The sequence below is a fragment of the Mytilus galloprovincialis genome, chromosome 3, assembly GCF_965363235.1.
Source record: "Mytilus galloprovincialis chromosome 3, xbMytGall1.hap1.1, whole genome shotgun sequence".
Lineage (NCBI taxonomy): Eukaryota > Metazoa > Mollusca > Bivalvia > Mytilida > Mytilidae > Mytilus > Mytilus galloprovincialis.
Genome location: NC_134840.1, coordinates 20,405,951 through 20,534,648, shown reverse-complemented (window position 1 = coordinate 20,534,648; position 128,698 = coordinate 20,405,951). Strand labels below are relative to the sequence as shown.

General features: G+C 32.4%; 1 protein-coding gene and 2 long non-coding RNA genes across 6 annotated transcripts; 2 read left to right on the top strand and 1 right to left on the bottom strand.

The window, feature by feature from the left end:
• Positions 1–20,866: 20,866 nt before the first annotated feature.
• LOC143067382 (uncharacterized) lies at positions 20,867–26,248 on the top strand. Its single transcript, XR_012975937.1, has 4 exons — positions 20,867–21,007; positions 24,033–24,133; positions 24,491–24,550; positions 26,058–26,248. It is a non-coding gene; the product is annotated as an uncharacterized LOC143067382 (long non-coding RNA).
• A 2,807-nt stretch (positions 26,249–29,055) lies between these two features.
• Positions 29,056–128,443, bottom strand: LOC143067381 (FERM, ARHGEF and pleckstrin domain-containing protein 2-like). Of its 4 annotated transcripts, none has more exons than XM_076240605.1 (29): positions 128,362–128,443; positions 115,236–115,387; positions 106,074–106,178; positions 102,682–102,797; positions 98,793–98,890; positions 95,012–95,138; positions 93,792–93,879; positions 93,168–93,323; positions 91,890–91,904; positions 88,805–88,965; positions 87,879–87,953; positions 80,696–81,000; positions 53,953–54,175; positions 52,757–52,997; positions 50,497–50,586; positions 47,176–47,306; positions 45,632–45,719; positions 44,607–44,793; positions 43,774–43,824; positions 42,930–42,988; positions 42,163–42,234; positions 41,112–41,180; positions 40,702–40,791; positions 40,279–40,364; positions 39,445–39,554; positions 38,676–38,824; positions 36,569–36,676; positions 35,855–36,006; positions 29,056–35,043 (listed from the first exon to the last, which is right to left on the bottom strand). In XM_076240605.1, the coding sequence occupies exons 2-29, from the start codon at positions 115,332–115,334 to the stop codon at positions 34,959–34,961; spliced, it is 3,336 nt and encodes a 1,111-aa protein (XP_076096720.1). In that variant the 5' UTR covers positions 115,335–115,387; positions 128,362–128,443; the 3' UTR covers positions 29,056–34,958. The 4 variants fall into 4 exon arrangements, with proteins under 4 accessions (XP_076096720.1, XP_076096723.1, XP_076096721.1 ...); XM_076240608.1 differs by having other exon boundaries at positions 80,711–81,000; XM_076240606.1 differs by lacking the exon at positions 128,362–128,443 and adding an exon at positions 117,288–117,403.
• On the top strand, positions 101,675–109,443 carry LOC143067383 (uncharacterized). Its single transcript, XR_012975938.1, has 3 exons — positions 101,675–101,830; positions 106,490–106,581; positions 107,783–109,443. It is a non-coding gene; the product is annotated as an uncharacterized LOC143067383 (long non-coding RNA).
• Positions 128,444–128,698: the final 255 nt, after the last annotated feature.

Here is a 128,698-nt window from a genome sequence, read left to right as displayed (position 1 = left end):
ATAATGGTCGAGGAAGTTTGTAATGGCCCGAGGCAACGCCGAGGGCTATTAAAGACATCCGAGGCCATTATTACTGACCGAGGACATATAACAGGGCCATTATAAAAACACCCATTTCTTAATACATTTTTTAACCAACTGAAAAGTTTATGACGTGTTGCTGCTGACTTGATGTACTGTCTTACTCTTTTAATGACAGTTTAGTTTGAACAAAATCATTTGTACTTCACCATTATAAAGCTTTAAATATACCAAATATCCAAGATATTAAGTTGAAAGAGATATGTGTTAAAAAAACAGGATGAACAGTGATCCCTTTATATGGTTCTTTAATGTTGGTTGCTAGTTACTAAATTAAATAAAATACAAAAAGGTATTATACTCTTTACAACTTAGTTTTATTAACTTTATTAAAAACCCTAACAGGGCTTAATACAGACAAACTGGGCATTAATACAGGGCCATTACAGAAAAAACAGGACCATTACAGAAAAACAGGGCCATTACAGAAAAAAAACAGGGCCATTACAGAAAAAAACAGGGCCATTACAGAAAAAAAAACAGGGCCATTACAGAAAAACAGGGCCATTACAGAAAATATGTAATTTTTAATACAACAGTCACTTTTGGCGATAATGCACTTAGTTGGTTAATAAAATACAATACAGTACAATACAATACAATACAATACAATAAAATATAATACAATACAATACAATACAATACAATACAACACAACACAACACAAAATACAATGCAATACAAAATACAATACAATACTATAGTATTAATGAATGGGTGTTTTTATAATGGCCCTGTTATATGTCCAAGGTCTGTTATAATGGTCGAGGAAGTCTGTAATGGCCCGAGGCAACGCCGAGGGCCATTACAGACATCCGAGGCCATTATTACTGACCGAGGACATATAACAGAGCCATTATAAAAACACCCATTTCTTAATACATTTATTAACCAACTGAATAAAAGTGTATGTGTTAATATACCAAATATCCAAGATATTAAAGTTGACAGAAGTTATGTGCTGAAAAACAGGAGGAACAGTGATCCCTATATATGGTTCTTTAATGTTGGTTGCTGGTTACTAAATAAAATAAAATACAAAAAAGTATTATACTCTTTACAACTTAATTTTATTAACTTTATTAAAAACCCTAACTGTGCTTTATACAGACAAACCGGGCATTAATACAGGGCCATTACAGAAAAACAGGGCCATTACAGAAAAAAAACAGGGCCATTACAGAAAAACAGGGCCATTACAGAAAAACAGGGCCATTACAGAAAAAAACAGGGCCATTACAGAAAAACAAGGCTCATTACAGAAAATATGTTATTTTTAATAACCAGTCATTTTTGGCAATAATGTACTTAGTTGGTTAATAAAATACAATACAAAATACATTACAATACAAAATACAAGACAAGACAAAACAATACAAAATACAATACAATACAATACAATACTATAGTATTATCAACTGGCTGTTTCTGTATTGGTACTGGTATAGATTCAAGGTTTGCTGTATTTGCTTAGGGGCCCATAGAGTGGAGGGCCAATACAGTTGACCGAGAATCTTTACCAGTGCCAATACAGAAACAGCTAATTCATAACACTTTTATTAAATAATGTAACTTTTTCAATACAGACTTGCTCTGAATGCTGTTTTACATACATCAAATGTGAATATAGGGCCACTATTTCCAATACTGACTGGCAATGATGTGAATATAGGGCCAATATTTCCAATACGGACTGGCAATGAATCCTGAATTACATGTAAACATATATGCACGATATATGTTTACATGTAATTCAGGATTCATTGCTAGTCCGTATTGGAAATATTGGCCCTTTTTTCCCATCATTGCCAGTCAGTAATGGAAATATTTGACCATTCTATGATTCATATGACCAGGACGATGTCACCAGTATGACACATGCCGTTTTGGTAGTATAAGGACTGTTTACACTACACTACACTACACTACACTACACTACACTACACTACAAAGTACAATACAATACTATACAATACAATACAAAATACAAAATACAAAATACAATACAATACAATACAAAATACAATACAATTACAAAAAAAATACAATACAATAAAATACGATACAATACTATAGTCCATTGGCGTGTGGGACAGCAACGAAGTTTCTCCACATCTGTCTGTTTTGTGTCATCTTCTTCAAGCTCCCCCAAGTATGTTGAAAATTTGCTATCTCCGATTCAACTGTGCGCCGCAATGTTAATTTAGGTCGTCCTCTGCGTCTCTTTCCCTCTGGGGTTCAGAACTCTGCTGATTTTGTAAGTTCTTCGGCCAGGGCTCTTACGTAGAACATGACCAAACCATCTTCATCTTCTCCTGCTAATGATTATGCTGATCTCTTCCTGTTTGCATTTATTGAGGAGGTCGGATCCTGGTTGGTGATTTTTTTGTGGCCAAAACATCCTCAGGATTCTCCTCAGACTCTTGGTATGGAATGTAGAGAGCTTCTATTGGTCTGCCTCTGTCATTTGCCAAAATTTAGAACCATACAACAGGATAGGTAGTATACAACTGTTGTATAGTTTTAGCTTTGTCCGGATGGTGTATTGACCGGATTTCCATACGGGCTGCAGGTTATTAAAAGCAGCTGTGGCTTTTGACAGTCTTTGTTTGATGTCAGTGTTGGCTTCACCATCTGATCTTACAGTACTTCCTAGGTAAGTGAAGGTATCGGTCTGTGGTAATGGTTTCCCGTATATTATAATTGGTGCTGGTTGATAGTGTTTAAACTCATTACTTCGGTTTTCTTAGTGTTTTAGTGGTGTTACACCATAGGGCAATGAAATGCATCTAATGAGGCGGGTATCGACCATTAGATATACCGCTGCCGCTGGCTAGCCTACTTCTCGTGGCAATACACGGATACTGGGGTCCATTATTCCAGACTAAATTGCAAGGGATCTCGGAGCAGCAATGGCCCTAGAGATGCAGAGTGCAGGCCCACCGGCGAGTGGATACGCCCTGGCTCTCATCAACCTTGCCCCAGCTATGGGATAATAGCCCCACTGCCTTGTGGGTGACTTTGGAAAGTCAAAGGCTATGGAAGTAAATACAGAAAGAAAATCCAGGTAGATGGAACTCGTAAGCTCATGCAGTCGTCTAAGGCATGGAAAATCCCTACAGAATAACCCGACCCTTCAGGTAGAAGGTTTTGCTTAGAGTTAATGACCCTAACAAGTAAAAGAACTCATGTTACAGAAACAGCAACAAAGAATATAACTACAGCTGTGGAAGAGAGTCTCCAACGCACCAATAGTGGAGCAAGGATGAATGTAGGTAGTGAAAGCCGAAAGGAAACTACAAACAGGAGAACGGAGACCCTTAACATGGCAAAAACTAAAACCAGAATTGGTTTTTGGAACGTCATAACAGTGTATGTAGCAGGAAAATTGGCTCAAATAACCTCAGAAATGCAGCGGTACAAATTAAATAGCTTAGGCGTTAGTGAAAGTAGATGTACAGGATCTGGCAGGTGACAGCTACTTCAGGAGCTACTGAAGTATACTCTGGGCGAGATGATAACCAACATCATGAAGGAGTGGCAATAGTTATCTAAAAGGGTATAGAAAGAACACTGTTAGAATGGAAACCTATAAGCAATCGAATTATTATGGCAAGATTCAAAGGAAAACAGATAAACATCACTTTATTTCAATGTTATGCTCCTACGAATGAAGCTGTCGAAGAGAACAAATATGCATTTTACGAACAATAACAGCATGAAATTGATAAAACACCAAACCATGACATGAAGATCATAATGGGAGACATGAATGCAAAAGTGGGGTTGGACAACATTGGCTACAAAAGAGTTATGGGAACGCATGGTTGTGGTAAGATAAATGAGAATGGGGAACGACTTGTCGATTTCTGCTCAACAAACAATTTAGTAGCAGGAGGTTCCATTTTTCCACACAAAGACATCCACAAACTGACATGGTATTCCACAAACCTCAGGGATAAAAACCAGATTGATCATCTAATGTTAAACAGCACATGGAGAAGATCAGATGTGAAAGTTAAGAGAGGGGCCGATGTAGGATCTGACCACCAACTGATAACAGCTCTTATCCAACTGAAGCTCAGGGCAACTGGAAAGAAAGTTTCATCAAGGAAGCGTTTTGATATTGATAAACTGAAGGATATCAAGGTTAAAAGAGAATTTGCTTTAAAGTTACAGAACAGATACCAGGTATTGGAAAACTCAGTAAGAGATGAAAATGAAACATTAGAAACATTAGATGAGAAGTGGAATGAGATATATACACTAAATGTAGCGGAGAAAAAAGATTGGATCACACCGGAAATATGGAACCAGATTAACATCAAAAGGCAGGCAAAAAAGAAGGTCATTAATACCAAATCACCAAGATTAAAGAACAAATACCAACAAGATTATAGTGGCATACATCGCAATGTCAAAACCCTTGTTAGAGCTGATAAGAGAAGATATAAGGATAATTACGCAAATCAAGCAGAAGAAGCGGCTAATAAAAGAGAGCATGGCAACCTCTACAAAATTACCATAATTATCTGTCGAAAAGGCAAGTCATCACCTAACATCCAAGTGAAAGACAAGCAGAGAAATTTACTAACATCAGACATTGAACAAGAAAAAAGATGGACAGAACACTTCGGTGAAATTTTGAACAGATCATCTCCAAAAGAACTTCCTACTATTCCAGAGCCTAGCATTGAACTGGAAATAAGTATTGAACCACCAACGATATCTGAAATTGTAGCAGCAATCTAGACTCTAAAGAACGGAAAAGCTCCTGGTTCAGATAATCTGAATGCAGAACTGTTCAAAACTGATCCCATCTTAGCGGCCAATACCCTCCAACCAATTTTCCATAAGATCTGGAAAGAAGTTAAAGTACCAACAGAATGGGATAAAGGTATTATCATCCGAATACCTAAAAAGGGATGCATTAAATGACTGCAATAACTGGTGCGGAATCACTGAGAACTATCATTGAACAGTGCACAGAATGGCAGCGGCAACTCTACATCAATTTCATCGACTTTGAAAAAGCATTTGATAGCATTCCTAGGGAAACCCTTTGGAAAATCATACAATTTTATGGCATCCCACAACACCTGATCCATTTAATCAAGGCTTTTTATGAAAATTTCAAATGTACAGTCGGAAGTGAACAACTTTATTTCCCAATTAAACTGGAGTAAGACAAGGATGTTTTATGTCATCTACACTATTTGTAATAGCCATTAACTGGGTGATGCGAAAAACAACTGCAGACATCCCAAGACTTAGAGGTATAAGATGGGGAACTTTGCTGACGATATTGCCATGCTGTCGCACACTCATCAACATATCCAGAAAAAGTCCAGTCGAATAGAAAAGTATGCAGGACAGATATGTCTCAAAATAAACACTAAGATAAGGTTCATCATAACAAACGGACAAATATGGCTGTATTTACATGCCAAAAATTACTCTGAGTACAGACTTACCTGTGAAGTTGGAAAAGTTTTAATGCCTGGCATCCACTAGATATAATACAGTTACATGCATTTTGTGTTTCAGAAAGATAAAATCTCTTTTGGATTTTGATGGGCATTTTTTTTCCTTCATGCAAAAGGTGTGAAAATTAACTAAGTTGTGGTACAACTATGAGATTCTCCCTCAGGTAAAAAACCGGTTTGTATTGTTTTGATTGTCCTTAATTGACATGGCCAAGAGTTATCTTCACAACTATAGGTGAGTTAAAGAGTTTATCTGAGTCAGTGAGTGGACAGTATCAAAGTAATTCAGGTGTTTGTTTATTTTTACACCTTCTGCAGAAAGGGAAAAAAATGCCCATCAAAAACTAAGAAAGATTTTATCTTTTCTAAACACAAAATGCATTTAACTTTTATATATCTAGTGGATGCTAGGCATTAAAACTTTCCAAACAGCACAGGTAAGTCTGTACACAGAGTAGTTTTTGGGGTGAAAATACGGCCGTATTTGTCCATTTGTTATGATGAACCTTAACATAGGTTGAAGAGGGTTAGTAATTTTGGCAAAAGTAAGTGAAAAATTCAAAAGATCAGGAATATATGAATAAAAGGTGCATATACCAGAGAAAGCCTTAAAAGAGTTCGTTTACCACCTAGAAAATAACACCAGCTGCTGAAATGAATGATCAGAACTTTCTTGAGATTTTGCGAGTGGCAAGAAAGGAGACAATAAAAAAATGGGGATCTAAAAGGGCTAACATTAAGTTGATATTACACTGTATTTTTGTAAAAATTAACCCTACGGGTAAAGATAGCGTGGAAAATAAGGGGCACTCAGGATCACTCACTACTTAGTTTATAGGCCTGGGACAGAAGACGTATGCCTTTACATTAGGTAGGTGTGAGACGAAGAAAGGTAACGGTATGAAAGAGTGCACTTTTAAATCCGGACTTACATTCACAGACTGTTAAAACATCATACCACATCTTCTTTTATTATACGGGTCATTATCAAAAAAACATGCAAAACTATGTTATTGGGTCTTTTTAAGTCACAGACATGAAAATATATTAAAATAACACTTGCATATGTTAGATATGAATGTTTTGTGATACACAATATACAGTTTACAGTATGAAATGTTATAAAAACATCCTTAATTTTTCTTAAACCCTTGGAGATTTTTTACTATAAATTAGGGACGTCAAAAGATCTAAAATGTAATACTCGGATACTCGGTCATGATACTCGAGTACTCGCGAGTATTCGGATGAATCTTAAACGTCTATTGAAAAGTTGAGATTTTAGGTGGAATGCAGTGTTTTTGTTATTAACTTTCATAAACATAAGATAAATTTATAACAAACATAGCTTGCTCTTATGTTTTTTTGTGTCAATTAAACAATGAATTACCGACCGCCGTTTCTACAAATAACCTATCATAATAGCAATTATTGTTTGTTTACGTGTTCATGAACCCAGGGATATATAATACAATATTATGAATTAACACAATTCCATTAAGATTTAAAATATTTGCATACAAAGAAGACTACATTTTTATCATCTGTTCCTGAGGAGTCGGTATTTTTTTATATTACGACTTGTCCATTAATTTGTCAACAACAGTATTGGACTTCAAATTATTTGTGCTTTTTCTTGTCGCTCAGTCTTACTTTTTCTGTGTTGTTTTTTTTTTTGGCACTATCGTTTGTCTTATTTTCCTTTTTTTAGCCATGACATTTTATTTTTCGAAGAGGTGAGGTTTTGGAATAAGTGTCAAATGTTCGGACTCCTCGGTGTTTTTCATACGATACAATGTAAAATATTTTGCCCCATAACACCTATTGATCTTTTAACAGAAGACTTTATAATTCATAAAAGGTCATTTAACAAAATTTAAGCAGATTCTTGATTTTCTTTCTTTTGATTTGAAACCCAAATAATACCAATGCTAAAGTCCGAGTCAGCCTTTTCCCGCCATATTTTATAAATCAAATATCTCGAAAAGGAGCTCCATGACCTATCAATATTGTTAGCTTATTTTGATCCTTTTCCAATACTCTTCCAGCTTAAAGTATCAGTTTTGAATTCTTGATTTTTGAAATTTTACCCTAGATCCTTAATTGTTTTTTTTTTAGTATAACGAAGGGGATATTTCATCTGAACTAAAGTGAGTGGAAATGTGAAGAGAAATATCTGAAGGTGTATAACAGCAAACGAGTATCCGAGTACTAAAACAGTACTAGAGTACTCGGCCTTTCGAGCGAGTACCCGAGTACTCAAGTACTCGTTGCCATCCCTACTATAAATCCTTTCAGACTTGAAATAGGACTATTATTCATATGATTTGTTTTTTGATTTATCACTTTTTATTGCATTTTGATACATACAAACATTTTTTTTAATGATACCGTTTTCTGTCATTGGAGTTACTGAAGGGTCAGTGGTGTTACTATATAAAAATACGACATTTTTTAAAATTTTCATTCATAAATATAAGTGTTTTAGGTCGTGTACGAAGGATTAGGTATATTATTATCATTTAATCTTATACATTTTACATATATTCAGTTTAAGTGTATTTTTTAGTATTTACAACGGCCATAATTAGGACAGCCAACTTTTTTACGACAATGTATTCTGAAATTATTTTTGAATAGAATGCACAGCTATATGAATAATGTCAATAAGTCGTAATTTTAACCTAAACAACAAATCGGAACAGTTGTTTGATGTTAAACAATAATATTTAGTAGCTAAATGTATGCTTAAAATTGGTAACACCATTGACACGATTCTATCAAAGCATGACCTAGAATTGTTAAAATTGAAGGAAGTCTTCATTTTTCCCATTGCATATTTCTGAATATCGTTGCTACCATACTATAGAATAGCTAACACATTTAAATGTGACAATGACATCATTTTTTAAAATGTTACCTCGTCGAAATTTGCACGTTTTTTTATAATGACCCATACATGAACAGAATAAGCTACCGAACCATGCATATGATCAGAGGTCGAGGTCACAATATTTACACACTTGAGTGTCGAAAGAAAGCTCTTTCAGCTGATGATGACAAACGGAATATTTCACCTAATGGGATCAACACTGACCTTATAGAGATATAACTTATAAATTATAATTATGACTATGAACTTACAACAGTTGTGTATAAGAAAGATTCTCGAGGCTGCGATTTTAAGTAACTATAATAAAGGGATACTAACCACTATCAACAGCATTCAATATTTAATCACTTCGGTACTGGCATGAACATACGGATTTTGTGTTATTAAATTTGCTGTTATCAAATTTTGGATTTTTTTTAAATAAGGAATACTTCTCCATCATACAAAGGTCTGATTCCTTGCACGGCTTTGATTATACGTTTTGTCCCTTTTGATTTATAGCTCTTCATCTTTTTAATAAGGTTTGAATTTTCAAATACTTGTAACCTCGAGCATCATTGAAGAGACATTGATTGTCGAAATGCGCATCTGATTCTAAAAAAATACTGTTTATGACAAAAATTATATAGATATAGACCACATAAAGGTGCGACAATTTTACAAACACCCGAATATGTTTTGAGTGACACCAGAAGAAGCTAGCGTATGGACCCATGATTTAATGGCGGTATATTGACATAACTATCCATACTACGAGACACACCACGGCCAAAACTTTTGCTCATGTACTCCAGTCTATAGCTAGACTTGAATACGCCGACGATTAGTTTCTAGAGTAAAAGTATATCCTGAAAAAAAACTTTACACGAGATCCCTTTCTACACTACTTCAGGATGAGAGTAATCAAGAGTTAATAACTACAATAATTGTTTTATTATAACCAGAAGATATATGTTCTCATAAGATGATAGCAACTCCGCAGTCGTTTTGTGAGAACATTAATTATTCAACTACATAAGATTAATCTTCCCGACACACCCTTATACAACAGAGAGCTAGATGGAGCTGGTGCCGCTCTTGAGATATCCAATTTCAGACGAGTATTTATACGAGACGAATAACTTTCTAAACCATATAGTGAGAAGTATGGTATTTTAACTTTTAAACCACGACACCTCAATTGGTCCAGGTACACATTGGACGTGTTGGTTTCAGAATACCTTCACAAAGATTTACTATGATGGACTCCCACCCTCAAAGAGAGATAGCTGACTAATTATAAAAGGCCTGAGATCTACTGCAACACCGATGGACTATATACTGCAGCGAGGAACAGTGGTATGCAGACACGTTTGTTTATATGTGTTGAAATTGTTGTCGGAAGGTCAACCTTTTGATGAAGTGGTATCTATAAATAAAGAATGACAGATTGATTTGGATTTTATAGAAAGAGAGAAATAAAAATGAGTAGTTTTCTTGAAGTCTGGACATGCATGATGGCTTTGCCTTATCAATCTGAAACCTCTCAGCCGCAGTATAAATGTTAACGCTGCAACAAAACGAAGGGTTATCAAACAATTGAAAGTCAGTACGAGTGAAAGAGAATTATTACAATCCACGAGTGTGACCAGATTCAGATGGATATAATACAGAAGGATAAAGATATGATTCAGCAATTAAAGAACTTGATAATCAATTGATAGATACAGTGGGAAAGTCTGAATGCGTCTCAACGAACGATGGAAAAATGAAGAAAGGGCATATCAATATGCAGAACCATTCCGTTTGACAATTCCCAGAAGGTAAGACGGTAGATGAACTGGTGACACAAGTTTGGTGTGCAAAGAATTATCAAGAACTGATTGTGAACATACAAGGGAAAATTAATACTCTGACTAAAAAAATTGGCAAACATGGAACAAAGCCAAAACAATCTAAGAATGTTTCTTTAATTGTACCATACTACTGAGAGATCAACACGTAAAACCGTTAGTGATTCAGTATCCGAGAATGGTCAAAGAATTTATCTAATTAAGTCATCTTTATATTCTCCTATTCTTAACAGTCTTGAGAAATCATCAAGACAACACTTCTTGATAATTAATCTTTTGGAGTTCGGACTCATAGAAGGAACCTTTTATTTTTGCGTCATCGAAATCATTGAGACGGTAGATTCGGGTTGAGTGTTAAACTTAGGAAACAGTAAACACTTCTTCGGTTCACATAGGACTGAATTCCTTTACAAATGTACTTTTCTTTCTAGCGATTCGAACCATATCATCTACTTTAAACCTAGCATGTTGCTTGGGAGGAATGCCATCATACAAGTTCCAGTACACTTTGTTTTCATCTTCCTTCTGACCTGCGACCACGATGATAAATCTGTGTTTGGAAGTGTTGCACTGGTAAACAAGATCATCTATCACACTAATGTACGTGTGTGGGTGGAGTTGGCTAAAAAGTATTTGAACATTTTCACCTTTATGGTGCTGTTCCACTGTTCCACCACACTCGACTTTTCTTCATTGTCAGTACAGTTCAATACCATACTTCAGAAGTAACTCATTCATAACCTTTTGGTGAAATTCAATTCCTTTGTCTGTCCATAGCTTTTTCTGGAGTGCATGATTATTTGAATTCTGCCTGGTGAGCATCTCTATAACCGTGATACTTCTTCTGTTTTGACCGGTACTTACCAGAGTATTTGGAGAACGCATCGATGATAATAAAAAAGCAGTCCTTTGTAATCGCGTAAAATGATCTCATATCCACTAAATCCGCAGTCCAAATGTCATCCACACCTCCAGCGATCACACGTCTTTTGTTGAATAATTTTTTGAATAGTTTGCATGATCAACTCTAAGGGTGCCATATGTGGATCAGAATCTGCTTACCCTTCCGGAGCACCTGAGATCACCCCAGTTTTTTGGTTGGGTTCGTGTTGCTTAGTCTTTAGTTTTCTATGTTGTGTCTTGTGTACTTTTTTATTGTTGTTTGTCTTTTCCTTTTTAACCATGAAGATGTCAGTTTATTTTCGATCAATGAGTTTGAGTGTTTCTCTGGTATCTTTCGTCCTTCTTTTTGAATTTACGTCAAACTGGATTATGTTATTCTTCTGCTAATTCATTTGTAACAAGAACATTTTTTAATCTCAAATCAAATTGCACTTTGGTGCCGATGATAGATCTTACAATATCGCGGTCTATCTTCAGTATTATGGTTGGATTAGTCATGAAGTCTAATTGAATTAACATGTTTTCATCACACACAGATATGCGAGTATTTGTAGCTTTGTGTTGATCATAACAGAGATCATTGTAACACGAAGGTTTATCCACTTTAACAATAGTAGGATTATGGGAATTCATGCTCGACCAGGCCCTGAAACATTCGAACCGGAATATTGAATGGCATGTGAAGCTATTTTGCACAAATCATCATGCAGCACCTGGACCTAAATGAAACAGGTCTCAAATGGAAAACCATCGTGTTAGTACAAAACTGATAAGTTTGGTAATGGAATTGCAAACGGTATTTCTATCATCAGACATTGATCAGTTCCTTGATCAATCGGATCTGTGTACCGCCTCTATTTGAGCTGGTAAAAAATGGTGTACGCATTAAATCGTAGCCATTCACGACGCAATGAAAAAAGTGAGGAGTACAAGCAGTTTCATCGTCGATTCCTATAAATGAATGGTGCAAATTAATAAATGATGTGTATGGTGGTAGAGGTTTCTTTGACACTATTGCAAATTACTGCCTCTTGCAAGTAAGGAATATGACAGTTGTTATTCATTCGGGTGATGTGATTGAGCTTTTGATTTTGTCATTTGATTAGGAACTTTCCTTTTTGAATTTTCATCGGAGTTCAATATTTTTATGATTTTGCTTTTAGCTGGGAGTCAGGAGCATGTTTACCTCCACTACCGAAAAGATTAGGGAGCAAACCCATGACCGCTGCCCCCAAAACGGGTCTTACAGGTGTCACCAAAGCTTTTAATCATGTTGTTGTAAAGTAAGATACAAACCAAACACCAAGACCGCTCAGCAGCAAGCCGGATTGAACAACATTATCTCACTCACTTAAAAGCAAAAAGGCAAAACCGTTCAAATAACAACATCAGCAATGGTATGCAACCTTTCAAAAGAGGGACGAAAGATACCAAAGGGACAGTCAAAATCATAAATCTAAAACAAACTGACAACGCCATGGCTAAAAATGAAAAAGACAAACAAACAACAGCACACATGACACAACATAGAAAACTAAAGAATAAACAACACGAACCCCACCAAAAAACTAGGGGTGATCTCAGGTGCTCCGGAAGGGTAAGCAGATCCTGCTCCACATGTGGCACCCGTCGTGTTGCTTATGTGATAACAAATCCGGTAAATAGTCTAATTCGGAAGGTCACATTCGTGAAAGGGAAACTTTAGTCCTGGTATCTATGATACGTTTTTTTCGTCAATCGCTATAAAGAACCAATTTCTTATATACTTCAAATCGTAGAAAGTTTATCTTCCGATAAAAATATTCAGGATTACCAAGTACATTTATATGAGCCCCAAACTGGAGCATCCTTGGTGAGTTCCGGTCCTGAAATACGAATCAACATCGAATCCCAGGATATATTCGTCCATCCGACTCAGAATAATCTTTTGGTTGAAGGGCGATTTGTGAAAAACTACAACACAGCCTATACAAATGCAGATCTGGTCAACTATGGTTTCATGTATCTCTTCAAAAGCATCTGTTATGAAATGTTCGGTGAACAGATTGAATACATGAAAGATCCAGCTATAGAGACTACTACGGTATGGCGAGATGTTGACTACACCCGACGAAGCGCGTCTTCGATTTCGAAGAGGATTATGTATGGATCGTAAATGGATTTATAAACGATAAAAAAAAACTAACACACGTGCGAGACTCTCATGCAAACCCATTGTTAAGAGAAGCGATAGCCAACGATCCATCAACAATTGTATTAAGTAAACAATTCTGCGTGTTCCTCATGATGTTCCCTCTGATGAAAACAAAATGTCTCTGATAAAATAATACAAAGTAAAAGCAAAATTAATTGTGGTTTCCGCATGAGACAGCGCGATCCTTATCGGTTACAAAAAGTGGAAGGGGAATCCTAGATGCATCTTGGTTGCCTTCCAAAAATAGAAAGTAACAGTCATTAATGTCACCCTGAATGCATGTTGACAACGTTATTCAGACGTAAACTTCAACTCCACCTTCATCCAGTGCAAGATATCTAGAATATACAAGGAAGCCGCCGACTTTCGTCAGAGGTTCTTCACACATGGATCATCTCATTGGCAACTGTAACATCCGACTTTTCAGACCCAAAGCCTTGACACTGCTGGTTATCTCAGATAGAGTTATGCTGTTAGAGTCTGGTAGAACCAAAATGAACACTTGTGTTCTTTTAAGTACTAGCATTAATAACATGTTTATACGCATGATGGACATAACAGCACCTAAGCATGTGTTCTCTTTCAATTTGTCTGCCAATAACAGCAAGATCAATACCTGGCTTACTACTTTTTCCCAAATATTTATACAGGAATCAACACAATTCGTTATTCTAATAATAATCAATAAGGTGGCACACATGGTCGGCTTAGTAATGCACCGAACTCTGGCTCTTATACCACTTGAAACATCACCGATGTGTTACAAAGACATCTGCAACTCAACAAATATCTAAACAAAATCCACATCGGTGCCAAACACAATACACTGATGGCAACAATCAATTCAGCAAAAAACTATGAAGTGGATTTAAATGTTGACAATAACAACCATACAATGTTGGGCTTTAATTAAGGAATCTACATGCACGACTGATCTTTAAACGGTTAGACCAGTATCATTAGTATCAACAGCATTATAAGCAATAGTGATATCATCAGTGTTAGCTATGTCAATGGATCACAACAACCCACCATTTACAGTTTCTACCGTTTCTTCCCAAATGTTTTCTGGTATGAAAATCATTGCAAACTCCAAAAACGTAGTCTATTTACATCTATTTATTTAGCAGGTTGAACAATGGATGTATTTAAACACTGCTGACTGCCATGGTGATTGCCAAATAAACGAATCACCAGATGCAACAAAATGGATTTAATACCAAACAGAGAACAATTAACTTGAGGAAAAGATGGTATACGGCAACCTTTACGTGCAAAATTTGGTCCACCATATCCAGTTTTAATCTTATCTTATCTTATCTTATCTTATTAATCTCATAAAAGCATCCTACAAGAGATTTCGGTGCAGGGTTGGATACAGTGATATATACTTCCAAGTAAAATCAGGAGTAAGACAAGGGTGTATCATGTCATCGACACTCTTCATTATAGTCATTGACTGGATAATGAGACAAACACCAGCTAATACACCAAGAGGCATAAGATGGGGCACTTTCACCACTTTGGAAGACCTAGAAGTCATGACACTTAATGTAAACAACTCAGGGTCAGTATTGCTGGATGGAAAAACATTACCACATGTTGATACCTTCACATACCTCTGCAGCACTGTCACTACCAATGGCGGCGCAGAATGTGACATCAAAAGAAGACTATCAAAGGCAAGGTCAGCTCTTTACAACATGCAGGCTGTATGGAGATCTGGTCAATATACCATCCGGACCAAACTCAAACTTTACAGCAGCTGTGTCTTGTCTGTACTTTTGTATGGTTCAGAATGTTGGAGGATGACAGAACAAGACCAAACCAAGCTGTCTGGTATTCCATACTAAAAGTCTGAGAAAGATTCTGCGAATCTGTTGGCCACATAAAATTTCAAATGAGGACCTTTTCATCAGATGCCAACAACAAGATATAGCCACAACAATAATGAGAAGACGCTGGAGGTGGATTCGGCATGTCCTACGGAAAGACCAGGAGGATATCACAAAGACAGCACTCCACTGGACCCCAGAAGGTAAAAGAAAGAGAGGAAGACCCAAAATGACATGGAGAAGAACTATAGAGGCAGAGGCTAATAAATACCAACAGACATGGGGCACACTACAGAAAACCGCCAACGACCGACAAAAGTGGAAATTCTTCGTTACTGCCCTACACGCCAATGACGTACAAGAGCAGTAAGTAAGTAAGTAATCCAGTTTGGTCTTTGAAATTATTTACTGCGTCCTCTAGAGGATAAAAGAATCTGGATTTCAAAACTGAGAACATGTAATCTTAAAATGCATATGGAAATTGGCAGGTGGTACAACATTGCTCGAATCGATCGTATATGTACCATATGCAATGAATGTGTTGGTGATGAATATCATCATTTATAGGTTTGTTATACTACTGCTATCACAGGCTGAACTTCCGGGAAGAAATAGATACCGAAATATTATACAATCTACTCATCTATCACTGAAAATGTAAAGAATGCTGTCATTATGTCATTATAAGCTATTGTATAAGTTAGCTATATTTATCAAGAAACTACCTACTCTCATTAAGTAAGATGCACGAATGATCATGTATCCTGTAAATGGTAGGTTTTATTATCTTTAGGAAGTACACTTCTGTATCTTTATCTGTATGGGTACGTCGTAGCTACCAATTCTGGCTTTTATACAATCGGGTGAAGGCGCCGTCGATTTACTGACGTTTCGTGAGATCAGATTTAAAGCTCTATAAGCTAGTTGCGTACATAATGGTGTCCTCAAGAGGGTTTCAGTTACTAGTAATTATAGTGGACACATAGAATGAGTTTGAGTGTTGCTGAGTTTTACTGGTGGGAATGCCAAAGCACCTAGTATTGTTCCTCACATGTTTTTCGATTATGTTTGTTGCCTGGTATTTGTCAAACTTTTTAGCTGTTATAGTTCGTCTTGGTCTGGCTGATTTTAAAAAAAGTCGTCTGGATTAATAGCCGGTACCAGCCCCTCAACAACCTTGGTCACAAATATAAGTTTTTGGCTTGTTCGTCTGAGTTTTAGTTTTTGAAGTTCTAGTTTGGCGAGCATGTCTGTTACACAGCCATCTTCTCTTGTTTTGAAGTCGCCTGTTATAAAGCGTGCTGCTTGTCGTTGTATTCGCTCTAGCTTGTTTTAATCTGCTATACTGTAGGGGTCCCATACTGTTGATGCATATTCCATTGTTGATCTCACTAAGAAAATGTAAGCGGTTTTCTTACATTCCTGCGGTCAGTATCTTAAATTCCTTCTGTGGAAGCCTATGGTTGAATTTGCCTTTTTTGCGACGTTTGTTATGTGCGTTATCCACTTCAGGTCTTTTGATATCTGCACTCCTAGGTATGGGTTGTTCTGAACTTGCTTGAGTATCTGGCCGTTGAGTGTGTAGAATCTCTGGCTTTTGTTTTTTATGCTTAGGATGTAGCATTTTTTTTAGTGTAAAATCGCATATCCCATTCATCTGCACAATATTCTAGGTTTGTTAGGTATTCTTGCAGCAGTTTGTGGTCTTTTTCTGTTTTGATGGTTCTATACAGTAGGCAGTCATCGGCGAACTGCCGTACTGATGATTTGATAGTGTCCGGGAGTCATTTATGTGACTGACATAAGTAGAGTAATGGTCCAAGTACAGTTCCCTTCGGGACTCCAGAGTCCACTTTTACTTCTTCTGACTGTTCTCCCCAGGGGCGTAGCTGCCGTTAGGCACTTTAGGCACGTGCCTACACAATTTTTTTTTCACAAATATTCTTTTTTTATTAAAAAAAATAATAAACAACGTTATATGTAGATGAACTCCAGTGAAGTTGTCACAACTCTAATTATCGAATATCATGTGTACACTAGTCTCTCGTCCTTAGTGAATGAAATATTGGATAGAATTGAATGTTTTTTATGTGTGTACCTTATATATCTTTTATATAAGCTTTGGATTTCAAATATTGTGGCCACGAGCATCACTGAGGAGACATGTATTGTCGAAATGCGCATCTGGTGCAAGAAAATTGGTACCGTTAATTTTATTACTACCACTGGGTCGATGCCTCTGCTGGTGGACTATTAGTCCCCGAGGGTATAACCAGCCCAGTAGCCAGTACTTCGGTACTGGCATGAAAATACAGATTTTTTGTGTTATTAAAATTGGCTGTTACAAAATATTAGAAATTATTATAAATTAAGGAATGTATCTCCCTCGTGCAAAGCTCTGATTCCCTTCACGGATTTGGCTATACTTGTTGGACCTTTTGGATTATAGCTCTTCATCTTTTATATAAGCTTTGGATTTCAAATATTTTGGCCACGAGCATCACTGAAGAGACATGTATTGTCGAAATGCGCATCTGGTGCAAGACAATTGGTACCGTTTATTTCATTATATAGAAACTATAAACTAGAACTTTGGTTCAGATCATTTCAATTCTATCAACAAAAACTTGAATGAACCTCAACTTAGACACATGAATTTTTAATTAGTTGTTGTTAGTTTTCAACTAGCTTTCCACTTTGTCTTCGCCTAACTTGCCGATGTTGGTCGTCCGTTTGGCTGTGCAGGATGTATAAATACGTAGTCACGTCTGGTCAGAATGGGGACATTTGATTTTATGCCTAGTTGTAGAGAGAATGCCACTCTTTGAGGAGTTCGTAGTTGGTCTACTGAAATGCAAAGTTTCTGCTCCTATCCAATAATCCCTCATTTTCCAATGCATTGCATTTTCAAATCTCCAGACCTTCGTCCTGTACAACACCTATTACAGGACTAAGCTCCCTGTTGTGTTTATTGTAAATAATCAATTTTTTGTTTGTTCTAAACTTGCATAAATATTTTACACTCAAAATCAATCTATCAACTAGCTTCCAGTATTTTTGAGTACTCTCAGATCTACGTGTAATGACCACAATTATTCAAATTCCTAAGCAGGTAGGGATTTTACAGAAATGCGGGATATAAAAAAATACGGATTTCTTGAATTTTGTTACGTTAGTATGAACAGAACAGAACTTTTGCATTAGGCATCGACTATGTGTGTTTGTGTTTATGTGGCTAGGGTGAAGGTTTAAGAATCAAAAGATTGATGGTTGATGTCTTTCTAGCCGAAAGGATAGTGTTATTATATAGTAATATTAGTGTTTACGTGCCTACTTTTTAGCTCACCTGGCCCGAAGGGCCAAGTGAGCTTTTCTCACCACTTGGCGTCCGTCGTCCGTCGTCGTCGTCCGTCGTCGTCGTCGTTAACAATTTACATTTTGAACTTCTTCTAGAGAACCACTGAATGGAATGGAACCAAACATGGCATGAATGTTCCTTATGAGGTGCTGACCAAGTGTTGTTACTTTGTAGCCGATCCATCATCCAAGATGGCCGCCAGCAGGGGACTTAGTTTAACATAGGACCCTATGGGAAATGCATACAAATGACTTCTTTTAGAGAACCACTGAATGGAATGAAATCAAACATGGCATGAATGTTCCTAATGTGGTGCTGACCAAGTGTTGTTACTTTGTAGCCAATCCATTATCCAAGATGGCCGCCAGCAGGGGACTTAGTTTAACATAGGACCCTATGGGAAATGCATACAAATGACTTCTTTTAGAGAACCACTGAATGGAATGAAACCAAACATAGCATGAATGTTCCTTATGGGGTGCTGACCAAGTGTTGTTACTTTGTATCCATCATCCAAGATGGCCGCCAGCGGGGGACTTAGTTTAACATAAGACCCTATGGGAAATGCATACAAATGACTTCTTTTAGAGAACCACTGAATGGAATGAAATCAAACATGGCATGAATGTTCCTAATGTGGTGCTGACCAAGTGTTGTTACTTTGTAGCCAATCCATCATCCAAGATGGCCGCCAGCGGGGGACTTAGTTTAACATAGGACCCTGTGGGAAATGCATACAAATGACTTCTTTTAGAGAACCACTGAATGGAATGAAATCAAACATGGCATGAATGTTCCTAATGTGGTGCTGACCATTTGTTGTTACTTTGTAGCCGATCCATTATCCAAGATGGCCGCCAGCAGGGACTTAGTTTAACATAGGACCCTATTGGAAATGCATACAAATGACTTCTTTTAGAGAACCACTGAATGGAATAAAACTAAACATTGCATGAATGTTCCTTATGAGGTGCTGACCAAGTGTTGTTACTTTGTAGCAGATCCATCATCCAAGATGGCCGCCAGCAGGGGACTTAGTTTAACATAGGACCCTATGGGAAATGCATACAAATGACTTCTTTTAGAGAACCACTGAATGTAATAAAACCAAACATGGCATGAATGTTCCTTATGAGGTGCTGACCAAGTGTTGTTACTTTGTAGCCGATCCGCCATCCAAGATGGCCGCCAGTGGGGGACTTTTGAATGAAATTAAACATGTTCCTTTCCTTATCAATGAGGTTGTGTTGTCACTTTTAGCCAAATTTTATATTTTTTCATATGATTTCAAAAACCCAAGTAGAATCAGGTGAGCGATACAGGCTCTTGAGAGCCTCTAGTTTTTTAAATGAATGATCGTCAATATGTACTAGCAATTAAGTTAAACGTATATATCGATCATAACGGAATAGATTTGAAAATACCAAACAGGGTGTACTGCTTAATTAAAGGGATACGCAGATCTATGCTGGGCAGTACATATTGTAAATAATTTTTTTTTAATATTTGATTTTCCAATTGTACTGCGTTATTTAATTCACCATTCAGATGTAATGGTAAATTATTCATAATTCTTCGAACTTTTCATCATGTATATTATAATTATCATGATTAAATAACCAGAAAATTTAATATTTTTGTGCATAAAATTTTGCAGCCAAAACACTGAAATCCGATTTCCGTCGGGGGGCTTCGACCCCCCCCCCCCTGAACCCCCTACCAGGGCTCTGCCCTGGACCTGCTGGGGGCCTTAGACCCCCTGCCGATTTGTGCCTACAGTTGAATGAATACCTAGCTACGCCCCTGCTCCCTCTACTACTACTTTCATCTTCCTCTGTGTAAGAAACATATTTAGCCAGTTGTTAAGTGGTCCTCGAATTCCATATTCTATAGCTTGTTATGCGTCACAGTCTCAAAAGCTTTGGAAAAATCCAGGATTTGCAGTATCAGTTTGTAGCCCGGCGTCAAATGCTTTCATGATTGAAGTCGTGTTAGGTGACTAGCAGTTGTGTTTCGCATGAATAGCCAGATCTAAATCCATAGTTTAGTGATGTTAAGACTGTGTTTATCAAGGTATTTAAAAATGTTTGCATATGATTTGATCTAGCACTTTTTCTGTTAGTTGTAGAATCTGTCATTTATTGTAATTGATTTGTAAATTGTAAATGACACATACTCAATATATAAATTTTATACTATTATTTTTGGATTTATGCGTTTATCTGTAATTTATATGTACATTGTTGTACGTAGCTGTGTATTATTTTTCGATCTTTGTAGTTATTAGTGAATAACTGATTGCAATGGTCACGTGATAATAAAATGTCAGACAATCCAAAAACAGAAAATGAGTGACAACAACTACTTCAGATTCCCAAAGCCTGTTTGGGTTTGCACGATTGGATTTGGCCTATACCTTTTATCGGTAATTAAATATTGAAATATTTACATATACTTTAGGGAACAACCATTATGCATTTTCAAAGGTGAAAAAATAAAAATGTGCACACCCATGGCCATGCACTGACTAAAAATCCTGATCCTGGAGTACAAAAAATATTCTAATTTTAAAGGTGAAAAAAATAAAAATCATATGTGTCACTACATATCACACCCCTCAAAAAAGTTGTGCATGAACCTGTCTAAGACTTGCTTTGCTTTCATTTAATTTTTTGTCTGCCATTTAAAAACCACAGATGTTCTTTATTAATCTTGTAAAATGTTGACACTACCAGAGAAAATGTCTGACACAGCAAAAAGAAAAGTAAGAAGGTTATTGTATGATATCAATAGTTTAGGTGTAACAAATCAGTGAAGTCCAGTGGCGGATCCGGAAATTTTCATAAGTGGGGGCCCTCTGACTGCCTAAGAGGGGGCCTACTCTGGTCTTGCTTCAGTGATTCCCTATATAATCAACCTAATTTTCCCCAGAAAAGAGGGGGCCCGGCCCCTGGGTTTCCCCCCTAAATCCGTCTCTGAAGTCCAAGATTACTCTGACGTGCAACAGCTGTTTTCACAGCCCAAGCTTGTAATATCAGACTAAAATCTGTGATCATTAATTTCCAATGGCAATGATGTATAAAATTCCACAAGTTGAAAATTTTCCTATTCTTCAGGTATAGCAAATAATGTTCTTGCAAAGCAATTTAATTTTTTCTTCAATGACTTCATTCAATAAGAGATCTTAAGGGCATACAATACAGTTTTGATTGCATGATGAAATTTGGATGAAAATTTTGATATAGGCTATTTTTTACCTGATAAAATCAAATATGAAAAAAAAAAATATACCTTCATGTGCAATTTTCTAGTAAAATGATGTTAAAATTTCAGATATTTGCTCCAAATTTGGATTTGTGGACATAATTTTTCTTTCAACAGAAATACATGACTTTTTTGTTAGATGAATTTTATTTTCTGTTCTATATAAGTATCCTATAAATTTTTGCATTTTTTCTTAAAAATAATTCATATTTATCAAATTATCATGAATTTAGAAAAAACATGCCTTTTTTTGCTGTATATTTATCAAATTAAAAAAAATTGAATTGTTAACTTTTTCATGAAAATTGGTACATTGTACAAATAATCTTCATAGGTGTCATTTTGAAAAAGAGGGGTCCATGGACTTGTTTTCAAGTTAAATCAATTTGAATGATAAAAATCAGTCGAAAAATTTATCTTTTCTGTTGCAAAAAGAACATTTTACATTATCATAGTCATTACCTACCCTGTAACTGTATCTTATACCCTTTAACATGTTTAACATTCAAGATAGAAAATAACCCACAAAAGCATCATGATAATTTGGATTAATAATTAGTTGATGTAATTACTAAGGAAGTTGTAACCTCAATAAAGCCCTAACAAATTATCTCCCTTTACAATTTCTTTAACAAAAATTTTAATTTTTTACATTACTGTTTGGAAGTGTAATCTAAATCTATAAAGAGGTTCACCTTAATATAGTTATTATGTGATATTTTCTCACTCTTATTGTCAATAAATAGATAACCTCCAACTCTGTTTCTTGATTATGAATTATCAGAATATATTTTTTAGACTGCACTTCCAAGAATTAACTCAGAAATAATAAGTTCAATTGAAATATAGACCCATCAATGTTTTGTTTTCAATTTCAAAATACTTGTGCATGTTTTTCAGATATTTTACCTCCCCCTTTTTTCAGACATTCTTTGAGTATTTCAGCAACTTCTTTTTTGATGAATGTTTCCTCCTATAAGTTGCATTTTCATTTTGCTACAGCCAAGCTGGATCCCTGAACATGTCCTACAATGACTGAATCAGAATCTAAATCTGTTGCTAAACACCTCAAAGTTCCCACTATGTATTGGCACTAAGTTAGAAAAGAAACCTTGCTAATCTAGTTTTATTTCTGCATCCAGTAAATTTTTTAACTATACATGTTATGGTTATTTTGAATGTTAATGATTTTACAACTTGTAAGGAACTCTTTGGAAAATAATTTGTTAAAGGTAATATAAAAATAAGCAGATGCGGTATGATTGCCAATGCATCAACTATCCACCAATTTGAAAGTTCAAATAAAGAGGATGTAAGCAATTATAGGCAACTGTACGGCCTTCAACAATAAGAAAAACTCATACCGTATAGTCAGCTATAAAAGGCCCTGAAATGAAAAATATAAAACAATTCAATTGAAAAAACTAACAGCCTGATTTATATCAAAACAACACAATCTAAGAACAAACTATAACATGTATAAAAATCCATTGAAAAAGCTTAACTCATCAATATAAAAAGAAGATGTGGTATGATTGCCAAAGAGACAACTCTTCACAAGAGACCAAAAGACACAAAACTTAACAACTATAGGTCACCGTACAGCCATCAACAATGAGCAAAGCCCATACTGCATAGTCAGCTTTAAAAAGCCCCAAATGAGAAATGTAAAACAATTTAAACGAGAAAACTAACAGCCTGATTTATGTACAAGTCCATAAAAAGCAGAAAATAATCTAACAAAAACAAAGACCTGAAGTGACAGAGTATTTATAAACCCTGAACAACAAAATGACACAAAGTTAAGCTTGTTTCAAATAATTTTTATAGTTTGATCTTATGTTGTATTGTTACACTATCATGACTATTGCCCCAGGTTAGATGGAGAGTTAGCCACTTCAAACATGTTTAACACTGCTGCATTCTGTATGTACCTGTCCTAAGTCAGGATCCTGTAATTGAGTGGTTGTCTTTTATTTGTGTATTCATATTTGTTTTTTTGTATTTTAGTTTATTGTTTTGTATAGTTCTTTATTTGTTTGAAATTTAACATGTCTGGACATTTTATATCTTATTTGCGTACTGTAGTTTTCTGCATTAATATTATAACAAAATGCTTTCTACCAGACTTTATTTTTACACTATTGGGGATATTGGCTGACAAAATATTTAACTTTTCATTTTAGGCATCTACATTCAGCCCAAAATCAATTCCAAGTTTCTTAGGGCCTGTTGGAAGATTTGGAGTATACCTTGGAGAAACATATCCAAATGGAATTTTTGGATTGTAAGTCACCTTCTTTGTAAATCATTTCACTATATTTTTTTTTTATCTGTAAGATGTTTTTTTTATCTAATAAACCATATATTAGATTTAAATGTTCCACTGTATTCAATGCAAAATAAAAATTCCATATACATTGCACCAAGAATTTTATTTTTTCAATACATTTTTCAGTTGAAAGAAACATAAAATGTAGTATCTTGAATATTATTTAGTTGAATTTAAAGAGTAGCAAGTTATTAGACCCACACATAAAAAGCACATACATTTCATCTTGAAATTAATATAATATAATGTTGTTGACTACATTCATATACTGATGATTTTCCCTAATAGTATGCAAACAATTGTTCTTCACAGATTTGTTGCAACAGTGTTGATACATGCAGCTGAATCAGTATATACTGTACATCTAGCAAGGTAATAATTGTTCTTGTCACTTGTTCTCAAGAAATCTGTTCAGAGTGTAAAAACTGTACATTCATGGAAATTTTGGAAAAAAACCCTTACAAGTCCTTTAACTGAAAGGAAAATATATATTACATGTATCAATCTGTTCATTCGGCTTATAAATTGAAGAGTATTTAAAACATTTGAATGTATGATCGCATAATTAAATATAAAGTGGGATAGAGAAATCACTTCTTTTTTATCTTTGGTTTCATCTATTTTAATTGCTGAATGTAACTTTGCTCCAAAATAAGATTTTTTTCCAAGGTTTAAATTGTCTTAGATGTTGTTCATTCAATATTGAATGAGTATATGGTCATGGTATTTTCAAATAAGATTACAATATTAAACAAGATAATTTAGTTCCCATATAAAAATTGCTTACCTTATTTACAATGTATAACATTGTACCCAGAGAGCATGAATTTCATTACAAAATTGTTTGTCTCCACCGGGACTCGAACCTGGGACCTCTGTGGTACAATGCAGCTTGTTCACTGACTGAGCTAAAGAAGTACTACCTTAGCTCAACTGCTTAAGGCTGTCTAAAGTATCTACCACATGTTCTAAGGGAACAAATCCTGTCACATTTCCTCCACATCAAGAGGATTACTGAAGACATGTGGAATCATTAAATCCTACTGACGACCCAATATATGCAAAAGAATAGACTGTTAATTACTAATTTGAACATTCAACAAATGCATTCTAAATCAGATACTGTCAAGGAAGATAACCTTGAAAAGTGTATTAAATAAATGTCTTCAACATGTGACACCTTTGATGAGTATGTATCTAAAATATGATATCATTTGTTTTAGTGCTATGTCTGCAAAAGTTTCTCAACAAAATTGAAACCTGAACTTAATTTGTAACTTCTTATGATATAACAAAATATCTAATCCATTGATACAGGTATTACAGAAAAAGATTGAAAAACTCATATTTACTAACAATTTTCAATGTTGAAGAGCAACTTTTGCAAAAAATCTCAGCCTGAAGAAACTCAAACTCAATCTGTCACTTCATATAAAAAGAAAAACATGACAGCAACTTACAATCAAAACTGTTGTGTAACCAAAAGGTGCTGAAACCTTATATTGAAGACTTAAGCAAAATAACTTTATGAATCAGGGTTTGCATTCTTGCCCTATATGAAATATACTGATCGTTTATATACATATTGGTTAATTTATGGCCTACTGTATGTGATTCCTCTGAACAGCTTTATAATGAAGCTGGATTACATTTTTTTAAATTATTAAATTCCTCAATTTTGCCTAATTTTTTTATAAAAAACTGGCACTGTAAAAAAGCTCTCTTTATTTTGTTCTTTTATACATTTTTAAAATCTTCATTAATTGAAAATATAATGAAAACTTCTTTCAACTTCTCTTTCTTATTACATCATTTTGTACATAGTCATAGAAGGGTTTTAAATGCAGTTTGTGATGATAATCATATTAATTTTTTTTAGGGAAAGAAAACTAAGTACAAGTGCAACTATAAAGTGGACCATACAGACTTTTATATTTGGCTTCTCATCATTCTTGAAACTGAAGGCATACAGACCAAAGACTCGTTAATATACACTTATAATGACACTCAGGGTCAGATTTTATAAATACAATGTGATAGAATTTATATATTAAAATTATTTTTTTATCATTTTTTGCTATTTTTAATTTGTTTCAAAACTGATTCCTGAAAGTTATTTGTGAAGCCTGAATTAGTCTCAGGATTATTATTTCATAGAAATCATTTTCATTCCTGAAAAGAAGCATGGCTTTGCTTGAGTTAACTGTATAAAAGGTTTTATTTGTATATCATCATGTTTCAAAATGACTCACAGCTCACTCTCTGTTACTGCAGAATGAACTGAAAGAGATGTGGGGTATAATTAAATGAGACAAAAAAAACAATAACACAAGAAAAAACAACACATAAAGAAATCAGTACAGAGACTACAACAATGGACAATATGTCAAGTGTTGAATTACTTCTTTATCTACATGAATTTAATAATACATTATTTCAAAATACAGATATTTTTTTTTAGGTTGAGTGTTTCAAGTTTCAAGTATAGAAACCAATAGTTTTTTGTAAGCCAAAAATGACATGACAGTAAAATAAATTGGCCTACCCTCACAATTTCAATTTTTTTGCATCAAACTATGAATTACAACGTCAATATCAATTGAATTATTGTGATACAATTTACACATTAAGAAATGAATTTTTGGAAGGATGTGTTTTTTAAGAAATACCAGTGAATGCATGTTAAGTGGTAGCTATATAGGTCATTCATATTTAGTATGCAGTTGTATAAGCATTGGTACATCTCATTTCCATGCAGATTATTTGGCCATGCCTCCTCAGTCATTGTCAATTAAATTTGAAACATACGCTTGTTTTACATGTATCAGTTTGTGATTAGGTCAGTTTATGGAGAACCACTAGTGGTAGGTCAATCATATTTGATATGCAGTTGTATACACATTGGCACATCTCACTTCCATGGAGATAATTTGGCCCTACTGGCTGCCCCTCAATCATTGTCAATTGACTTTGAAACATTTGCTTGTTTTACATGTATCAGTTTGTGATTAGGTCAGTTTATGGAGAACCACTAGTGATAGGTCAATCGTATTTGATATGCAGTTGTATACACATTGGCACATCTCATTTCCATGGATAATTTGGCCCTTCCAGCTGCCCTTCAATCATTGTCAATTGACTTTGAAACATTTGCTTGTTTTACATGTATCAGTTTGTGATTAGGTCAGTTTATGGAGAACCACTAGTGATAGGTCAATCATATTTGATATGCAGTTGTATACACATTGGCACATCTCACTTCCATGGAGACCCTGCCCCTCAGTCATTGTCTGTTGACTTGTAAACTTTGCTTAGTTTACATGTATTTGTTTGTAATTAGATCAGTTTAAGATAAATTGCTAATGTTAAGTCAATGATGTGTGGTATGCAAATTTATTGGCATTTGCAAGCATTGTTTCCATGGAGATTATATAGCCCTCCCATGTTCATTGCTCATTGACTGAAACTTTTACATAGTTTACCAGTTAATGTTAATGTTTGTGTTTATGTTTGTTTAAAGGGAACAACTTATAATAAGCCAATGGTATGCAGTATGCACTTGTATTAACATTGGCACATCTCATTTACATGAATATTGTTTAGCCATGTTCCTCAGTCATGGTTCATTGACTTTGAATATTTGCATAACTTATGTAAGATGTTAAAATATTACTATTTTAATTTCAACATGTACATTATTAAAATTACAAAAAGGCAAGACATATCTCTGTGGTAACAGTTTATATTTCAAAAGGTAGAAGACCTGGATGCTTCATACTTTGTATACAGATACTTGTACCTTATATTACAAAGTTTCTGTCCGTCACATGTCCTTGACCTCATTATCATGGTTCAGTGGCTGCTTGATTACATTTTTTTTTGTAATGTAAAATACCTGCTAATTATGTAATCAGATAACTGTATTCGGTATATAGGTTCCTTGCAAAGTGTACCTGTCTGGCAGGTAGGGTTCACCTGACCTCATCCTTATTTCATGGATCTGTATTCAAAGGTTAAAGTTATGTGGTCCAGTATGTATCTCAGATGTTATAAGCAATAAGTCAACTATATTTGGTGTATAGAATGATTGTAAGATGTATATGACTGTCTTGCAGAGTTCATATGACCTTGAAATCATTTTCATGGTTCATTTGTCAAATGTTATTAAAGTTTATGTGATACTTCTAAAACCTTTATGTTACAGATTTTCAGCATGAGTTCAATGATAAGTAAAAGAGGCAAGACATTTCAGTATGTGCACTCTTGTTACAGTGTGTTCTTATGTTGTGGTGTAATATTACTGTCCAAGGCTAGGGGAGGGTTGAGCAGTCAAAATATGTTTAACCCCACCATTCTTCATGAGAATGTCCAAAGTCTGGAACCTGTAGGTCAGTGGCTGTCATATTTTTTTTTTTTTTCATAAATTACTTTGTTTAAATTAAGTCGTTAGCTTTAATAACCGACAATACGGTGTGTGTTTTTCTCATTGTACCGTAGAAGGCTGTACAGATGCCTATAATGGCTGACATCCACTTCATGGCAATTATACCACATCTCCTTATTTTTATATTTATCTAGATATCAAATCCATTATGTGTTATTATTTATGTAAAAAAATACTAATCCAAGAGTTTAACTATTGTTCAATATTCAAATCCAAAGAAAGATATAAAGTTGAAGTTGAATTGATCAAAGCATTCCCCATTTTACACTTGGCTGCTCATGCTGATGAAGGATATTCTAATTTCATATTGGTTTATATCATTGTTAATGTGTTGCATATATTTTTTTAATTTATATTCTATTGATCTACAGTGTACAGTATTGTTCTCCTGAACAATCCAACACCTTCTTTTATCATACACGAAACACTTACACAGATCTGATGATGTTTTATTCTCATGATAAATGTACAATGTAATGACTCCTATATACATTAGTAAGCACCAAATCAAAATAAATCTCCTATTATAGATACAGACATATAATTTTTATATTTATAAGAGATTTTAGTGACAGTGAACAAATTGGGAGTTACTACAGATAAAAGTTACTTTACATACAACCAGAAGATATCCTAACAAATTTCTTATGAATGCTTTACATACAACCAAAACATATCCATGTAAACGTTTATGTCTAAATGAGTTGACAAAATATATTCAAGCATTTATTGCAATCTTGAAACTACTTAGTACAAAATCGATTCATATAATAATGTTTATCCAACCAATGAATTCTAACTCAGCTAAGAAACAGATCTGATGAAAGCTAAATGCCACAATTTTTTTGTTTAAACAAATTTTTGCACAAATCTTTGTTTTCTACAAAATATTTTACAGATTTAAAAAATCCTACCTGATGAAAATTTCAGTCATTGTCAAAAAAAAAAAATACTGTTAAGTATTACTCCTTCAAATAAAACATCTTGATACTTGGTACAAAAGAGCATAAACTGAACAAAAGTCATATAAAAAGTGCCCTTAATGTATACCGTATATATACACTGAGGTAATACAAATTTCCTTGTTATTAATCTGCCGACTTGAATAATATTGATATGTTAAATTCTATTCTAGAAGTACAAAATTCAGGAATAGCATAAGAAATCATGTATTATTTTAAAAACTTTCACAATAATTAAAAAAACCAACAACATTGTGGTACAAAAAAGACTGATATTTTAATGTTTAAATGCAGAGCATTACTTATTTATATGAATACATCATTTAATATAGGTAAATTAGTCATTGACGTCTTTCTTAACCAGCAAAAACACATTGCATCAATTGTAATACATCTTGTAAAGATTGATGACTTCTCTGTGAAATTAATCACTAAATAAAAATGACCCTTCACCAGGGGCAATAACTCCTGTCAGTGATGTAGTATTTTTACAATGTTTATTATAATCATCTCTTTTTTTAGTGTTGGTATGAAAGCAATGAAAACTTCAATCACTAAACAACATGCAATTCTTCATAGATCCAACAAACTTACACTTATTTCTTGTATTAAACTACAGAATCCTTTTGACGAAACATTTCAGAATGATGTTTAATATTTAAAAGACATGTTTTTTTTAAATAAATATGAATGCCCTAAAACTATAAAACAAGCCTTAATTGTTTATTAACAAAAATGCTTTAAATCCCTAAAACATAAGAGAGAAAAAAAGACAAATAAATATGATGTTGCCATGCAACCATATTTCTAATATACAATTTCTAAATAAAAAATAAAAAATTCTCCAATAGGATAAAGCTGTGTTTTACATTATTTCCTTAATAAATATTATACTTGTGTAAATTATAACAATATAAAATCTATGTCTGTATATGAAGATATATTCTTTACACTGTACATAAAATGAATGGAATAAAACATGGTGTGCTACACAAGCTGTGTATTAATTGTATATTTTGGGAAAATTATTGTCTTTTACAGCAGTACTGTACTAGGAAGGTAATAATTCTAAAAATATTTTAGAAATTCTTGAAGTTTTTGTTATAAATGTAAGAAGAAAATATTCATAATGAAACAAAATATTTAAAGAAACTCAGCACATATAATTAAGTCTTCAAAAAAGAAAGTAACAGATGAATTTGTATGTTAAATAGAACAAGTCTTGCCAGTACACAGATAAGCATTCCCACTACACACAAAAATTGGTTTAAGAATTGGAAATTGAATAGAAAATCATACATACAATCACAACAAGGATTTTTGAACTTTAATAATAAATGATTCAGTGTCATCTCATATTTTTGTATGAAACCAATATTGCATTTCATGGATTTATGTTATTTGTATTTAATATGTGTATGTCTCAAAAATGAACACAAGATACATTGACAAAATACCAAAAAACTAAAAAACCCACATACATCAATTATATTATAATAAGGCAAGTTTATCTGTAACTTTTCATAACATTTTTAAATGAGGTTTTTCCTTTACAACTATCAAAATTTGCTGAAGTTGAACCATATTTAAATTGAATAAATAACATCTTAGTCTACCAGTATAATATTGTGTTTGTAAAATTCAATTTCAGTAGCACATCAAACAAAACTGAAATAAAGGTGTATCTGAAGAACAATGTTCATTAACCAATCAAAACAAATGTTATCAACCATAAACTGTTAAATCTGTCAAATTTTATATTTTTCAAAAAGATAAACTGAATTTTTAATTTGATGTTTTGAAATCTATTAAAATATCTCTTTTGCCATGTCTCGTTGGATTACTACTCATAAAAGAATGAAATAAACTTATACATATATCTTGCCTTCTATTCCCCATGTAAAATGAGACATAATCAGTGACATGTATAACTACAGAAAAGACGACAAGGAGGATAAATTTGTACAGAAAAGAAATGAAGATTGCTTTTTAAACATTTAAATGTACTGTTTTGTTTAAGATATATTCTTTCTATGCTAAATGATGTACAGTTATGCAAAGACATATATAGATATAATAAAAAAAACATCATAATTTAAAAGCCAAATAGATGGCATAAAGCAATGTTCCATTTTAGTGAACAGTTTGTTTTCTATGCTAGTAGTAAAGAATGAGTGAAATTTCAATTATCAAAAGTTCAGGAATATTGTATGAAGAACTATGATTATATTCATATTCGTATATAACAATAAATGCATCTCATTGACATATTTTTTTCAAGTACATTTAATGACCTTGAAGTTGTTATCTTCCTTTTACAACCTACAGTCAAGTTTGGATAAAATTCTGGGAGAATGTAGTGAACAATATTCTAGAGGTTCAGTATTCATTAAAGCAAATTGTGTTCTTTGCATTTTAAAATATTAAATGATTTAACACAACCACAACACTAAAACAATCTCAAACTTCTTTATAACAGTAAACAGTGCTCCATAAGTTTTTGAGTTTACAATATTATGCATGAAAGCAAAATTTCAGCAAAACTTTCTTACTGATGACTAGGAACTTCAATATTTCCTCCCTGAAAAACACTGAGTTTCGATGAACGAAATAATTTTCATAGCAGCAGCTGTCAAATGATCTTCACGAAAAATATAAAAATTCGAAAAATGAAGATAGCAAAAAAAACAAAGCTGCAAAAACTGCAATAGCTATAAATGCTTGATGAATAAAATTTTCAAAAATCAATTAAAAATGGATTCATAATACTAGTCAATCTAAGGCACTTCTATGTGAATTACTGGCTTATGTGTTAATGACTATCTCATACTGTGGTCAGGCCTAAATAAAAGGTACTACTTGTAAATGTAAAACTCAAGTTACATACTGTATAAGGTTTAGCAATTTCCAGTGCTTCCAACAGTTTCTATTCTGACAATGTAAGGAGAGTTATTTCTGAACAAATTACTTGTAAAACAGATATTTTTTACTTTGCCATCCAAAATAAGTTTTAAGTCATGTTATAATGCAAGCATATGAAGATTAAAAATATGCTTTATTCACATTTTAAAAGTTGGGAATAGAAAGGCAGTTTATAAATGACTATAAATTATTTTAAAAGAATGGTTTGTTAGAATTTGTGATAGTTCAATTTCTTATTTCAATAATAGGAATTAAACAAATAACAGAGTTGCTTTTAAACTAGAGGCTCTAAAGAGCCTGTGTCGCTCACCTTGGTCTATGTGCATATTAAGCAAAGGACACAAATGGATTCATGACAAAATTGTATTTTGGTGATGGTGATGTGTTTGAAGTTCTTACTTTACTGAACGTTCTTGCTTCTTACAATTATATCTATAATGAACTTTGCCCATTAGTAACAGAGAAAAATATTTGGTAAAAATTTACATAAATTTACCAAATTAATGAAAATTGTTAAAAATTGACTATAAAGGGCAATAACTCCTTAAGGGGTCAATTGACCATTTAGGTCATGTTGACTTATTTGTAGATCTTACTTTGATGAACATTATCGCTGTTAACAGTTTATCGCTATCTATAATAGTAGTCAAGATGATAACCAAAAACAGCAAAATTTCTTTAAAAATTACCAATTGGAGGGCAGCAACCCAACAACTGGTTGTCCAATTCATTTGAATATTTCAGGGCAGATATATATTGACTTGATAAACAATTTAACTCCTTGTCAGATTTCCTCTAAATGATTTGGTTTCAGAGTTATAAGCAAAAAACTACATTTTACCCCTGTTCTATTTTTAGCCGTGGTGGCCATCTTGGTTGGATGGCCAGGTCATCGGACACATTTTTCAAACAAAGTACATCAAAGATGATTGTGGCCAAGTTTGAATTAATTTGGCCCAGTAATTTCGGAGGAGAAGATTTTTGTAAACGATAACTAAGATTTACGAAAAATGGTTAAAAATTGACTATAAAGGGCAATAACTCCTAAAGGGGTCAACTGACCATTTCGGTCATGTTGACTTATTTGTAAATCTTACTTTGATGAACATTATTGCTGTTTACAGTTTATCTCTATCTATAATAATATTCAAGATAATAACCAAAAACAGCAAAATTTCCTCAAAATTACCAATTCAGGGGCAGCAACCCAACAACAGGTTGACCGGTTCATCTGAAAATTTCAGGGCAGATAGATCTTGACCTGATGAACATTTTTACACCACGTCAGATTTCCTCTAAATGCTTTGGTTTTTGATTTATAAGCCAAAAACTGCATTTTACCCCTATGTTCTATTTTTAGCCGTGGCGGCCATCTTGGTTGGTTGACTGGGTCACGCCACACATTTTTTAAACTAGATACCCCAAAGATGATTGTGGCCAAGTTTGGATTAATTTGGCCCTGTAGTTTCAGAGGAGAAGATTTTTGTAAAAGATTACTTAGATTTATGAAAAATGGTTAAAAATTGACTATAAAGGGCAATAACTCCTAAAGGGGTCAATTGACCATTTCAATCATGTTGACTTATTTGTAAATCTAACTTTGCCGAACATTATTGCTGTTTACAGTTTATCTCTATCTATAATAATATTCAAGATAACCAAAAACAGCAAAATTTCCTCAAAATTACCAATTCAGGGGCAGCAACCCAACAACGGGTTGACCGATTCATCTGAAAATTTCAGGGCAGATAGATCTTGACCTGATAAACATTTTTACCCCAGTCAGATTTCCTCTAAATGCTTTGGTTTTTGAGTTATAAGCCAAAAACTGCATTTTACCCCTATGTTCTATGTTTAGCCGTGGCGGCCATCTTGGTTGGTTGACCGGGTCACGCCACACATTTTTTAAACTAGATACCCCAATGATGATTGTGGCCAAGTTTGGTTCAATTTGGATTAGTAGTTTCAGAGGAGAAGATTTTTGTAAAAGTTAACGACGACGGACGACAGACGACGGACGACGACGACGACGACGGACGCCGGACGCAAAGTGATGGGAAAAGCTCACTTGGCCCTTGGGGCCAGGTGAGCTAAAAAAGGAGGTTTCACTACATAATTTTCAGCTGAAACAACATAAGCCTTATCTTAAAAGAGTATTTGATGTTTTAGACATCATTATCATCCAACTCTCACTTATACAGAGTGCTGAAAAGGTTGACAGTAGTAAAACAAATGTTACTATTTAAAACGCTTAAGTACCACACTTGATATCAATATTTCCAAATGTCTTCAAATAAAAAAATACTAAAAGTTGTTAAACTATCCCAAATACATCACATCTGCCATCAATATAAGTCTTAAGATCACTAACTGTAGCCTGGTTGTCCATTATGTAAATTTGACCAGTTCTTCAACAACATAATACAACCTTGTCCTACATATTGAGCAATCCCTATGAAGCATGCTGACTGTCAAGTCTACTAAATAGTCTTATTCTTCTAGCACTGTTAGTGGCACTATTGATCACTTCCATCCATCTAAAAAAGAAAATAATTGTTTCATGACAGCTTACAAATGCATGAAGGTTATTGTAATTCTAGACAAAGCACAGAGTATCAGGTTCTTTTTGGGGTGCGTTTCGGCATTAGACAACGAGGTTAAATCTTTGCTGTTTTCAATATCTTAATTTTAGTGATTTTTACAGCTCATTTAGACAAAATAGCTCATTCAGATAAAAAGTTGAGGCATGTAAGACCAACTTGAAGGTAAATTCCAAAAAATATGAAAACAACTGCACATAAAAATTTCCACCAAAACATAACTTTAGTTTAACATCCTGTAAATATAAAACTTCATGAAAATACTATTAACCCTGTAATTAAAGTGTCTTTTGTCTTTATTTTGTGTATTTCGATTCAAATATCTGTCAAACTTTGAAGCGTTCAAATATAAACTAATGTTTATAATTATGGTTACCAAACTTCTCTTGTTTGGCAGTAGGATTCATGCTAAAGTGGAATCCATACAGAATGAATAATACATGCTGCAATGATGTTAAATCTGATGCCCCATGAAAGAACCATGCTCTCAATTACTAAAGGTTCCAGTGTAACAAGGCAAAATTTTAGCCCCTAATCAACAAACTAAATATTCTTTTTTCAGCAGCAGTTTAAATTTCTGCCTTTCATATTTAGTTGACCTACTTTCAAGAAACAATTTATCAGATTTGATTTCATTATTGATGTATTTCCTACTGGACAATCATTCAATCAACCAGTCAAACCATTCATTGGATTATCTAATGCTATATAGCCTTACTCTTCTTAACATTTCTACAAATGTTCTTACCTTTCAAATGTGTATTCACTCTCTGCCCTGAAGAAATAGACATGATTCTTGAATTGTAATTTGAATACATGATCTTTATGAATCCCATCTTCATCATCAGGTGTATTAACTGCATAACCTAGTAATGGCAGGCTTGCCAATGGGAAATCATCCTGTAAAAGGTTTAATATGTTAATATGATCTACATATCATTTAAATTACTATAATACACCAATCTATAGATCTTTTTTATAAATGAGTACAAAGGTTTACAATCCATATTTACTGTGGTGTTCTGACATGAGCATAGTGACATAGGAAATTTACAGGATTTTACATGCATTCCAAAACTGATCTATCCATTAGTTTATTCAAATGCTTGTCTGCATTATTATTTGCATCGTTTCCATATCTATAATTAAAGGAGGAAATTTTATGACATTCAATTAACATTTTCACAATAAAACAGGAAATATCACATCCATGTTTTATTCATGTTCCCAAGGCCAGAAAAACTCTTAAAATGTCTTTTTCATTGATTTTGTTTTTGGATAAGATGCTTTTAAAATTGCCTTTATTCTTTTATTAGCAAATTTTTCATAATCCTCTTTCTTTTGCTATTTTTTCAAGCTATCTGTCAAGTCATTTGAAAATTTAATTTTTGTGAAAGAAACTGTACCATTTAAAGGATTTTTGCATCTTAAATTGTTGTGACATGCATCCTTCTACACCTACCTGATATGTTTTGTAGAAAAATAAACAGAAATTAGTGAAGACAACCCACAGTTTCTGCCATCCATTACTGTTCTTAAATTTTCTTAATAAGTAACCACTCATTTGGTTCTACAAAATAAAACAGTACAATTATGTAGTAATTTATACACATACATGATTAAACTATCTGGGGGAAGTAAAAGTATTTTGTAAAACTATTGTAGGGTAATAGTAGTAAAGTATCATTGATATGTCATCAAAACATTTCTTAAAAAGTATACATTCTACAACTGCATCCAGTGTCATATTTCTCCACATCAGGCAGATAAATTTTAAGTGCAATGCTTGCCAAGGTTTTTAAATATTGAAATTTGTCTCGCCATATTGTATTCTAATCCATGTACATGAGGTTAAGGTCAAACAGACATGTATGCCTGAATTAAAATTACCAAATATAGCTAACCTGTTGATAAAATCGGAGAAAAAGACCTAAACAAGACAAGAGTGCACACACTGAAATGTCTCACGTTCTTTACTAATCATTGATTTTATGTTGATAGTCCTAAATGTAAAGCTTTATTACAACTGTCACATAAGCTTAACATTAACCAAGAAAACCAAGCATTGATCAATGAACCATGAAAATGATGTCAAGGTCAGATAAACATGATAAACCATGCCAGGCAGACATGTACAGCTAACAATTCTTCCATACAACAAATATAGTTGACCTATATAGCTTATAGTTTAAGAAAAACAGACCAAAACACAAAAACTTTACACTGAGCAATGAACTGTGAAAATGAGGTCAAGGTCAAATAAAATCTGCGTGACTGACATATGATCATAGTATATTTACATACACCAAATATAGTTGGCCTATTGCTTATTGTATTAGAAAAATAGACCAAAACTCAAAAACTTAACTTTGACCACTGAACCATGAAAATGAGGTCAAGGTCAGATGACACCTACCAGCTAGACATGTACACTTTACAATCATTCCATACACCAAATATAGTAGACTAATTGCATACAGTATAAGCAAAACAGACCAAAACACAAACATTTAACTATAACCACTGTACCATGTAAATGAGGTCAAGGTCAGATGACACCTGCCAGTTGGAAATGTACACCTTACAGTCCTTCCATACACCGAATATACTAGACCTATTGCTTATAGTATCTGAGATATGGACTTGACCACCAAAACTTAACCTTGTTCACTGATCCATAAAATGAGGTCGAGGTCAAGTGAAAACTGTCTGACGGGCATGAGGACCTTGCAAGGTATGCACATACCAAATATAGTTATCCTACTACTTAAAATAAGAGAGAACTTAACATTACAAAAAATTTTTAATTTTTTTTCAAGAAGTCACTGAACCATGAAAATGAGGTCAAGGACATTGAACATGTGACTGATGGAAACTTCGTATCATGAAGCCTCCATATACAAAGTATGAAGCATCCAGGTCTTCTACCTTCTAAAATATAAAGCTTTTAAGAAGTTAGATAACACCGCCGTCGCTGCCGCCGGATCACTATCCCTATGTCGAGCTTTCTGCAACTAAAGTCGCAGGCTCGACAAAAACTATAGTATCTACAGACATAACATTGACCCATGAACTACACCTTTGAGTTCATGGTCAGATGAACTCTGCCAGACAGACATGTACATCTTACAACATTTTCTTACATCAAACAGAGCATGCCCACGAAAACGTTACCTTGTTTTCCGATCCACAAAATGAGCCTTGTCTAATGGACGTGTTGAGTTTTGTTCATCTATATCAGATTTTAATTATTTATTTGAATAAGAGGAATACATTTTAATGCTTATTTTAATTGTTTTTTGTCAAGTTCACCAAAATAAAACTATTGGTGTCAGCTTTCTAAAATTACTTTGAACTCATCATTTGAATTCAATAAGGTTCGCTGTTGTTACAAATCTCTGACGGAACTTACATTTAACATAGAACCCAAACCAAACACAATACTCTTTCTGCTGATAAATATAATTATTGTATTTAGTTTTGTTATTGGTTTCGGGGTACATGCTAAAAGGAAGAAAAATATGAAAAGATTTCAAGCTGCAACTTTTAAATTACCAAAAAAACCTTACCCTGACCGATTTTTCATGGTCTCTGAGACTAACACTGGTATTTCTGTGCCAACATACATGCATAGTAGTATTAGATCTATGATGTATTTGTTTCTCTGGTACATGACCATTAATTTCTGGAGTTTCACCATCAACATTTTCTGAGGAACCTTTAAAAAAAACATTAGAAACTTTTGGTTATGCTGAACTAGACACAAAGTTGATTTACTCAAATTCAAGTGCATGAAAATATAATATGTTCATAAGTACCATTAAAGATTTCAAAAACATTTAGAACTTCATAGCTTTAAAAGAGTGGACATGTAGAAATATCTGACAAACATGATTAAGTATGATTAAATATGTTGAAAATCTATTATTCTGACAGCAAAATGCAAATCTCTAGGAATAGGAATCTTACAACAACCTATAGGAACATATATCATAGCATTGTTTACAACAGAGTTTACAGAGAAGCAAATGTATGTTGACATTAATAGTACATGATTAATGTTTAATGTCTTACTTGTAGATGATTTAAGACTAGCATATCTAAGTTTACTTTCTTACTTGTAGATGATTTAAGACTAGCATATTTAAGTTTACTTTCTTACTTGTAGATAATTTAAGACTAGCATATTTAAGTTTACTTTCTTACTTGTAGATGATTTAAGACTAGCATATTTAAGTTTACTTTCTTACTTGTAGATGATTTAAGACTAGCATATCTAAGTTTACTTTCTTACTTGTAGATGATTTAAGACTAGCATATCTAAGTTTACTTTCTTACTTGTAGATGATTTAAGACTAGCATATTTAAGTTTACTATCGTTTCTATTTCCAGAAGATATTATGGCTTCATTCAAGTCCTCTATCCATTTATCTTTCTCCTCTTGTGAACTGAAAACAGAAAAGGAAATATTAAGTATGACTCTTTCCTACATATAAGATGCATCAAATAGGTTTTTAAGCAGACTCTAAGAAAAAAACATAATCAAATATTCACAAAAATATAAGGTTTCTTCAACCTGCTTAAGTTGATACCTGCTAATTTAGTGTGATAAAAAGAAATCTACACCATAGAATTTCAAGATAAATTATGAGAAGACAGCTGTGGTGTAGTGGTTAGTGCATCGGACTACTAACACAAAGGTTCCTGGTTCGATTCCTGTTTGGGATGAAAATTTCAGAAACTCAATTTTCGGCTCTCCCTTGACACCATCTGCGAGTATGGTCTTGAGGAAACGATGATAGTCTGTCAGAAGGGGATGATAAATGGCTGACCCATATTAAGAGAGAGCCATATCTCTTGCACGTTAAAGATACCCTTGTAGATTTCGAAAAAGAGTAGGCTAATGCCGCAACAAGGCAGCAGTCGCATCCGCAAAGTGGAAAGGGATTAATATAAGTTGCAAAACTCGTTTCCCAATCCACTATAAATAAATATGTTTAAACTAAAATAATATTCTTACAGGTAAAACAAATGAGCTCACTTGACCATTGTTTTTGCTAAATGATAAAAAAAGGTTAATTCACAACAGATTGGATCATAAAAGTTACTTTATCTTCCATAACATCTAAGTTATCTCACCTTATGTGGAAAGTTGAAAAAAAATCCACTTACCTGGCAGCTACAAGTATACATTTATTTCCACCATAAATGGCAAAACTATTTGCTACAGCCATTTTGGCATGGTCAGATTCTTCAACCTGGAAAATAAATTAAAACTTTACTCATCTATCCTTTAACTGTTCAACTTAAAAACATATATATCTTGTTTGATTTTAATCTTAAATGTATGCTGTCATTATCTTATGAAATGTAATAAAAATTCTTTATTTCACGTTTATGACAAAGTCCTCCGACATTTTTCAAAAAAGAAAAGATTTTTTTTTCTTTCTTCAAATTGTTTAAAATAGTCTTTTCGTCAATAAGGGATATTTCTTGCTTTCTAAAAGAAGTCATTAAATGTTTTACTGATTCTGTGAACAATGATGGCCCTTCGATTATGTTTTTTAACATTTTTTTTATGTAAGATATACTTACAATCATTCCTCTAAGCGGAAGTTGTCCATGAACTTTGAACTGTAGTAAGGATGATGCTGTACGACTAGAATATAACAATATATCTGAAAACTGAAAAGAAAAGATGGATAATTACAAAGTTGACATAAACATACATTCTGTTAACTCAAATTCCTTTAATGGTAATGTATTTGTTTCCCATTTTACATAAATTTGGAAGAAAGCTAGAAGTCACAAAGCCTAAACAAAGTTATTTATTTTATTTTTTTTAGGAAAGTTCTGTCTAACATTAACTGAAAGTACTTATTTACACACTTGTGATATGTTCTAAAAACAATTTACAAGCATTTTCAACTTCTACTTATGATAAAAAAACAGGCTTTTTAATGAAAATACTGCAAACAATCACACATCATTTAAAAATTTCTTACCAAGAAAAACATTCTTTGTTGATATCCCTTCCTTGAAAATTTCTGTAAACATCCTTCTCTAATAAAATTCTGTAAAGACAAATAAAGAAATATGACTAAGGAAAAGACATTGTACATGCTTGTCTGTCTATTTATGTTCATATCTATTATATGACTAAGGAAAAGACATTGTACATGTTTGTCTGTCTATTTATGTTCATATCTATTATATGACTAAGGAAAAGACATTGTACATGTTTGTCTGTCTATTTATGTTCATATCTATTATATGACTAAGGAAAAGACATTGTACATGCTTGTCTGTCTATTTATGTTCATATCTATTATATGACTAAGGAAAAGACATTGTACATGCTTGTTGGTCTATTTATGTTCATATCTATTATATGACTAAGGAAAAGACATTGTACATGCTTGTTGGTCTATTTATGTTCATATCTATTATATGACTAAGGAAAAGACATTGTACATGCTTGTTGGTCTATTTATGTTCATATCTATTATATGACTAAGGAAAAGACATTGTATATGCTTGTTGGTCTATTTATGTTCATATCTATTATATGACTAAGGAAAAGACATTGTACATGCTTGTTGGTCTATTTATGTTCATATCTATTATATGACTAAGGAAAAGACATTGTATATGCTTGTCTGTCTATTTATGTTCATATCTATTTTCATATTAGGTCATATGACAACAATCATTCTTCAGTGGTCATCTGTATGGTTAACTTGATGACCTCCAGATATACAAACAAAATGCTGACGAATTAGGATGATTCCATGCCTTTTTATTGTTTCATTAAAATATGTAATTCAGATACAAGATTTAGAGTTAATTTGGTGAGGATGAATTTGACAGCTAATACCCCTATAAAGTATGTGGCTAAAAAATGTGAAGAACAAGCAATAGGATCAAACAGAAACCTCCTGAAAAGCTTAGATGTAACAGTTACCTTATAATTAACACTAACATTATCTGCAGCTATATTATAACTATATGGTCCAACACAGAGTTATCATTACAAAGTTTGACTGTAAAACTTACTCTATCAGGATCAACCAAGGTGTCTATTCCTATCATATCTCTCTGCAGCTCTATTAATTTCTGAAGATTCTCCTAAAATGAAGAATTTCACAAATATTAACTTTTCACAAAAACTGCTATTTGGTACTTCTTTTACATTGCTTATTAAATAGTTCATTATTTTAAACATAAGAATATCATGCTTAACCTGGAACTTGTGGTGATTTTGCCTGCAATTTCAATTTTGGATATGATCCATAAAACTGAAATATTTCCAACTCGGGACCATCGCATTATTTGATTGTTTTTATGCTCCTTTTTTTTGCCCCATTTATGGGCATTATGTTTTGTGGTCTGTGCGTCCGTTCGTTCGTCCATTCGTCTGTCCCGCTTCAGATTAAAGTTTTTGGTGGAGGTAGTTTTTGATGAAGTTGAACTTGAAACTTGGAAACTTTGATCAACTTGAAACTTGGTAAACATGTTTTGTATGATATGATCTCTCTAATTTAATGCCAAATTAGAGATTTTATCCCATTTTTACAGTCCACTGAACATAGAAAATGATAGTGTTGATGGGGCATCCATGTACTTGGGACACATTCTTGCTTTCAATATTATTATATCTTTTTTTTTCAATTCTGGACTTTGTAAACATTCCTTTAATTTATCAAATTAAGAAGATGTGGTATAATTGCCAATAAAACATCTATCCTGCGGACACCAAATAACAATGGCTACAGACTGATTCATTTAAATACATTAACATTTAATTCCAATTAAAATCTTACTTCCAGTTTCATTCTGTCTTTACATTCAGAAACTGCATCAGTGAAATTCTTCAGACAAGCTGTAAATGAAAAACATATATTTGTCAATATGCATTTATCATTTATATTGAACATTCATTCAAAACTACCATGGCTTTCTCTCTATATTTCCATTGCAAGCAGGTAAAATATTTACTTGTCCATGCTTGTCAAAAATTTCTATCCTGATCTTATGGTGAATATAAGCAGTGTATTTTAAGGTTACATTTCTACAAATTCAAAAGTTTTTGCAATGTATTTTAGTATTACAAAAAATTACAAAGATTATGGTTTTGCAAAAATAAAAACTTGCATTCTAAATTTTAATCACAATAATTTCTCACTTTTTAGCTGATAGTTCAACAGCAAAATTTTTTCTGATTACACTAATTAAATCTTTTCAAGGAATACAAGTCTTCAAAACTAAAAACTTGCAACCTATCAAAGATTATTTTTATCTGTGCAATATAATTTCAGCATTTAATTTGCATTATCCAGTAATTCTTCTGAACAAATATCAGGAAAAATTTACTTTAGAAATCATTTAAATTTTTGTGTCATTCAATTGGTTACTATCTCAGTGACATTCATCCAACAAATGTTTTTTTCTTAGAAGAGCATTTTTTATGTTACTTTATAGTTCCAGTATTCATTCATCATGTCAAACATGTAATACATCTATAATGGTAACACATATGATTTTTGTTTCATCTATTTTCCTTATTTTTCTACATTGGACCATCTTCATCTTTAATAAAATCCTACAAAAATGTTTGTGTGGTCATTGACAACAAGCCCTGTAAATATATATGTTCTGATCACTTACCATCACAGTCAGCATAATCCTGATGATCCATAGAATAGTGCTTTGTTATTCCTAAAACAAAATTGAACAAATTAAACGAAAAATTCATACATACTTAGTACAAGAAAATTTCACAGGAGTCAAGAAGTTAAAGTTTTTTTCATTTATAACATAATTTTAAGTGTTGTTACTCGCCAGGCATAAATAGTGAGCCTTCACATCTTATTTGTTTGACTAAGTCTTTTAACGTACTTTGTCAGTGGTCTACACTAAGACTGATTACAATAGATTACTCTTCAAGGAAGACAATGTGATAACTTTTTGTGGGATTTAAAAAAATTCTTCATAAATTGATTTATACTACTGTAGTTTCAGCAATTATTGAGAAAAATGTGACAGGGTTATACAATGTATTCGCAATAATTCAAACTCGCATTTTGAATTCCTTTTTTATGAATTAAATCTCAATGTCGCAAAAATTAGATTGCATTTTAGTCTAAAATGACAAAATCGCAATAATAAATGCATGCAATAATTTGTGAATTTAGAGAATATAGATGTCAAATAGGTACGATTCTTCTATTGAGGATGTATATTTACACTTAGCTGTAACTGGGTTTTGAAATGGTGTTGAAGATAGATTGATTGGCGGTCAGTTGTTATTGGTGGAGGATGTATGAGAGCCTGGAATAACTGACAGTTCTAGTTAATTAAGATTTGAGTTGAAAGAACTTTGTTCTTACAGCCTCAATGTTGACAGGCTAGTGGTACAGTAGTTGGACTACTTAGGCCACTTGACCACAGAGGTCCCTTAATTCCACAGTTTATTTTATCAGCCTGAATCTGTTACTTACTTTCTAAAATAAGTCTGTAGTGCAATAATCTTTGGCCTGGTTTTAAAAAGAATGTATTCAGGGGCAGATAACACACTTTTTGAGATTCAAATTCTTTGTACATTTGATCAAACTTTTTGTTTCTCTTCATATTTTCCTGAACTTGTGTAAGTAAATCTTCTACATGATCAATGTAATGTTTATACATCTACAAGGAAAAGAAGATAGCCGTCATTATTATTCTATTAGTTCTAATACATTTTATTCTGCACACACAGAGGTATAATTCAATGGTGGTGAACAATCCATTAACAAATCCATATACATAGATAACATAACAATTCTTTTAAATGTGTACCAAAATACTGTTAATCAACTGTATAAGTACAAGAATAGTTCTATTTAGTCATACTGTTTATCAACTGTATAAGTACAAGAATAGTTCTATTTAGTCATACTGTTAATCAACTGTATAAGTACAAGAATAGTTCTATTTAATAGTCATTCTGTGGATTCCTTTATTTTCTTTGGAGGTAATTTACACGGATTGAAGAAAACAGGCGTTTTTGTTGATTTTTGATTTAATGGTTTTGGAAAGTCTGTCTACATACAACACTATAGAAGATTTGCAGTTTATTAAACATTTTTAAAATTCTTGATTCACCTCCACTCATGAAATCCAAAAAATTTATATTCAACAAATAATAACGAAATTTTGCATACAAAAAATGCTGTCATCGTCTACAATACAAGTTTTCATTTTTGAGAATCGGAACTCCTTGCAATTATCTGCATATTAAAAACCTAAAAAAATTCTCATCTCAGTTGTTCAGATTTTTTAATAAAAGTGTAGTGCTGAATTTGCAGAAATCATATATAAACAGCATGCAAAGAAATATGTAAGATGTGCAAGTTCTCTAAAAAAGAGACGTTAGAATTAGAAATTGGATAGTTAATAGAAGTTGTGAACTGAGGTTCAAAGTTATATGTCTCAATATAATACCTTGACTGTAAAATGTTTTATTCAATATTGTCTATATACTTACATTTAGTACATTAGTATTAAAGCTGTCACTCATTATGTCTCCTATTCTTTGATAGTCACCATTCATATGAGCATTTGTCTTTCCTTCCCTATAAAATAACATCATTTTAAAGATTCATTCCTTGTTATTATATTTTATTCAAAATTAATTGAACAGGTTAATCTCTCCTAATGCACTAATTTTTATACAATGTGTCATCAGTTCTTGGATGATGGAGGGATTTCATGCATGATTAAGATGAAAACTTGTTTATCTATAGAAATACTTTGCATTTTCCTACTGACACAATGAGTGGGACTTTTAACTGCTAGTTCAACCCATCACAGACAGCTGGAAGACATGTAACCTTACCAAGTAAAATTGAGAAAGAAAATGGGGAATGTGTAAAAGCGACAACAACCCGACCATAGAGCAGACAACAGCCGAAGGCCACCATTGGGTCTTCAATGTAGCGAGAAACTCCCGCACCCGTACGAGTCCTTCAGCTGGCCCCTAAAAAAATATGTATACTAGTACAGTGATAATGGACGTCATACTACACTCCGAATTATACACAAGAAACTAAAATTAAAAATAATACAAGACTAACAAAGGCCAGAGGCTCCTGACTAGGGACAGGTGCAAAATTGTGGCAGGTTAAACATGTTTCTGAGATCTCAACCCTCCCCCTATACCTCTAGCCAATGTAGAAAAGTAAACGCATAACAATACGCACATTAAAATTCAGTTCAAGAGAAGTCTGAGTCAGATGTCAGAAGATGTAACAAAAGAAAATGAATAAAATGACAATAATAAATAAATAACAACAGACTACTAGCAGTTAACTAACATGCCAGCTCCAGACCTCAATTGAACTGATTGAAAGATTATAAAATTGAGAAAGGAAATGGAGAATGTGTCAAAGCGACAACAACCCGACCATAGAGCAGACAACAGCCTTCATCATATAAAAATCAGGCACAATCCTCTTGTTAGGGGTTTAGTATCATACTATCATAAAATATATGAGAAGAACATAACCCGTGTCATGCCAACAACTGTTTTTTTTTAAATAAATGTGTTTAGTTCTGATGTTATTATGACACATTATTGTGACCAGTTTTTAATCTTACCCCTAAAAGTGTTTCCTCAGAGAAGAAACAACAAAAAAAGAATTCAAGTTGTGTTTCTTGACCTGACCAGAGCAAGTACACTACCACAAGAATATATAGGCAGTACATGTACTACAATTGTTGGATGAAAAATACTAACTACACACATCAAATAGTATTCAGATTTTGACATCATGTTTATTATATTGTTTTTTGTTTGTTAAAGACAGTATGTTGACCTTATGATGTCTTTGATGTCTATTATTTGGTTGTTGTCTCATTGTTATATTCCAAATATATGTCATACTAGGCCAAGTATTTAGACATGCATTAAAACAATGAAGTTACTTAAAATTTTCTACAAAAATTGCAATAAAACCTCATAACTCTATTTTGTTTTATCTTCCATGACACAAGTTTTGTAATTATTTACTATATAAGAACTATACTGACCACATTGACAATCTCTGGTCTAACTCCTTGAGAAAATCACAATGGAATTCATAGATAGGAACCAGTGATGAAAACAACGTTATTAAACAATCTGGTATCGTCTCTTCATTGGAGACAGCATTCCGGAACCACTGTTGAAATTAAAATTAGGTTTATATACTGTGGATTCAATTATTTTCATGGGTACTAATTTACATTTATTATATACTTAGTAGTAAATACAGATAAATTGTATGTGTATTACAATCAATGGCAAGCGTGCTATATTAGCCACCTGTAATGATATCGATATCAGCAAGGTTGCAAAAGCTTTATCACACCTTTAATCTGTATGACGTCACGTCATCGATTGCAGCCACTGTTGCAAAGGCTTTATCAAAACCCTTATCTGTATGACGTCATGCCAAACCTTCTTATCTGTATGACGTCATGCCAAACCTTCTTATCTGTATGACGTCATGTCACATAAAAAAACATCTACTTGAGGTATATGTATATAATAAAGTGTATATGATATGGCTTTTTCAATATCACACACCGTATCAACCCTCAACCAATATAATCCCTCGAGCAGGGCTCTTGGGATTATATTGGTGTCTCGGGTTGATACGGATGCGATATTGAAAACGCCATATGATATTCTCTATTTATTTTCATGGGTACCAATTTTAGTGAATTAAAATTAATTTCAGTTCATTTATATGTTTTGAAGTTTAGAATGTGGTTCATTTTCACTGAACAAGTACACATTTTTGTTTAGGGGCCAGCTGAAGCATACCACAGGATGAAGGAATTTTTCTCTGTGTTAAATACCTATTGTTGGCTTTCAGCTGTTTTCTGCTCATTGGTTGGGTTGTTGTCTCTTTGACACATTCCTCATTTTCATTCTCAATATGAAGGACAAGAGTGCACACGCTGAAATGTCTCGCCTTCTATACTAATCATTGATATTATGTTGATAGTCCTAAGTATAAAGCTAAGCTTTATTACAACTGTCACATAAACTTAACATTAACCAAGATAACTAAACAAAGACCAATGAACCTTGAAAAAGAGGTCCAGGTCAGATGAACCATGCCAGGCAGACAGGTACAGCTAACAATGCTTCTATACAACATATATAGTTGACACATTACTTAAAGTTTAAGAAAAATAGACCAAAACACAAAAACTTAACACTGTGCAATGAACCGTGAAAATGAGGTCACGGTTAAATAAAACCTGCTCGACTGACATAAAGATCATAAAATATTTCCATACACCAAATATAGTTGACCTATGGCATATAGCATTAGATAAAAAGACCAAAACTCAAAAACTTAACTTTGACCACTGAACCATGAAAATGAGGTCAAGGTCACATGACATCTGCCCGCTAGACATGTACACTTAACAATCATTCCATACAACAAATATAGTAGACCTATTGCATATGGTATGAGAAAAACAGACCAAAACACAAAAATTTAACTATAACCACTGAACCATGAAAATGAGGTCAAGGTCAGATGACACCTGCCAGTTGGACATGTACACCTTACAGTCCATCCATACACCGAATATACTAGCACTATTGCTTATAGTATCTGAGATATGGACTTGACCACCAAAACTTAACCTTGTTCACTGATCCATGAAATGAGGTCGAGGTCAAGTGAAAACTGTCTGACAGACACGAAAATACCCACAAAATCCATGAAAGTTGGTATCCAACAAATGCTAACAATTCCACATTAATCAAATGTAAAGGTATTGAAACCTAGACACTACAGTTCCACCTCTTCGTGTGTGTATGTCTTATATTTGTTTGTTTGTTATTGACCATCTTATCTGATCTAAATTTAAATTTAAAACATATGCTGCTGTGGGAGTCAAAAAAATTTAAAAGTGAATTATAAAAATAACAAGTGAAACTGCGAGCTACTGCTCACTGATGATACCCCCGCCGCAAGTGGATAATATTAATAGTGTAAAAATATGCAAGTGTTCGGTAAACAGGAAGTTGTCGAGTGATGAATCTGAAAATGCATCACACGGTATAGCTGACTTATAAAAATCCTGAAACCAAATTTCAGAAATCCTTGTATTGTAGTTCCTGAGAAAAATGTGACGAAAATTTTTAACTTGGTTATCATGTGTAAAATCATACAAGTGTTCGGTAAACAGGAAGTAGTCGAGTGATGAATCTGAAAACGCATCACACGGTATAGCTGACTTATATAAATCCTGAAACCAAATTTCAGAAATCCTTGTATTGTAGTTCCTGAGAAAAATGTGACGAAAATTTTCAACTTGGCTATCATGTGTAAAATCATACAAGTGTTCGGTAAACAGGAAGTTGTCGAGTGATGAATCTGAAAACGCATCACACGGTATAGCTGACTTATATAAATCCTGAAACCAAATTTCAGAAATCCTTGTATTGTAGTTCCTGAGAAAAATGTGACGAAAATTTTCAACTTGGCTATCATGTGTAAAATCAGACAAGTGTTCGGTAAACAGGAAGTTGTCAAGTGATGAATCTGAAAACGCATCACACGGTATGGCTGACATATATAAATGTTGATACCAAATTACAGAAAGGGTGGATGTGTAGTTCCTGAGAAAAATGTGACGAAAGTTTCATGGGACAGACTGACTGACGGACGGACTGATGGACGGACTGACGGACTGATGGATGGACTGACGGACGGACGGACAGACAGAGGTAAAACAGTATACCCCCTTTTTTAAAGCGGGGGTATAATTAATGTAATTTGTACAGCATTGTTTTTTTTTTTCATTTCTTTACTGTCCATCAGCAAGCATGTTTTAGTATACATTCATAAGTGTACTTTTGTGTAATGATATTCACTTTCTTCTTGTATATCCTTTTACATATAGGAGAACTACACATTGTCTCAAAATATATATTTGATTTGTACAAGGCTTAAACAGTTGGTTTTCTAGAAAGCTTTTGTTTCATAAAATCAATTGGGTTTCCTTTTGAAAGTGTCTTATAGGTCAGCTTTCAAGTACAAAATTTATGAAATTTCCTATTAAAATTAAAAAAATTCTATAATGCTGTGTTGTATACTCAGTTTTAAATAGGGCAGCAATACTATTTGTCAACCTTTAATACCTCATTAGTGCTTGGTATAAAGAAATTGACATATGTATAATGCCCATGTTAATACGAGCATACAGGGCATGGCATAAAAGAATTATGCCTTAAACAAGTTGGGAAAATTTTAGTAAGTTTGTTAGGATTAGACATATTTTAATATAGAATAATGTCTTATTTGAGCTTAATTTGTGTTTAGCAAGGACTTTTATACTTACAACTGTGATAACCTCCAAGTCTTTTTTATATGTTCTTTCTGTCATTAACAGTTCTTTGGCAATATAATAGGCTCTATCTACAAGATGTCTCTGAAATAGAGAATGTATACAAGATTTAATGATATTCAATGACAAGGTTTCTTTAATTTGGACAATACACTAGTGTTTCAGGAACTCAACCCCACCCCTTCTGAACCAGTTTTTACTGGTCCCTAATATTATTTTATAATTTCAAATGATTTGGTTCTGGCGATTCATTACTGAAAAGAAATTTATTTTCTGATAGATGTAAACTTAAAGATATGGACAGACAGGGGTAACATTTAATGCCCCCACTCACTTTCAGCAAGAAAATAAAGGAAAGTTATTACATTTGATATCCATATATGAGCATATATCAAATCCATCATCTTTGATGAAATTGATAATATTCTTGACATTTAAAAAGTATGTGTATATTAACTCTGTATTTACATTGTATCACAGATCAAATGTATTCGTTCTTTGTGTGTTTATTTGTGTCTCTTTTTTTTGTTGATTGAGTTAAGTCATTCCAATTGATATCTTATAGTATGTCTTTTTATGTTGTGATGTTATACTACTGTTTCAGAAAAGGGAGACGGTTTGGTACCATAAAAACTATACATGCCAAGTGACATGATATTCGCGTGTAATACACGCTTTTTCAACGGTTTACACGCGAGGATTTTGTCACATGGCGTGTACACGCTTTTCACCACTTTAAACGCAATTACACGCTTTTTCGTTTGTTTCGTTTTTTGGTCGTTAGTGATATCGCTATTCTCGGGTTTTTTCCTTATTCGCCGATAAATATTGAAAAATTCGAAGTAATTGTTTGACTGCCATATTGTTTATTTTTCTATATGGACAAATAGTAAAAGGTAAGTAGTTTGTTATTAGTTTTAACGATTTGTGGGAGAGCATTTTCAATTATAAAGAAATTGACACTGAATTCTGATCAAAACTTGACAATGTTACATATTGTGTGCTGTTATATGAAATTATCAAATAAATGTAGCTTAACTTGAAACTGGCAGTTGTTTTAAATATGTGCCTAGTGGTGGTGCTTTAAAAGCAACATAACAAACCACTTAATACAATAAAAGTTTACAGTAGAATATATATTGCTTTTTTATATAAACAAATTTATGTTCTTCTCATATATGTTATGATGGTATGATACTAAACCCCTAACGGGAAGGATTATGCCTGATGTTCATATGATGAAATCATAATCTTTCAGTCAGTTTAATTGAAGTCTGGAGCTGGCATGTCTGTTAACTGCTAGTAGTCTGTTGTTATTTATGTATTATTGTCATTTTGTTTATTTTCTTTGGTTACATCTTCTGACATCCGACTCAGACTTCTCTTGGACTGAATTTTAATGTGCGTATTGTTATGCATTTACTTTTCTACATTGGCTAGAGGTATAGGGGGAGGGTTGAGATCTCACAAACATGTTTAACCCCGCCGCATTTTTGCGCCTGTCCCAAGTCAGGAGCCTCTGGCCTTTGTTAGTCTTGTATTATTTTAATTTTAGTTTCTTGTGTACAATTTGGAAATTAGTATGGCGTTCATTATCACTAAACTAGTATATATTTGTTTAGGGGCCAGCTGAAGGACGCCTCTGGGTGCGGGAATTTCTCGCTACATTGAAGACCTGTTGGTGACCTTCTGCTGTTGTTTTTTTCAATGGTCGGGTTGTTGTCTCTTTGGCACATTCCCCATTTCCATTCTCAATTTTATTGTATGTGAAATTATGAACATTACCGCATTCATATTAAAAAGTCCGCATCTACATCACACGTTTTCACACGCTTTTTGACATGTCATGTCATGTCATGACATGATTTTCCATAATCAGAGGTTGGCAAGTATGATAATAACTTTTAATCCCGCTGCAAATGTTTGCACCTGTCTTAAGTCAGGGATCTGATGTACAGTGGTTGTGGTCTGTTTATTTGGTTCATAAGTGTTTCTCGTTTTTTATATAGATTAGAATGTTGGTTTTAACGTTTGAATGATTTACACTAGTAATTTTTGGCACCCTGTATAGCTTGCTGTTTGGTGTGAGCCTAACCTCTGTGTTGAAGGTAGTACCTTGACCTATAATGGTTTACTTAAATAAATTGTGACTTGGATGGAGAGTTGTCTCATTGGCACTCATACCACATCTTCCTATATCTATATAAGATGACAAACAAATTAAAATCAAAATCAATTCCAATCTAAATAATACCTTTGCTTTTTTCCTATGATCATCCTCCGAGTCCTCAGTCCTGGACGAAGATAAGACACTGACATTACTTCTTGGTCCTTCATGCTCTGATAATATTGATGTACCATGATCAATGTCTCGTTGTGGAGTGGATCTGTAGCAGGGTGGAGTAAAGGGAATGTCATCATCCAGTGGGGGTGGTGGGGGAGGGGGCGGGGATTCATCTCTCTCCATCATAGAATTGTCATTTTCACTTACAGTTCTACAACATACAATCACTGATTATTCATAACTGTTGAAAATAAGATATATAAACATAAACTTAATGAGTAACGGAGTACATAAATAACAATTATAAGTATGTATTTCTATTATGTTCAAATCTTGAATTGAGTGACCCCATTAAACTCAGGATATTATATTCATAACATTTGCAGAAAAACATTGTACTTTACAATTCAATATTATAATGAATCAATGGTTCTCAATCTGATTGAATGATGACCAGAGTAAATTCTGAGTTTACCTGTAAGTAAGGGATGTAGACATTGATAATAAAACCATGATAGTAGTTGGTTAACTACAAACATGGACAAAGGAAGATAACTCCATTTTTTAAATATCATTTTTACATCAGCTGAGTAGTCAGTAATTCAGTTCATTGTACCAACATCCATTTATTATAAACTTTTCTAAAATTGTCCTTTTATTAGTTTTGATAAAGAATCTATGATTTCACCCTCCATAGCTATAGGCAAAGAATCTATGATTTCACCCTCCATAGCTATAGGCAAAGCTAGCCTTAGGTGGATTTGGCTGTTTCGTCAGGTACTATTTAGTCATAAAGCCTTTTTCGGTTCTTTCATATTCTTGGTTTCAATTTTTTTGCCTTGACCATTTCGAATGAAGTTAAATCCAGAGAAGAGCATGTAGGAAATTTATGACATGTTGTTGTGATAATTTACAAGGACATTATTGAAGTTTTTAGAACAGATAGATGATGCATGCACCATCCACAATATATATTATTCTATGATTATACATGTTTTAAAAGTGAATATTTGAGTAAATATCATTGGTGAATTTATTATAGCTCACAGATAGGATGTATGAAATAATGTGCTCAAAGCACTATATTTTTTTTTTCATTTTCCAGTTACGACATAAAAGTAACTATCACATAAAGCCTTGTTGTCTGTACACATTACACTACTAACCTATTTACATGGCAATGGAAGTCTTCGTCCATTTCTGGTTCTTCCTGTACAACAGTTGGGATATTTTCTACTTCATCACATCGTGATAGCCTATTTTCATTTTGTCTATCTCTAGCATTCTGATAATCTTTTGTACCAAATACTGGAGCAGACATTTTTCTGTCCTCCTGCCGCAAGCCATGAGGAGGTTTGGATACTACAGATGGGTATGGAGGTGGCAAGTCTGAAACAAAAGCTTCATTTATATTCTCTTATTACCTCTAGTCTGAAATGTCTCCTTATATCAGAAACTGGCATGCATACAAGTAACCTAGAATCTTGATGCATGCAGGTACCTAACAAATTCAGGAACAATAAAAACTACAAGAATAAATTGATTAATGATTCTTGTGTGATTCTACTAAAATTGGTTCTACAATAACATATCAACTATAAATGGCTATAACATAACATAACATACTGTATAACTGTATATTACTTTACCAAACAAGAATGTGTCCACAGTACACGGATGCCCCACTCACACTATCATTTTCTATGTTTAAAGGACTGTGAAATTGGAATAAATTCTCTAATTTGGCATTAAAATTAGAATGATCTTATCAAAGGAAACATGTATACTAAGTTTCAAGTTGATTGGACTTCTACTTTATGAAAAACTACCTTGACCAAAAACTTTAACCTGAAATTTGCACTATCATTTTCTATGTTCAGTGAACCGTAAAATTGGGGTCAAAACTCTAATTTGGCATTTAAATTAGAAAGATCATATCATAGGGCACATGTATACTAAGTTTCAAGTTGATTGGACTTCAACTTCATCAAAAACTACCTTGACCAAAAACTTTAACCTGAAATTTGCACTATCATTTTCTATGTTCAGTGAACCGTAAAATTGGGGGTCAAAACTCTAATTTGGCATTTAAATTAGAAAGATCATATCATAGGGCACATGTATACTAAGTTTCAAGTTGATTGGACTTCAACTTCATCAAAAACTACCTTGACCAAAAACTTTAACCTGAAATTTGCACTATCATTTTCTATGTTCAGTGAACCGTAAAATTGGGGTCAAAACTCTAATTTGGCATTTAAATTAGAAAGATCATATCATAGGGCACATGTATACTAAGTTTCAAGTTGATTGGACTTCAACTTCATCAAAAACTACCTTGACCAAAAACTTTAACCTGAAGCCAAAAACTTTAACCTGAAATTTGCACTATCATTTTCTATGTTCAGTGAACCGTAAAATTGGGGTCAAAACTCTAATTTGGCATTTAAATTAGAAAGATCATATCATAGGGCACATGTATACTAAGTTTCAAGTTGATTGGACTTCAACTTCATCAAAAACTACCTTGACCAAAAACTTTAACCTGAAGCCAAAAACTTTAACCTGAAATTTGCACTATCATTTTCTATCAGTGAACCGTAAAATTGGGGTCAAAACTCTAATTTGGCATTTAAATTAGAAAGATCATATCATAAGGAACATGTGTACTAAGTTTCAAGTTGATTGGACTTCAACTTCATCAAAAACTACCTCGACCAAAAACTTTAACCTGAAGCGGGACAGACGGACGAACGGACGAACGGACGAACGAACAGACGGACGAACGGACGCACAGACCAGAAAACATAATGCCCCTAAATGGGGCATAAAAATACAGTTTAACAATAATGGTTACACCATAACATATAATATAACTATAAGCTATATCATAACATACAGTATAACTATTAGCTATACCATCACATACTATACCATAACATACAGTATAGCTGTTATCTATACCATAACATACAGTATAACTTTTAGCTATACCGTAACATACAGTATAGCTATTAGCTATACCATAACATACAGTATAGCTGTTATCTATACCATAACATACAGTATAACTATTAGCTATACCATAACATACAGTATAGCTATTAGCTATACCATAACATACAGTATAGCTATTAGCTATACCATTGCATACTATACCATAACATACAGTATAGCTGTTATCTATACCATAACATACAGTATAACTATTAGCTATACCATAACATACAGTATAGCTGTTATCTATACCATAACATACAGTATAGCTATTAGCTATACCATATCATACAGTATAACTGATTCTGATTACAACATCATTAGAATGGGAACATTAAATTGAATGCCTCATGCAGAGAGAGTGCTAGGCTCTCTTCACTTATAACTTACAATGAATTCCCATTTGGTATCTATGATACAGATTACATTTAATAACACTAGGTCTTATCTTATATGAAACCATGACAAATCTAAATAATTCAACTGATTCATTTGGGAACATTTATAAATGAACTCTTAATATCATACAATGACAATCGTATCCTAAATAAAAATCGTTTTTAGGTTGTTGTCTAATTGATAAGTACCTCATGCCAACTTCAACTTTATTTTTATTTACTTTTATTCTCCAGATCTTTTTTTTAAGTGCAAAGATACACTGTAAATTTCCATTACATAAATGGAGTCATTATCCTACTGTAGTCTTAGAATTCTCTATTAAGCAACCCTTTCATCTTTTTATAAAATAAAATATGTCATTGATTACAAAGAAACCATGCCTCATATTACAATCAATAGATTAGAAATATAACTAGGTCCTTGTCAACCACGAAACATAGAAAACTTCTGCACTCTAACTAAAGAAAACACCATATGTTTTCCAACACATTGTTTAAACAAACAGCATAGTCATATATCAAAATAAAACATAAGCCAGATTGACTATCAAAGAAAGAGAATAAAACATGTTCATTGCAGAATTCTTTGATAATATCAAAGAATTCTGCTAAATCCTTATTTCATAAAACATTAAAAAAAAAAGTAAAGGCCATTGACAACACAAAGTAAACAAGAATGTGTCCAAAGTACATGGATGCCCCACTTGCACTATCCTTTTTCATGTTCCATGGACCATGAAATTGGGTAAATATCTAATTTGGCATTAAAATAAGAAATATAATACTATAGGGAACATGTGTACTAAGTTTCAAGTTGATTGGACTTCAGCTTCATCAAAAACTACCTTGACCAAAAACTTTAACCTGAAGCGAGACGAACGAACGAACGGACGGACAAACAGAGCCACAGACCAGAAAACATAATGCCCCTCTACTATCGTAAGTGGGGCATAAAAATTCTGAACTAAATTTGAGGAAAATCAGTGCTTCAAATAAAGAGGACTTCATTTTATGTTTTTTATTTGTATTTTGACTATTATACATTTTTATTGGTTTCACTTTAAACATGTATACTATTGGCTTATCAAACATTAATTTCTTATAGGTACTAATAATTTGAATAATTTTCATTGTCATGTGACCTGTTGGAACGAAAGACATGTAATTTGTCAGTAATAACATTCAATTTTTATTACCAGTATAAAAAAGTAAGTGTCACTGCTCATGGGAAATCATGTTTTTTTTTTCATACTAATGAGTCTGCATTTTGTGATGGTGTTATAATACAATGTGCTAGGATGATTATTTAATCAATACAATACTGATGTAATGAAAATTTAAAGAAAATTCATCATAAAAGAAGTATTTATATAACATAAATCATTTAAAAACCTGTGACAACACATTTTAGATTCTCACTTAACAGAATTGAGACATATTCTCTATGAAATTATCTCCCTGAATTATTTCAAAATTAGAGAGGACCGTGCTATTATGATTGTTACATAGCTTAATTTCTCAAAGGTTTTCTTGGAACAAATTTTGTTCAAACAAAAGACAGACCCAGTAGTATGAAATGAAGGTCGCATGGCCTTTTGTGTCAGTACAATTAAGTCTGTTTGATCAAAATGAAAGTCATGGTTATTTATATAAGTTTGTCATGATTGTAGGCAATTATATCCACCTAAAAATGCCTTATATCACAAAGTTTATAATAAATGATAAAATTCTACGTAAGAAAAGCTTCCATGCCAAAAACATTTGAATCCTGTTACCACTTGGTCATTGGTCAATGTCATATGATAGCCATGACAATGTATGTCAAGGTCAACTGATCATAACAGAATTAAGTTTATTTGTTCATCCTCTGTAGTCATTCTATGATAAAAATTTACTTTTGTCCCTACATTGGCTTGATAAACTTACATTAAACTAGTAAATATAGGATAACTAATCAAAGAATTCAAATAGAGAAAAATATTCAATGAGTGACCAAACAACACATTAATTCATGAATGCATGTAGCTCACATGTAGTTAATTATCAGTGTTGTTCAGTCACGAGTTGAATATTTTTCAATATTTGAATTATTTAATTCGTTATTCTTTTTATTACATTGACAAATGGCTTTTTTGAAAGAAATTAATGTTAAACATGTAAGGAACTATATCTTTTTTCTACGCATTAACAATTTGTTTTATCGACGTCTTGACAACGCCTTTTGTTGTATGACGTCAGAGAGTGAAATAATCATGTTTATTTCATATGTGAAATTATCGGTTTTTATTTAACTGGGAAATCAATGTAATTCATTGCAACCAATGTAATAATTAAAAGTCATTGGAGTAAAATTTATCTTCACAAAAAAAAAAAAAAAAAATGTTTTTTTTGTGTAGATTTCCTACACCAAAAAATCATTCAAATGGAATTTAAAATCATTTAATATGCAAATTCTATGCCGTTTCGGTACTTACACATCTTCGGATTTCAAATGTTTGACTTTGAGAAATTATTAAACGTTTTGTTTTCAATTTTTTTCTAATGATATGCCTATTTTTACCATGTATCTATCAATTGATTGAAACAATTACAAGTAAAAATGTAAAACTACTGAAATGGACAAACCTGTGGTCCCCTTGGACCTTAAAGATACAGAACTGATCAGAAGTGAGAGCTCAACATTGAAATTCCCTGCACCCACAAATTTAAGCTTATAATAACAGCAGATGAGCCAATAGAATTTCTTCTTTTTTCTGGATTTTATAGTATATGACAAGTTCTCTAATCCTATAACAAAGTCATTTAGATTTCCCGAAAGATATGTCATTTATAAGGCCTATGTCTAGACTAATATTGGCAATTTATTCATCTTTCATCCTTTTGATGTATCAATCTGAATTGGAATTCATAGGAAGCCTTGGCTCAGAATATTGGACATAGTATATAGAATTCTGCCTATTTGTAATGAAATCTTAATATCATACTATGGATCGACAGAAAATATGTGAAGGTTACACTGATAATCTGTATGCCACCATCAGTAATGGATATTAGGGCTGTAACATTGGCATACTACCATATAAGGTTGCACAAAATGTATGTATAATTCTGCACTAAAAAGACCGTGACATTTGAGATATTCAAACCTTATTAATGGGATGTTACAGTGCTATAAAACTTGCTATGTATGGTTAAATCTCCCATGAATTTGACTTTATTTTAGGATACAATATGAGAAAGCATGTATATCCAATTCATCGATTCATGAACGAAGGTGCAGGGAACCTCCGTGGAAATGAGAAATCCCATTGGTAATACATCTGCAAACCAATATACCATTGACTTTTCATAAGTTGCTCTCTTTAAAATGACATTATCACAACCTTAAACAAGCTAACCATAAGGGATGTGGCCAAAACCATTCAACTCAGAGGTGTCAATGCTAGTACAACTGCATATCAAACATCATTGACTTTCTTTAAACTGACCTACTCAGAAACTAATACATTGATGTAGCCAGTGGAAGCAGCATGCTTAAGTCTTTCTTTTTTGTACTTACTGAAAGCATCACAATAAGGGCTTAAATGGGCACTTGGACATCATGCAGGAAGTATAACAATGCTAAAACTATCACGATTTCCCAAAACAACATACGCTCGTGTGCCTGTATCAAGTCAAGCATGTAGAATTATGTGTTTTTCCTTTGTGCATCTATTTTGATTGAAGGATATTTTTATTACCAAAAAAAAAAAAGATTATTTCATCACTGTCCTTCACCCATGAAATAAAACTATTTTTAGTGACAGCTGTTCCCAACTTTCCAGTGTTAAATGCAATTGCCAACTGCTGTTTTAAAGACAAAAAAAATGACAATTTAACACAAAATGACATAACTTGTCATAGAAAAGAGTTTAATCACTGTGAGTCAATCAATAAATTGATTAATTTTTATTGATGGGTATTTAACACCACAGCACTACTGTATTATTTGGAAAGACATATTTTACTTTGTAATCAATGATAGAAACAGACACACTTAACTGTTGACTTTTTTAGGGTGAATTCAAAATATTTTAAAGCAATATCACCCAAAATCGTGACTTTCCACTGAGTTAAGGGTTAGTTAGTTATGCATACAAAGTGAATATTTCAGCCTGTATACCCTGATCTACAAGTAGATTAATACAAGCCTATCTATCTTGATTACTTCACAAATAAAAAATTCCTTTCCAGAGCTTAGTGTTCTTAATTATACTGAATTAAGCTAATCAGGTTTGATCTTATTACAGTCATGAAATGCAAATTAATTGCACATCAAGACTGGCATGAATCTTAACACTTAGGAGGAAAATCGATGACCACAATAGCTAATTTGACCAATGTCAATAAAACATTTCATTGGTTGTGGACACAAGGGAGACAAATAATAGTGAACTGGTGTGGGTTATATTGGATTTCTATAAATCTTTGTCCAATAACACTATCAATCATTTCTATAGCAAATTTCAAATGTGATTATCTACACAAATTGGTGCAATAATGAAACACAAACACGACCTTAAATCTACAGCTCCAAATAATTAATTTTTAACCTGTATAGAGATAATTCTGCAAAAGACAATTCTTCAACTTTTTTATAAAGGCTACTGGTATTTAGAATTTCCCTCTATTTTGTGTTCATTCAAAGAAGACACTAATCTCATTCAAATTCACTGTATCTTGTTTAAATTACATAGTACATGTACTTATAATACACTGTCGACACAGAAACATGTCTTGCCTTCATGCAATTTTGATAGTACATTTTGTACATGTATAATTCAAATTTTGAAATCATAATTGCAATAGTTTAACATGTAAACTATGTAAAACATTTAATGTCAATAAACCATGACTGAAAGTACAGGGTCAATTTATCTCTATGGATATGAGAAAAGCCATTGTTAATACAACTGCATACCAAATATCATTGACTTATCATAAGTGATACCCTTTCAACTGACTTACACACAATCTTTAACATGTTAACTATGCAAAAGATACTAAGTCAATGAACAATGAATGAGGGACCAGTGCCATATACTCTCCATGGAAATGAGACATGCAAATGGTAATACCATTACATACCAAATATCATTGACCTACCATTAGTGGTCATCTTAAACTGACCTTATTGCAAACTTTTGTACAAAAAAACTAAACAGTTTCTAAGTCAACAAAACATGAATGAAATGGTGGGGTATGAAATGAGCAAATGGTAATACAACTTAATTACACTATCACTAATTTACCACTGTTAATTTCCCCTTAACTGACCTAATCACAAACTTTTACATAAACTAAACTAAAAGTTTCTCAAAGTCAATATTGTTGATAACTTAAATCACTGTATCAAGAAAGATAACTCTTACTCTCTGTAATAAGCTCTTTTGTCTTAAAGATGCTAATTGTCTCTTGGATGAATAAAATGGTGTAACTAACATGTGTTAACAATGATAGCAGAGCGTGCATAAATATTTGAGATAGTGTGTCCAGTGTAATTGTCAAGAGTGTTATAAAAGTTGAAATTAACAATACTGGAAGAGTATCTGACCTCCTGAGAGCTTAATATTTGTATGCATAGAAATTCTAGACAAAAAAGAAAAAAAGGGGGAAAAGTAAAAACAATCATGTCAACCAGAATTAACCTCCCATCATTCAACAAATCTAAATCTTATGAACTATATAAACAAGAACTATTAGCATGGAGTGAAATAACAGACCTAGATAAAAAGAAAAGAGGAATTGCAGTAGCACTCTCCTTACCTGAAGATGATGAAACTAAGATTAGGGAAAAAGTTTTTGACCAAATTGTTCTTGATGATTTGAAGAAAGATACAGGTTTAAATACCTTAGTAGATTTTCTTGACAAGCATCTGGCTAAGGATGACCTTGCAGATAGCTTAGAAAAATTTGAGGATTTCGAAGATTATACAAGGCCAGAAGGTCAATCAATAAATGAATATGTTGCCTATTTTGACAGCAAGTACAGAAAAATTGAAAAGAAAAACATGAAATTGCCCTCGGAAATCTTGGCTTTCAAATTGTTAAGGAAAGCTAACATATCAAAAGAAGAAAAGATGTTAGTATTGACTGGGATGAATTATGAAAATAAAGAACAAGATAACATAGCGTTGAAGAAAAGTGACATTATTATTAGTAATGAAATTAAAGAACAAACTAATGAAGAAAAGAAATCCTTTGACATTATTTCAGAAACTATAACAAGTGCACCTCAAGAAGATCCATCTCATGAAGCAACAGCTGTTAGTCATAATTTACAGCTTATAAAGAAAGATGATAACATTCGATATAAACTACAAGGCTCAGATGAATGGATCAGTGCAACTGTGCTTGGAAGAGCGGGCAAAGCAACAGGAGGGAACAAAAGTTGGTATAATGTGAAAGATCATGTAAGCGATGAACAAAAAAGTGTAGACTTGGGTAATCTAGAATGGAATATTTTAGAAGACCAGACCAATGACATTGAAGTTCAAACAACTGATGAAGTGGATCAAAATGATAGTGACATTGCAAAGCAACTAGAATTACAAAAGCTGAGACAATTTAACACTTATGAGGAAGTTGAAGATGGTGGTCAAAAGACAATTTCTACTAGATGGGTAATAACTAATAAAAATGGAGAAACTAGAGCTAGATTAGTAGCTCGGGGTTTTGAAGAACACTCTTTCATTCCTAAAGATAGTCCTACAATAGGAAAAGGATCTATTAGAATATTCCTTACATTTGCTGCAAGCAAGAAATGGTCAATAAAAACTACCGACATTAAATCAGCATTTCTACAAGGAAAGAAATTAGATCGTGATGTCCATATTAAACCTCCAGTTGAAAGTGATACACCAAAAGGACTCATTTGGAAACTTAAACATGGATTGTATGGACTAAAGGATGGCGCTAGGCAGTTTTATATAAGTGTTAAGGATGAACTCTTAAATTTAGGATGCAGACAATCAAAACTTGACCCTGCTTTGTTTATTCTGACAGTAAAGGGATCTCTTCAAGGTATTTTCTGTTGTCATGTAGATGACTTTCTCCATGCAGGAAATGAAGAATTTGAGAAACTGATGGAAAAATTGAGGAAGAGATTTATAGCAGGAAAAATTGAAGAAGAGAATTTTCGTTATATAGGTTTTATGATAAAGCAAAACAATGAAGGTATACAACTTGATCATTCAATTTACATGGAAAAACTAGATCACCAACATATAGAGCCACAGCGTGCATTTCAGAAATTGAAACAACTTACCCAAGAAGAGCAGAAAAATTATCGCAGAATGGTTGGGCAACTGAACTGGGCAGTGCAAGGATCAAGACCAGATTTGGCTTTTGAACTTGTTGATTTAAGTACTAAATTGAAAAGTGCATTAGTTTGTGATCTTTTACGTGCTATTAAAAACATTGGAAAGTTAAAGGACATAAGGCCTATTCAGCTTTTCCCATCATTAAAAGGAAAGGAAACAGAAGACTGGGAAATTTTTGTATTTAGTGATGCAGCATTAGGAAATATAAATGATGGTAAAGGGAGTACAGGAGCTCACATTGTTTGGATAAAAGATAGAATAGGAAAATGTTGTCCAATTTCATGGCAAGCCAATAAGATCAAAAGGGTTGTTCGTTCTACTATAGCTGCAGAAGCTTTAAGTCTGCAGGATGGATTAGAAACAGCATTATATTTTCGGAGTATTATTGAGGACATTTGTGGAGTTGCACAAAGAACTATACCTATTACAGCTTTTATTGACAACAAAAGTGTTACCGAGGCATTAAAATCAACCAAGTTGGTAGAGGACAAAAGATTAAGAATAGACATTGCATCTATATCTGAAATGATTGAAAACAGCTGTGTTGAAGTAAAATGGTGTCCAGGAAAAGTCCAATTAGCAAATTCTATGACCAAAAGAGGAGCTTCTGGAATTGAACTCTTAAATGTGCTACAGAAAGGACAAATGCCTGAAGAATTTGTGTGAATCAATAGCATTAACATTTACATTTACTTTTACATTTGTTTTTCGGAAAAGGGGCAGAATAATCCCCGTGACCTGAGGATAGTCCAATCCCATGAAGGTTACATCAAAATTAATTTTTTCATTCTTTGTTTTCGGAAAAAGGGGCAGAATAATCCCAGTGACTTGAGGACAGTCTATCCTATGACAGTCACATCAAAAATTAGTTAATCACCATATCTTGTTCATTGAGCTAAAGAATTGTGTTATCTCATAAAGACTTATTAACGTTACAAAAGAAGACATTTTAATTAATGTTGATAACTTAAATCACTGTATCAAGAAAGATAACTCTTACTCTCTGTAATAAGCTCTTTTGTCTTAAAGATGCTAATTGTCTCTTGGATGAATAAAATGGTGTAACTAACATGTGTTAACAAATATAGCATGAACAAGTGATGAAGGCAAAATAATCTACTATTGCTTGTTGCATACCAAATGTCATTGACTTAACATGAGTTCTTTAAACAGGCATATTGAGAAACTACTACATTGTTGTTGCTGCTGAAACATCAATTAAAGCTGCCACTGGAAGCAGTCATCCTACCTAATATATTGTGAATGTGCCGCTGAAGCCGCTGGATATAGCACCTTAAGCCTTTAAAACTTTGTTGAGAGAGATACAAACCTTGTACAATGAATTTAGAGACCATACTTTGTGAATAACATATAAAATATGTATCATATTGTCACAAAGCAAATAGTATCTTGAGGTAATCTAGTTTCTAAAAAATTATCTAACAAATAAGAAAACTGTCGTATTAAGGGCAGTCATTTCAATAACCCCTTTATATACTACACAAAATGGTCCGGGACCACAATTGTCGTCCCTTGATTTTCGTTGTTCACGAATATAGTCCCTAGTGTTGACAGTGGGTTACCTGCCAATATTTTTCATACCCTTTCCAAATATATTTCTCCATGTTTTATGCCTCAAATTGGAAGTAGGAGGGTGAAATTACACTGTAAAACAATTTGGGTCCAGAATTTTAAAGGAAAGTAGTGATTTCGTCCAGCTGGAAAAGGTTAAAAATTAGCACTTCGGAAGCTGTCAAAAGATTTCAAGACGCCCTAAACATAAAATTGTCCATATTTTGAGTTAGAGCCAATGAAGTTTTCTATAATTTTGATATAATTTGTCCCAAAAGTAGTACAACACACTTTAAAAATTTCATTGTGAAAGCGCAGGTGGGATTTTTCAATTTTCATTTATGTTCTAAAAGAAATGCACTACGAATTAATTGTACCTAAGAGGTGAAATCTGTAAATAAAGAATCTGTACTTTGGCAACTTCCCTGAATTATTTGATGGTGATAAGTTGACAAATAGCATGAAACTAAAGGATTGAAACTTTTTTTGGTATTTTATGGTCAAAATAGGCATTTTATAGCTTTTTCAATGTTGATGCATAAATGGCATCCTGACTTTCTATCTGACAGGTTTTTATGTGTCAATATTTGTGTTTCTATGCCTTTATCCAGGTTAATTACTTATTTATGAACTCTCAATCTACACAAAAGGAGGCTATCTCAGACAATACATTGTATGTGCAAAATGTGTTGTATAAATGACCCTTGCCTAACGCCCTGTTTGGAAGAAGTCAAAAGTGGGGAGCTTGGTACATAAAAGTTGAAGTCCATAATATAGACCTCATTAAATTTGTATAAAAAGCACTTAACAATGTCTATTGTATCGGCTTTATTTTACATAATATCTTTATTTTTTCTGTAGAATAGCAAGTGGTTCAAAGATAAGCCTGTTGACACTAAAATTGCATGCAAGTTATTCACTAAGGCAAAAATCTTTGATCAGACCATACTGTCTCAAGAAAAGTTAAATGCAAGAGTATTTTTGTGCTCAGATTTGTTGTATCATGTCACATGAGTATAGAAATGATAAAAAAGACACAATTTTTTATTTCTTATAGCCTCAATATGCATTTTTAATGTAAATATGTGGCACGGCCTAAATTAGCTCTAAATTATGTCCCGTCTTACTTGGCCTAAGACCCTTTTATACTAATATGATATGTTATTTGTAACTTTTCTTTCCATTTAAAGTACATTCAATACATATGTAAGGATTATTTATAACCAAAAAGCTTCACAAATTTAAAATTACTGGAAAAAATTACATCTTTATGTAAGGCCACCCTTCATTAAACAAGAGTGCACACGCTGAAATGTCTCGCCTTCTATACTAATCATTGATATTATGTTGATAGTCCTAAGTATAAAGCTAAGCTTTAAATTTATTACAACTGTCACATAAACTTAACACTAACCAAGATAACTAAACAAAGACCAATGAACCTTGAAAATGAGGTCAAGGTCAGATGAACCATGCCAGGCAGACATGTACAGCTAACAATGCTTCTATACAACATATATAGTTGACCCATTACTTATAGTTTAAGAAAAATAGACCAAACACAAAAACTTAACACTGTGCAATGAACCGTGAAAATGAGGTCACGATCAAATAAAACCTGCGCGACTGACATAAAGATCATAAAATATTTCCATACACCAAATATAGTTGACCTATGGCATATAGTATTAGATAAAAAGACCAAAACTCAAAAACTTAACTTTGACCACTGAACCTAAAAATGAGGTCAAGGTCACAAGACATCTGCCCGCTAGACATGTACACTTTACAATCATTCCATACAACAAATATAGTAGACCTATTGCATATAGTATGAGAAAAACAGACCAAAACACAAAAATTTAACTATAACCACTGATCCATGAAAATGAGGTCAAGGTCAGATAACACCTGCCAGTTGGACATGTACACCTCACAGTCCTTCCATACACCGAATATACTAGCCCTATTGCTTATAGTATCTGAGATATGGACTTGACCACCAAAACTGAACCTTGTTCACTGATCCATGAAATGAGGTCGAGGTCAAGTGAAAACTGTCTGACAGACATGAGGACCTTGCAAGGTACGCACATATCAAATATAGTTATCCTATTACTAATAATAAGAGAGAATTCAACATTATAAAAAATTTGAACTTTTTTTTCAAGTGGTCACTGAACCATGAAAATGAGGTCAAGGACATTGGACATGTGACTGACGGAAACTTCGTAACATGAAACATCTATATACAAAGTATGAAGCATCCAGGTCTTCCACCTTCTAAAATATAAAGCTTTTAAGAAGTGAGCTAACGCCGCCGCCGCCGTAGCCGCCGCCGGAGCACTATCCCTATGTGGAGCTTTCTGCAACAAAAGTTGCAGGCTAGACAAAAACCTTGATTTTTAGGTGCAGGCTCATATAAATTTGACTTTTGAATAATTATGTTGAGTGTGACAAATAAAATGAATACTCTATTGCATTTAGTACATGATAATTGATATATTAAGGCATTTAAAAAGTATTTTTTTGCAATATTTTAATTTCTAAAGGCCCAAATGTTGATAGTTTAAATTTTTCAATTTTAACTTCAAAATTTAACACGCAAAGTTGAGTATAGAATTTAACATACTGTCTATAATATATCTCCTATTGCTATGAAACTTTGTAAGTTATAATTTATTAAGCTTTAGTCTTACCAAGTTTTATCAAGATTGGTCAAGTCTTTCTATCCTATTAGGTCCGGGACCACAATTGTTGCCCTTGATTTTCGTTGTTCACGAATATAGTCCCTAGTGTTGACAGTGGGTTACCTGCCAATATTTTTCATACCCTTTCCAAATTTATTTCTCCATGTTTTATGCCTCAAATTGGAAGTAGGGGGGTGAAACTACACTGTAAAAAAATTTGGGTCCAGAATTTTAAAGGAAAGTAGTGATTTCGTCCAGCTGGAAAAGGTTAAAAGTTAGCACTTCGGAAGCTGTCAAAAGATTTCAAGACACCCTAAACATAAAATTGTCCATATTTTGAGTTAGAGCCGATGAAGTTTTCTATAATTTTGATATAATTTGTCCCAAAAGTAGTAGAACACACTGTAAAAATTTCATTGAGAAAGCGCATTTAAGTTCTAAAAGAAATGCACTACGAATTAATTGTGTTCTCGGACCAAATAAAATGATATATTTATAGATTGTACACTTGTCAATACAATAGCATGATGTTCATAACTCTAACTTAAAACTAATGTTATAAATATGCAAGAAATAATAATCAATATATTGCATGTTAAGATAAGAGTACACTTTGTATAAATATTTAAATGATAATTTTGATATCTTATAACCTTATCTGATACTTTGTATGAACATTTATTTGATAATTTTGATATCTTTTAATATAACCTGATCTGATAGTCCTCATAAGATAACAATAGGGTACCAGAACTATGTGTCTATCAAATTAGATTGCAATCAACATGCTTAATTATCTCTTCATTTTTTCAACCAGTGGGTGGGAAGATCAAATAATTGGTTATATTGATAATATTCATGTGTGAAATAAATGTAATAATTAAAGCCACCTCCCAAATGCTACTTTTAACATTTAAAGTGGGGCTCTTAACTGGTGCAATACTCCAGATGGTATATATATATTTACTTTATCAAAAGATATCAAATAATTCATTTTCAACACTTTTTTAATCTGTACACTGACAAAATTAGGAGTTTTTTTCAAAATTGGCCTAGTTCTAATCTCGTTGTTTTCAATGACTTTTAAAAGGAAGATAACTAGGAAAAACTACATTGGGTGTACAAGGTATCCCAAACTGTGTCTAACCAAAATCATTCGGTTAGACAGTAATTTTCAGTTTTATTAGTTGAAAATATATCAGGTTTTTAAGCAGAAAAGCATGAAATTTATTTCCTTTCAGACAAACCCTAAAACAGTTTAGAACAAACTAGGTACATACACTATTGCTTGGCAACCTAAATATTAATAAAGTTCAGCATCTTTAAAGGTACCCTAGCCTACAATTATACTAACATGGAACAAGTACAAAAAACTTATTAACTCAACAAACAGTTAGGGCTAATAGTAAAGATATTCTGTGCCCTGACATCAACCTTGATAAACTTTAAGTGAAAATCATTAACTTAAAAATCAAGCAATGAAAAACCAGAAATGTCAATTCATATCAAATGTTTGACAATAAATAGTTGTGTCCTTTGGGAAGTTACATTAAAAATGACTGGTTTTATTAGATTAAGTCAGTGAAATAACAATTAAGACCTTTCCTTACTGCATTTGAAATAATCAATGACACAAGAGAATCTGATTGTAGAAGTTTCTAAAACGTCAATTACAAGAGACAACGACCAGCTTTATCTTCGTTTTCTCTATATATGGTTGCAGTCGTTGTCAAAGCACAATTTTTTCTTAAATTAATCAATATACATTAATCAACCTTATGGACCCTCTCAAGAAATTGTAAAACAAGATTTATTGATATTAGCATAGGACATAATCCTTGAGATGTTAAAATCTGTCTTAGCTATTATTGGGCCATGCAAACAAAACACAATAATGAACTTCTATTATTAACAAGTCATCCAATCAAAATCATTTCAGTCAAAAAATATAAAATCCCATGACTTCTTAACCAATCAAATTACTCCTAATGCATTCTGGGAAATCCTAAAAAAATGCTGAAAAATTCATCCCTCCTATTTATAAATTAAAAGTATGTAATATATATTTATTATGTATGTATAGATCTGCGATTGGTTTTTCAGTGTGTCGAACTTGTCTCAGGGAGCCATTTATAAGTTTTTGATTTTGTCTGATTAGTTGTCAATATATTTCAACTAACACATTTTTTCTCTAATGTATGGTATTTATTTTCTTAACTGCTTCTGATTCATAAGAAATCATAAGAAAACAAACTGCAGAGAAAGAGATAAAATTTCGAGGTAAACCTAAATAATCATCAGATTGACTGATAGTTCTTAAATCAGCTAAGACAGAAAAAAAACAAAAACACTATATGATAGGAATGCTTCCAAGAAATTTAACCCACTAAATTAAAGGTATTACTACAAATAAGACACAGAAAATAGAGATTTTCACAATAAAAACCTTCTGTTGAAAGGAGAAAATCAATACTGATGATTCCTGGTTTCCTGAATTCCATTAAAACTGCAGTCATTATCCTATCAAATGGCGATGGAAATTATAACCAACAAAAACTGTGAATACTTAACAACCTGCACAAAACTTTTCTTGTAAATAATAAATGAAACTAATTCTCAGTTGACTGTTATTTTTCATTAATCAGTGAGCCTAGAGATAATTGGTAAAGTGGTATTTAAATTACTGTTTTATCCAATATACCATGAAGACCTTATGTTTTCAAACTCTGATTAGCACATTGTTAACAGCGTAGTTTGCCATTAGTACAATTGTGAAGCTACAGGAATTATAAAACTTATCTCTACCAGTCCTTTGATGAAATGACATAAAACTGAACCAAGCTATCTAGAGGATTGCTTAATTTGAAAATGGAAGTCGGTTAAATGAGAAAGGTTTTTATCACAACTGAAAACTGTTTATCTCACTCTAAATTTATGGATAGTCTTTTTATTTTCTTACATCTGTAGCTGGAGTTTGATTATTTTATTAATTTTTTTCTTACGCCATCAATAGAATAACTTGAATATATCTATCCTAAATCAACATTAAAAGCAACATGAATTTCCCAAAATTGTCATCATGGAAATAAAATTCTATTACATTTTATAGGAAAGGAAGTGAAATAAATAATTCCCAAAGTAATATTTGCTAGAACTTCATCTTCATATTCAAACTATGTATAAAACTGTGACAACAGTGATCTATTTACAGTGGCCCCTCATGTGATACATGAAGATAAAGTGACACTCATTTCTGCTTATAAAAAAAACCAATTAAAATTATTAAACTGTCAATCTTAGTTGTTCTGAACTTAAGAATGGCTTCAAATGGACAAAAAGCTCCCTTAAAGTGGTCCAAGTTGAAGACAGAAATTCCATATGTACTTTTAATCTATAAGATCGGTACATTGAAACCAAAGCAATGCATACTTAATAGTAATAAGATTGAAAAACATTAATCAGAATCCTTACAAATATTTATTATCCCCAAGACATATAAACAAACTAATTTTCTTTAAATTACAATTCATTATAGCATACAAAATTCATCAAATTCACACATTTGTTATGAATCATTTCAAACATTTTACATTGATTCAAAATATAAATTAATCTAAAAATATTTCACTCCAAGCTACATAGACTATAACTTAATAACTATAGCATAACATCCACCCACATAGAAAAATGACAGTTCTTGTTTATATATATAACACAGTCAAATAATATCATCAATTTCTTCCGATCGGTAACATCGGTGAACATTGCTTAATCTAATGTAAACTTATTGGTTACTTTTCCTAGCCTATCGAATGGATTTGATGGTATGGCAAATAAGGATAGCAATCCAGTACTAATATCCTTGATAAGCAATTAAAGTTTGCTTGTACCAATATCAAGAAAAATCCTAAGGGATCAAAGTAAAACAAAACCCTAACACATCTTCATTTTTTAATTAATTTTCCCAGGAAATGCTGAGTAAAGTCGTAAGTTTTATTATTAATTCCTATGAATACAATGAGATGAGGGGTAAAAGTTAATTAAATAGTTCCACATGATCACACAATCCTCTACATCAGACAAGTGTCTATAGAACAGGTCAAACTCTAAACCATCCAGACAAGTTAGAATAATATCAACAGACTTAATAAATTTTACAATCAATTCCAATAAGGACAAAAATATTAAAATATAACTGAAGGCAACCACTAACTAGTCTGACTTGGGACAGACACAATTACTTGAGGTGGGTTAAATACTGTATTTTTATAACTGGCTCTGAGCAGAGATTATAATGCTGGTTAAATTACAGTTTACACAATATAAGCTTCACTTAATACTCATTACAATATTAGCTTTAAATTCAGAACTCATTGAGAAATCAATCGATCTTTATTCTGAGACATATAATACAAGAGAATAAGGTCAAGGGCCATAGACAGATTTGATATTGCTACCAAATGTATTAGATTTGACAACTAAAAAATTTCACCTAATGCATCATTGTAATAGATTCAAAGGTCAATGAATTTGGAAACTGAGAGCAGGTAATGAATTTACAAAATACTTATTTATTGCTCTATCATGAGTTTTTCAACTCTGATCAGTGCTAGGGGAAGTACAGTGAGGTGAGAGCATGTTCTTATAAGATGTAGACCTCAAATTTACGTTCAGACCAAGCACAGCTATGATAGTGTTTATCCCCCTGCTCTATGTTTTGTAAAATGTATCCAGGATAAGATAGGTGGCAAGATGTGATTGGCTTTCTGACAATGCTGAATACAAAAGTAATAAAATGTTCATGCTTTTTCACATTGGTTCAAACTGAATTTACAGAAAAATACATACATTAAAATAATTTTTTTCCTTCTAAATCTTATAACTCTCAAAGGTATTTTTTTTCTTTTAACTCATTTTATATCTTGTGAAAAAAAATCTTAAATACTGCCATAACACTACAATACAAATTATATTAAAATGCTGACATATAAAGTGGTGTAATTTTGATAATTTAATTTAAAAAAATACATTTTAAGTGAATACATACTACATACAGCATTAGACAAGTTCACCTATTGTTTTTTTAAGTTTCGATTCTTCAGACCTGACATGTCTGAAATAACCTAAATATATTTTCTGATGAATATCTTCAATAAATTTTAAATCTATTTGTTGATATTTTAGACATCTGAAATGAATTACTAAATCATATGTATGGATCACTTGCATATAAGACATTGCATACTGCATACTACTACACCAAGTTTGCCTAGATTTTACCAGTACATATGTACTAGCAATTACTTCTTATTATAACAATAGCCATCTTTTGTAACCTGCAACTGTATATTAACCAAATAAAAGTGTTTAAACCACATATTTTTCACTTTAAAATCAAATAAATGGTGATTCATCAGTAACTATTTTCAATCAATTTTTAATTTTTTCTTTTAATCCTTGGAGAGAAGTTACCTCAAAACAATTTCATCAAAAACTCAATAATAGAAATGAAGATCAAAGAAACATGCCACACAAACAGAACAAAGGTAGAAACAATGACTCATGGGAAATCTGTATCAACAAAGGAAGACTTCACATGCAAATTAACTACAATGTAGTATTATCTTAGAAAACATAAGATTTACAAACATTTTCTGGAAATTCTGCAAAATTTAGGTTTTTAAATTCAGCAATACTTTGAAGTTTCATTTAAATTTTTCCTATAGATTTTATTTAAATTTTTGTTTTTTTCAATGTTCACAGCAAGTCTTTTATTCATTTTAACAGAAAAAGGCACAGATCCAAGAATCGTGTTTGGAAAGGTGGAGCTCATGGACCTAATATTTTTTTTTCTCAATCATTTCTATGCAATTTTTTCTTCAATTCAAGGGTGGTTACATAAGAAAATAAAATAGATTTCAAGAACAGCTACCTTCATTTCCAAACCCTCAGAGGAGCATCCCAATATACAAAGGAGCAATCTAATCATCACGTCACCAACATAGGATTAGCAAAAGTTAAAAAAAGGATCCCTAATGACATTATAACTAAATGTATTAAGACAACACAAATAACCATTGCCTGCCACCAAATTTCTTATAAAATAAAAATCAAAGCGTAAAACAAAGTAACTGTCTTATGCTGGCACCACTTTAACTTTTTGAAAGACGTATCTCTAAATTGGTAACTGCAATAGCAGTAAAATTCCAAAATAACCTGTATTTCAATGTATATGAATAAATTACTGAATCCTATTTTTCTAGATTCAAGTAAACTAACATTCACATCCTGAACCATTAAATAAGTCATTTAAGGAACAGATGTACAGATAGACGAACATACAACTATATGCTCACAGAAATTTTGTTCCGAGCATAAAAACAGTCCTGCTATAGCAAACAAAAATATATAAGGTTTTGGAATGGACATACATAAATCAAATATTTGACCTTGGAGGTCAAAGGTCAATTCCTGAAACCACCTACATTGATAAGCAACACACAGCCATGAGGTACTGCAAACATTTACGAATAATCAAAAGTCAAAGGATAAACAAGTTCTCTTCTTGTTTTGAACAAGAAAAATGTCAACAAATAATAGTTATTTCAACCTTGAGGTCAAAGGTCAAGGTAACACAAAGGTCATGATGATATTTAACACACCTTTTTATGGTATCACACATTCTTTCTAAATATCATAAGCTAGTATCAAAAGATAAGAATGTTTTGACCAGACAATGTTGTATGAGAACCAGATAAAGAAGGAATAGTACTAAAACATTGTCTCTCATCATCAAAAAGGAGTCATGATTCTTATTTGTGTCCCTTTCCAGAGTGGCTTTAATGTAAGGGTACAAATTTATGAAACAGCAAATACAAATTATCTAGAGGACCACATAAGGTTTTCAACAATAGTCTAATGTCTATGCAATATGTCATGGTCATATAATTTTCACCGGGTGCATATGCATACTGCTCAATTCAATATACATTTATGTAGTATGAAAATCCAATATATTTATGTATTATAAATAGTCAGCCGGTTACTGATGAAAAACCACTAAGTAAAATTAATGTTAGTCGTAATCTGGGACCAATACATAAATATATAATATCTATTGGTCCCAGTTGTAGTAAACACTAATAAAACCTAATATACAAACACTTGTAAGTTGATGGAAGTATTGTAAAGTGTTAATATTAAAACAAGACATCAGAACAAATAAACAGAACAAGAACATAAAAGACAGAACACAGAAAATATAAAAAAAAATTTATTAAAACAAAAGTATAACTGAAATATAACAAAATAAAAGTAAACTAAATCGAAATAAAGGTAAACAAAATGAAAGTAAAGGGAAACAATATCAAAATCAAAATAACAAATAACAAACATTGAATAACAAATTTGAATCTTATGACTAAAGTAAGTACAACAGAAATCTTACGAAATAATATAAAACAAATATTAACAACATAAATATGTAGGTTGAGTATTTTTGTCATTAAAATTATGTTAAAAATCACAGCACATTAACACTTTATACTGATAAATAATCTGAGCAATCCTTAGTGTAAATGTAAATATACAACATGAAATTTCTCTCAAATTTGCATGAATTACCTTCCTTTCAACAACTGACAATTCATATTGAGAAAAATATAGAAGTTATAATTTGGGATCTATATGGTCCTGTTAATTATTGAAATAGTTTTCTTCAGCATTTCAAAAAAAGTTTTGAAAATACAGGTACAAGGATCATGAACAAGAATGTGTCCATAGTATAGGATGCCACACTCGCACTATCATTTTCTATGTTCAGTGGACTGTGAAATAAGGGTCAACACTCTTAATTTGGCATTAAAAGTAGTAATATCACATCATAAGGAACATGTGTACTAAGTTTTAGGTTGATTAGACTTCAACTTCCTCAAAAACAACCTTGACCAAAAAAACTTTAACCTGAATTGGGATAGACTGACGAACGTTTGGGTGAATGGCTGGATGAACAGACGTAATAACATAATGCCCATAAATGGGTCATAACAAGAATGTGTCCTCAGTACACGAATGCCCCACTCGCACTATCATTTTCTATGTTCAGTGGACCGTGAAATTGGGGTAAAATCTCTAATTTGGCATTAAAATTAGAAAGATCATATCATAGGGAACATGTGTACCAAGTTTGAAGTCGATTGGACTTCAACTTCCATCAAAAACTACCTCGACCAAAAACTTTAACCTGAAGCGGGACAGACGGACGGACGGACGGACGGACGGACGGACGGACGGACGGAAGGACGAACGAACGGACGGACGGACGCACAGACCAGAAAACATAATGCCCCTAAATGGGTCATAATAAAAATAACTACAGTAGGTAGTTCATGCACAAGGGAAGTAACTGATAGAATTATAAAAGTTTAACTAGTACAGATTCATTTTTATTCATTGGATACCAATTTTCTTTGGTTTCGTGGTAACAGGTGAACCACAAATTTAAATTTCATATTTTCTATAGGCTTTGAACCAGATATTTGTAAAACCACGAAAGCAAATATCCATGAAAATGAAAGTTTCCCCAACCCACGAAAATTGATACCTACAAAAATATATGAATCCACAGTAAAGTTTAGAGTTTGGCCTTAAATGATGCATATTATACTTGCCACTATCTTTAATGAACAGGGTTGTGTTCAATATCATAGCTGGTATGTAGTGCTACATAGATTTTTATCTACTGAACGAGTAGCTAGACTAGCTCCTATCCATAGCTAGGCTAGCTACTTGTTCAATAGTCATAAATCTATGTAGCCCCTACGATATTGAACGCAAGCCTGTTTACACATTCCTGATATTTTCATATTTTAACATCTTTAATATTGTAAGTCAACACTCATAAAGGAACTGAAGCTCTTGCAAAAACACTTAAAAATTTGATTCTTCTTCTGATAAATTCAAAAAGAAGTAAATCAATGAGAAGTTTGTTTTAACATTAACAGACCACTTCTCCATTAGTTAAAAATCAATATCAAGTTAAAGACATTTTATAGTGCGATGTTACACAATCAATTCTTGTATTCAAAATAAGGAGTGATTTCTTTTCTTTGTATTTGACAGGCATAAGATTATATTGACAGGTTCAAGTTATTTCCCAAATGTCTGGAATAATCAAGTCTAGGAAGAAACAAACCATATTTATTGTCTTTGTACCACAAAACCCCATTACCATTGACTTATTATACCAATTCAAAAATTCAGAATTACACATGTATGACTGTAAAACATGTACATGGTATCAATGTACACATATATTTTAGAAAAACCATCCAACTTAATATATATCCATCCTGTATCCTTCCTCACAAACACAAAAGGAAAACTAATTTTCAGATATATCACTTCAAAGGGGAATCAAGACTTGAGGTTCAATCTTAAAAGCTAAGAACAGAGACAAATCACTCCTCTACATACTAAAGTCTGGGTGTAATGAGGATAGCTTTGTTAGAAGTTAAAGTATAGTGCACAGTTGTAGAGTTATCTTATGAGAAATCCTAAAGAACAAGTCCATTTCGAAAATCTGCAGAAACCAAAGCATTAAAAGATAAATGATTATGGAAAACTTAAGTTTTGTACTCGGAAAATTATAACTGTTGGAAATATTGCAAGTCTACTTAGCGTTACTGTATTTCTAGTCATAAATCATATCCCTACTACCAAATATGATATGTTTTTATCAAAGACAGGTTTCTTTTAAGGGCAATGAAAAATAAGTTTGCGTTTCTTTTCAAAGTGAAATGAGCAGCACCTCAAAGTTTTATCATCTTTTAAATTTTTTACTTAACAGACTGTTTATTCGTAATTTTAAGTTATTTTTTACAAAAGATAAAAAAGGGGACTTCATTGACAATTATTCATCAATAGACATGTTTCAGAATGAGATATACTTTCAAATATTTATCAGAAAACTAACATAAACAAAACACATTCAAATCTTAACTCAATTTGCAACATGAAAATCCACTTATCACATTAACTTTAAAAATGTTCTAAAAAATTTACAACTCCCAAAAAAGGACACTCATTATATGCACAAAAATTCTATCATTATCCCTTCAAAACTGGCAAAAAAGGTGGAAAATTGCTATTAGAATTACATCCCTTTATCTACATACAATGACTATTAACATTAGAATTACATCCCTTTATCTACATACAATGACTTTTAACAGACAGAATGGGAAGTACTTTCGTTGTATTTACTATCTATATTTTTTTCATCAGGACTAGAAGGATTACTAATATCTAGCTTAGGTATAAACAGTTTGCTTCTGCTTTTTTTCCTTATTTTTTTCTTCTTTCCTTCTTCTGATGAGCTACTACTACTTATTTCAATTTCTGCTATGTCTAAATTTTCTAAGTCCTCTAGAGGATCTGCACTACATCGTTTATTCCTATTAATAATCTCATGTTCACTGTCAGATGAACTTTCATCAATTTCTATTTTTATTTGACATCCATTTTTAGTTATACTTATATCATAAGTATCATCATTTGTTTGATCTAGATTATCTAAAGCTTCTAAGGGTGATGACTCCCTCAAGATTACATTTCCGTTTGAACGTTCTATTTCAGCACCAACACCTGAATCAGCGGTAGTTTTCTTTCCTGAACCAGCTAAGCTTTTAGCAAATTTCAAGAATTCATCATGTCGATCATCATCACTACTCTCAATCTCTGGATCGGTCTCGCCATTGGACGATTCTGTAGTATCAGATTCTATCATTTCACTATTGTCTTGTGACATATACCCTAAGAAAGGATCAGGCTTTCTAGAATCTCCATCTAAATTAAAATCATCAGATGGGGCAAGTGATAAAAAAGGAGGGTCATGTACACTTTCAAAACTATATTTATATCCTCTTTCCCGAGGAAAACTCACTTTTCTACGAGTACGAATATTTGGCAAGTCCTTTGAGCTTTGACGATGGTTTAATTTTGGTTTACGAGCAGTTGGCTGAAAAACATTCTCCTCCGGTATTTTACACGTCCTACTAAGTGTGTCAGTTGCTGATGACAAAAGAGACACTGTATCATCTCCCTTGTCAGATTCAACGAAACTAATAGGACGTGATCCCGGAGTGCTAGGTGTTGATAAGTCTGCTGGTTTAAAGGTTGTAAACGTGATCCCTCCGCTACTTCTATTACTTTTACTTAAATACTTACCTTCGCTTAATAAATATACTGCTGCTGGAGATGGGAAGTCTAAACTACCATTATCACTTGCAACATGTTGACTATCCACAAAATCAACTGTCTCATCATTTATACTTTGTTCATTGATTGTTTTAGTCTTTTCACTTTTTTGTTCAATATTTTGCTTATCTCCATTTATATTTTCTGTCTGAGACATAAAACTTTCCTGTTCCTCTTTTGTTTTTATCACTGTCTGTTTTTGCAATTTGCTATGTTTGCTACTATCTTTTGTCACAAATTTTGACCTTTCCTTTTTAAAATCGTTTCCATTATTGGATTTTTTATTTGCAATTTGTTCAATTTCCGTATTCTCAGCACTTTTATCAGTGCTTGAACTCTTATCTAAAATACTACTTTCTTCTTCTTCTTCATTCAAATCCTCATTATGAATTCTAAATTCTTTGCTTTGGTCAGATATAAGATGAGATTCAATCTGTTCTGTATTGAAATCAGTACTAAGAATTGATTCACATTTTTCATGATGGTCTTTAATGTGTTTGACAATGTCAGTCTCAAACACAGGACTAGTAGTGTCATCAATACTCGAAAAAGTATCTCTTGGCGGGAGAGTGAAATAGTTCTTTCTTTTAGCACCTGATGGCGACATGTCCAGAGAAGTCTGAGAATGTCCTCCAGGAGTTCTCTTCCCTGATGGGGAACGACTTTTTAAAATACTAAATCCTTTTTCTGATGGTGATCGACTATGGGGAGATCTCTTTGTTCCACAAGAAAATGATCTTTGATGCTGTTGTGGAGAAGGTGATCCATCTTCAGAACCTGCATATACTTTGACCTGTTCAACCTGTATATTGGTGGGACGTTTCTTTTTCAAACTTCGACTCCTTCGCAGAGAATTGAATTGAACACTAGGCTCAACTGGACTTATAATATCATTTTCTTCATCTAATTCTTCAGAAAAATGCCTTCTATGAAGAATATAAGTGTCAATTAAATCTTCACTATTAGCAAGAGATGAGAAACTAAAACTATCACAGTCAATACTAGTTTGGGCTGAGAGATCAATATCGGTACTGTGAAAGTCAATAGAGTCTTGAGACATTGGTGATGCTAGATCAGGTTCTACGTGTTTTTCTGGTGAGTTTTGATTGGATGACAAACCAACACTTACAGAAATACGAGATCCTGCAGGAACTTCTTCGTTTAATTCAATGATAAATGTTTTTTCTTTGGCATCCCCTTCTGCAAGTCTTCTCTTTTCTTCTTGAACCGATGCAATCAAGTTTTCAATTTCTCGCTGAGTTTCAGCTTGTAGATCATGTTCTTGATCAGTAAATGTCTTTGAATTGATGCTGCTTTGATTTTCTACCATTTTACCATTACTTTCATTTGATGATTCTTCTTTCCCAAGTTCTGATGAAAAAACGACCTTTTTAGAGTCCCTACCAAGTGAGGAGTAGAGTTTTTCTCTATAAGTATCTGGAACATTTTCTATATAATACAATTGAGAATTAAGCTTATCAATTCTATTTTCTACCTGGTTAAATGTATACATATGAGAAGGTAGACCACCACCAGTTAGTGAAAGATCAGATATGTCACTAGGATTTTGATTGGATGACAAGTTTTGATTATGTACAACTATAGCGTTAGTAATGACTAAGTTAGAATGAGCACCTCTTTCTTCCTCACCTCCGCTGACAAGATATGCCTTTGTGTCAATTGTACCATCTGGTGTTGAGCTGTGTTCTGGTTTTGGTGATCCAAGGGAACGGCTACCAGATAGTGAACTTCCAGCACTATGTACATCTACCACTTCAGTTCTGTCGTGGGGTGTGTCTGCCCCTGTACTTAAGATATGTGACCCACTGGATGCTGTACTGTTGTGGGTATCAGTAGAATTGTTTAGAGTCATTTTGGCAGAAATTTTAGGTGTGACACTTGTACTACGACTAGCTTGAGAGATACGGCCACTGGTGGACCTAAAAAATAAATGAAGAATACAGAAATGTAAAGTGCAAATTGTAAATAATTACATGTGACTAACACTATTTCATTTTTAAAGTAATAAATTAATCTATTTCAAATATGACGTCATGCCATTCCAAATCTATGGCAGAATTTTTACAATCCTAATCTATGGCAAATATTTCGTCATGCTATTCCAAATCTATGGCAGATTTTTTACAAGACTTCAAGATTAAAACAACCCATTTATTAAACCAAATAGTTAGTTCTTTAACAAACAAGAAAGCAGTTTTTTTCCTTTAAAAACATGAAAAATGAACAGTTTGACTTTTCACTGGATTTTATTTTATCTTTAAAATATCTTTTTTATTTCATGACGATTGCAATCAAACTGGTATCCGGTTATTTATAAACTTTGCCAGCAGTAGACGTTAAATATTTACTATAACTTTTTTTTCTTAAATATTCGGTACTGTGAAAACAGCGGTGCCGTTTTTCACCGGGGGATTCATGTGTCTCAGCATATTTTGTCCCTCTTCTGGATAATAGGTCACATCATCCTTTAAACCGACCTTTATTTGTTGTACAAGTATAGCGAAACATTTTTATCTAGAATGGTGTTCAAATCTATGGGTTCCATCATCGTTAGCTGCGGTAAAGATGTAATATGGCGTTATTCATATTGTGACGTTATATGTTACTCATTCCCCAGATCTGCCATAGATTTGGAGAAAACAAAAATCTGCCATATATTTGAGTTGTTTGGCGTTTGTAATGTCACATTTGCCATAGATTAGAAATGTGCCATAGATTTGGAACCCGTCATAGATTTGAGTCCTACATATATAACAGTGAATATTCAATTATTTTGTCATAGTGTAGTCATTGAAATGCCATGCAATCTCCTACAAACCCTTGCCACATGCAATACGCATCAAACAATACTAATTTCAAAAGGTAACAATCCACAGTATGACATGTCGCAACACTTTGACAACGAACTCTGACCATTGCCATGTAAAATTAAGTTTTTTAGTAGATACTGCTGTGAGACTATCAAGACTGTTCTTCAATTTGATCAAGGGTAACTTAATGATCATTCCTATAAAATTAGAATAAGAAAGACTTAATAGTTGCAAGGGAGAAGAAATTATAGAACTGACCAACAATATTCAACAATTGCAAATTGATGACAGCTTTTTATCCTGTTTATGGATAACTGAATCTTTTTATCCTGTGTATGAGATACTAAATCTTTTGTAAAAATAACATTGAATGCAAAATTCCCAAGCACTTTTATTAGTCAAGGTTGGTTCAATTTGGTGCTGAATTATAAAGACGGATGCATAATGATAGCAACAACTCATACTGGCCTCATCAGCAAAGTAAGTTATTCTACTACTGACTGAACACACAAATCTTATATATAACCTTAGAAAACTTGGAATTTTAAAATTATCATTTTTTTCAAGAAATTTAAGCAGCACATACATAACAAAAGCTATAAGGATATCATTTCAGAAAGCATGATAAATCATATTCAAGCATGAGAGCAACACATTACAATGATGCTTAAAGGCCAGTGAGAGCAACACATTACAATGATGCTTAAAGGCCTGTGAGAGCAACACATTACAATGATGCTTAAAGCCCCATGAGAGCAACACATTACAATGATGCTAAAAGGCCTGTGAGAGCAACACATTACAATGATGCTTAAAGGCCAGTGAGAGCAACAAATTACAATGATGCTAAAAGGCCTGTGAGAGCAACACATTACAATGATGCTTAAAGGCCTGTGAGAGCAACACATTACAATGATGCTTAAAGGCCAGTGAGAGCAACACATTACAATGATGCTAAAAGCCCCATGAGAGCAACACATTACAATGATGCTAAAAGCCCCATGAGAGCAACACATTACAATGATGCTAAAAGCCCCATGAGAGCAACACATTACAATGATGCTAAAAGCCCCATGAGAGCAACACATTACAATGATGCTTAAAGCCCCATGAGAGCAACACACAACAATGATGCTAAAAGGCCTGTGAGAGCAACACATTACAATGATGCTTAAAGCCCCATGAGAGCAACACATTACAATGATGCTTAAAGCCCAATGAGAGCAACACATTACAATGATGCTAAAAGTCCCATGAGAGCAACACATTACAATGATGCTTAAAGGCCTGTGAGAGCAACACATTACAATGATGCTTAAAGGCCAGTGAGAGCAACACATTACAATGATGCTTAAAGCCCTATGAGAGCAACACATTACAATGATGCTTAAAGCCCCATGAGAGCAACACATTACAATGATGCTTAAAGCCCCATGAGAGCAACACATTACAGTGATGCTAAAAGTCCCATGAGAGCAACACATTACAATGATGCTTAAAGCCCCATGAGAGTAACACATTACAATGATGCTAAAAGCCCCATGAGAGCAACACATTACAATGATGCTAAAAGCCCCATGAGAGCAACACATTACAATGATGCTTAAAGCCCCATGAGAGCAACACATTACAATGATGCTTAAAGCCCCATGAGAGCAACACATTACAATGATGCTTAAAGCCCCATGAGAGCAACACATTACAATGATGCTTAAAGCCCCATGAGAGCAACACATTACAATGATGCTTAAAGGCCTGTGAGAGCAACACATTACAATGATGCTTAAAGGCCAGTGAGAGCAACACATTACAATGATGCTTAAAGCCCCATGAGAGCAACACATTACAATGATGCTAAAAGCCCCATGAGAGCAACACATTACAATGATGCTAAAAGCCCCATGAGAGCAACACATTACAATGATGCTAAAAGGCCTGTGAGAGCAACACATTACAATGATGCTTAAAGCCCCATGAGAGCAACACACAACAATGATGCTAAAAGGCCTGTGAGAGCAACACATTACAATGATGCTTAAAGCCCCATGAGAGCAACACACAACAATGATGCTAAAAGGCCTGTGAGAGCAACACATTACAATGATGCTTAAAGCCCCATGAGAGCAACACATTACAATGATGCTTAAAGGCCTGTGAGAACAGCACATTACAATGATGCCAGACTATGCGAAATACGTCGGACCGTCGGACAAATCCGGTGAATAATGGATCGGTCTGGTAAAATTTTGTTGAATTCCGGTCCGAATGTCCGGTGTTTTTTTTCATGGAACATTCTAGCAAAATTGCCAAACGATCTCAAATTCATTTTCATCTTTATTATTCACCACAGCGATGTTTATTTTGTTCAACCGCTAGCTTTATGCCGAACATCGACAACCAGTAATGTGTAAATCCGGGTAAAAACATATCTGACTGTCAAAAACAACAATGGATGCCATCATTGGCACAACCGGAAATGTAAATAAAACCGGATCAGATTCTGGGAACGGATAAGGATAATTCCGGGTTTGCCGATTTAAATACAATAAATGAATAAACATCCAAGCAGATCACAAAATTTAGCTATGAAATATAACCACAAGAATTGAAAACCAAAAGATATATGACAAAGAAAGAAGAAACAGGAAATAATATTTTATACAGAAACTCTAGTAAATTATGTTTAGTTCACAAACATTGTCAAAATCCAATAAAATGGGACATTACTCTTCACTGAAATGCATTCAAGCAATTGTGCACAACTTTCATAACAATATCCCCTCTTGTTACATCATTTTGTTTTAATTTTTGCATTTCGGGGAGGAGTAGGGCACAACAAAGTCATATGTTTGTTGTTTTTTGTCGGATAATATACAATTAGATGTAAAAAAAAATTGGTCTGGTAAAATTTCATTCGGTCTGGTAAAGCTAGGATGCTTACAAGACCGAATGTCCTGTAAAAATAAAATTCATTCGCGTAGTCTGTGATGCTTAAAGGCCTGTGAGAGCAACACATTACAATGATGCTTAAAGGCCAGTGAGAGCAACACATTACAATGATGCTAAAAGCCCCATGAGAGCAACACATTACAATGATGCTAAAAGCCCCATGAGAGCAACACATTACAATGATGCTAAAAGCCCCATGAGAGCAACACATTACAATGATGTTAAAAAGGCCTGTGAGAGCAACACATTACAATGATGCTTAAAGCCCCATGAGAGCAACACACAACAATGATGCTAAAAGGCCTGTGAGAGCAACACATTACAATGATGCTTAAAGCCCCATGAGAGCAACACATTACAATGATGCTTAAAGCCCCATGAGAGCAACACATTACAATGATGCTAAAAGTCCCATGAGAGCAACACATTACAATGATGCTTAAAGGCCTGTGAGAGCAACACATTACAATGATGCTTAAAGGCCAGTGAGAGCAACACATTACAATGATGCTTAAAGCCCCATGAGAGCAACACATTACAATGATGCTTAAAGCCCCATGAGAGCAACACATTACAATGATGCTTAAAGCCCCATGAGAGCAACACATTACAATGATGCTAAAAGTCCCATGAAAGCAACACATTACAAATGATGCTTAAAGCCCCATGAGAGCAACACATTACAATGATGCTAAAAGCCCCATGAGAGCAACACATTACAATGATGCTAAAAGCCCCATGAGAGCAACACATTACAATGATGCTTAAAGGACTGTGAGAGCAACACATTACAATGATGTTTAAAGGCCCATTAAAGAACATAGAGAAGGACAACTTCTGTAATAGTTCTGCCCACCTTTTATTATGCTTTTTATATGAAATACACATCAAACATTATTACTGTTCACACCACAGAAACGTTTTTTTTTATAAAAACATATGATATCACATTCAGATAGTTATTTGCTGGACAATTTTCATTTTATTTTGCAATTAATTAAGAATCTCTTTTCAAGATATTCATTCAAATTTAGGAACTGATATCCAAATCTTTCTTTTTGGCAAAGGTAACAAGATTCTTTTTACAAATTGTTCGTTACATCCTCAGAAACTTTTGGCTAATTTGGATCGAAGCGATTCGATGAAATTTTATAGGAGTTATCTACCTTTACAAAATAAATTTTTCAGTCTGTGTTTTCAACTCATCAACTATTACCCATATAACCCTGGAATGTTTTTATTTGAGGCACCTAGGTCCTAACTTAGAAAATGAGGTCAAGGTCAATTTCAAAATTTTGACTTTTCCTTGTTGTTTTGAGATTTTCTTCAACACTTTTAAAGATATACCTTAAAGAACAAGTGCAAAATGTTTGCTTTATTGTAATGAAGATATGTTTCATTTGGTCTGATACAATTTAATGGCATCTATTAGGAGGTAGTGCCCCTGAAATGTCTTAATTTAAGGCTATTTGATTATAACTTCAATTAAATTTATTATAAAGTCATATGACCTGGTACAAAAGGTTAGGTGACATATGACCTTGAAAATGACAACCGGAAGTGACCTTGAGAAAACCAGAAGTAGCTATTTTTGCACTTTTTTCACATCAAAGTACTCAGAATCCATATATTTTGTAATATAAATACATTGACTTATCACTTGAAATCTTGACTAGAAGTGACTTTTTGTAAACCGGAAGTGGTCAATTATATCCCGGTTTACAGGCAAAAGTATATCGAAACTATATATTTTTGGAATCAGTGTGAAAGAAGCTATCATATGAGACCAAAAGTAACATTTATTTAACCCGAAGTAGCATATGATATCCTTTAGTTCACTTACAAGCTCAGTCTGAAGAAACTAGCTGCTTTTCAAAATTTCTTTGATGTGGAAAGGCCTTCAATTGTTCTCTGAACAAGTGGTTTTTAATTGTAAATACATTTCTGTTGCATTCTAAGTACAGAAGTATGTTTCTTTAATTTGTCTAAATGTGTTTACCTGAATGGTTTTACAAATTTACTAAAATCAATTTTTGTCACTTGGAATCAAAATAAGTTTTTACTACAGAAATTACATATTTCATAGAAAGGGGGAATCAAACTAAACTATTATTTCTATTTCCAGCAACATCATTTATTATATTAAGGAGTACAGATATAACTGAAAACAATTATAAGTGAACCATCTTCAAGCACTTTAAACAAAAGAAAGCTATGAACAGAAGCACATGCAATAACAATCACATCATGCAAACTCAAAACAATTTTAGAATTAAGTTTTTAGAAGACTGATTAATTTTTAACTCTATAACATGCTAAAGAGAGTTATCAAATTTGTCTTTTCCACAACAACTAGAAACTTACTTTCTTTTAATCCTAATATTTGCAAAAGGTTGAAAAAAATAGTGCATTCAGTAAAAATCATGCTTAAAAGATATCATAGTCTCTACAAATAAATATTTGTGGGAAAATACATGATCTGAAATATGCTTTAATCATCTAATACACTCTAAAAACTCCTTTCCATTTATACCTGGTTATTACAATAGATTTGAGACTAAAACTGTTTTTTTGATCTGAACATGGTCTAAAATAAGGCTAGTTTAGATAAGAAGTTATTTTAACAACACCATGGTTTATTTAGTTCTTTAATAATCTGAATTACCTCCCCTTTCAAATCATTTCTAAAAAACTTTTATCAATCTATATAATTCTGTATTGGTAAAAACGTTGTTCTTCTTACAAAATAAAAGGAATCATAGGTCCAACATATAAATGTATTGCCTTATAAAAATTGGCTAATTGAAGTTTGAACTTAAAACATTTGCAGTCATTTATGCGTCTGACTACCATGCTACCTAATATGAATTTTTTTTACATGAAATCAGTATTACTGTATCAAGTTTGACAGAATATATAACAAAAACTTTACCCAAAAAGTTGAAGGAATGCATGCATAGAAATATCTACAGAAAACATGCCTATATGTATAGTATCCTAATCACTATAGAAAAGAGGACCTGAAATAAACAACCAACCTTTGAAATGATGGACTCTTGACACAAGTTTCTCTGACATATGTCATCAATTGTTTCTGTGTTCTACCACTATACCTAAAATAAACAAGAATTCATACATTGAAATGCCTCACCATATTACTCACAGTAAATCAGAACTGACCTAAGTAAAAAAGTTTATGTAGATCACTGAAAGTGAAAATGATGTCAAGGTCAGGTGACTCTTCCAGACAGCTGCATATACACTATTTAAGAATTGCTTGTTTAATATTCATCTAAAATGTGTACTAAGTAAATGCTAAAAATAATTTCAGTGACACTGACAGAGATAAAACATGTATTGGAAATATGTTATACATACAGTCTGATCAAATGAAAAATGTTATACATATAGTCTGATCAAATAAAATATGTTATACATACAGTCTGATCAAATGAAATATGTTATACATATAGTCTGATCAAATGAAATATGTTATACATAAAGTCTGATCAAATGAAATATGTTATACATATAGTCTGATCAAATGAAATATGTTATACATACAGTCTGATCAAATGAAATATGTTATACATATAGTCTGATCAAATGAAATATGTTATACATACAGTCTGATCAAATCAAATATGTTATACATACAGTCTGATCAAATGAAATATGTTATACATATAGTCTGATCAAATAAAATATGTTATACATACAGTCTGATCAAATGAAATATGTTATACATACAGTCTGATCAAATGAAATTACTTGCTTACTCCCTTCTACAATATTTCAACCAAAAAAAAAAGACACTAAAAAATAAATATAGACAAAAAACAACCATGATCTTAAATTCCATAAAGTGAATGTTTTCTGTGAACTCAATACAATATTTCTGCTATATGCATAATGTATAATTTTCCATTTGCATAATAAGTCCATATAAAACATGATATGTTACCTAAAAGAGGATCCTCTACTGACTAGCTTGGTTTTATTTCGTGGTATTTTCTTGATCATGTGACAGCGAAAAAATGCATGGTGCTCTATACACTGCTTCCAGAAGTTCTTGCTTTCATCTCGACTTTCAAAGAAAAATTCTACTGTGTCTTTATAATAGCCCTATAATAAAATTTAAAACAATATTATTATGTTATTAATGGATTGTCTCACTACCAAAGACAAAAGGGTGGAGGTCCTCTCTGGGCACTCCGCTTCCTCCACCAATTAAAGCACATCATGAAAAAGGCACCAGTGCTGGAAATGGTGTTAAATACCAATCAAGAAAGGAACAAATACAGCAGTCAAAAGGCAAGGGGTAATCATGTGATACATTCACCAAACTCTAATGGGAGTTTTTTCTAGTAATTCATCACATTTTACAGCGAGATCACCAGAAAAATAACTGAGAAGCATAAACATATGATTATGTCGAAATATCACAATATAAACAGTACCAAAATTTCAAAGTCTTTTATTTGAATTATGCAGGTCCAAAACCACAATTATTTCGTAGTGCATTTCTTTTAGACAATAAATGAAATTTAAAAAATTCCCACCTGCGCTTTCTCAATATTTTAGTGTGTTGTGCCACTTTTGGGACAAATTATATCAAAATTATACAAAACTTCATCAGCTCTAACTCAAAATATGGACAATTCTATATTAAGGGGGTCTTGAAATCTTTTGACAGCTTCCGAAGTGCTAATTTTTAACCTTTTTCAGCTGGACCAAATCACTACTATACTTTAAAATTCATGACCCTTATTTTTTTACAGTGTCATTTCACCCCCTACTTGCTATGTGAGGCATAAAACATAGAGAAATAAATTTGGAAGGGATATAAAAAATATTGGCAAGAAACACACTGTCCACACTAGGGACTATATTTGTGGACAACGAAAATTCAAGGGACGACAATTGTGGTCTCGGACCTGCATGAATACTTTAAATACCAATCCTGGGATAATGTTGAGTGCAATGCAAAGAATACATATTGAAGCCTTGTGCTACAGCAACAGATGCTTAACTATCTTGTAGAATAATCAAATTTTGATGGAAATATTATCTATAAAATAATTGTTTTGACTGGAAATCTAAAATTGAGAAAATATTTCCAAATATCAAACACATGAATGACTCTAGCAAAGCTGGAATGATTCAAACTGGCCAGGCACATAAAAAGTAAGAAAGACATCTTTATGCAGCCGTTAAATTGATGAAACACAGAATAATGTGTAACTTCTGAAAATACTTCTGCATAATTTAAAAAGCACATCATATGTACTAGTATCTCCAAAGAAAATACGAGTGCACATACTGAAATGTCTCGCCCGTTTTACTTATTACTGAATTAATGTTAAAGTCTGTAATATGAAGGTGTATTACAAGGACACATAAATTAATCATTATCAATGATCCATGAAAATGATGTCAAGGTCAAATGAATATTTTTGCCACCCACTTTCATCATAGGAGAGACAAAACTCTAAACAAAATCCTGATTTTCTCTTGAATAGCATCTTTGAAATTAATATTTCCAGAAGTTGCGTTCACTGAAGTACTGAACATCAGATTTTGATTTTAAATGTTTTAGCACAATTTTTAAGTACCACTTTTGGGTTATTTCTTGGCAGCCAGTCTTTACAGGTGGATAAAGCCTTGAGAAAACCATGACCTTCTTTGGGAAAACTGACGATCCTAGTCAATCAAGATTGGAGTCTAGTACACCTGCACCAGCAAAGTTCGAACTCACAACCTCAGTGTTGACTGGCTAGTGATAACAGTAGTTACTACTGAAGACCTCTCCGCCACCAAGGCTCCTATTGAACATTGGATGACCGCAAGTTATGATGGATGATGAATAAATGACAGGTCGTAATATGATACCTGCCAGACAGATATGTAAATTCCAGCTATTGTTGGAATGTGTTTTTCAAGGTATTCATCGGTAACATTATTTTTTTGTTATTTGTGCAAAGATATAAATGGTTTTCTACTTATATATATTTCTCATGACAAAACATTTTCATATTATTCATCTATGTTCTTAAAAAGTATTTTCATGAGTATTCATTGAAGAAATGAATTTGTAACAAGCAATAAGAAATGTTATTTTGCACTCCATAATATCAGTGTATTTGTACCAAATACTTCGGTTCAATATCAGTCAAAATCGCAAGGGACATGCAATTTCTTTAACAACATAACACCGGCATGACCTCTCAAGGTTATATATGATGAAAAACAAAACTAACTCAATCAAGTTAAGCTTTGATCCCAGTTATTTTAGTTTTACAGAGAACAAGATTTCTGAAATAAGCAATGTCTTAAAATAGTCAAACTTAAGATAACCTTCAATAAAAAAGCGACATCAAAACAGACACATACTGAAGCTAAAATGCAAAAGCACAGGACTTGTAAACTGCTTTAAAGTAATTTGACTAATTCAAGGGAGATAAATAATATATCAATGTTCTGAAACTTTATAAGAGGACACAAAACATAAGACAAAGCCAACACAATGCTTTAAGTGAGCTCATTCTGAACATGCACTATCAATACTACATAAAGTCAATCACTGCACTGAACAACAAATATTATAACAATCATGCATGTCCAATAGTCTTGAAAATGTGTGACAAAGTTATTTAAAAAATAGAAATACTGTATTTGGGAAATTGTTAATTCTTGGATATTGTGATAGATGTGGACTGATTATTTTTGTTTTTAATTATGAGTATTTTGTATATTTTTTTGTGTTATGTTTACTATATTTCACGAAAGCATGTTCTAAATTCCTGTTGAATTATTCTAATTTGGTCCACCAATAAATAAAATATATACATCTATGTATGGGATAACACTATGAATTATATAAATTTCTATAAAAAAAAATTATTTCAAAATACAACATATATGAATTGTTCAAATTATATGATATTTGCTTGGCTGAATTGCTATCTCTAAACCATGTCCCTTTGTTATACATAATGAGAGAGGGTTTGACAAAAAACAAAAGCCAAGCTTATCTTTACTTTTCTCACCTTAGCTTTTCCTGGCTGAAAACAAAAAGCAGATATCTGAAATAAAATCTATTCCATCTTTTTTCAATCCATGTCACTTAAAGAACAAATTTATTTTCCCCATTACTGTGGGTCTCATCTGGGATCTAAGCGTGACGCGGAATTAAGATTTTTTGTAAGCGTGACACGTGAAAGTCAAATTATTGTGCTGTGAAAACGGGAAATGAAGTCTAGCAGGACATGGGAAATTACAAATTATGAGAATTGCTTACATTCATAGTGTAAGCATACATGGGAATCTGACAAAACAGTAAGCGGGATCCGGGATCAGAAATCCTGCCCCCCCCCCCCCCCCCCCAATGAGATCCCCTTTACTTTACAATGAAAGGAGGATTTTGGCTATGAATAAAATTAATTAAACTTCATTAAAATATATCTGAACATCATAAACCCCTTTTCATAATTATCTTTATCTGGCTATTCTTCTCAACATTTTGAAAATTAAAATCAGTTTAATAACTTCCACAGACCTGTGGTTTCATTCGATTGACATGGTCTAGTGTTATGAAAACCAAGCAGTGATTTTTTCTTATAAATGTGCATAAGTGAAAACCATCAAGACTGAGTAAATACATTATAAAACATCACATGAAAACTGCATATCAATGTGAAACAAAGCAATAAACAGTATACCAAAGGTGTCAACTCTCAATGTGAAACAAACCAAAACACAGTACACCAAGGTGTCAACTCTCAATGTGAAACAAACCAAAACACAGTACACCAAGGTGTCAACTTTACAAGTTTCAGAGGGAATCTTCTGAGATATTTTCTGAATCCCCTTCTGAGGACATTTTTCCTGTTAGGGCATCAAAATAACTTATTTGGAGAAAAAAGTCTTCCAATATTCTACTTATTTGACTCTTTTAAAATAGTTGTGTGAACCATAAAAAGTCAAATTTGTGTTAAAACATTGTTGTTTACATAATATAGAGCAATCTTATATATTGTTTTCTGGGATAAATTCTAGGAATCATTGGATCATTTAAAATGTTGTACCATAACAATTTCTTGAACTTCAATTTTTCACAAATCATCATTGGAAACATCGAGAGTTTCGAAGCTATATTTTTCTCAATAACAAATTCCTTTGAAGCAGAGGTCCCACTTTGAAAGCTTGAAAAGTTGACACCTACGTATGATAAAAACTTTTCAAAAGTGCATTTGTTCAAATCCATCATAATCCAATTAAAGTGACCATAGGATAAATCAGTGATATTTAATTCTTCATTGACTTACATAGGTATCTGGATGAAGCTTAATTAGAAATTTCTTCCTTTTAAAGCTTAGTTTCCTTATCTTTGCCCAGGAAAATGTGTTGATTTTAGTATTATTCTGGAACACTAAAATGCCCATGTGCGCTACAGCAAGGAAAAGAGCTACACCTTCATGGTCCTGAAAAATAACATGTTTGTTTTTAAAAATAATATGTATTCTTCTTCCCTGGTAAATAAATGAACATAGTCAGTTTTAATAAATCAAGAAATGATAATAAAGGTAAAAGTTACCAGCTACCTAGAACTGACAGTCAAAAGAAAGTAACCTATAACTATGAGAAAACTTTTCATACATGTAACATCATTTTATAAGAGCCAGTAATTTTTGTTCTAAATAAAATGTACATGTCCTTCTGATGATGATTCCCCTCTCTTTTGAATTATCTTTTCAAAACCTTTATGTTTTTAACTCTTGCATGTTTGCAACTTTTGGTGAAGCTGTAGTTTTGATTTCCCCCCTTATTTTCAATTTTATTCTTGTAAATGTCTGACTAGATACAGCATTTATTTCTGTATCTATGCATTACAACTAATGAAAATAACACTAAATAAACATAATGGGTCTGAAGACCAGTTTGTGACTAACCTTGGAAGCATTCAGTCTGATACCATATGTTTCTACCTTCCTGGCAACATCTACTAGGCTAGCTTCTGCTTCTGCAGGTGTTTCCCCTCTAAAATATATCAATGTGAATCATAGTTATTTACAAATCTTAATTTATGGCTCTGCTTCAGAGTTAATTTAACTCTTCTTAGAAGTTATCAGTGTTATTATATTCAAACAACTTAGAAGCACAGAAAGCAACATTTTTATTTATTTTAACAGCAAGATGGCTTAAATATTTTTAAGTACATATGCACGAAGTTTTTGACCATGAATTTCACTATCCTGTTATCTTCCTTGCACATTACAAACCTTGAAGAAGGGGTGAATAATCATGCTTAGTTTCATTACCATGGGTTTGAATGTTAGATAGCAGAATATTTTTTGTAATTATACACAGGAGTGACTAAGTTTTTAATTGTGGCTTTTATTTGTATGGTTTTCTTCTAAAAGTTGTAAAAAATCATGCCAAGCTACATTACCTAACTTCACTGGATTAGGAAGTTAGAAACCTTACACAATTTGGGGCAGAAAGACTCACAACAAACTCATTACAATAGGTCTTTTGCCATGAACATTCAATTAAAAGTAAATAAGTGAAATATTTTGTAAGCATCAGATTTATTAATGAATCTTCAGTCTACCTTCAGATTTATTCCGAATCACATTTTTATAAAATTCAGCAATTTTTCCATCTGTTATAAAGGGGCATAACTTAAGAACTGCTCAAGTGACACCACCAAAATTCACCTGTATTTCGTGGTAATAAACATTGTGTATACGTTTTATAACATTTGGTTGAGGCAAACTAAAGTTACAGATATGAAACAAACAATTAAGCAATTTTACGATTTGTAAATGGGCATAACTCTAAAACTGTTTAAATGACGCCATCAAAGTTCAAATTTGGTCTGTGTTTTGTGGTAATAAGCATTGTGTATAACTTTCAAAATGTTTGGTTGAGGTAAATTTAAGTTGTATTAACTTCCCAACTTTGGGATGCGAGTACATACATACAGACAGACAAGGGTAAAACTTAATGCCCCCTCTGCTACAGCAGGGGCATAATAAAATATTTGTAAATCAGTTATATTTTGGAGGAATTGGTGGTTGATGCAGTTTTTTGTGCTTTCCTGTATTATGGGTGATTACTGTTATGTTTTTATGTATGATTTGTATTACACATGTGTATTGAAACTTACATGTGTTGTTTATGATATTCCATAACTTTCTTCAGTAGATCTTCAGACTGCCTTGGGATAAATTGAGGCATACTCATCAAATATGTATGGTCAATGTATTCTTCAATGATATAATCTCCTAACTCAGCTAAAAAAACAAGATATTGTACATAAACGAAGGCATACTCATCAAATATGTATGGTCAATGTATTCTTCAATGATATAATCTCCTAACTCAGCTAAATAAACAAGATATTGTACATAAACGGACGCATACTCATCAAATAGGTATGGTCAATGTATTCTTCAATGATATAATCTCCTAACTCAGCTAAAAAAAAACAAGATATTGTACATAAACGGAGGCATACTCATCAAATAGGTATAGTCTATGTATTCTTCAATGATATAATCTCCTAACTCAGCTAAATAAACAAGATATTGTACATAAACGAAGGTATACTCATCAAATATGTATGGTCTATGTATTCTTCTATGATATAATCTCCTAACTCAGCTAAAAAAAACAAGATATTGTACATAAACGAAGGCATACTCATCAAATAGGTATGGTCTATGTATTCTTCTATGATATAATCTCCTAACTCAGCTAAATAAACAAGATATTGTACATAAACGGAGGCATACTCATCAAATAGGTATGGTCTATGTATTCTTCTATGATATAATCTCCTAACTCAGCTAAAAAAAACAAGATATTGTACATAAACGGAGGCATACTCATCAAATAGGTATGGTCTATGTATTCTTCTATGATATAATCTCCTAACTCAGCTAAAAAAAATAAGATATTGTACATAAACGGAGGCATACTCATCAAATAGGTATGGTCTATGTATTCTTCTATGATATAATCTCCTAACTCAGCTAAAAAAAATAAGATATTGTACATAAACGAAGGCATACTCATCAAATAGGTATGGTCTATGTATTCTTCTATGATATAATCTCCTAACTCAGCTAAAAACAAGAATGTGTCCACAGTACACGGATGCCCCACTCACACTATCATTTTCTATGTTTAAAGGACTGTGAAATTGGAATAAATTCTCTAATTTGGCATTAAAATTAGAATGATCTTATCAAAGGGAACATGTATACAATGTACTAAGTTTCAAGTTGATTGGACTTCTACTTTATCAAAAACTACCTTGACCAAAAACTTTAACCTGAAATTTGCACTATCATTTTCTATGTTCAGTGAACCGTAAAATTGGGGTCAAAACTCTAATTTGGCATTTAAATTAGAAAGATCATATCATAGGGCACATGTATACTAAGTTTCAAGTTGATTGGACTTCAACTTCATCAAAAACTACCTTGACCAAAAACTTTAACCTGAAGCCAAAAACTTTAACCTGAAATTTGCACTATCATTTTCTATGTTCAGTGAACCGTAAAATTGGGGTCAAAACTCTAATTTGGCATTTAAATTAGAAAGATCATATCATAGGGCACATGTATACTAAGTTTCAAGTTGATTGGACTTCAACTTCATCAAAAACTACCTTGACCAAAAACTTTAACCTGAAGCCAAAAACTTTAACCTGAAATTTGCACTATCATTTTCTATGTTCAGTGAACCGTAAAATTGGGGTCAAAACTCTAATTTGGCATTTAAATTAGAAAGATCATATCATAGGGCACATGTATACTAAGTTTCAAGTTGATTGGACTTCAACTTCATCAAAAACTACCTTGACCAAAAACTTTAACCTGAAGCCAAAAACTTTAACCTGAAATTTGCACTATCATTTTCTATGTTCAGTGAACCGTAAAATTGGGGTCAAAACTCTAATTTGGCATTTAAATTAGAAAGATCATATCATAGGGCACATGTATACTAAGTTTCAAGTTGATTAGACTCCAACTTCATCAAAAACTACCTCGACCAAAAACTTTAACCTGAAGCGGGACAGACGGACGAACGGACGAACGAACGGACGAACGAACAGACGGACGAACGGACGCACAGACCAGAAAACATAATGCCCATAAATGGGGCATAAAAACAAGATATTGTACATAAACGGAGGCATACTCATCAAATATGTAAGGTCTATGTATTCTTCTATGATATAATCTCCTAACTCAGCTAAATAAACAAGATATTGTACATAAACGAAGGCATACTCATCAAATAGGTATGGTCTATGTATTCTTCTATGATATAATCTAACTCAGCTAAAAAAAACAAGATATTGTACATAAACGGAGGCATACTCATCAAATATGTATGGTCTATGTATTCTTCTATGATATAATCTCCTAACTCAGCTAAATAAACAAGATATTGTACATAAACGAAGGCATACTCATCAAATAGGTATGGTCTATGTATTCTTCAATGATATAATCTCCTAACTCAGCTAAATAAACAAGATATTGTACATAAGCGGAGGCATACTCATCAAATATGTATGGTCTATGTATTCTTCAATGATATAATCTCCTAACTCAGCTAAATAAACAAGATATTGTACATAAACGAAGGCATACTCATCAAATAGGTATGGTCTATGTATTCTTCTATGATATAATCTCCCAACTCAGCTAAAAAAACAAGATATTGTACATAAACGAAGGCATACTCATCAAATAGGTATGGTCTATGTATTCTTCTATGATATAATCTCCTAACTCAGCTAAAAAAACAAGATATTGTACATAAACGGAGGCATACTCATCAAATATGTATGGTCTATGTATTCTTCTATGATATAATCTCTTAACTCAGCTAAAAGTAACCAAATATTGTTTATAAATCTCCTGATCTCTTGACATTTATACACAATTACTTGGATTAACATCATATTGCATGTCATTTACTTTCAAACATTTGAAATTATTAGATGTTTTACAATTTTTTGGGATCTTTTATAATTGAGTTACACTGGAAGAGAGAAATACTATTCAACAACAACAAGCTTCAGAACTAATGGTATATTGTTCCCTTTAAACATGGAAATAAAACTTTGATTGATCATTTCATTTACAGTTGGTGACATACATTCTTGAATGAACTGCTCCAATGATACACATATTTTTCCAGTTTATATGTGTATTATATGCACAGACATGAGAACAATAGGGAACTATATTTCAGTGTGAATACATTTAGTAACAGTAGCTAACCTGTCGTGTTATTAGGGAGGCCAGTGCCTTAGTAAAGATTTAGAACAAGTTCTAATCCTTCCAAAAATGATACTGGCAAGCAGGAGTTGGCTGAGATGCCAAACTGAAATCCCATAAAAAAAACTTTAAAAATTCTGTAACTTGGAAATTAAGTTGGTCCAAGTTTATATCATTTAATTTGTTCTACTGCAAATATATTGGCAGTAATTATACAAACACCTTATTTTTATCAAGAAGTAAATGGTAACATCTTTCAGTCTTATTTAATTACTAGAATGCAATTACAATTTGAAACAGTGCTTAAACTTTTAATTGAGAATTATAACATTAACATGATTGTTATAAATAACCCATATATCCATCTCTAAGATAGCATGCAAGAAGAAGTAACAGGCTGTTTATCTAACTATTAATTGTCATTTGACAACAGCTTTGTGTACTGTTAATGCAAATTATTTCAGATTGACCTTTTCTTCGTGTTTTCTCTGAACTTATGCATATTTATTGCACCAAATTGACATATTGTACATTTCATACTTTGTGTTATATCTAACATGTACTTTCTTTTTTTTTTTTTTTTTTAATTTTGGAGACCTTCACATAAAATCCTTTTTAAGGCTGACTGTGAAGTAAGAATTTATTCACCTTGAACAATATAGGAGGCTAGAAGTGCTGCAGTGTTCTCGCTACAAACCATTCGACCAACAGATAAATCTTTCTTTACTTGTAATGCAAATAAGTACCTGTAAAAAAAAAACACTTTAAAATGATGCAGAAAAAAATAGCAATAAATAATATTTTACTGGTCTGATGCTTTCTTAATATATATACTTCACCTGAGAGTTTTTCTTAATAAGACATCCAACATCACTATTGTTATATTAAACAGTCACACTACATTTATGTAGGGTGCACATATCCCATTCAGCTTTTCTATAAAAAATTATTTAGTTTTTTGTAATTCATTTGACTTATATGTTGTGGTATAACATTGGATAGCCATGCTACATATTACACACTGTACTGATTTTTGTTTCATTTTTTAGTGTTCTATGCAGTATTTTCATTTTTTGTAATCTTTATTTGACCATGATGTTAGCTTCTTGTCTTATGTCAGACCTTCATGTATGCACATTTTTAATTCCACAGATCAAGATAAAAGGGGGAATAACAAAAGTTAAACCCCTCCAAATCTTCATGTGCTTGCCTTGTCAGAAGTTGTTTATAGGTATATCTTCCTATGTTTTTATCATTTAAATAATTTGAAGTGGAAGCTATATTGCTACTAAATTTTACCAACTTTGCTGGTACAATGATTAGTTTGTAAATATTGTATATAGACTAATTGTGGAACATTATATGTAAACCTCAATGTGTCTTTTTTTTTCTGTGTTGTTGGATTGCCATCTCATTTACAAATTCTTAACATTTCCCTTGGTTCATACCATAAAAAAATGCTATTAGGACAAGAATAATGAAAAGCAATTTCAACAAAAAGTCTAGTATCCACTGGTCATATTCCCTGCACCTTTTTTAGTAACAACAGGCTGTTCTCCTACCTTTTTATAGTCTTTTAAGTTTTGCATAGTTTTGACAAACTTAATGGAGGAGACCTTCAAATCTGCACAGGATCTAGGTAATTGGCAATCAAATTCTCTTTTCTAAGCCCTATAGATTTTATGTAGTGGACCATGTATCTTGCCAAATATTTTTACCTTTTGTAGACTCATATTCTTGACTTAATCAAGTTATGTATGGGCTTTGCTCATTGTTAAAGGCCATACAGTAACCTATAGTTGTTAATTTCTGTGTCATTTTGGTCTCTTGTGGAGAGTTGTCTCATCTTCTTTTTGTTTTTTGTATGTAATCTATATTTCCAACCCTAATTTTATGACTCTGTTTTAAACTTGAGTGTGGTAATAAAGTGCCATTCTAAAACCAATTGCTCACATTACCATCAGGTCTTGTAAATATCTAGACTTCTATAAATATGTTTAAATCCCAACGAATTGATAATGAAGCAGTAAATTTGACTATCAATCAATGAAAGACACATCAGGCTCTCAATGTTTAAGATTCTAACCAACAAATATTTAAGTTATCAGAAATAATTAATTGAATATCATTGAAATAATATCTTTTAAGAACATTTGTACTATCTAAAATTATCCTAATCTTAAAATGTTGCTCTTGAAAACTAAAAGAAAGCAATCTATATCAATCAGAACATACAGAAAATCCTCCTACGGAAGCCCCTTATAAAGAAACATAAATGCAAATTGGTTGCCATTGATTAGAATGGTTGGCTACAGAGCTGTGAATTCAATTTGTTTCACATTAACAATTTGTATTTACATACAACGTGGATTAGAACCTTGTGTGGTAAAATGCCGGCTACAATTTCTCACATGTTTTTCTCCTGTATGTATATTCATATATATTCCAATAACTTAGGTCATAAAACTTTTGGGATTACTTATGTTTGCAAATGTTGTATTTAATCATATTTTGTAATAAAATAAGAAGATTACACCAAGGGCATAACACAATAAATATCTATTCAGTAAATGCATGTTTACTGTAAGTACTTTTAATCAGTCTCTTTCATATATTTTTCTATTATGTACAAACAAAGTTATTGTTCATGTAACAGTAACAACCAACTTACTGTAGCCGTTTTTATAATCCAGACCTTATGTTTTTATATCAATAAATTGTATGTCTTTATCAATAAACAATATACAAAAGTCATAATGTCCCATATATATAACTCTTTATGGCTTTCAGAAAAATTCAATGATTAACATAAAACTAACAAGTTTGTAGACACTGAAATGTCTTGCTTGCTTTATTGATAACTTAATGAATGAATCTATGTGTAAAGTCTTTAAAATAAGGGGTAATACAAGTATCATAAAATCAATGATCTATGTAAATGAGGTCAAGGTCAAATAGGCAGTCAAAGGACACATCATTCCATACCTCAGATAACTTTTGCTTATTATATCGTAGAAATAGGCATAACCACAAAAAAGTATACACTGTCCAATGAACCATGGAAATTAGATTAAGATCAGATAAACTGTACCAAACAAACCTGGACACCATACAATAATTCCATTCACCATATATAGGTAAACTTTTGCTTGTTGTATCTTAGAAATTGACCCAAAAAATTGCCAATTGAACCATGAAAGGTCAAGGTCAAGGTCAGACAACATTAAATGGATATAAGGAAGACAACAAAACAAAGTTATTCAAAATAGACTTTTTCTCCCTATTTTCTGTTCATCCAGTTTCTCTTTAGACAAATTCTGATGTAGCTTGTCACCAGAAAAGCTGAATTATTTATGTCTTTATAAGAAACCTTTACAAGCTTGTCAAGGGTTTATCCATATTCATTGTATTTTAAAGGTAATCCAGACAACTTGTGACAAGAACATCATGAAACTGTCATGACCTTTAAATCTGTAGAGGTCATCTTGATAAACATGCACTTTTACAAGCAAGAGGATAACCTGGTATTTTAGGGAAAATGTTAAGTAGAGGCTGTAATAAATTATACCACAGCTGCTGTTAAATAAATGAAATAAAAAGAACATTATGTACAGTTAGATCAGATATTTATTTCACAAATGTAGAAGCAAGTTTACTTTGACATCTTTATATATTTTATTAATCAGGTAAGGAAATTTTTTTGAATTGTTAAACAAAATTAAATGTGCATGCAACATTTCTGTTGACTGCTATAAAATTCTACTACATGGCAGCCCCTGTTTATATTAATCAATTACTAGTTTCCAAATTTTTCTTCAAATCAAAACTAGAGAAATTTCAGCTTATTCCAATTGCATTATGGAACGTACTTCTTTGTCTTTTTAATTTAATGTTTTTATGAATTAAGTTTGATTAAAAATTCAAGCATGACAAAAGTTCTAAATTTAAAGTACTACAAAATGCACAGAATTTTTTTTTTGCAAAATGCTTCTTTGTTTTTTAAAAAATCTGTTTCTCTGTAAAATTAAAGGACTTATCTATTTATTTACCTACTTATGTGGAAGAATTTCAACCAGATGTGTTGAATTTTATTAATTTGAGCCCATTTTGGGTTTTTTTTTTTATATTTTTTTTTTAGTGTTTGTCAAATTCCTACTTCAAATTAAGAGGGATAGACAGTCTGAGCTTGTAAACTAAGAAATATCACTGCACTTTATTTATCCTGTCCAAAGCCAGAAACCACATTGTGCTTTGCTGTCATTCACTCCTGCAACACTGCTGAGCATAGCACATTTGTGTTATCCACTTCTTTAACCACAGCCATTTCAGCACTAGTAATACCTTGGGGTGGGTGGTAGTGTTATAAAATAAAATATACTCTTACAGAGTTACTATACAAAAAGAAGCTGTGGTACGATTTCCAATGAGACAACTCTCCCCCAGAGACCAAATGACCAAAAAAAATTGACATACTACTTATAACTAGTAATTTATCAATAAACTATAAACATTTGGATTATTTAAACAGTTAACAAACCTAGTGAATTCATCAAGTAAGCCGGGATCTGGTGTGTAGAACTTTACACAGAAGTCAAGAGGACTATCTGGCGAGGGGAGCTGCTTTAATAGACCCTTCTCATGGTCTAACCAACACTGAAAAAGAAAAGAATAAAACTTCTTAAGCAATTATTTTGAAAGCATATATATGCATTTTAAAGTATAAAGCCACAGATTTTATTTGTCTCACCAGTATGACCTTTTAAATATTCAAAAGCATGACAGTCAAAAATAGTTGCAGAGGGATTTATTTAACAGATAAATGTTACAGCATTTGATTTTCAAAAAAGTCCAAGCAAAATATGATTTTTAGGTTTACAATGTAAACATAATTTTTGTCTAATATTACTAATTCATCCTTCAAAAATGCCGCCAAAATCAATAAATGATATAAAACAAAATCTATTTATAGTAACAATATTACAGCATATAGGATTGACATAAGTAAGTCACAAAAAGTGAGAAGCTATCTAATAACCTATAAAAAAGTGAGAAGCTATCTAATAACCTATAAAAAAGTGAGAAGCTATCTAATAACCTATAAATGTGTGGAAAAATCAATCTGACTCAAATATATGACATACATTTATCTATATCAAGATCATATAGCAACAATATTTTGCTGTACATATTCTTAAATACTTAAGTCATATATGGTAACTAGATTACATGGATCAAAATATAGAACCTCGAATTTGTTCTTTTATTTTTTATATAGTTATTTGTTAACAACAAATTATAAATAGCTTCTTTTTTTTTTTTCTTTTTTTTACTACCTAGAATTACAATATGCAAAATCAAAATGTTCATATAAACATTTAGTTTTTTTTTCTTTCTAAAATTTCTTTTCAAATATTCATATTTGAAGCCCTCGATCAACTAATCAAAGTGCTTGTGAGCACTGAAGGGTAAAGATTGATTGCATTTTGCAATTTTGTTTAAGATAAAACATATAATTGTAATTGTAATAAGAAATTATTGATTTGTGTAGAAGTTATCTTCCTTTGTTCATGGTTCAGTCTATTCTTATAACAAATTCATACACCATGAATTACTCATGCAATTTTCAGTGAAGAAAATTTCTCTCAACTGTCACTATGGTAGTCCAAATGCACTTGAATAACTAAGTATCATTAATAAGCTGCTTGACATTGACTAGAATGATCACTTCACTGCACTCTTTTGTTTGAACTAGTAGTGATAAATCTTGGAAGTTTAGATACAAATTCAGTACCATAGAGTTTTCATTGCATGTCATGCAAGCTTTATGGTTACCCCAAAAATAATGAAATATTTATCAATGAAAATCCTGTCATAAAAAATATTGTATTAACAGAACTCAATTCTCAAAATAAATCTTTTTTGAAAATTTACAGGAATAACCATAATATATATATGTCCTTAGTATTTTTCAGTCATATTCTTTTTTCAAAGGCACCTAATTTTATATTTCGAAGCACACTTAAGTTTGTTGGCTTCCTTTACTCAAGAAATCAAAAACTGGTACCCATGAACAATTAATATCTATCTTACGTATCAATCTTAATATGATCAGAAGTGTTTGTATTTTTTTCTGTTTTGCTTAGAAATACAATATATCAATTGTAAAGCCCCAAGTGCTGTCAACGTCAATGATTGGAACTGTTAGCAAGCAATAGCCAGGGTCTTTATATTCATTACAGATTTAATGGACAATAAAGATGTTCTAATGCTAACTTTTATATGGAGCTATTCCCTGTATTCAATTACTGAATGAGAGTGATTGCTTTAATAAAAAGCTGTATTGGTATATATAAATGTGAAATCACAGAATGCTGGTGAAACTTTACCCAATACCGGTACTCTCTTTGTTTAAATTGGATATTTGAGCAATGATCTATCTATCACTCTTAGTAAAAGAAATATTGTAGATAAATATCTTTTAGAGTATGGCTGTTGCTCATTACTAACTATTGATTGGATCATCTGGATATAACCTAATTTTGACAGGTCTTGCATTTGTAACATAAATACAAGAAATGTAGAGGCATTTTTTTTTACAATATTAGTGACATCTGACAGACTAGTAGTGTCTTGTCTAGGATAAATATTGATAGATAAAAAAAAATTAAAAAGTTAAAGAGCTCAAAAAGTGGTCTTTGTCTTGATTATAATTATAAATGTTCAATATTCTATGAACTTATGAGATCAGACGGTTAGATATTCATTCTCTGAAGACACAAATCAATTGCTTTTACTGTATTTTAATAAAATTAGACGTAACTATATCTCGCTAATCTAAAATGAGAACACCAATCAAGAATTTTCGTCTGAACTTCTGGACAATACTGCAAAAAGATTCCTCAAAATTTCATGTATCCGTGATTTTATTGTCTGCATTTAATCATAGTTGTATGTTTCATCAAATTTAATTTCCTTGGGTTAGCATAATAACAAAGAAATATGAAAGTCAACATAGACAACCTCTTGTAGGTCTGATAGTTTGAGATATCAGACGCTGAATATAATCAATACCTGACTAGTATTTAATAAATAAATCAAGAGAGAGAGAATTCTGAAATGCAGGCCTCTACGAAAACTTTTTGATTCACTCCTCCTACAGAAATGGGACTAATGGTGACCAAAGCATAATTTTCCCAATGAAATGTAACTATTGTTGGAATATAATACTTATTATATTTTGAATATAAAATATGAACGATCATTGTTTTAGTTGATTTGACATCGATTGTTCAATTTCCCTCCTTAATTTTCAGTAAAGTGGCAACTTTAAGTAAGTTCAGAAATTTTTCTTCCCATTTAGCAAAAAATCTTTTCATGCCTATTCTTCAACGATCAGCTCCAAGTTTTGGCATCCAAAGAAAATATCAATTCATTTACTTATTTTGCCTTTTGTATCCTGCCATTTATTGCTTTCTTTTATGTGTAGTACTAATCCAATATGTTTTATTTTATGATAACACTTAATTATTCTTTTTCCCACTAGAATCATCTTAATATCTTACACTACAGCAAATTTGGAGAATAAAAATAATCAATATGCTACAATAGGTCATTACTAGTCGAAGCCCATAGCTAATGCTAAAAGTTTAAAATTAAAATGTAGGTCAAAGTGATCAAATTTTAATTAAATATTCCATTGAGTATATACTTGCCAGCAATATTATTCTATGAGTTGTAGTTTTTATTTAATCAAGTCGTAAAGAAAGATTATTTTTTTGTGAGAAACAAAAAAATATCTAAAACCAAACTAACTCTCATTTTCTAATCTTACAATGTTTGCTAAAGGAAAGTCTAAGGTTCCCTCTATAAAGCTGCTGAGATTTCCTTAATATTTTTGTATTTCTTCATAATATGAGAAATGATACCTACCCTAACACCATGTGTATCATCATACTGTAGATCGAAATAGTCAGATTCAACCAGTTGTAAATACCGTACCACAGCTTCCCATAATACATTTCCTAATCCCTTGATCTGTAAAACAAAAATAAAAATATTTTATTTGTGAAAAATCCATCAATACATCTAGTTTTCAATATGAAAAGAAATTTTGCCACCGCTTTTATGATCCAACACAGGTTAGAAAGTTCAAGGAGTTCAAGAACAATAAGGTCTTTGCTACACATTTCCAGTTACTTTGAAAATTTTGACTAAACATTAAAGTGTTTAAATATGTTCAGAAAAAATCTACATTTGAAGAGCGAGCACAGTAGACATGGGAAGATTATCTTCCATAAGATGTTTATAACTTTACAGGTATATCAATTCTTTTTTTAATTTTACAGAGATGATCACACAGATGAAAAAGAAAAAGAAACTAGCTAAAGTATTAATTCCTCTTCTAGTATTCTTGGTGATAGTCAACACCATTTCTATAGTAAGGTACCAGTACAGACAATATAACTTACTTTCCAAAACAATGTATCTTCATTAATGGGGTGTATATTCATTTGATATGAAAAATTCAGATTTCAATATTTATGTGTTTTTACTAACATTAAATAGTATATTCATATATGATTAATGGATAATTCAAAGGCTTTCATCTTACTTTATAACTGAACTCAATTTGAATTAAAAAAAAAAAGAAGAAGACAAAGGTACAAATGGGTAAGAGTAAACCAATGACACAAACAACCATTTATATGAAGACAGCAAACCAACAATCCTCACACCAGAAAAAAATTCTAACTTGACCTGTTACTTGTCATGATAAAACTATGTATCAATGATCAAATCAATATCTTCAAGCATGACGAAAAAAAGTGTGGAAAACTGATTATTTGAGTGAATTTTCGAAGTCAAGGGACCTTAAGTCTGTAACTTGTCATGATAAAACAATACACCAAATATACCAGCTGCATGGACATACGGACAGAGTGCAACTTCCCCTTCGACTTCCTCAGTTGGGGACTAACAAAAATCACCAAGTAGAAAAGAAAAGTGCCAAAACAAACAGCTGAAGACTTAAAAGCACAAGACAGAAAACCAAACATAGAAACTACAAACACAGCAAACACTGAAAGGTATAACTCTGACCCTACCATAGTTTGCTCTTCACAGTTAAATGCTGAGTGTTTGGTTGAGAAGCAAAAATACACAATATGTAGTTCGTTTCAACAATGCAGTTTTTATACTGCCATGTTATAACCGTTTTTTATGCCCCACCTACGATAGTAAAGGGGCATTATGTTTTCTGGTCTGTGCGTCCGTTCGTTCGTCCGTTCGTCCGTCCGTCCGTTCGTCCGTCTGTCCCGCTTCAGGTTAAAGTTTTTGGTCAAGGTAGTTTTTGATGAAGTTGAAGTCCAATCGACTTCAAACTTAGTACACATGTTCCCTATGATATGATCTTTCTAATTTTAATGCCAAATTAGAGTTTTTACCCCAATTTCACGGTCCACTGAACATGGAAAATGATAGTGTGAGTGGGGCATTCGTGTACTGAGGACACATTCTTGTTTTATATTAGGACATAATGATTTGACGAGGTCACAAAAACCTACAATGTAACTGTTACTACAGTCTGTATATATTTTATACTTATTTTTATAATTAATATAAATATTTTCTTTTTTTAGTCTTTTCTCTGAAGTTGAATTTTACAAACAAAAGCAGAATTTGAATAATGAAATAGACCAGAAATTCACCAAGCATTCTGTCCAACACACCAGTGCTTCTACATCTTATGAATCAACAGTTCCTACAAACACTTCAGCTTACCCTTTTAGATTTTATATATATGAACTGCCAAGAAGTTTAAACAAAGACATTCTTGAATATTGTCATAATTATCTAGATAGAAACTGTTTTAATTTTTCCTTGTATGGAATGGGAAGAGAAATAGTATCAAACCGTTTTACAGATGGATCTATTAGTATATGTGGTACAAATCAATTTAATTTGGAACCAATTATTCACGAAAAACTTAAAAGAAATCCTTTAAGAACAAGAAATCCAGAGAAAGCTGACATGTTTTATGTTCCTGCATATATAGGATTATTGTGCATTTGTCAGAATGATAAAGCATCAAAAATGGTACAGACATTGAAAGATTTTCTGACAAACAGTTCATATTTTTCAACTGGGAAGCCTCATTTTTCAACAGCTTCAAAAATAGAAAAAGAAATGGAAAGCAGTAATTGCCCGTATTTGTTTCAGTCTTTTACAAATAAAATAACATATATAACCATTGAAAAGCAAAAAATGTCATACGGACTTAATACTGTATGGCCATATTCAATAATGCATAAAAACTCAATAATAGTAGCACCATACCCATCATATGGCCATTTTCAACAATCAAAAGAAAAAGATTTGTCCACAGTGCCAATTCATGATAGAGACGTTTTTATTCTTCTCCCTGCTGGTGAACATCCATCAAGTCATCAAAGATTAAAAATTATGAACCAATTCGACATTAAAACAAAGTTACCATACAGCAGATTCAAAATGTGCCATGTAAACCGTACAAACACCATGGTACTGTTTTATACAAAAGAGTGTGATTACAGTATTAGTAAATCTTTATTTTCATGGATGCAGCATTCAGTATTTTGCCTACAGCCTCCAGGTGATTCCCCTTCAAGAAAATCTTTCTATGATTCTATCATCAGTGGATGCATTCCTGTCATTTTAACGGAGGATGGGCACAATCCATATGCATTTCAAGAGTTTCTAGATTACTCAACTTTTACTATTTCAATTGATGTGGATAAAGTTTTAGAAGAGGGTCACAATATTTACAATCTCTTACAAGATGTGTCAACTATTCAAATTCAGACAATGCATGAAAAAATTAGAAAGATAGCTAAATATATGCAGTATTCCATTCCTAGTCATAAAAGAGAAAGAGAGAATGATGCACTGCAGCTTATATTTCATAAGTTGGCAAATAAATTTAAGCTTCCTTATGACAAACAATTACAAGGCATAAATTAGCTACAATGTGTGTGCTCAATATATTATTTTTAAATTATTTACTGTTAAACGTTATTCATTGGAAAGACTTTATATTTTTTATGAACACAATTATGAATCATTAAAACTGTAGAATAAAATTAAACCAAACTATTGAAAATGTTTTTTATGATTTTGTTTTTAATAATGAACATGTATTGGTTAGCATTTATGAAACATTAATAGTCCTACATCCTGTGAACATATATTTTTCCATTTCACAAGATGGGAAAAATGAAGAAATAAATAGGTATAAGAAGATGTGGTTTGAGTGCCTATGACTATGAGTAGCATGAGACAACTCTCCATCAAAGTCACAATTTGTAAAAGTAAACCATTATAGGTCAAAGTACAGTGTTCAACTCAAAGCCTTTGCACAAACTGAACAGCAAGCTACATCTTGTATAAAGCGCCCCAAAATAACTAGTGTAAAACTATTCAAATCTATTAGTCCCAGCTCAAGTTCATGCTTTTTCTACAGACAATTTCAATAATGACATCTTTACACTAAATTCCTTGGAAGTAATTAGCATTTTGTATCAGTTTCATAAGATGACAGATATGAAAAAAATTAGTATTTTTTCCATTTGTAAAGGGGCATAACTCTAGAACAGTAAAAATGATGCCACTAAAATTCAAACTTGATCTGTGTTTTGTGGTAATAAATTAAACATTGTGAATAAGTTTCATAACATTTGGTTGAGACAAACTAAAGTTAGAGAATGGAAACCAATTTTGGGATGTATGCACATACAGATGGACAAGATAAAACTTTATGCCTCCTCCCCTACCGTGGGGGCATAAAATAGATAAACAGAAAGCACATACATGTAATGGCCTCATACAAAATAAGATCAGGCAAACATAAACAGTCCAGAAAACACTACACAGAAAACAAAGGATTGAGCAACAGTCCTCATAAAAAACAGGGTTAAAATAAGATGTTTCAGACTAGAATAATCACTATTCCTGGAAACAAGTACATCAGTAGTTTTACCCTTTACATCCTACAATCAAGTACTAGTGGTAAAGGCTGATCTATAATCAACTGCAGTCTTTAAACCGAAAAGGAATTTTATCTTGTCTTATCATGCAGCCCTTCAGATCTTTTCTAATTAACAAAATACAAAGAATACTAGTCATATGTTATATAATGTGGTAAGAGATAATTTAGTAGGCATCTTCTGATATCTAAAAAAAAGATCTGCTTGTTTTTCTTCTCATGCACAATTAATTACTTTGAACAAATCTTGTTCTGCTCCTGTTTTGCAAATTACTACTTTTTATATTACTCTACTTCAAACAGAACACTGATTTATAGCTAAATTTTTGGTGAGTGTTGGCTGACTGGTATTTACTACCAGCAGACATCATGCTCTGGTCACATGACATACATCAAGTACTTTATAGTACACAATACATATACACTACATAACCAAGTAAACATTTGTATTGTCTAACATAAGGTATGCTACTTCTTAGCTTGAAAGCATTCTAAACTGATGTTCAATTTGATAATGAAATAAATAGATGCAAACAGAACAGTATACTTAATATCATTAGTCTATAGCAAGATTTTTTTTAAAATGATCTATCAGAAAATTTCATAGATGCCAATGCTTAATAATTTTCTCAATTAAATATGCTTAAGTTGTGTCACAGATGTGTCAAAAATAGTCAGATTTGACAATAAAATTTACAACTTTTGTGATGAATGTTTTGTCAATATATATAATTTGTTTGGCCAAATAATCTCCATGGAAATAAGATATGCCAATACTTACAGAACTGCATACCAATTATTATTAACTTAACACTAGTAGTGGTTCCCAATAAACTGACCTAATCACAAAATAATACACGAAAGCTTAGCAAAAGTTTCAAAGTCAATAGACCATAACTGAGGGGCAGGGCCAAATAATCTCCATGGTAATGAGATGAGCCAATATTAATACAACAGCATATCAAATATCTTTGACTACCATTAGTGGTTCACCATAAACTAGACCTAGTCACAAACTAATATATTGTTGACGCTGCCGCCGCTAAGTGTCAAGCTAGACAAAAAAAAAGTGCCATGTTTATCTGCAATTGAAAAAACCTTTGCAACAACTATTTTGATGATTCAGTAGGTAGCCATCTATAAAATTAAATGTCTGTCCTTACATAAATATGCCCTCTTTTTCTGGTTGTAATCTAGATTTGCCCCTCAATTAATGTCAATTTTATTTTTAACAAAGTTAAAAGACAATCAAAGACTTTCAGTAACAGGAAAAGCTATGATCAAAGAAACCCTCTTGATTAGTTAACAAAGATGATCTGAAGTGAAAAATCAATGGCAAGCAGGGAATTTCCATGACAGAAGACTATAAGTGCTATTTACTTTTGACTTGGAGATTTTTAATATGAAAAACAACAGGAAACAGGCAAAGATAAAATTAGGATGAAAAGTCATCACTGTTTCAAAGTTTTCCTAAAGAGTTACCTTTCCTTGAAAACAAAATAAAACAATTGCTAATACAACAAGTTACGGATTAGAAAGAATAACTAGTTTTAAATGGAGGAATAGCATGTGTATAAAAGCCACTCTCAGCACTATCTGACAGCTACTGTTAATTCAGAAATTATAGAGAGATTTTTATTTAATGTAAATAATGCGACTTGTTGATCCTCGCAATAATAATAACTTGCATTCTGATATATCTGATACTGATATCATAATACAGATTGTCCTAATATGCAATAATTAACCACATGTGATTGTCCATTCTTCTTTAATCACAATAATTTCAGAATTTCCATTATTTTGAAATAACATTGAGAATGGAAATGGGGAATGTGTCAAAGAGACAACAACCCAACCATAGAACAGACAACAGACAAGGTCACAAACAGGTCTTCAATGTAGTGAGAAATTCCCCCACACAGAGGCATCCTTCAGCTGGCCCCTAAACAAATATATACAATGTATACAAGTTCAGTGATAATGCACGCCATACAAAACTTCAAATTGTACACAAGAAACTAAAATTAAAAATAATACAAGACTAACAAAGGCTAGAGGCTCCTGACTTGGGACAGGCGCAAAAATGTGGCAGGGTTAAACATGTTTATGAGATCTCAACCCTCCCCCTATACCTCTAGTCAATGTAGAAAAGTAAATGCATAACAATACGCACATTAAAATTCCATTCAGGAGAAGTCTGAGTCTGATGTCAGAAGATGTTACCAAAAAAAATAAACAATATGACAATAATACATAAATAATAACAGAAGACTACTAGCAGTTAACTAACATGCCAGCTCCAGAAAGGCTGAGTGCCCAGAGAGAACTATGACCTTCAGCAGGGAGGCACTGTTGTAGCTTCTAAAGACCTGATTCACAAATCACCTCCATTTTTAAGGGCAATTTTAAACAAGATATTAGTATTACTTTTATGTACCTTCTAGCTCTGATCACACATCATCCTTACGGATGATATTTCATCAGTAAAAAAACAAGTAGATATCAGTTGAGCCAAATGTTAAGGAATACTGTATAAGAACAGGTCAGGTACTATACAATTTTGATATGAACTAAAAGTTTTAAAAAAAAATGGCAATTGAAAGGTTAAAATGGTGCAAAAATTCTTTTTTTTTTTTAACTATATTTCAAAACTAGAGTAATTGTTTTAAAATCTAAGGTATTTTTTACCATCTCTACAGACTATTGAAACTGAATTAAATTAGAATTAAAAATTAAATAAGAAGACAAGTGCTAAATCTATTTTTAACTTCTGCATTTTTGAAATGTAACCATATTCCCTACCTTTATTTATCTGACCTATAACAAAGTACTCTTAAAAAGCTAAAGTCAATAACTGAACTTCCATTGAGAGCAATTTCATGATACATGCTCATATAAATTTCATCAATGAACTAATGCATAATGTACCAAATTGGGCAGAGAGAATCACCTCATTCAGAATTCTTATTAATCATAAGGTTATAACACTATAAACAGGAAATTAACAGGTTCAAAAACTGATTCTTACATCATGATAACAATTTATGAATAATCATGGTCATAATGCATGTTTACCTTACAAGGACATATGATTTTTTTTAAGTTGAAACTTTTATTAGCACGTTTACTGTAATATGATTTCTTACATGACCATATTGTGTGTAAAAATATAGTGAAACCTGCTGTAAAAGGTCACCTCTATCAAGTGACAGCATGTCTTGTCAATCAACTTTTTTGTACCATTGTAGCAACACCAACTGTTTATTTATTTATTTTCAAGGATTAAAGAAAACTTGTGTTTTTTGTGAATATTTGACCTCAATAAAAATTAGTATGCTAACAATTTTACTGAATCCTCAGTAGATTCATTTTAAATCTATATTTAAAGGACAACTGAAGGCTCCTTTATACTTTAAAATATTTAGTTATGACAGCCACCTTTGTGTACTGGTTTTAATGTATAAATATAAAGGCAAACAGGTAGCTGATGAGGGATGTATATACCCAAAAACACATCACATAGTTTACAGCAGCTCAAAATTTAAAATTTACTGATACACAAATATGAACTCTAGAATTTATGTAGTCCTTATTTATCTTTGATTAATATATATGTTATATGAGCACAGTTTAAGACAAGAAATAGGTAGCTTGAATTGCTCATCTTCGATCTTCTGTGTATTATGGTACAAATTTACCCTTATTTATCATTGTGCTCTGTTGATTCTAATGCCTACAGAAACAACATGGCTAAAGTAAACACCAAATGTAAGAGATCCCTCTTCTTTAAGTCAAAATTGTCATTTCCAATTATAGAAAAGAAATTTATTCCTTAGTGATGTCAACAGACACAGACAATGGAGCCTCCCAGCATGATATAATAGTAATTTGTGAAGGCAGTCTAAATTTGCCAATGTATCCCTTCATTTAATATGATATTGATCTTTTACAGTTATTGTATTGAGATTTAAATCAAATGTATCATTATAACAGACAAATATGATAACCTTTTGTCATATAGATTTGTAGATTAACTATTTCACACATGAACTATTGTGAAATACCTTCTTTTGTTATTTCAATTTGATACCAAAACAAACCACTGAATCGGATAATTGTAATTGCTTTATTTTCAAAACACTTAAAACTACCTGCTAAACAAATAAGCAATAAACGTTGTACCATTTCTACTGCGTAAAAAAATGATAAAACATGAAACAATTGTATATGTCCTGCCTGACTATTTTGTATACTTGTATATGACTTTAGATGATGATTGGATTAGCTTTAGTGAATCCTGATCAGATTGGTCAGTTACATTTGTTCTGCATTATACAGGAACAGATTTATGAAGAATCTATAAAGCCCAGCGGTCAGACATTTCCTCTTTAGGAAAATTGCTTCCTGATTTGTTTCTAAGATTAACAAATGGAAACCTCTTATTGCTTGCTATTGTCTTCTTAGCTAGTTGACAATTCTTGTCTAACCTATTTCAATGTAATATAATGGTCCTCTGGGGCGTAATCAGTCTGCTGTTTCTCAAGGAACAAGAAATTCCTCTTCATCGTATGGCCTAGCAAATTTTGATTGAGACAAAACATCTGAAAACTTAAATGTGATTGCAAACATGTCACCATCACAAATGACATGCTAAACTCATCTTTAAGGACCATGGAGTATACTTTCAAATTATTTGTTTAAAAGCTGTGTAATTATGTCATCTATATATCTTCAATTGACAAAAAAAAATTAAAACCATGCCACTAATTTATATTTTTCATCCATATTACCATATTATTTTTTAGTATTGTATACAGTTCCAGCCTTAAAATCTTTTGTAACAGATATATGTATGGACTTATTAGGGATACTTAGACAAATCTGTACTTGTGCACCAAATAAAAGATAACTAATCTTTATTCATTTAAAAAGTTTAGGAAATTAATATTCCAAGAAGTACAACTTATTGACAATAAACCTGATTTTTGAAAACCAATTTGTGTGTCTAAAAAAACTTTGCATGACAATGTATGTGCTCAGAGAAGGTAAAAAAAAAGTTTCAAACTTACAGTAATCTGAAATACATGAACACTTTCATCTAGGAACTTGACTCTTAGATTGACTACTTTGCCCTTTGGAGGGCCTCTTTGTGACAATGGGTCACTCATCCCTCTAATATTCTTTCATCTAAGTCATCATACCATGATGATCTGCTTATAACCTAAAAAGAAAAAGAAATATATACAGTCATATATAGATCTGTATACATGTAAGAGTTTTCTCATAACTTCACAAGGATGTCAAGCACATATAGCTACACTCATATAAAATAAAGAGGTTTACAAATCAACCAAATGCTTGTGATTCCTATCAGGATATCCTCAAGTAATTTTTGCTGCTTTTCTGTTCTATAAAAGCAGAGTTCCATGTTATGTTTTGTGAAATATTTGTGAAGTCTTTTTTTAATATTTTTTAGTATATTTGATAGAAAATTGGTCATTGCATGATAAAAAAAAAGAAAATTGTATATTATTTTTTCTTTTTTTGTAATAATATTTTTAAGATGTTTGGTTTTGGGATAATAATAATTAGAATTCTTGAAATCCATGTTTAGAAATGTATCAATTCATGGCACCAAAGTTTGGTAGCAATTGGCTGTTCAACCAATTTTTCAGACGTACATGTATGTTTTTGAATTATTTGTAAAAAAAATAATTAATAAACTCATCCAATGAACAGATCTTACAGGTCATTTTAACATTGCCTTATTTTTGGAAAATTGTTTCATATGTGACATTGACCTCAAAATGTCTACCAAGAAGTAATTTCAAGTATGTAACAGTTGCTTATGACATACATCTAATCAGACACTACAAAGTTATAGGTAAAACAAGGTTGGTGATATTTAATAGACTTTGATTGCCTGGATTAAAATCTTATCAAATGATATGGGAGGGGAAAGCATGAATCCAGCATTTCAGTCTCTCCTCAATTTATTGGATTCAAAATTATTGAATTCAAAATTACTACACTTATAAAACATTTAATGAAAAACATTTAATGACACATTTACATCTTATTATTTCTATACACATGGAAAAAAGTATTGCAACACCTTGATTTTTTAAAACTTGATTAATCAGCCTCTTATTTTGGATGGAATATGATAAAATATTTGTAAAAATAATATTGAAACATAGTTTGATAACATTGGAATTTAAAAATGTATGAAAAAAAAAATGGTGTAGGGGGTCTTCTTGATCTCGGAAGGTCTTTAACATCGTTTATTGCCTGATTTTTATTCTCAAAACAACTTATAGTGGAATAGTGATGACCAACAGTATGTTCGGTTATCACAGCGACATACCTGCTTTTCTGATGCTGATAATATGCCATCTTGCTGCAGTTAAGAGTTGTAGAGGACCCATTACAAGGTGTCAATCACATAACTTTATAAACTTGATTATTTAAAGTGTTGAAAACAATGAGGATAAAAACATCTGTTTTGCTCTTTACAGGTACAGTAGCTGCATGTGCAGAGAAGAACTTATCAGGCCGATATCTATTGATTTAAACTCAGGTGAAATTTAAATAATGTTTAACTACATGTAGTTCTATTTTAACAAATTATATAACCCGAATAATTCAGTCGTTATATTCCGCTTACTACATTAACGCCTGAATGCATAGACAATGAAAAATCTTCAATCAACCATTCGGAATTAGCTCGGGATTTACCTATCTCGATAAAATTGAGCTAATTGCTGATTGGTCACCTCTTCTACAGGGCACCAATCAAAATCCAGGATTCGTGAAGAGTTTTTATCGTGTTAGGACTTCAGGCCCTCGCAAGTAGGAGAGATCGATTACGGGGAGGGACTGAATTATTCGGGTTACAAATTATATCATCAAAAAATAAAGAGTGTGTCTTTAATTTCAATTTCAATTTCGTGTTGCAATACTATTTTCCATGTGTATAAATGGTATATATTTATGACTGTTAATGGGTACTTCCATGGTTAGTAAATAAGTCTTTGCTCTAAGACTATATTTGCAATACAATGTTACTGATATGTTAAAAACAGTAAGATATTTCATTGCACCAATAATTTGTGACTTACCATCTAACCAGTACTGTACTGTAGTTTACATTGATACACAAGAGATAATTGGTTAATCTGGTAATTGAACCTTATCTAATATAGATCAATTATTGACTCTTTTTTACTTTACAAAGCTAAAAGACAAGATAAAAGTCTGTTGTAAACATGGAATAACCTGCCAAAATACCTAAATCAACTCAGCTGCTTGTTATTAAATTACTGGACAAATTCTTAAAGTACAAAATAGTAGTAAAAACAGCAATAAATAAATTGTCCTATGCTATTGCCTGCAAACATTAACGATCTTAAAGTTTAAATAAAAGTGGCCAAATGGATTGTTTGGAGACATCTGCATCAGATGGGGGTTTTGAAATTTAAGTGGAAGACATCAAAGGATGATTGTTACCAAGATTAGTTAGTTAATGTTACATTTTATTCAATACAATGTATATATAGATTTGAGATTAATGAGTGAACTGCAACAAAACATTTGGCTCGCATTCATTTGCATAATAAACTCTCTCAAATAAATAAGTATTTCACAGCAATTTTAGTACTTTTGTTTTACTTGACTATGCATTCCATACACAAACCACAAATATGCAGTGGTCATTTTGAATGGCACTGTTTACAAGTGTAAAGAATTCATTGATTCTCCCTTAAGCAAGTTTTGTTTTCAACAACAATTGTCTTAAGTCAAATATCTCTTTCCTTTTCTCATAGGAACTGGAAAGTATTTCTTCATTAGAAGATTGCAGCCCATTGGAACAATCCTTTTAATTTTCAACTCATCATGATACTGAATCAATAAAAGGCAATATATAAATACATGTCTGAGTTTTCTAAATAACAATTAGTCAAGCCAAATCATTCACTTGTTGTCAATGTTACTGTATCAACACTTAAGTTAAACATGTCCTTTGGGTGAAGCAGAAATCTATTACCAAACTTAGAGAAGACAATAGTACTGATGAGTGAGGATAATGATTAAGTAAGAAACAGCAACGTCATATTTCCATTATAAATCTCCTTCCTTCAACTTCAAGGTACATGTATTTTCATAAAATATTTAAGGAATGACTGTAATATTTTTTCTGTCTATGAAGAAATAACATAAAAAATGTGGTGCACACTGAATAACGCACTTAGCGGCTTATTTAACAGTGTGCACCATATTTTTTATGCTATTTCCAAGAGACTGACAAAATTATACAGTTATTTCTTATAATTTAATTCTAAATTCCATTTAAAACCAATGTAAAACATGAAAAAACATTGATGACGTCATGGTCACATGACAAAATTGTGTCTATGATATGATAAACAAAACGACAAAAGGACAAAAAGCTTTAACATGAGCATGCTCCTCTTTGGACAATAGACCTGAACATGAGCATGCTCCCCATTTGACAATGTCTTAACATGAGCATGCTACCCTTAGGACAAAAAGCTTTAACATGAGCATGCTACTCTTTGGACAATAGACCTGAACATGGACATGCTTCCCATTTGACAATCTGTCTTAACATGAGCATGTTACTCTTAGGACAATCTGCCTTAACATGAGCATACTTCCTTTAGCCAGTTTAGGACACTCTGTCCTAATATGAGCATGCTTTCCTTAGAACAATTTGCTTGAACATGAGCATGCTTCCTTTAGCCAGTTTAGGACAATCTGACTTAACATGAGCATGCGTCCTTTAGGACAATCTGCCTTAACATGAGCATGCTTCCCTTATGACAAAAGGCCTTAACATGAGCATTTATTCCTAAGGACAATCTGCCTTAACATCAGTATGCTTTCCTTATAACAATATGCCTTAACATGAGCATGCTTCCCATTTGACAATCTGTCTTAACATGAGCATGCTCCCCTTACGACAATCTGACTTAACATAAGCATGCTTCAATTAGGACAATATGCCTTAACATGAGCATGTTTTTCTTAGACAATCTTCCTTAACATGAGAATGCTACCCTTAGGACAATAGGCCTGAACATGAGCATGCTACCATTAGGACAATAGGGCTTAACATGAGCATGCTACCCTTAGGACAATATGCCTGAACATGAGCATGCTTCCCTTGGGATATATAGGCCTTAAAATTCATAGTATGATTCCCATAGAGTAGATTGTCAGAGGCAACATACATATAAGTATAAAACATTTTGTCTTGAAATTAGTATAAAGTATAGATTTATTCCACAGTGAGGAGTATTATACAGACAGATGGAAAAGTAATTTGTTCAGAATATAAAACAATAATACACTTTCAATCCTCATCTGTATGCTCCTTAAGACTATATGAAAACAAAGATCTGAGAACAGCTGCTTGAATAAGCAAAAGTATCATTAATGTAACATTCCAAATTTCTTCATGGCTTGCATATGGTGCATCTACTCTTAAAATCATTTCCATAATTTAACTCTTCAGTAAATTTTTAGCTTTGATTATCTGGTCTGAACACTGATAATTGAAACAGCACAAATTTGTCTGAACAATTGAAGAATTCTGCACCCTAAGGACAAAGTGGAAGACATTTATCTACAAGTTTAACTTGTTTTTCTTTGATAATTCTCACATGTAATTATACAAGAATGTTGATCAGTAAAGTATCTTATTTTCTGTTCTTAGTGCAACATATAAATTTACCACTGCCTTGATGTACATATTTTATCATGTTCATTACTTTTGCTCATGTTAGGATCATCAATATTATGTCAACTCAAAATTCTTAATCTTTCCTTTTCAGCATTCAGAATCAATATCCAGTATTCTTTTTCAATTTAATGAACCTATTAACTGTTACAATTGATATTAGCATATATAATATACAAATAACATTCATGTTATAATAATATATAAAATGTAGGCCTAAAAAACTTGTTGAGCAAGACATACTAGATGTACAATTTATGTGTCTTAAATCCAATAACTTTTATCTCAGCTTTCTATCCACTTCAGTAGTTAAATTAATATTTCAGAAAAAAATCATTAACCGACAAGTTAACTATTTACTAAAAACAGTTGGAGAGGGAATTAAAATAAAATAAATATATTATCTAACATACTAAAGGGTTTCTTCTAATATCAATGTAATTGTAGAAGAATTGTTACTATTAAAATTACATAGTTTTCTTTTTCTTTTGATGTGGTAAAACCTACAAGTCATTGGCTCAAAAGACAAATGAATTTACATATACTAGATAATGTACCATTTATGTGGATGGTTGGTACTGGTAGGGTCAAGACACATCAGGATTTTTTAATACACCTATATGTTAACAAATTATGAGACCATAGCGTTCATGTACAATATATGATGCTTGTACATTTGGTGTATTTTTGAGAACGAACTACAATTTTTTTCTACATCCAGTACTCATGCATGAGGGGCTGAATCTTTTAAGTTCACATTCAATCAACTTCAAGTCAGAATTAGACCCTTTCAAATTCCCAGTCTTCACATTTAACCACAGGCCCAGCAGCTCAGGCTTGTAAAATTGCTTTGGGGCCTCATCCCTGTAAAAATAATCTCTACAGTCCAACAGAATCTAAGTAAACTTTTAGCCTGTAGATTAAAAGCCTCTTAGCTTCATCACAGGTTATCAAGAAGCTAAGACTGCTTTCATGTTTAATTTCTGTTGTGTTATAAATATGTGTTTTGACATTCTGCAGAAGTGCATGATAAAAATGTAATTAAATTATAAATAAAACAAGAATGTGTCCACAGTACACGGATGCCCCACTCACACTATCATTTTCTATGTTTAAAGGACTGTGAAATTGGAATAAATTCTCTAATTTGGCATTAAAATTAGAATGATCTTATCAAAGGGAACATGTATACTAAGTTTCAAGTTGATTGGACTTCTACTTTATCAAAAACTACCTTGACCAAAAACTTTAACCTGAAATTTGCACTATCATTTTCTATGTTCAGTGAACCGTAAAATTGGGGTCAAAACTCTAATTTGGCATTTAAATTAGAAAGATCATATCATAGGGCACATGTATACTAAGTTTCAAGTTGATTGGACTTCAACTTCATCAAAAACTACCTTGACCAAAAACTTTAACCTGAAGCCAAAAACTTTAACCTGAAATTTGCACTATCATTTTCTATGTTCAGTGAACCGTAAAATTGGGGTCAAAACTCTAATTTGGCATTTAAATTAGAAAGATCATATCATAGAGCACATGTATACTAAGTTTCAAGTTGATTGGACTTCAACTTCATCAAAAACTACCTTGACCAAAAACTTTAACCTGAAATTTGCACTATCATTTTCTATGTTCAGTGAACCGTAAAATTGGGGTCAAAACTCTAATTTGGCATTTAAATTAGAAAGATCATATCATAGGGCACATGTATACTAAGTTTCAAGTTGATTGGACTTCAACTTCATCAAAAACTACCTTGACCAAAAACTTTAACCTGAAGCCAAAAACTTTAACCTGAAATTTGCACTATCATTTTCTATGTTCAGTGAACCGTAAAATTGGGGTCAAAACTCTAATTTGGCATTTAAATTAGAAAGATCATATCATAGGGCACATGTATACTAAGTTTCAAGTTGATTGGACTTCAACTTCATCAAAAACTACCTCGACCAAAAACTTTAACCTGAAGCGGGACAGACGGACGAACGGACGAACGAACGGACGAACAGACGGACGCACAGACCAGAAAACATAATGCCCATAAATGGGGCATAAAAACAGAGTCACAAATCTGCAGTAGTGGTATGAATGATGTATTGCTTGTTTTAATGCATGTAGCTGGACAACAATTGATAGTATAGTAGAAATGGAGAAGTTTTGATGTACGGAGTGATGCATCATTTACATAGATAACACGATATGATGTAGATAAATCACAAGGTTGATACACATCATCTAAGTAGGTGCATATGGTGTAATTAAGAGTTTGTCTTTAATGTAAAAGTTTTCATTCTAAGGACACTTAATTCATCATTAGATGTTCAAGTGTCATCAAATAAAAAGAAACTTCAAAACAGATATCACTTTGCAGATTAAATCCTTACTTTGACACACTTTAATGAAACTAAATTGTACACACCCATTCTTATAAGAAATAGCAATGTATTAATAATTCTATTAAAAGCCTAGATTCTTTGATGAGTTATTCAGATTTTCAGACAAAATATCCAAGTTCAGATCCAATAAAAAAAATTCTCCAGCTTTTATCAGGACTCTGAGGAGTCCAAAATTAACTGACAGACGTTAAAATAAATCTTCTGAACCTTTTTTTTCATATTTTTTATTGTTATTCAGAAACTCACATTTGATATTTTGTTTTTTATGGGAAAATCATTTAAAGTCACCATTAGATTTTTCACAAAGAAAATGCTATCTAAGATATTGTAAAGATAGTAAAGAAAATGTTACCACCATTGTTCAAGTTAAGGAGAACACATTATCACAATCTTTTTGAAGTATTTTTCTAGTGACTAAACATTAACAAAACCCAAGAGAAACCCATGTGTCATCTCTGTTCAAATAAAATGACATCATATATAAAGGTGTTTTAACCTATCCTGATGGTCTTTACCTGAATAAGATTTACGCCAGATTATCAGATAATAATAGGAGATATAAGTCATGATCTGCATGTTTAAATGTACTTGTTATAGTTGTATTCCCTGTTTTTAGAGTAATACAACTATCAAAATCTACTTTAATGTTGTTTTTTTCTCTTTAGTGCAATGCATGTACATGCAACCCAAGGAAAGTCATATTGTAGTGCATTTAATTTAGACAATAAATTAAAATTATTTTAAATATTATCACACCTGCTCTATCTCAAAAAGATTTTTCTAGTGTCCTACTATTGGGACGACAAATAATATCAAAATTATAGAAAGTCAACCAGCTCTAACTCAAAATAAAGACAATTCTATATAAACTAGGGGTCTAACATTCAGTTTGACAGTTTCAGACATGTACATTGTACTAATTTTTTACCTTTTTTAACTAGACCAAATCACTACTTAATATTAAGATTCAGCATCTGGGACATTTAATTTACCTACATTGTAATATGGCCAATCTGATATCCGAATAATAACATGGTTAGAATCAGCATATAAAAAAACACCAAAAATTTCATTTAGTTTAAATCAAACAAAGTTTAATTTTGAACCCTTCAAACCTATAGACAGATTTGAAAACAGGGCCCAAAATTAAAAATCTAAGTGCACAATACGATTTGGCATTTTATAGAGTTGTAAATATTATAAGTTATCTATGTTCATATCCGTAAATATGGATATTTTAACACACTGAAGTACCCAAATACACCATGAAGGGTGTAAAAATATCCATATCTACGGATATGAACGTAGATAACGAATTTATCCCCGCTCTTAGTCCGAAATCGGCGGGCGAGTTTTATGGAAATTCGGGTACAAAGTGTAACGTGAAAACAACGTTTTTTTCATTATCTAAAAAAGTTTTATTGAAATTTGGAAATTTTACATAGTTTCTACGGGGTGTAGGGTACTTACTACCTTTGGTAGAACCCTACAGGTAGTCAAATATAAGACGTTTTTAATACGGAGACAGAGAAAATGAATTGAGTCAAATTTGGCGCTCAATGTTGTGAGAGTTACGTCATAGATGGTGTAACGTCAACGTGGGTCATTTGCATAGCTAGGTCAGTAGTCCCATTCCTTAAAAATGTGGCAGTCAAGTGATGCATTTAATGAAATGAGTGTAAATGATCGGCATAATAGGACAAAATCATTAATGAATTAAATATTTAATTACAAACATCATGGATAATCTACAGAATTCAATATTTCACAAGGAGCAATCATGGAACTAAGAAAAACTTGCTTGAAGTTCCCCGGGATAATGGTTAGCAACATCCGGGGATATGGGTTAGCAACACCCAGGGGCTATGGGTTTTGTAACGACGTGCGTTAACCAAGCAAAATCCTAGATATATACTAAGCCGGGGATAAAATAATTTATAGTTTTTGATGTAATCAAACAAAGTTTCATTTTGGACCTTTTGGAGTCTCATTGTAGACCAATTTAAAAATGGGCCTTTACTTAGTAAATCTCTCATTTACAAATATTTGCACACCCTATTTGGTGTGTATCTCATGCCATATCAGTAGTTGTTGCTTATATATATATATATATATACAATGTATATGAATCAGAAATAATCAATGGAAAAATTATGAAGAAAGCAAGTAGTATTTTGTCTGTGACTGACATAATACTTTCTGCAGTGACTTGGAATAATTAGGGTACAAAACTGGCTAGTTCAGTATAAAGATAGATATTAATGAGACACTTAACACTTGTCTACCTATTTTCCTTCAAACTATTTTATAGGTAATCAGCATACTAAATTACTGATCATGTAAATAAATATTATTGTAGCTCCAAAACCTTGTAACTAGCACTTCATTAGTCTTCACCACCAGTTTAAAGGTCGAGGAAGGTCACATTAAATATTTACAAAATACTTGATCTCCCAAGGCAGCTGTGAGCCAGTAATTTGAAAAGAACCACAAAGTAATAGATAATAATCTATAGCCTGAACATTCTATTATGCATCAGGATAATTACAGCAAATATACTACTGAAGATGTTATAATTTCTTTAGCAGATTGATTAGCATTTAATGAACATCTAGAATTGATATAACATATGTTTAGTTTACTGGTTTTATCTGACTGTTTGCTTTTTTATTACTTCAGTATCAACAAAATATTTTAATTTCTACAATTACCAGAGGCCTTTTTTTTCATATATATATATACAAACCAGACCACTGATACATTTTTATTCATATATTATTTAAAACTCGTTAGAAAGTTCTTAAATTCTTGAAAGAAAGAAAAACATACATGTACTTTGTAAATATTAATACTTGGTTTTAATATGAAAAAATTCACTTGTTTATAGAAGTATGGGATACACAAATTATATATCTCACTAAGTAACATTTTCCTAATAAACATATTTGTTGACAGGATATACACTAACAGAATACAGCATGTCTCTGCATGCCATACATATGTATGTCAGACCATCATCTTTTTAATGGTGTCACAATTGTTCTTGTGACTTGCAATCAAGTCTTGCATGATTTAAAAATGGATAATCTCTAGCCCCTGCTGATAGTTGATACATGTACCTACATTGTACATGTACAAGGACTGTACAATGTATGTGTTAAAATGGATCATACATACAGATCAACTATAAAAAAAAATGTATGAAACCTCCCTGCTAAATAGTTACTACATGTGTAGCTTGAAAACTGGGTGTACTATTTAGAAGGACATTCTATAAATGGACATGTACAAATGCACATGGTAGTATAATATAATACAAGTCAACAAAACCTTACACAAGCTTGAACCTTTAAAATACCATAAAATGTATATAATAATTTAATTAATAGAAAGTTCAAACATCTTTTCAATTATTTAATAAAAACATTCAATTACGAATGCCTAAGATTCAGAAAGTTGGACCTAATTTCCTTCTTCAAATAAAGGTTTGGTAGACAGTGGTAGACCAAGATATTTGTATAGCTTTTTTGTTGCATCTTGTGTTATCAGTAAAAACAGTTCAATGTGTTATCTTATTTAGAGCCTGGGGCTGCGTAAATCTTGTGGTACAGTTTATTTTTTTAGCCTATTCTAAGTGCATTACATGTATATATTCCTTTGCATTTAAAAGTAATAATTAATCATCTGTAACATATATCACATTTACAATTTAGCATCAAGTGTGCTAGAGTTGTTTCCCATTAATCAATAAAGCACAATATATAACATGTATAATATGATAGTAATTAAAATACAAGTTTTTTTTTTGTAAAACAAGCTATCCCAAAACAGATACTTAATGGTGGATAGTTGTCTCATTTAATTTGAGGTCACACAAAAAGTTATTTCTATACATGCATGCATATTGTACATACAGTAATGTGTATTCAAATGACTAATTAAACACCCAAAAGAAAATGAGTGGGATTTGTGTAGCCAATACATTACATTGATATCGTCTCTTTTTTAAGAGTACAAACTAAATCTACTGGCATCATGCTACAGGCTATAATCACTTTTGCACAAATTCTTCAGATAAATTGTACATGTATCTTTCCTTACTGCAATGTCTGCTATGTTCCATAAGTTTAACAAAAGGTTTAAATGAAAGTTTATAATTAAAAGAAAGAGAATGGTGTATTAATTCAAAACAGAATATACATGTACATGTACACATTCTGTCTCAAATGGCAAAATTAGACCGAAAGCTGCATGTTAGTAGAAAAATTAAATTTCTTAACCCATATGGAAATCCTGGTTTAAAAATCTTAATTTCTTTAAAGCTTATATACATTGTACATTTTTTCTATTGATTAGAATTTATTATTACAAGGGTCTGAAAGTCTTTTTCCAAGAAGTTGTGCAACTCTATGTAAACTTAATATATAAACATATTGATATTACAGGTCCTCACTAAGACTAGTACAAGTGATGAAAATCTGTGTTTACTGACTTTACTCTCATTATTTTCAAAAGTGGTATCACTTTACACTGTATAACAAAAGTTTACAAATGACTTAAAATGGATGTCATTTCATTTCCTTGCTTTATTTTTGCACGGGGACTGAAATAATAAATCATATAGTGTTGCTCAACAAAGATTCATCTCACTGAGTCTTGCCATGGCCAAAAATGATGAGTCTTTGTGCTCATCTTCAAAAATCTGTAGTGAGAAGCCTGGATAAAGTACATCATTATATACATGTAGAATAAGAAGTCAGATGACATTTACATGTACTTGTATTTTAAATTAAGTTAAAATAAATGTGTGTTTTTTGTCTGGAGCTATAGAAAAAGGTCAGTCACATGGGATTTTTCTTTCTTCACAAAATCTGAAAAATCATATGATTTCTCTCTAACTACCATGACTACACTAAAAATCATGTTAATATGGATAAAAGTACAACATTTGCTTTATATCAAATATTCTGGCAGTATTTTCCCTAAGAAATAGGATTCATAGACTTTTCAAAGTAAGATGTGGATCCGTCAGCTCAAACATTTTTGTAGCTCCTTATGTTATTTTTTTACTATTTGCGGACCCATAGCCTTTTCAAAGTCAGCCTCCTGAAGATTTTTTTTTTGGATATGCAATAATTGTTTTAAGGTTAGCTATCAAACTTATATTTGAGATCAGGCTGGAGGCAGGAAAATAGACGTTTATCTATTTTTTGCTTTGACATATTCCTAGAGACACATGTCATCAAATATTCAGACTAGTTCTCAAATTCTATTTAACAAATGAAGCCCTTCAGTTGACCTGACTTGGGGTCATTTGAGGAAAACATGTCATAGGCCATTGAAGATTGCAATAATTGTTTTAAGGTTAGCTATCAAACTTATATTTGAGATCAGGCTGGAGGCAGGAAAATAGACGTTTATTTAGTTTTGACCTAAAAATGGCAGAGGGTGTAAATTGGCCATAAACAACAGAAGAAAATTTAAATTATTGAAGATTGAAGGCCATTGTGACATGATGACTGTATTGTGATGTTAATTTTTTCTAGGAAACAGGACAGATTAGAAGATCATGCATATTGCTACCAATTGAGTGATATGTTTTTATATGTTTACATCAATTTATTGACTCTTCTGACTTCTTTGCCTTTGGACTTTTGAAGGCATGGTGATGAACTGATGAAAAAAGCAGTTCATTCAGGTTTTATTTTCACTGATATTACACACTTTACATCAAATTTGTATCATAAAATTCTTTCAGTGAACGGTAAATATGTATGAATATTGTCATTTGGTTGCTTTGAACATCAGAGTTTTAACATAAAATGATATTTAACATCAATGAACATTGCAAATCATAACAATGCTGTGCACAAGTTGACACATTCGAGCTCATGACTGACCTGTTGTTAAACGTTGAAAGACCGGTGGGTTTGCTATTTTTTCTCTGCAAATATTTAAACATATTCGTGTCTATGTAATTTAATTATGATATAGAGCAAAATGTAATGAATAAACGTGAAGAATACAAACCTTTCAAAATATCGGAAGTGGAAATGCTAATATTTAGTTGTGAGTAAAATTAATTCAACAGCGGACGGAAGTCAATTACAAACAGTTTCGTATTTACTACAGTACATCTTTCGTGACACGCACCGTATAATGCGCGCGAGCAGTCTGTTGTTCGCGTTGAACAGTTTTCTTCTGTTGTTTATGGCCAATTTACACCCTCTGCCGTTTTTAGGTTAAAATTGGTTCATCTTATTAACCTATTTACATAAAACATATTTTTATTATTCAAATATTGTACTGAAGGGTTTTCTTGTCCAACAAAGACATCACGTGACTTTAGTGACGTTTAATGAGCGGC

What these genes read in the sequence shown, in the direction of transcription:
- LOC143067381 (XM_076240605.1), bottom strand. Translation starts at nt 115,334, where the DNA reads ATGAGTGACCCATTGTCACAAAGAGGCCCTCCAAAGGGCAAAGTAGTC. An exon ending in ATGATACACATGGTGTTAGG is followed by an intron (nt 102,798 to 106,073) that starts GTAGGTATCATT and finishes TTTCTTTTTCAG; the next exon opens with TGTTGGTTAGACCATGAGAA. An exon ending in TAGTCTTAAATCATCTACAA is followed by an intron (nt 38,825 to 39,444) that starts GTAAGAAAGTAA and finishes TTTTTTTTAAAG; the next exon opens with GTTCCTCAGAAAATGTTGAT.